This window comes from Pogona vitticeps, chromosome 4, assembly GCF_051106095.1.
Source record: "Pogona vitticeps strain Pit_001003342236 chromosome 4, PviZW2.1, whole genome shotgun sequence".
Taxonomy (NCBI): domain Eukaryota; kingdom Metazoa; phylum Chordata; class Lepidosauria; order Squamata; family Agamidae; genus Pogona; species Pogona vitticeps.
The window spans coordinates 91,072,442-91,214,820 of record NC_135786.1 but is presented as its reverse complement, the minus strand read 5'-3'; the positions used below and the strand labels follow the sequence as shown (position 1 = coordinate 91,214,820).

Here is a 142,379-nt window from a genome sequence, read left to right as displayed (position 1 = left end):
TTATTTCCATTAAAAGGAGAACAAAAAGCAGGTGTCCAGATGTTGCAGCACAACTCCCAGCAGTCCTAACTAGCATAGTCAATGGAGGGTGATAGGGTTGCAGTCAAACAATATTTTATATTACCTAATTGTGCTTTAAAAGGTTACTTTGAGTTCTTTATGCCCTGTTCTTAAGAATAATTTCTTGTACAAAATCAGCATCATTGTTTATCTATCTATAGTTGACAGTTTTATACTTTTAGAGGATAGGTTTCAGAATGCAACAATTCTTTAAGTAGCCCTGAATGTGTCGGGCTAACCCTTTATTTCACCACTGGAAGGGCTGAACATGTTTTTTCATTATCTTACTTCATTTGTCATTTTTGTTTTGCCATCATTTATTCATGCTGCTTTTATGTTTCTTTTAATGTCTAATTTCCCTTTCATAAAATTGTAGAAGCAAAAACATTCTGAAGTACTTTTATTCCCAAAGAAACTTTTTAATATTTACATCCACTGTTTTTGATACATTCTCTGATTGCTTGCTTTTCTGGTTTTGAAGTAACTGTGATACCTGCTCAAGATCAAAGGTGATAAAATACTCTATTATGGCTTTCTAGAGGTATTTAGTTTATACTGTCATATAGTGCATTCCACATAAGCTGCTTCAGTAAAATACCCTTTGAAATTAATAAGGGCATTTCAATATTCTTGATTTTTGCAAGTCTGATCTGCTAAAAATAATCGTTGAACAAATGTAGTTTCATCCTAGAACAGTATGGCACAGGTAGCTGGTTTCCAGTGGCCATGCGGACACTGCCATTAGTAACTTCTCCTATTTTTAACTGTAGTTAACTGGGTTTTGTTGATATTTATAGTTTGTTGGTTGTCTGGTAATAAACTACACTTTTATCAAAAAATATCAGTATGGTCAACAGTAAGTACTAGTAAAGAAAAATCATAGAAAAATAAAACATAGTAGGAAAATAGACTGAACAACTTAAAGTGCCCAGACAAACAAAGCATTTGACCTGGCATGGAAATTATTGCCATTTGCAGCTCCATCAAAAGGGTATTACAAAAATAAAAAAGGAGCCTTTTTCATCAGCTATCATACAATACGTAAAAAGGAACTTGAAAAGAGCATCCTTTGTGAACTAAGATACTGTATAGGCAGTGCTCTTTTAGGTATTTAGGTCTCAAACCATTTAATGCTTTAAAGTAAGGTTTTGAACCATTTAAGTTAGTAAGTGAGCACTATCTCCTTAAATTGGGCCCGAAACAAAGAGGGAATGAATGCATCTCTGTTAGGAGCTGTTTACTAATTTGGGGAAACAAACAAAGTTAAATACATGATTATTCTCCAGCTATGTGCCTGTTCTTTCAAAGGGAATGTAGTTCCATCTAAAACAGGCTGCACATCCAGTTCCCAAACATGAGAACCAACCATCCAGTGAGCCTCCATCTGGTGAGATTCAGCGTGTGCTTCCAGGCCATCATTATCATGTCCAAACCAAGAAGCTAGATTTCCAGGTTCTTCTAGATTCCTGCTCCCATGTAGATCCTATACATCAGTGGTTCCCAACCTTGGCCCCCTGGATGTTCTTGAACTAAAACTCCCAGAAGCCCTCACCACTAGCTGTGCTGGCCAGGATTTCTGGGAGTTTTACTCAAAGAACATTTGGGGACCTGTTGGGAAGCACTGCTATACATGAACAGGAACTTCTCCATGTCGAAGTTGTTTCTGCTCATGTGAAGCAACAATGTGGCTAGGCACTCCTCTCTATTTGGGTTGATGATACTGAATTAGATAGTTGTCAGTATATTTATGTACAATTTGTGTGCATCACTGAAAACTTTGGTTGTAAGTTAGCTCCCAAGATGGATAGATGGATGGATGTACAAAGAGATGTGGAGAGGTTGGGCATGCCACAGTGCAAATTGCTGGGATTAATTAATTGTTGCAGGTACTTGCTTTCTCCTGTGAGATTCTGTGATGAACTAAACTGAAGTATGGATGATCTTGCCTTCCAATACACAGGTCAATTAATATATTCAAAGTCTGTTATTTGTGGTATTTCAGCCATTCAAGTTTTGGGTGGGTGGGAATTATGTTTGATGTATTGGCTGTTTTTGTACAAATATAATGTCAACTAAGTCGAGGAGAATTTCATATTATACTGGAAATCCTATACATTACCAGGTGTCTCAGAACCCAAATTTAGCTTTCCATTAATTACTTTATTACCAAAATCCAAAACAAAATGCTGGTCAGAAGTTTGAGGTGGCTTGTGCACCCAGCTGAAGATCTCTTCAACCTCTGAAAGGAAAGTTATAGAAGGAAACATATGCAGGCTGTGTTTACATACAGACAGAGCTTCCATTATGTGCTTTGGCTGTACTGGAAGTGCTCATGTCATGATTAAAGGTAAAAGCCACCTATGTAATGTTGCTCTTCATCACTTCCCTCAACTCTCCTTTTGTTCTATATGTGCTACCAGTAGAGTGTCTCTATGTGTATTCCTTGTTCACATTTTCTGCAGAATATTGTATTGGAGGACAAATGCAATACTTTGTTCTCAGCTAGACCTAGAAATTTTAATTGAGGCATACTTTAAGAATACATAATGTTCAATTAACTTAGAGTTTTAGCAGTTAAAAATAGACATGGGCTATTCCTATTCGTCTCCCAGGGGAGACGAATACGAATATCGGTACCACAGGCCTGGCAAAACCAGACCCTCCCACCAGAACTGGCCAGTCCACTTAATGCTCACGGTGTGGTGTGCGTGGCTGGTGTCATTCCCATTGTGCCAATCATGGAAGTAGCCTGGCTAGCACTTCCCCACCTCCCTGCTCTACTGACCACTCCGACAAGGGGGCAGGATGATAAGTCTCTCCGCTCAGCTGCTGAGTGGTCAGCTGTGAATGGAGGGAAGTACCAGCTGGGCTACTTCCACAACTGACAGGATCGACACTGGCTCAGTGTACCGCACAGTGTGCAGTAAGTGGACCAGCCAGTTTTCTGGGGAGGGTCTGGTTTCGCCAGGCACATGTGGTACCAATATTCATATTCGTCTCTCCTGGGAGATGAATATGAATATCTCATGTCTAGTTAAAGTAAACAGATTGTGCTTCTGATTCCTGTCCTCTGAAGATGCCGGCCACAGAGACTGGCGAAACACTAGGAAGAAAAACCTTAAGAACATGGCCAAACAGCCCGGAAAACCCAGAACAACTATCAGATGGTGGTTTCTTCTTAATTATTATAAGCCAGTTACAATTATGATGATATAATAATAAACTATTATAATAAGCTATTGCAGGCCATGGTGATTTTTCACTTCTGCAGGCAGTGCCAAATGTAATTCCCACCCCTCCAGTCTTATCTCCTTGAGAGAGGGAACAGAGAAGCAACTAGGCATGCTGTCCCACCATGTTGTAATGGAAGCTTCCATGGCAATCCCAAGAACAGAAAAGCTGCAACAGTCAAGACCTGAGATTATTAAGGCATAACTGGTGGTTTGTAATTCTTTGTACATGTCTTGTTGGTTACATGCAACAAACATTTTTGCTACAGTTCAACAAAATACATGAAAGACAAGAATATTGTCGCAGCAGAAATTACTGCAAGGGGAGAGAACATAAATCATTGGTATCATTTATTTTTTTGAACTGAAATGTAACACCATGTGAGTGCTTTGTTTAGAAAGAAAAGGAATAGGACAACCAATTCTTAGGTGATATACTAGACTACTATAGTCATTATTCAGCAGAGGATTCTATATAATTTGCATTATAACTATATACTTTTTCTTGTAATAGAGTAGGGAAAGCAAAATTCAATATAACAGGAGTCACATTTACCATCTTCCTCGTCTGAGTCTCTGTAATAAACTGCATGCTGATACCTGCTTTTAATTTTATTTCAGCTCCCATATATGTTTCCTTGTCCGATCAGACATATTGATTTCAAGCTATAAAGTGAAGTTGACAACATCTGCACCTGGAAAGGGGGAGGGGGAATCTTTATTCTGTTCCTTGATACTAGGATTTCAAAAAGAGTGCTGTAAAAATAAATATACCTTTTTTTTCTTTCAGTGCTTAGACATGCTTCCAATAACACGTTGGAGCATACAATATCACACATCGGATAAGCTCAGTAATGTAGCAGAGCACACCGTTTTAACAACATGATGCAATTTCAGTGTTAGTATTATGCTCTGTAAAAGGTATTTGAAAAGTTAAAAATGAAGTTCTAAGTGGTCAAAAGAAAAGGAAAAGAACAAATTTGGGAGATTTTGTTCCAGATATTTATTGCTTTAAAGCAAAAGAGAGGGAACTATTCCTTCTGCTGAATATTTGTTAGCACTTTTAGGATTGGGTTAAGACATATGTACAAAGTCTGTTAGCTATTCTTATGCTGGTGTATAGTATTTTCTACCTTTGGCTGATCTGGACCTCTTTGGTGTGGACCTAACATGGGGAAACCCAAAGCTGGATCTGGTGTTGCAATGGATAAAGGGGTGGACAGTGCTGCTGCAAGAAAAATAATATCACATTTGGCTATGGTTTGCACGATAGTTTGCAATTCTAGACTAAACTACCTATGGTATTTTTACCCACTGTACGAAGGAACTGTCCATTGTTGGGTATGGATGGAAGTGGGGACCAAATGAGGTCTCTGGGCGGGAGAAGAGGAACACTTTAGCATGCTTGGGGGGGATCCCTGGGGAGCAAAAAATAAAACAAACTTAAAAACTCATGGTGTGTCCTCCCAACAAAAAGCCCACTGGGTAGCCATGGAATGCTGACTGTATCGATTTATTTATTTAACTTATATGCTGCCCACTCTACCCAAAGGTCTCTGGGTGGCTTACAGCAATTGAAATACAATAAAAATACAATAAAAAGATAAAACAATTAAAATACAGTTAAAATAGATACTCTAAAATTGCCATCAGGACTCACAGTTGATATTATTTCAATTAAAAACCTTCTGGAACGGGAAGGTTTTGGCACCAAAATGTCATCAGGAATTAGGAGTAGGAATATTAAAAATGAGTGAGGTCAATGGGTGGGGACTATTCTGCTTGACTTTTCTAATGGGTTGTTCTGTTCTGAAAGGAGGGCACAGCTGGCTTGAACTTGGGACAGAAGCACTCCATGTAAGGAGGTGAGGAGAGATGGAAATATTTTGTTAGAGGTCCCACCTGTCTGCACTAAAAGAGAATTACAGTGAGAAGGAACCATATATCCATCCAGTCCAAAAGTTCTGCTGCACTTTAGGCCCTCTTTAGTTCATTCCTAAACAACTTGTATAGATTAGGTTTTAATCAAGCATTTGGCTGCTTTGCCAACATATGAGAACCAGAGGTAGAGGTAAAGGTTCCCTTTGACAATTGTCCAGTCGTGTCCGACTCTAGGGGGGCGGTGCACATCCCCGTTTCCAAGCCTATCCATAGATAGTTTCCGTGGTCACCTGGCCAGCGCGACTAGACACGGAACACCGTAGCCTTCCCACCAAGGTGGTACCTATTTATCTACTCACATTTGTACATGCTTTTGAACTGCTAGGTTGGCAGGAGCTGGGACAAGCGACAGGAGCTGCCTCAGAGACCTGCAAATGCCAACTTCCAGCTTTTGACTTTGGTTTGCTGCAATGATACCCTCTCTAAGGAGAAGGGTGAGTTAAGGCAACCTTGCCCAAGGTAGTCCACTCCAGATGTTGTGGATTACATATCCCATCAACCATGGTTAATATGGCCAATGGTGAAGGGTCATGGGAACTGAGGTCCAGGACATAAGCTGTTTTAAAAGAAGGAAGCTAGAAGAAAGGACCTGATAAGAAAGGAACAAGGAATTGCATTTTTGAATATATGGTTGTACTTTTGTTTCATAAAGTTGATATTGGTGTTAGAAGTATCAGAGTATTATGAAAAGTCATGCACAAGTATCAGGTGACCAGATGAAACTCAAAAATCCAGGAAAACAAAACAGGAAGCAGATGAATTAAAATGCTATCTGATTATCACAAAAGAAACATGGAGCTCAACAGGAAAAAAAATGGTTGGCCACTACTGCTTCAAGGTTTCACCCAAAATCCTTTGGCCTTCCCAGAAGATAAGTAGTTAAGAGTAAAGTGCAGAGCCTAAACAGTTAAAAGTAAAATTCTAATGAGATAATTCAAGCAAGTAAGTTCCACAGCTCTCTACAGAAGATGATGAAGATCACCGTGCAGGCTGCTTTTGTGCCCTATGAGTGAATATTTTGGGTTTTTTTTTAATAATCGTAAAACATTACAACATTTATTGTTCCATTTTAAAATTATTCCCAGCAACATGCCAACATGAAACATACTTGGGAGAAAGAAGAGATGCTTTTGTTTGGGTAAATGAAATTGTGTTTCTCTTGTAACTGTGAAACTTTCTATTAAAAGATGCACATAAGTTTCAAAATACAAAAGAAGTTTGGAACCGCAAATAGATGTGATAGATTTGCTACTCCCCCACCTATTTAAAGGCAAAACCTATTTATGAGGCTTTATTAAGTGCAAATAATTCCCAGAGCTTCAGCCAAGAAGAAACAGCTGCAGAATGTGGACTCATTTGCATATAAATGACATGATTTCAGCTCAGAGAGGAATATTGAAAAATATACATTTCTACAGTGAAAGCCTGGAGAGCCACACATATTAAGGTCAGATGGTGCCGTTCCCTCCCCCCTGCTTCAGCATGTCAGTAGCAGTAACGGATCACACTTCCAAGTGTGTGCAGGTGGTGTAAATGTTATCCACTCAGAGAATGTGCACTAATTTTAAGCAGGGATGTACACATATGCTTTCAAATAATTAAATAAAAATGACCATCTGAACCATTTTTTAAAAAATGCTGTGGACAGGTGGGAGTATCCAATGGTGAAAATCTTCCTTCCCAGTTTAAGAGGCTGTAATGTTGGAGAAACATCATTATATAAGGCAAGAGTGACAAACTAGCCCCATCAATCACTACAATAAAGCTCTCTGGCTCAATATGCAAAAGACCAAATTATTTCAAGGGCCCAAGCAAAACAATGAGAACAATCTCTGTGCTTACTATGACACATTATGAATTCACACATTTGCAAATGACCAATCATTGTGCTGTGGACTGTCAAGTTTAAACAAACAAACCAAGCCCCTCGACAATATTTTCAATCCTTGAACAGGCAAAGGGACCATTAAGGTCTCAATTATAAGTCACACACAGTCCTTCATGAGAAGTTGGAATTCCTTGATTACAGATTTTTTTTCTTTGTCACAGCAGGAGCTTTCCTCACTTCAGTCTACAAAGCAGCTTGCTTTGTTTTGGGGTTGGCTGTCAGGGTCATAAGCATGTCCTTCCTTTGGCAGTCTTGATTTCTCGCATGCAAAAGACTCCTTCAATCACATTTCTTGAACCCCAAGGTGATTCTAAGTCTAACTGGCAGATGCCTTTAACAAACAGTTTGGACTAAACAACTTACGTTTGTGATGAGGACTTGGCAGAAGAATGGCAAGCAGATATGGGCTGGGGAGGACAATTCCTTGAGTGTTTGGAGCTTTTAATGGGGCCTAGATGGAGTAAGCAAACAAAACAAGGAATCTAGGGACGGACCTCCCTCCTCTCTTTCTTGACTAGGGTGGTGATAAAACACAGCTCATGCAAGATAGAGCGCTGCCTTGCCTCCCCCCTGCTCTGTTTTACTGGCAACTTGGGGGATCTTGCATATCAAAGCCTTTTGTGTTGAAAAAAAAGGCTAAGCTTAAAGGCATATTTCTAAGCAGTGTTAGTGATGGGCACAGCAAAGAATACAACGCAGGCACTCTCAGGGTCCACCTTGCCTGCTAAGCCTTGTTCTGAGAGGGAGTTATAAATACACAATGAAGTCATGGGAAAGGCAGGGGATCCTGGGGACCTGCCACACAGAGAGGTCCATGGCGGAAAGCAGATGACAAGATACTGTGTAGCGACTGTGGGCAGTGTTGTTATGTTGAGAAGTTGGGCAGCTGGTGTACGGGACTTCTGGCACTGCTTTTCTTATCAACTTGATCCACAATCTAAAGAAAAGTGTCCCAATCGGCCTGTGCTGACCTATCTCTACAAAACATGGTTATGAAACATGGTAGGCTGTTTCCATCATCGAGGCAGGGTTATGTTTTTCTTCTCACATAGGAGCCTTTCCTTGCTTTGTCTCCTTCTAGAAGCCACAATAACAACCTTGTCTTCTCCAGTGACAGTTCTGGAAATGCCCAGGGAGGCAAAATACATGTGAAAATGGGCAAGCTGATCTCAGAGACTGGTTTGAGTTGCAGGGATGAATGCTGTCGTCCTTGACAAGAAAACCCTCTAGTCCCCTAGGTTGCCCCCTTACTTTTGAGTCAGGCAAGTTTGTGCCTAACTCTCTGACCTTTATGCATTATGAAAGATCTTGGTGAAGGAAAGGAGAGAAAACTCTGCTTCTTCCTCCTTGGACACCTTGGTTATATTCTTTTTGGGGGTGAGCTTTCTGTGAATTTCCATCATCTTCAGTTAAAAAGATCAGGTAGTAGGTGATAAGAAAGCCTTAAGACCCTTGAGAGCTGCTGCCAGCCAAAGAAGGCAGTGTTGAGAGGGGTGGGAAATACACCCCATGCTAGTAGAGCTTGAAAGCACCAGCCATGGTAGGGATGGCCCAGGTGCAGGTACTTCCCACTCCAACATTTCCTACAGGAGGATGTGAATCAGCCGTTTGCATATTCAGCAGGGAGGTCTGAAGATGTGCTTCTAAGTGTTCTCAGTTGACCATGGTTCTACTGCATCCATGGTCAAGGGCTCTACCTTATCAAAACTCTGGATGATGGAAAGTATTGTAATAGTGTCTTACCAAGTGCTTATAGGGCTAGGCTTTCAGGCAATAATGTCTGAAAAAGACTGTGCTATGACCTAGTAGAAAGCAGCTGCTGAAGCTCCTTCCTGAGCAGAATGATGATTTGGACTGGGGAGAAGATTTAAGCCATCCTTCAAGGATTCTTTACAGCTCAGTGTCTCTGACTGTGAAGGAGTTCAAAGCTTACTCATTCTTTCTTTCGCTTCTTGGAAAATACTAGATTTTCATTGCAGGTTGTCCTGGCAGCTATGAAGGATGTGTCCTTATGAAGAATCCATTTTATCACCTCCTACTGGCAAAGCTGCCATCTCATTTGGTTCTGCCTTGCAAGACAATTGTCCTAATCCCAATAGAAAATGCCATGACCCTGTAGTTCTCCCCTTGAACTTTAACTGGAAGAGTGATGTTTAGGGATATCAGTGTCATGAATCTGCATGTAATGCTCCATGCATATAAACGCTTAGCACACAATAATGTTATGCAAACAAGCTACTACATAAGGCTAAGGGGCATTGCAAGTGCTCAGTTACGGACAGCTGCTCCTGCACCAAGGCGGAGATTTAGGGGTGCATAATTTCAATATATATTTTTCTTCAGCTGTGGAAAAGAGTGAGCAACCAGACTGACATTGATCAAACTTTACTGGCCTAAAATGATGTATCCTTAAGTCAAGAGTGTTGTTGAGACACAGAAGTCATATAAAGGAAAGACAAGGTACTGGGATGATGGCTGCTTCTCCTGTCTCCAGGGTACACTTGTCTCAGGCAGCACTGTCAAGAGAGGCTTGGACATATTCTCACTTCCTGGAGCAACTTTGCAGAAATACCAGCGCATGCTGGGGATGACAGTGATAAAATGGACATTGTGTCTCACAAGAAGATAAATTTGGCAGTTTAGATGGTTGAAAAACAGTTTGCGATAAGCTTGTGGTTCCATAGAAATTAATCCCAGCCCCCTATATTTTATATCAGCCAATCAGAATGTTCTTAAAAGTTCAGGCAGTTAATAATATCTCACATCTTTGTAGCTTAAGGGATACGGTTTTCAAAATTATTGTAGTGTGGGAACGATAAATTCCTGCAACGGAAAGGCTGCATGCCATATAATTTATTTTAGATTTCCATCTAGGGTACGTTATGACACTCCACATGAAAGTCAAATTGTCCATGTAAAATGCTTTCCAGGTGATAAGTTTACCCCAAGGGTTCCAGTAGAATAATAGATTCAGAGTTATATCTGACTCTCACAATCTATAAAGACTAGTTATCAGCTTTTTGAAGGATCTGATAAGCAGGAGCAAAAAAAATTCCCCCAAACATGTTGCACTTGGAGACTGACATTTTTCTCATTAATGGGAGTGATGTTGGAACCACTCACTCCTTGTGGGCTTGGCAGTAAATACTCTGCTGATATACATTTTGGGAGGCTGCAATGTGGTGTCAGTCAAGGTGCGTTCATCTAACCTTGTTTAGAGGCACTTTGAAATGTTTCTGCCATGCCCAGCAAGCTTTTAAAGCCATCCTCATTTAATGCGTTTTTGTCTGCTGGCCGAATTCCTATCATCACTATTTAACAATTAGAATTGTCAAATACTGCTTAACATATGGAGTTGGCAAAAAAGAATCACTCCCTTGCTATGCTGCCAGAGGGCAGGGAGCAATTTCTTCAGTTAGTAATGTCATATATTTTACATTGTCTTCTTAAGTGGGACTAGGAGAGAGAGAGAGAGAGAGAGAGAGAGAGAGAGAGAGAGAGATGCTGTTTAGAATAATAAAATATAAATAATTAATAAATAAATGGTAAAATAAATAAATAATAAATAATAAAATTATTTTGCTCATGTAAGTAAAACAATGTTACTGATGCTTTGTTTATGGTCCTAATCCATGGGCAATGAGTTGAATGCAGTGCTATGTTTTCGCTCTTTGTTGCTCTGAATATTTTAATTCTTTTCTATAAGTCACAATATGACCAGTTATATCCAGATGAACTAGGAGAGATAGATATCCCAGGAGAGATTATCAAGGATTAACTGGTGGAAGAAGACAGGAGGTATGTTCTCATGCTTAGACACACCAAACACATACACCCAGGTTTAACCACATTGTCCTCTTCTTTAGTGTTCTAAATCAGCAGCTGTGGGATCTACCATAGAAGACAGACGGATGGTGATCACTCAAGCACTGGTCACAGTCTAAATTCAAACACAAAACAGCTGTAGTGTTGACTGGTACTTTTTTGGAGGTGGAATGTTGCACGGGGAGGGGGATGTGCCCCAGCCAGCTCAGCAAAGGTGATGGACACAAACATTCCTAAGAGGAAAAGAGAGGGTCACTCAGTGACAGTGAAAATGTTTGCATTGTGATGACTGAGGTTCAGGCCTTCCTGGAAGAAAGCAGACTGAGGGTTTATTATATCTTAGCCCTGTGAGGTATTTCCCCCTGGATTTTGTTTTCTGCTTATTGGTGCTGTTTGGAAAACACATAATGTACATCTTGCTCTGATTTATGTCTCACAATGAATAGCAGTTTTGTCACACCACTTTAAAATCCAAGAGATGCTTGTGATGAACAGCTTGATGGGGGTCCCCTCCCTCTGTTTCCTCTCTCAGTGCATGATGTTTCAAAGTTCTGGTAGGTATGAGACCATAATCGGTAACTGCCATCTGTGCAGGGAGACATCATTTGTACTTCCAGTCTGCCCAGCTGTCTCCCTGATTCTGCTCTTGGGGCCTTGTCTTCTTTGCATCATAGTTACATCTAGTCATTTCATGCTTTATCTGAGCCCATCTCCAGCATGGGGTGGTCCTCTTATTTATTCTCCTTGGAACTAATTGTGCTGTGCCTACTGTCAAGACAACAGCTGAACTCCAGTTGTAAGTCACAATTAAAGTAGGTCTGTTGAATCAATGGAACTTATAGAGGATTGACTCGCCAATTCCCCACTGATTCAATGTGAACCTACTCTAGTTGCAACTTGTTCCTAGATTTTAATTGTATTGGGGGCGGGGGGGGGAGTGAAGACCACAACTGATCCTGAACACATAGCTTGAAACTCCAATGACAAGTGGCTTAAACTCCATGACATATTTGGTATGTATGTCTCACTGTCTAAGTTCCCTTATTCTATAATGAAAGGGGAGTTTTGGTACTATCATGAAGTATTTCAACTCCCTTCACCACCCCATTGACCAGCATCAACATAAAGGAAGTGAATGTGTCATGTGGTGTGCAACAGATGGGGTCGTGGTGGTGGGGAGGCTCTGGCAGCAATGTGTGTGGTTTTATCTGCTGAACCCCCTAACATACCTGCACAGGAAGGACAGATTTCATGCATGAATTTGTAAAGCCAAAGATGGAGGGATGGGGGAAGGGAGGGGGTAGTAAGACATGTGGAAGTGGAAGGAATAAACAGCAGTCAGAACTGGAAGAAAAAAGAAATCTGTATACAGCAGGAAGCAGTGTAATAACAACCAACATCTTTTTTCCTTTGCTGTAAAATGTTCACTGTTGGGAAATGCAGAACTGATTGCTTTGTCACATGAACTAGTAAAAACAAAGAATAGGCTGTTTTGTTTCTTCTGTTGGAGGAATTTTGCTTAATTTTTACTTAGCAACATAAAGTACAAAACCACAAATGGCTACAGTACATGAGAAACATGACGGGGAATAGCTAAAAAATCCCACCTTCCAACCAGTCCCTTTGAGCAGTGAATCTAGCCCATTGTAAATAAAATTATAAATAGCTTAAGTAGAAAAGGGAAAACAATCTTTACTTAGAGTTGATATTCAGTTACAATCAGAAGTGTGAAATGGTAAATGAGGAAGGATGGACGCTCTCCCATATGAAAGAGTTCTCCCATAGTAATCATATCATCAGGGAGGAGTTAAGAAGAGCAAAACAAACAGAAGCAAATAGATAGGAAGGGGGACTTGCCCCAAGTCCAGGAAAAAGGACTTTGCTAACTGATTAGTGGCAGAAGACAGTAACCTTAGGTTGTTTGGGGGGAAAACCTCTCTCCTCCCACTGATGCAAGCAAGACCTTTAATTTCTCCAACATCTTTGTGGTCTGTCAGCCTCTCTGTGATGTTTGCTATTGGTATGCACTTAGTTTCTGAAAGAACAGAATTTTTTAAATGTACAAACAGGAGTTTTTGTGCAACTCAGGGTGTGGTTACATTGCTCATTTGAATCAGATTCAGCTCCACAGTCTTCTAAATCCATTTAGTCATGTGGTTTTTAAATTGCTGTGCGCGTTCACTTCACTGTTTAGTACTCCACTATAAACAAATAGGTTAAAACTGCTTTGAGAAGCAAGGTTATCACAGAGAAGACTGTATGATTTCTGTTACTTAATGGAAGTACATGGTTTCATATATCGAATTTATGAAATGGAAAGGATTATTGGTTATGGGTAGAAAGATCGCTGAAGTGATGCAGCACAAAACTTAAAGGTTTGTTTTTTTAAAATTGGGCGAACGGCAGTGCCACTGCTGTCCAAAACATGTGAAAGCCCACAAAGGGATAATTTACAATCATACCACTGTTTGCATTGGCCAAAGTGATTTCAAATAGTTCTTGTGGGTTTCTCAGGCTCTTTGGCCGTGTTCTCAAGGTTGTTCTTCCTAGTGTTTCGCCAGTCTCTGTGGCCGGCATCTTCATAGTTGATATTCAGAGTTGATATTGATGATTTCAAATAAATTGAATTAACAAGTGTGTTAATATTAAAAACCTCAAAACTTGTTTTGCAGTTAAAAAGAAGTGGGCATAGTGTAGACAGGATTTTTAAAATCAATTTTAATGATGCAAAACCCAATTCAAAAATGATTATTAGTATGACCATGCCCTTCTACTGTATGTTGCTCCAATGGCAAGAACTATGACCAAAAAACCCCACCACTAGAGAGTAGTAATAGGGCCCTATTACTACTCTAGAGATGAGGGTATTCCTATATCTATAAGAATATCCCCGACACAGGTGCAGATAATGAGGAACCGGCCCCCTGGGGCCGGAACAACCACTCACCTGTCTGCTGCCCCTGCGGTCTCTGCGATCTCTTCCTGTCACTCCAGAACTTGCGATGGATTAGCCACTACTCATAGAAGGCGGGATGACAAGCCTCTCTGCCAGGTCAAAGAGTGGCTAATCCATCGCGAGCTCTGAAGTGATGGAAAAGGATCGCGGAGCCACGACAGCGACGGACAAGTGAGAGGTTGGTCTGGCCCCAGGGGGCTGGACCCTTGTTATCTGCACCTGTGGGGAGAATGTTCGTATTCATATATGAATACCCCCATCTCTACCCAACACCATTTGGTGACTCAGTCAAACAGCAAAGCCAAAATCCCTTGAGAGGGTTACCAGATGCACACAATGCGGTCTCCTCATGCTGAGATAACCAGATTGACATACAACTGTGGAATTGGCAAGAACATTTTAATCTCTGTGATTAACTGTTAGCTCTAGAGATGGAGGTTATTCATATTTGTATACAAATACAAATATTCCCACACAGCTGGATTTAACAAGGGTCTGGCCCCGGGGCCAGACTGTCCACTCATGCATCTGGCAGCAGCAGCAGCAGCCCCACTCATCTTTCCAATCTTCTTGCTCAGCTGGCCACTTAGCAGCAGTGCAGGGAGACTCATCCTCCCTCCCCCTGCCTGGAGTGGCTAGCTGAGCGGAAAGACAGCAGCGCTCCAGGAATGATCAATTGGAAGGATGAGCAGGGCCACCATCACCAGTGGATGTGTAAGTGGATGGTCCAGCCCCAGGGGCTGGACTCTCAAGTCCAGCTGTGCGGGGAATATTTGTATTTGTATATGAATACAAATACCCCCATGTCTAGTTAGCACCTAAAAAACAGCAAAATGAGTTGGCACTCAGGTCATTTGGTTAAGCAGACTTCCCCATCATGGTGAAATGGAATACTGTATATTTCTATTTAAATTACCACAATTATTTTCAGAGGGTGGGTGATACCATTATTAGGCCATTAAAATCTCACAAACAAGCAAATATTTGAGTCTTGCAGGACTGTCCATCAGGTTGGAGGTTACATGGCTGGGAGGGCGTTGAAGAAAAAGAAAAGCTCACCCCCATCATGGCCAGATGTAGCAGCCAGGTTGTTTTGTTTAAAGAAAATTCCAGAATGGAAGCTACTCTATTGTAGAGTCAGTTTGGTGTGGCAGGTTTCAGGTTTCATCCAGATAATGTCCTTCAGAACCTGAAGCTGGCCTGTTTGTGAGATTTTGATCCACATACCACCCACCCTTGTTGTCAGATTATTTTCAAGTTTATCCATCCATATAAATCAGTCCATGCAATTCTTTTTTGCAAATCCATGTCACCCTTTCGCCTAATTTCTGGTGGTGTGTTTTCTGGTGATGAGTTAGTAGCCATCCTATTGCGAAAGCAAGAAAAGTGAAACAATAGAGTCCTGTTAACACCTAGCGTTATGTCTCAATTATGAAGAATCAAAATCCTGCAAAATCTTTTGATCAACACCCCCATCTGATAAATCTCTGGTTCCAGTTATTGAGGGCTTGACCCTGCAAGGACACTGTGTTACTGTTGCAGCATCAAAAACACTTGATTAGGCAAACACACAGCTGGGGGAAATTATTTGTTGGACTAGGATTCACTAGATGGATAAACCTAGAAAGGAAAGCTATCTCCTGGGCCACTCTCTTCCTTGTTCCCTCCCGTCATCCCCATTTTTCTGGCAGCATTTGTTTTTGCTCTTCTGCTGAGGAAGGCTTAAAAAACGTATCATCACTGAATTTATTTTCCCAGTTGCTACACAAGTGGAATGAATGATGAACCTTTGCCAGGAAGGAGCATTGGTAATATTGTCTCATGTCCAGGCTAACAGCTGTAAACAGCTGTGCTTGTATACAGATTTCAACAAGAGATTTCAGAACATATTTGTTTAAACGGTTGAGGAGGAATACAAACCCCATGTTGCACTGCACACTAAGTGTTTTAATATGGTTTTCATACAGGTCTCATTTTGGATCTTTTCCCTTCCCTAATTATGCTAACAACCTCCAGCCTGAGGCATGCTGCAGAATCCTCCATCTGCTTTGGGGGGGGGGGGAATGCAAAGAAACAGTGCATTTTTTTAAGCGAGCATTTCCTCTTTTTTATCAGAGCACTTAAAGAGATATGTTCCACCTTCAGAAATAATTTCTATTCAATCTTCACTGCTTTACTGCTTTTTAAAACAACAATGAGCATAGTTTATAACATAATCCAGGATTGGGGATCCTGGGGCTGAATTTGGCCCCCACACTAGCCCTTCCCACATGATCATACCTCCATTTGGTGACTTTACAGCTTTTACATGTCCCCTTTCTCCCCTTCTAAAATTTTCTCCTTAAGCTTGATCACTGGCAATAAGAATGGTATTTCTTGGTTCCACATTTTTCCCTGTTGTCTTGGCCCACCACAGGAATACGGCCCCTTTTTATATGTACTATCTATACTGTTTAAAACTAAATAAAGTGTGTAATAATTTTAAAAAGGAACACAGCCACTGTAAACATCTCTGGATTGAATCTGGTCCTTCTCAGGCTGAAAGAGGCTTACTAACGCTCATGGATTACGAAACTGTATCCCTTTGACCAAGAAGTGAGGTGGCAGTTCAAAACACACTACACTGAACACAGTGGGATTTTTTTATGAAGAAGTATGCTTATGAAAATGCTGCAGATCTGCTTTGTTACCATTAAGGGCTATGGCTGCACATGAGCAAGAGCTAAAGGTCCAGCAGTATTAGGTGGGTTCACTAAGCATGCAATCAAATGGCAAGAAAAGTGTGCATCTGCACTGGAAAGAATTGCTTCTTTCCATCTCCCTTAAAGTGCCCTTTCCATCTGTTGTGGAATCACTTCAGCCCAGTCCTGAAAAGCAGTAGTCCTACTGGTTGTTGTAGGTTTTTTGGGCTGTTTGGCCGTGCTCTGGAGGTTTTTCTTCCTAACGTTTCACCAGTCTCCGTGGCTGGCATCTTCAGAGGACAGGAGTTAGAACTCTGTCTGTGTTCTGGTGTAGTGTGTGGGATAGTTGAGTACTTACAGCTGTGGGATCAGCTTTTTATCCTTTTTAGGAGATTGGGTGATTATGGTGATCAGGGTGTTTTTTGTTGTGGGTGTATTGTTGTGATAAGGGGGAGATGATCTGTCACTGTGATTGATGAGTGTCATTAGCTAGTCTATTGTGTGCAGTGATCACCAGTCCTTGTGGCTGGGTAGAGTTCGTTGAGCTTTTTACAGGTTGTATTCTTTCAGTGCTGGGAGCCAGGATTTGTTGAGTTTTAGACTTTCTTTTTTTGGTTGAAGCTGTGCTGATGTTTGTGGATTTCAACAGCTTCCCTGTGTAGTCTTGATTGCTGGTGTTGTCCAATACGATTTCGATACCTTTATTGGCATATGAACAGACGACAGGAAAACATAGGTACAAACAAACAATAATCAAAGGGAAAAGTAAGGTGAAAAATACTCTCAAAGCAACGGGGAATATCATAGATTATGGGTTAAAATAGAAATTTCCAATAGATATCCAGCAACGGCAGATGTAATCAAAGGACAAGAATCGCTCAGGAAAAAAACTAGGGAGTTGGGAAAAAAAGAAAGCCACGGTTCAAGACAGAGCTTTCTCAAAGAAGAATGAGCCGGGCAGTGAAATAAAATATGATCCAGGGAATCTGGTAAAGTATGACAGAAGAAACAGAGCCTATTTGCACGGGGAATCTTGGAGAAATGGCCTACATGGACCGCCGATGGGAAGATATTCAGACAAGCTAGCATGAATGCTCTTCTCTGGTCAGGATTAGTCAGTAAAGAGAAGTAGTTGGAAGGACGTCCTAGGGAAGGAGGAAGACTGAAAAAAAGGGGAGAACAGGTGGGGTTCAAATCGGCTGAAAGTGTCTCATACTCGAGCTGCCAAAGTTTGTGTTTGATCAAGGAATGGGCCTGTTGTAATCCAAGATCAAAAAGGGATTCTAGATTCAATCCTAAAGAGAGAAGTTTAGAATCGATCAGTTGGAACCATTTCGATGTGTAAGAATCACTAAGAAGATCAAAAAGGAGAGAGTTAGAGTTAGAGTGGAGATGGATGCGGAGCCAGTATTTGAAGGTGGTAACCCAGGCAAAGGTAGACGGAAGGTGGGTTCCCAATTCGAGTACCATGGTGGAGAGGCGGATCATATTGGGAACACCTAAGATCTTTCTGAAAAAAGCAGCAGCAATGGAATCAATGTCATGGTTTACGGCCTCTATCCAGATGGGCACCCCATAAAAAAGGTGGGATAGGAGCTTACACTGAAAAATATGCATGGCTGCTGGGATAAATTGGTTGCCCGAAAGATAATGAAATTTTGAAATTGCATTGAGTTGGGTAGTTGATGTGGAAATAACCAGTTTTTTATGTGGAGTCCAGTTTAGTTTGTGGTGAAAAGTGAGCCCAAGGTATTTAAATGTTGGCACTTGCTGGTAGGAGTGTGTACCGACTGACCAAAAGGACAAAGGACTAGATTTAGAAAAAACAACTATTTTTGTTTTGGAGGAATTTATACAAAGATCATTAACGGAATAGTAATCTTGAAATTTGGCTAAAAGGAGACGCAGGCCGGCTTTGGAAAGGGAGAGCAGGACTGCATCATCTGCGTAAAGGAGGACTGAAAGAGGGGCACCATTAAGAGAAGGGGAAGAGTTGGCAGCTTTAGATAAGAAAGGGGGAAGATCTGCTAAGAACAAGTTAAACAGTAAGGGGGCTAATATGCACCCTTGACGGACACCCCTGTTGACTTGAAACCTATCAGATAGAATATTGGAGTTTGGAAGACGGATCTGGCATGAGTTTGAAGAATGAAGGCGCCTAAGCAGAAAGAGTAGTCGAGGGTCAATGCCCCATTGGGATAGTTTGTCCCATAAAAGAGATCTGTTAACGGAGTCAAAGGCACCTTGAAGATCTACAAAAGCGGCGAACAGTCTAGATTTATGGTGGATGGAGTATTTTTCTGCTAGATGAGACAAAAGAAGAGCGTGATCAAGGGTGGAGGCTCCAGAGCGAAAGCCTATTTGCTCTTTCCCTGGAAGATTGATGGAAGAGGCCCAAGCAGAAAGTTTGGAAAGAAGAAGTTTTGAATAGAGTTTGCCAATATAGGATAAAAGACTGATTGGACGGTAGTTACTGGGTAGGGAGGGATCACCTTTTTTAAATATTGGGATCAGGGTGGAAATTAACCAGGAGTTGGGAAAGATACCAGAGTGGTTAACTAAAGTGAAGAGATTGGCCAGTGTTGTCCAATACATCTGTATTTTGAAATAGAATTTCATGTCCAGCTTGTTTGAGGGCATGTTCAGCTGCTGCCGATTTTTCCGGCTGTTTTAATCTGCAGTGTCTTTCATGTTCTTTGATTCTGGTGTGGATGCTGCGTTTTGTGGTCCCAAAGCCTTCAAGAATACATTTTGCTAACTTTTAATCCAATTGTATTAATATATGAATTGTATTTTATGATTATTTATATTTTATATTGTCCTATTTTATGTTGTAAGCCGCCCCGAGTAGACATGGTCTAGAGGGGCGGGGTATGTATAAATAAATAAATAAATAAATAAATAAATAAATAAATAAATAAATAAATAAATAAATAAATAAATAAATAAATATTCGTTTTTAGGATATCCTCCTTTTCTCTCCCAGCAACTGGTCTGAAACATTAAGCCCATGTTTACCTTCCAATTACCAATCATAATATGAAGCACATTAATGCAAGATATACTGTAGAGACAAGAACCATCACACATTATGAGAAACCACTGTCTTTCACTCCCTGAGGTACTTCCCTACTAAAGAATGACAAATTATCTATCTTGACCCTAAGTGACAAGGAAAGAGGCCTCTCTTGCTGTTCACAGCCGAGACAAAAGTTACAGATGAAATAGAACTTACAGCTCAGCAGACATTGGCAATGGGGCAGGAGAGATGTGAGGGAGAGCTCTCATAATTATGCTTGGGGGCTTCTTATGCATCCCCCCCAAAGAAACAAAAAGGAAAAGTAAAAGAAAAAAGGAAGTACTGATTTGTGTTTAGGATGCATCTTTTGACACACAACCACAGAGCCAAACCTAAAAATGAATTTTCTAGTTCCATTTAAATGGAAAGAAAATGTGTATTTTATTTATTTAAAAGAATTTCTGTGCCACTTGCTATTGCAAAATCACCAAGTACTTTACAGATAAAACGAGTAGCTAAAATAAAAGATAATTAAAATACTATTTTTAATTTTTTAAGAAATCAATTAAAAACAAAAACCCAGAGTGATTGCCTGTTTTAACAATTAGGGAAATAAAAAGGAACGTGCCTGGGTGAAGAGAGAGGCCTTCAGCTGGTAATGGAAACAATCAAGACAAGGTACTCAGAACCCAACTAATCTCAGTACATTCTTGCACTATACTAGGGAGACCGTGGCTGGAATACCTCTGTGCCTACTTAGTTTAGGATATCCTCTAGGCATGAGTTGTTTGGATTTTTTATTACAAATCCCTTACTTACTTCCCCATTCTGAGAGTTCTGCCTGCTAGGGGGCAAAGATGAGGTTTTGAGCTTTAAAATTTAAGACAACACATGCTATCTGATTCACATGTACTTAGCATTCATAATCAGCATTTTACACAAGTGGTCATGCCTTGTACCTGTAATTGAAATATGAGTTCTTACTATAATGATATTCTATATGCATTTTTGTATCTGTACCTTATACGCGTTTTGTATAGTCAATGCATTTTGTATCCTCATTTCATCTCAAAGTATTGAGCTGTCTCTTCCCGCTTGGCGTTTACAGAAACATTCCTACATTATCACACAGCTTTGTGAGAACCAAGGCCAACTCAGAATAACATTCACAGCGCTTCAGGCAAAAGACTGTAACATGTTTCTAAATACACAATGGTTCACTCAAATTCACAAACTTGGCAGCCACTAACCCTGGGATATAATTTGGATATTTTTCTCACATCTATCACGGCCAATAAGATGACCCAACAGGCACCCATAGGATCCAGGAGACCAATAGGAGATGCTGTGCTGTACTGTCCTTTGTGTTAGAAACTTTGCAGGCATCTAAATGTGGCTCATCTGGAGAAAAGGCCTAGCTAGGAAGGTTTGAGGCAAAGCATAACCTATCCCCTTCCTAGCCTTCTGTGCAGAAAGGAATTTGCCCCACTGCTATCCAGGAGCTTCCTTTCTGAGCAGGAAGCTGAGGCACAGATAGGCCTCAAAGCCTTCCCAACTAGGCCTTTTCTTGAGGTGAACTACATTTAGGTGTGGGACTGTAAGGTAAAACTCCAAAATGGAGAATCTTGGGATTTGTAGACCAATATCCCATGCTTAGTATTCTGTCTTCTTATGATGATTTTATCCTTGTACCAGCCTTTAACTAGACACCCCTTCAAACAGAGCATGCTGACAGATCTAATACAAGGCTAAAAAGAGCTTTATCACTTAAAAATAGCTAAAGAACTTGCAGACCCAATTTTTTGGGGTTCTTTACTGCCTTAAGAGAAAGTATTGTAAATACATGTGATGCTATTAACTTTTATTTCTCAATCAACTCATATTTCATCAAATAACCTAGAGTCTTTGTTTCTAGTTATTGAGATGGTCCTCCATACACTTTGGACTACAGTTTTGTGGTTGTTCAGTACTGACTGATGAAGCTTGGGTCCAGAACATCTCAAGATGCAAAGGTTCTCTGTCCTTCCTGTAGGTGTTTACAACAAATCAAACAATTTTTGAAAGCTATATTTGAAATAATGGTCTGCATTTCTTTCAAAAAAGAAAGATTTTTGGCTTTCCTGCCCTCAATTAAATCCCACATTGACCTTCATAGTTTCTATTGTTCTTTTCATTTCAGTAGGTTTCTTTCCTTTTTATTTCAATAGGTTTTATTTTTTAATCATTAACAAGACCTCAAAGGGCTGATAAATCTAAGCAGTGTTCCTTATTAGTAGTAGATTAGCCCCTTGGGATTTTAATATCCATAAAAACACTTAAAACCATTGAGAAGGAAGTGGAAAGTACCCCCTCCTTCCAATTCATCCAAATACTAAAATGGCATGTGAATTAGTTGGCTAGTTTTAAAAATTAAATTAAACGTTATTTTGTTGATTCTGCACATTTTCCTCCAGCAATTAGATGTTTCCTAATAAACCTTTGAGGTTCAGCTGAGGTACATTTGGATGTAACAGCCAATTGCCTGCATCAGAACAAATAAAAAATTAAGTGGCTCTTTCCCTAGGTCTTGTTGTTGTTGTTGTTGTTGTTAATGGTCTTAATAAAAACTTACTTGCTATGGTAGTTTTTTCTCTTACACCTACCCTAGAAAAAAGCACCCCCAAGCTGCAAAAAAACCTTGTAAAGTATAGAAAATACAGTGTACTCACCCAGAACAGGCAGTCTCTCTGTTTTAAAAAAAAAAGTCAAAAATCCCAAAATCAAAAATTAAAAAAGCCAAAAGAAATACAGTCCACAGAGTACAGTATCAGACAGTACCAGACAGTCTGAAGGCTATCTCTGTATCCACTCTCTAACCGCTGGGACGAGCGAGGTAGCAGACAAGCAGCCTCTTTGCTGGCCAACGGTTCACTGAAAGTTCAAATTTCGTGCTTTCCCTGCCTCCCCTGCGGTTTTTCATCTGTAAGTCGAAGCTCCAGCCGCAAGTCGAAGCAAAATTTTGCGGCCGGAGCTTTTCGTAAGTCGCAATTTTCGTAAGTAGGGACATTCGTAAGTTGAGGCACCACTGTATATGTAAGGCTACAAACCTATTCAGCAGATAATGGGACAAGTGTGCTTGTTTAAACTTTGGAGCTGTCCACGCTGGGATATAGATATGATATATGGATCAGTGATGGCACAGTTCAGACCCGGGGAGGAAAGACCTTGTTTGCAAGTGTTTCTTCTTAGACTGATTCATACTTCCCCTTGAAGTGCTTCTGTGAACCTTTCTGTACAGTAGCAGGGCATACATTTTTACATGCTCATTGTTCTCTGTTTAGCTGGGAGATAGCCTCTAGCAGCTGCAGATTCTGGAGGATGGTTTGAGAGAGAAAGTGGGGGAGAAAAAAGGAAAGGAAACAGGTATGCGTGAGAGAAAACAGAAGGGCCAAGTAAGAGTGGAGTGATGTACAAACAATTATTTTCCCTCCACAGATACTCAGGAGAAGCACTTGATTGACAGCTGATTGGGCTACAAGGGGTTCTTTGCTGTTTGGACAGGAGAAGTGTGCCAAATGGCACATTGCTCCTCCCCTTGACCTCAACAGACCCTTTGTAGCTCAATCCACCCCACACCCAAAACGGTCCATCTGGACAAGCCTTTTGTTGGATTCCATTCCTTCAACCCCTCAACATTGGCCACACAGACTAAGGCTGATGGATTTGTAGACGGATGACATCTTGAGGGACACAGTTGCCTCATGTGGTACATACACTTGGGTTGCAGCAAGAATCTTTCATGGCTGGGATGGGGGGCACCCTCACCTGAAATTTTGGGTGAGGCATTCCTCTGTCCTGGTCCATGAGCCACCCCTGTGTGGACTAAGTGCCATTAAGCTCAGTTAGCTCAGCTTCTGCACAGACATGCATATGGGTAAGTGCTTATCTGGGATTAAGTGACATTCATTTCAGCAACTGCATTGGCATGTATACGGATAAGTTCTCAACACTTCCCTGATAGTATCCCAGATTACTGACTGTTTCTTCTGATGCCAGGAATTGACATGAGCCAACTCATATTGATCCTACCACCTGTATGGTCTCACCCCTTCATCATTATAACCTCACCCTAGGATCAATTTTTGGACATGTTAAAGAAACATATCCCATTATGTCTTAGGGGTACGCCATATACACACATATTCATGTGTACATGTTTGGTTGTTTTATATCCATTTGCAGTTTCCAAGGACATGATGTATGCAGGAGACAGATGGAAAAACTTTTAAATAATGAACTCAAAGAAAAATGATTGTATCTTTCCTTTTCTTTTCCCCAATGAAGCAATAGTTTTATGCCTCTTGTAATGCAGCAGTATCAAGAACAAAGTTTGCATCCTGGTGTACATAGACGTTGGTTAGCTTGGGAAAGTAATGAGAATACTAAATGATTACTAATAACACTTAATCAAGATGCCAGTAAGCCTTTTCCATATTAATGCTCTCCTTTTGAGGATAGTCTGAGTCTCATTTTATTAAAGAAAGAGGGAAAGTAACTCAGGAGTAACTCTCTAATCTTCAGCTGGAAAATGCAATTTTGAAAACCATTATCTTAGGAATACAGTAATCAAACCAAGTGATCATAGATGTTAAGCCTGCTTTGAATATTATTTAAAATACTTTCTGGATGAAAACAAAAATTGACAGGGCCAAGTCAACATTTGCTGGGTTGCTGCTTTGTTGAAACAATTGCACATATTAACAAGAAAGGTCTATTCAAATGTGTTTTTGTGCTGGTGTGATTCTTTCTGAAACTATCAAAGACTCTAAAGTCATAATGTGGCTCATAAATATTTTCATTTTCTATTTGTTCCAACAGAGACTGTTAGGATTATACCACAATTATTATTGCTTTTATTTTAATAATCGCATTCTTCCGGGAACAAAACCATTTTTCCCAACTGTAACTTCAATCTCAGATAATGGAGGGAAAGAAAAGTGAAACAGAATTTGGACTATTTCCCTTTCTATACAATCTATTTTTTATTCAGAGCTCAAAAAAGTTTTCTTTTTTCTTTTCTTTTCTACATGCCAGCCAGATGCAGGAAAATTTAGTTCAAAAAATAACTTCCCCATCTTTATCTCCAATTTGTCCTTTGTTCATTGGTCAAAAGCAGAGTTGGAATGTCAGAACTGGGGGTAGAAAACTCCATCTGTTTCACTTTCTTCCATATTGACATTTTTGAACCTGATATTCTTTCCATTGTGAACATAAAGAAATTGTGAATTTTGGTAGATTCTTACAAAATGAACTAAACTCCAACTCTGCCATCTGTACTAGTACAATTCCATTATTCCCAGCATAGAATGAAGCATGTTTTACCTACCTACCCTATAAGTATGAAAGATTAGGAGTCTTTCTTTCTCAAAAAAGAAGGGCAATCAGGATAGGATATGTAGCCTTTTTTTTGGTGGTGGTGGGATTGTAACTCTCAGAATCCCACAGCCTGTATGGCCACTGTCATGCAACATATGGGTTTCCAGGATGTGTACACTGTGTGTCCCATCTCGAGTCCTGCCAGGAGTCTCTGGTAGCTGCCACAGGATTTAGATGTTGCTGCTGGTTCCAAGCAGCAGCTCTCCAGGATTTCAGGCAGGACTCTTCCATAGCCCTCCCTGGAGATGACAAGGGGCTGGGATCTTTTGTGTGCAAAGCACTTGCTATGTGACCAAGCTCCTCTCCCTACCTCTATAGTTGCTTGCTTCAGGTCAGGTCCTACCAATAGGCAGATTGAGGCAACTGCCTCAGGCAGCACTTTGGGGGTTTTGTGAAATAGAAGCAAATTATTAGTTATTTAGTTTGCAGCTGTTGTATTTTTACTGACACTGATGGAGAGAATTTGCCTGTGGGATTTGACACAATAATTTGACCAGACAGCAGCAGGGGAAGTTGAAAGCGAAGGAGGAGCTGTGCCTTGCCACCCCTTGGTGTGAAATCACTGCTGCCCATTGACTGTGACTTCGGTGCCACCGGAGAGTGAGTGGGGCAGGGTGTAGTGCAGGAAGCCCGGGTGAAGGCTCTGCCTATATTTGGGGTGGGAAAAAGGCATCCCCTGGCCACCTCCCAGAGGATGCACTGGCCCGGAGAGCGCCCGCTGATTTGGGCACTCGGGCTCAAAAGGGTCAAAATGGGAGGCGTGTTATACATGGGGATGTCTTATAAACGGAAAAACATGATCGTTAATTTATCTCAATGTTTAGCTGAAGGCTCTTCTGATATAACTTCTGATGTGCTGCATATGATTTTTCATGTAGGCATGAATATGCAGGGAAATATTACATCAGAATTATATGCCATCATCAATTAAGATCAACCCTGAAATCGACCCTAAGTGCTCACTGGAAGGACAGATCCTGAATCTGAGGCTCCAGTACTTTGGCCATCTCATGAGAAGAGAAAACTCCCTGGGAAAGGCCCTGATGTTGGGAAAGTGTGAAGGCAAGAGGAGAAGGGGACGACAGAGGACGAGACAGTGTCATCGAAGCTACCAACGTGAATTTGACCCAACTCCGGGAGGCAATGGAAGACAGGAGGGCCTGCTGTGCTCTGGTCCATGGGGTCACGAAGAGTCGGACACGACTTAACGACTAAACAACAACAACAATCAGTTAAGATGTAATCTCGTGGCTCCTGCTGAGTCCCATTCACAGACAGTTTTTTCCCCTGAAAAATAAAATCTAAAATTTAAAAATAAAAGCCATCAGTGAAGCTTTTTGTTGCCACTGACCCTGTACTGGTAAGATCAGCAGAACAACAAAACAACAACATTCCTATAAATATACCACTGGAGATGAACTAATATGCAGGAGCACATTATGACAGATTAGTAGCGATTCTGAGAGTCTGTAAAGCTGTCTTTTTACTTCCTGGGTTATGTTCCTAGGTTGTGGAGGGAAATGGTAGGGGATCACCGTAGTGCACAGGTAGATAACATGCCTTGTACACAAAATGTCCTGGGTTATATCCCTAGCATCTCTGTATCCAAGAATCTGGTAGCAGATGCTTGGGAAAATCTTCTGTCTTAACAGTTTATACCACTCAGAATAAGTAATATAAGGCCAAATGGACAAATAATGTGCACTGCTGTACTTTGTAGGCCCTCATCTAGATTTTCTTGCTGGTTTTTGTTTCTGTATGTAGATGTACTAAAAGTGTTTCAAAATGAACTGAAAGGCTATCATCCCAGGTAACAAAGAACCTGGTGTAAAATAATAGTGAGCTGCCATCTGCTGGTAAGAAAATGTAATGTGAACAATAAAACTGAGTTATATTTATGCCATCTGATTATATTTCAGAGGCTTGTTGTGCATTCTTGTGGTACCTGACAGAGTACACTGCACAGTGACTGTATGCAGGTATAGCTCATATAATAAAGGAAAGACTGGAGTCCACTTCTTTCCTTACTGCGATGCATCATGCTTACTCAGAGATTTATGGGAGCAAATTGTCAGACACCGAGCCAAAGCAGAAACAAACTTTTATTTTCCCTCATTTGTTTTAATTTGGGCTTTTTTTGCCAAAATCTAAGCAAATGCTGTAATGACCGATGTTGTAATGGTCTAAGCAAATGTTGCAATGACCATGTTGTAATGACTATCCCTAATCCTACGATTAGGGATAGTGAGGTAACCACCTCAGACAGCAGATCTGGACTGTAATGAAAGGACAGCAATTTTTTTGTTACCTAGTTACTACTGTATTTTTACTGCCAGAAAAGAATAGAGGTAGCTGTGAGAATTTCTGCCTCAGCTTTTCAGTTACTTTGTTTTGCAGGGAAGCAGCAAAATGCTTTGGGCCAACCAATTTGAGATGCCTTGGCCCTGCCCAAGGGTTATATACTGTAAGGATATTTGGGACAAGGAATGTTCCACCATTCCTGAAGATGCCACGTTATTTAGGGCTGATGGGGGTTTGACTCTGTCTAGGCGGCCATAGCTCCCTCCGCCCTACCCTGGTCTAGAGAGGGGAGTAGCCACAGCCAAAGTATTCAAGAGGATCTTGCCACTGCCACTGTCTAAAAGGTATCCAGTTAGTTGGAAGCTGTTGTGGGTTGTGCGTGTGTGCGTAATCTCTAATTTTTGAAACTTGCCATTGCTGGTACAGTTATCCCAGCAGCAGTGATTTTTGGAAACTAAAGTCTTTCTACTGCCCATGGCCCCAAAGGGCTGCCTCATGACGAAAGGGATTCCAAGGGAGACTCAGGATGTTTGGGGTGGGGTGGGGTGGGGGGTGGAATCAGATTCTCTTTAATTTCCTGAATTATCACTGCACTTCATGACTTCATCAGTTTTATGTGGTGTAGCTGCACAAACAGGATTTCAGACAGTGTGTAGTAAGAATGGCATGTGGGTATCAGTCCCTGTTAAGACAGAGGACGAAATAGGTGAATTGAGAAATCATAGCCTCCAACCTGAGGGGGAGAACAAAGGAGATTCTGAAGGTAACTAAAGGCTCTGCAGGGAAAATAATGTTCAGCTGAAAGAAATAGGGGCGTTCGAGCTCTGTGCTTATTCTAAAAATATATGTTTCTGGTAAAATAGTAACACTATTTTACTAGAAGAAAGTCATAGATTAAAAAGTAAATGAAGCATATCTCTTAAAGTGGAAGCACATGCAATTAATATCAGAGGGCTATTTTTAAAATAATGTTATGAAAACAATTTTATTTCATACTTATTTTAATTAAAATACATCTTATTTAACATTTTAAGCCTGAGAGATAGTAACCAGATAATGGTTTATATAGGACTGGCTGTAGAGACTTTTGTTCTTTCTTCCGGCTGAACATTATTTTTCCAATGTAAACGTGAGCTACTGCAAAGTCCATTGGTGAAAATGGCTCCATTTCCTATCTCCTTGATGTTTAAATTCATCTAACCTTCTGCTTCAGTTTTAGTACTTAGTAAGTGTTACTATTTTACTAGAAATATATATTTTTAGAATAAGCACAGAGCTCGAGCACCCCTATTTCAGAACAAGATAAGTGGCTTTCCTCTTTTAAGTGCCTCACCCCCTTTATTATTTCATTTCATTTCATTTTATTCCTTTCCATTTTATTTTATTTTCAATCCTATTGTAGCAACTTCAAAGCAGTTTCAAAGGAAAGGGGCAAGAAAAATAGGTCAGCTCTTGATTTGAAATCTGAGATGAGCATGTATTTGTAGTGTTCCCCAGGTTTGTTTCCTTAGAGCAAGGTTGGCAGGTATGAGAGGAAGTTAAAGATTTATTTTTGGTACTACTTACCAGATGTCATGCTTGCTCTTCTGAGACAGTTGCTTTCATCTTCAACAGTACCTGTTCTAGTAATGATGAAAAGGTGATTTTCATCCCATTTTAAGCAGTGTAGCACATACTGTTTGCATGCTATTAAAGGGGGGGCAGGGATGTTTGGGAGCCTGCCAGCTGAGACTTTTGGTGTTGCTTAAAATATAAACATATTTATATCTGCTTTGCTGGCTCAAGAGGAGCGGTGAAGGGATCCTATACAGTATATCCATATTGAGCATCTCGAATTGCCACAGCACTAGTCTGTTGCGATGCTAACTGTGGAAAGCATTACCATATATATGTGGTATTTATATATTTCTATTTCTGTTTCTATTTATATGATATATCATATAAATAGAAACAGAAACAGAAATATATAAATACCACATATATATGGTAATTAATGCATGTCCAGTGCATTATATATGATCTCTTGCCAACCTAGCAGTTTGAAAGCATGCAAATGCAAGTTGATAAATAGGGACCACCTCGGTGGGAAGGTAACAGCATTCCGTGTCTAAGTTGCACTGGCCACGTGACCACGGAAACTTTCTTCGGACAAACGCTGGCTCTATGGCTTGGAAACGGGGATGAGCACCGCCCCCTAGATTTGAACACAACTGGACTAAATGTCAAGGGAAACCTTTACCTTTACCTTATATATATGATACTGTAGTTCAGGTAGTGTAAACATGCATTAATATATCTACTTCTTCAAACAACCACAGAATAACACTTTTAAAACACTGTTCAGACATTAGGATTATATGAAGAAAAGACAACAGACTAAAACAGGCCATCCATTGTGATTAGAAGGGCTATCTGGGAGGCTCCTACTCTATTTGCTATTCATTTATTAGCTATTTTTAGATCCCATCTTTTCTCCAATGAGCTCAAGGCTTTCTTGTTCCTTTTATACTCACACAACAGTTATGCGAGATAGCTCAGGTTGAGTATGAAGTATCAATCCAAGGTCCCTCAATGAGCTTCATGATTCACTGGGGACTAGAATTGTGATCTCCCATGCGATCATCCAGCTTTCTAACCACTACACTACATTTGCTCTAGCAACATCGTCTAGCAGTTGGGAAGTGGATGTGGATGAAATGGCTTACATCAGTGGTGTCGAACTGCGGCCCTCCAGATGTTCTTGGCCTTCAACTCCCAGAAATCCTGACCAGCAGAGTTGGTGGTGAAGGCTTCTGGGAGTTGAAGTCCAAGAACATCTGGAGGGCCACAGATCGACACCACTGGCTTACATATAACATCTCACTGTGTACCATCCATGGTTCTGGCCTATGAGACTTTATACCTCACTTTTAGGGTTTTAAAAAAATTGTACTAAATAAGTAACAATTAGCCTCATAGGGTTGCCTGAGGTTGAGTCAGATATAAATTGTTATGTACCACTTACTCTTGTATGATGACTAGTATCTGCCCTATATGACAGAAGGGTGCTTATAGGCAGCATGAGTTTCCCTTACAGGTAGAATCTTTTGACCTTTTGCAAATGGTATCTGACCTATAGATTTAGTGCTGCTTTTGAATGGAGGGAAGGGGGAGAGGTTTAAATACTTAATTATATGAGCAAAGCAGATGAAACAGAGGTCTCCCTGTTACTAAAACAACTCTAATGGAGAAGGAGAAGCAAAAGTGAGTTGCTTTGGAGATGGCTGACACTTTCAGAAAGAACGATAATACTTCTTCATCTCCACATGTCGTCAGTATTCACAGCAACATTAACGTCTTGAGACTTTGGACAGCGTTTGGAACGATTAACAGAAAAAGACTCAAACTCCAGGCATTTGTCAAAGTGAAACTTCATAAATGACTAATATCCTAATCAAGCAGGCAGCATGTGCCAAAGAAGAATCTGAGCACTGCTCTGCCTGCTGATTGGAATTTGGCCCATGAAGGTGCTAGATGATTAATCTGTGGTGGCTTTTTTCCCCCTTGAACTATTAATGTTCTCTGTTTGGGAGCAGCGGCCCGCAGCTCATTAAAGCATAGACAATTTGAATTTAAGTGTGAAGGACAGTACGAAAATATTCTCTATGCCTGAGCCTTGGAGATTAGAAAAACAAAGTGAAGAAAGTTTGTTCTGTGATAATACTGGCCAAGGTCCCCCCCCTTTTTTTTTCTTTAAATGTCAGACTTGTCAGGAATTATTGAGATACCTATAGACAGAGGGGGATTGAATTACATAAACCTGTCAGGAACATGTGAGGATATAGTGAAGTTAGGCAACTGTTACAGAAATGAGAACTTCAGATTATATTAATGTTATCTCTGCCTTTTTGAAAGGTACAGCTAAGTGCCCGTTTAAACTGGATTTTATTCTTATTTAATTGCCATAGCTTTACCCAAAGGGCCCAAGAATTTATTCTCCAGTTGTGATATTGAGAGCTTTGTAAGAGATCCACATAAAATTCTGTCCATGTTAAGAAAACTTAGATCATGGGCTTCCTCACCCACATACCCAGACATGAGGGTACATTTTTCTTAGAGTGTTATATTTACAATATATGACCACATTGTTGCATCCCTTAGGTCCTCTTCAGCCGCTGCAGTCTCTGGGTTTCTATACACTATCAGGGACAAGCCCCTAGCGCCGCCCCCTCCATGTTGCTTTGTTCATGCAAGCAACAACAAATCCAAAGAGAAGGGTCCTGCTCACACGTAGGCTATGCATGTGAGCGAGAACCAGATTTTCCAGGGCTCTTGTTCATGTGTAGAGCCTATACACAAGCAGAACTCTTTAGACTTGTCACTGTGTGTGTAAGCAAAGTAATGACTGAAGAGATGGTGCTAGGCATGGTCCTCTAAGCATGTACATAAAGTCAGAGGCTCTAAGGCCTGAAGAGGGCTTCCACTGCATTTAGCCTGAATTACTGGGATAAGGCTATTTCTTCAAGAAGTGCTTGGAAATGTCACGTTCCTAAAGATGCTGCATGGTTGACTGGAGCTGGTTACAGGTTCTGTATAAAATGTTCTTGGCACAACAGCTGTTTTTGAGTATCAGTGATAAACTGATATGCTAAGCTCATATATGTAATTTTAAAAAAAAACCAAACCTTGGAGGACAACCGGGGGAAGAATGTGGTGGGTACTGCAACAGTCCTGAACATCATACCCCAATGATGCCTATGCTCTCCATCTTTACAAGAACAAAACAACCAATCACATGGGGAAAAGTCCATTCAAATTGTTCCGGCTTGAAAAAAAAGTAGAAACCCCCAACAGCAGAGAAGAAAAGCAACTCTGGGAGTTTAAAAAAGGATGGACTTATTTGATTCAGCCTTTGCATTATGTGACAAGGAAAAAAATATTCTGAATTGACTCTTACTGTCACCACAGCAAATCCCATGGTATCTGATCATGAAGTCACAGCCTCAGTCTCATGTTTTCTATGATGCTCTGGGATGCTTCCAGGGAAGAAAATACTTGTGTTGACCTTCGGTGTCATACAGATGGGAAGCTGTACAATCTGCAGCATTTTTAGGCCATAACTAAAATCTCATTTTGCACAGTGCATGAGCTTCTATTTGCTAATAACTGCACTTTTAATGCAACTACTCTTTTGGATATGGAAAAAAAGTCCTGTGTTTGTGTGTGTGTTGTTTTGTTTAACTTTCTTTTTCTTTTTCTTTCTTCTTTTCTCCTATATCTTTTTTTCTTATGAGTGTTGTTCAGCTGTTGTTCATGGATGTTTTATGATGTTTTTAAAAATAAAATAAAATAAACAGTCTTGATCTGTTCTCTTCCATCTGCACCAATTTTTAGCCTGAAGATCAATATTGGCAAGACAGTGGTGGTGTGCCACTCTACTCTGGGTATTTGTTATGAAGAACCAGTTCTAAAGATAGATGAATACCTCTTTACTATCTGATCACAATGATAAGTAAACATGTGGATTCTCTTCCCTTAATGGAAGATACACCTGAAGACTATTCATGCAGAAGTCCAGCAGTCATTCATCAGGTTGTTGTTTTTTTAACTGTGAAGAATTGCATGATTGTGCCTCCACAATGCTGGCCTCCACATAAATTCACTTACATTGCACATTGCTTCATGTAAGGGCTGAACAACCTGATGTTGCTCCAGAAGATTGCTGGGCAAGTGAAATCTGTCAAATGACCCTCTTTGCTGAAAGAGTAGTATTGAATTCAGTAGGACATAGTCCCAAGGAAGAATATGTTGTTGTTTAGTCATTAAGTCGTGTCTGAATCTTCGTGACCTAATGCAGAAGAATATACAGGAGTGCAATCTCAGTGCAACTAATGTTATTTGTATCAAGACTTATCTGTAAAGAGGATTCATTTTGTGATTTATTGTACTTTCTTTTTGGTTCTATTTTCTTTTTAAAAAGACCCCCAGCACTTTCCACTCCTAATCCAAATATTTCCACTCAACTGTATATCGAGGCAATATCAGTATTCATCCTCTAGGCCAGACCAATGATTTCCAACCTTGGGTAACCCAGGTGTTCTTGGACTGCAGTTCTCAGAAACACCCACCTTACTGCATTCATCTTGACCTATGTTCTCAAGACACACCTAGCAATGTGCTGGAAGAATTAAAAAAAATTCACACAATACAGTTGAACCCCAAAAATGTTAGAGGGAACACAACAAGCAAAAAAGAAGAAGAAAATAGGAGCACTGAACAAAACATGTTGGATACTCATGCAAAAAAGATAAGCTCTACTTAGAACATTGCTGATTGTTGAACAAAATGCCAAATGATCAGCAAGGAACATGGGACAAAGAGTAGGATAAATATCCATTTGGTTGTACTCTAAATCAGTGGTCCCCAACCTTTCCAACACCACGGACTGGTTGGGGAAGGCAGGGCACCCCCGGCATTTGTGTGCATGTGTGAAGGGGCAGCTGCGTGCTCACGCGCACTCGTGTGCATGCGCAAAGGAGCAGGTGGGTGCTTCCGTGGGCTCATGCACACTTGTGCACATGCATGAAGGGCGGGGGCGCTCGGTATCACTTGCGCACATGCACAAAGGGGTGGAAGAGCATGCTCGCACACATGCATGAAGGGGCTGGGGGGAGTGCATGCGGGGGGGTGGGAGCTCTGTCTCCACGGCCTGGTCCAGCCCAGACCACGGACCGGGGGTTGGGGACCCCTGCTCTAAGTAAAGATAATGAAGTAAGTGAGGAATAATGACAATACTATGTATTCGGACCATGCTTTGAACATACATATTTCAGCTTTTAGTTTTGACTTTTCACTGAAAATTCTGTCATACCTATAAAGGAAATTTCAGAGAAATATATACTTCCTTCCCAGACTGAGTAATAAAAACAGTAGTGATTATAGTACACTATCTTTATTTATTTTCCATTTTTTATTGTTGATCAGTTGCACATAAAATAACTACCTAAAGAACATGACACACTGTCTTGTCACTTGGCTTGATAAAATGACAAAGACATTCAAATAAGGCATTAGTTTATTATCCCACAGCAGTCACGGGTCATTTTGAGAAAGTCTCTGAAACAGCAGAGAAAACCTCCAATTTCAACTTTATTTTGATTTAAAATTTTCCACCCACCTAGCAAGATGAAATCCTTGAACTATTTACTTAGATGAATGGATATATTCCTTTTTGAAATAGTGGATATGCAAGATTTAGCCATTAAAGTGTTAGGGTAAAATTAAAATCCCTTCTAGTAATAACTAAAGGCAGAGAAAATCTTTCAAGAAAATTAAACACTTCATCAAAAAGAGGAAAGGGTTATTATTGAGATTATAAAGATTATATAGGAGAGTTTCCTCTGATGATAGCCATCAGCTATAAATAGAAGCCCCTTAATAATATCTATTCGGGGAATTTTTTACTTATGGAACTATTTCTTTCTAGAGCACAGATATACAATTGTATTTTCATCACACAGTCTGAAATAGCACTTTCAAACTATGTAAGAAAAATATATATGCAGGAAAATTTAGAGTATTGTATTCCAACATGAAAGAACTGTTACAGTAATTGAAGAAACACTTGGGGATGTCAAATTTCCATGGTTCAGAGAGGCCCACACTAACTACTCAGCTACACTGCCCTGATTGTCCAGTTGTGAATAAAGTCCAGGAGGTCAAAATGTGCTGATGGATGGGGAAAATCTTTCTTCTCAGTACCCCCCAAACAACTTTGTTGTTGTTGCTGTTGAGTTGTTAAGTTGTATCTGACTCTTCATGACCCCATAGACCAGAGCACGCCAGGCCCTCCTGTCTTCCACAGCCTCCCCGGGTTTAGTCAAATTCATGTTGCTAGCTTCAATGACACTGTCCATCCATCTTGTCCTCTGTTATCCCCTTCTCCTCTTGCCTTCACACTTTCCCAACATCAGGGGCTTTTCCAGGGAGTCTTGTCTTTTCATGAGATGGCCAAAGTATTGGAGACTCAGCTTCAGGATTTGTCCTTCCAGTGAGCACTCAAGGTTGATTTCCTTCGTAATGGATAAGTTTGATCTCCTTGCAGTCCAGGGGACTCTCAAGAGCCTCCTGCAGCACAACAATTCAAAAGCATCAACTCTTCGGTGCTCAGCCTTCTTTATGGTCCACCTCTCACTTCCATACATTGCTACTGGAAAAACCATAGCTTTGACTATGCGGACCTTTGTCAGCAAGATGATGTCCCTGCATTTTGAGATGCTGTCTAGGTTTGTCATCGCTTTCCTCCCAAGAAGCAGGCTTCTTTTAATTTCGTGGCTGCTGTCACCATCAGCAGTGATCATGGAGCCCCCAAAAATAAAATCTGTCACTGCCTCCATATCTTCCCCTTCTATTTGCCAGAAGGTGATGGCAAATAGAAGGGGTTACATCTCTGACTTGAATAAACTGTACTGGTGATGGATGGATTTTGAATTTTATTTTCCTTTTTGGTGCAACAATGACATGGAGGGGCACATTTCTACCTATTTATCTTCTTTGGAGGAAAGTGGAGGAACATCTGGAATGAATGAAGGTATAAACATCAATAAAAGGGGACCAAACATTGTAGTAGATATTGATGTGGCAGTTGCTACTTGCCACATTTTCAAATGAAAGAAATACTGTACAGATTCCTTAATCCACTGAGCACTTCAAACTCAAGTACAGGTACATTGGCACACACATATCATTTAAAAGTTATTTTTAAATTCATTGCTCTAGAATAAATGAACACACCTTGTATCATCTTCAACCTAGGACCATATCAATATACGGACAGCAGCTCCCATCAGCCCCAGTCATCTTGCATAATAGTCAGGGATGATTTTCAATTTATTGATGTGGCCAAAGTTTTACTAACTGCATCTTGGAATAGAGACATTATTCCTCCACCCCCTCACCCAAGTAGTCTCCAATTATGAAGATTTTAAACACAGACATTTAAAAAAATGGTTCCCTTTGATCACTTTTGTCATCTGGCAATGTTGTCTATTAGAGAGACTTTTCATACTGTCTGCAAGATCTGCAACAAAGTGACATGCGGACATTAAAATGCAGGAGCAGAGTTTGGAGATGAATCATGCTGTGCCCAGTGTATTGGAAATGAGAAAAGAGTCTGCTGATATTTTATAGTCAGGTCATCTTTGAAATTCATATGGAATCTCCAAAATCCTTTCAGCACTCTTTGCTAAGCTGATTATGGATCCCTGATGATTACTTGGGCTTCTGTTCCTACAGTGTCAAGAAGTGGAAATTCAGAAAGGAGTTTGCCATTTTCATTTTCATTAAGAAATCTTTCTTTTACTAAAGAGTTACATTTTGCTTAAATGACACAAAGTTTTATTTAAATTAAGCTAAAGTTGTGATAGGAAAATGTCCTCATGAGAAAGGATTAGCAATTGCCATCCAACTTCCATTATTATATAACTGCAGGACTTTATAAGAGGCAATGATTCACACACACAATCATATATACGTCACAAATTATGACTGCATCATTTGTGTTTTAGGTTGCAACTCTATGACCTATGAGTAAGCCTTACCAAGCTTCACATTATTTTCTTGAGTAGATATGCATAGGTTTGTATTGTTAATCAGGTTAACTTCATGCTGTTCTGTAATTTCTAGACCTCGTGTGTTATCAGCAGAATTACATTCATTGTGGCAACTTTTACATTGATAGCTAATCTTGAATATATTCACATATGGAAAGCCATGATTTTCCCTATATTTGTTAAATGCCACAGTGTGGCTGGAGGATGCATTGTGATATACCCCAAGACATCCCAGAATAAGGGTATGAGCAACTCATTTTTGATTCTGTTTTTTTTTTTTAATTTTTTTTTTTGACATTTCATTATCAGGAAACATGTCCTGGAAGACTGGAGGTGAAACATCTTCACTGGTCACATGATGATGGCCAATGTAGATGTTCTAAAGACAGAAAGCTCAGGAACATTCTACTGAAACCATGTATCTCCCAAACTCAAATATAGTTATTCCATTCTAAGATTCTAAATGACCATATTCAAATATCACTTCCAAATGAACCTGCCCATATATTATGGTCTAACAGGCAACAGATACATGTCTGATAAGGACTTGGGAGACGGCCTTTTTGGCAATACTTGAATTGTGGAACTGCCTTCCTAGTGAGGTTCAATTGGCCTTTTCCATGCATTTTTCCACCTTTTGAATACCTTTCAGTTTTGGCAGGCATTCACCTTTTCAGGCTGCTGCTAACCTTATAATATTTCAGTGCCACCCTGTATTGGCAGGCTGCTGAACATCATGGCCTCTCTCTATTCCAAGATGCAGTCAGACATTCTACGTTAGGACATCTGTACCATTTATACACTCTGTAAACTCAAATGAAGAGGACACTTCCCCTCCTGCATCACATGTTGATTTATTGAAAGATTTACTCAATTAACCACAGTTGACACTCTTTGTAATCCTTTAATCTCATCCCGTGGGCTTGTTGTTTTATGTTTTATCTTACATTTTATTTTATGAATTGAATGTTATGTATGTATTTTGATAACAATAAAAAGGAATTTAAAAAAATATATTAAGCTGGCTGGATAGCTCAGTGGTTTAGGTATCTGGCTGTGGAGCCAGAGGTTGGGACTTCAATTCCCCACTTTGCCTCTAGGAAGAATAACAAAGCCTGTGCAGCCTTGGACAAGATATAAAGTATCAGGATGTCCCCAGAAAAAACAGAATGGTAAGCCACCTTTGAGTATTTTATACAGTACTTAGAAAACCCTGAAAGTGGTCACCATAAATCAAAACTGGCTTGATGGCACTAAGTTGTTATTATTAATGTTAAGTCACTTTTGATCCTCTCCTGCAAGGCAAGTTTGGCAGGGATGGGTGAGGAGGGTTTGATTTACAACTTCAGATGAAATTTGTGAGGAAGTAGGTATATTCTAACTGGGACAGGCAATTGGATTTAGGCCATAAAGGAGAAGTGGGATAAAGAACTGATTATGTTTCCATTGTAATTTTCCAAGCTCTGGCTGACTCCAATTCATCGTTATCATCAGAAGGTCATATTTATTTTAACTTTCATTTATAATTACACTAACAGAAGAAAAATTTTTTTAAAATGGCTTCCAAACAGTGGCCTTCAGCCTTAAGACTAAAAATTACCCTCTGTATTAATCTAACTCCTTGATTAATAGACTGTTTGACAGTACAATCCCATATCTGTCTACTTACAAAAAGACACACTAGTTATGGGATTGCAGCCTAAATCAGTGAAAATTTGAGTATCTTCAGATGGACAGCTACTAGCACTAGGCATTCTTTGGGATTGGGATGTAGACTGATCTTTTCCAGTCCTCTGGCCACTGTTGAGTTTTCCAAACTTGTTGGCATATTGAATGTAGCACTTTAACAGTGTCATCTTTAAAGATTTTAAATAGTTCCATTGGAATGCCATCGCCTCAGCTGGCCTTGTTGTTAGACAAGCTTTCTAAGGCCCACTTGACTTCACTCTCCAGGATGTCTGGCTCTAGGTAAGCAACCACACTATCTGGGTTGTCTGGGATATCCAAATCTTTCTGGTATAGTTTCTCTGTATATTCTTGCCACCTCTTCTTGATGTCTTCTGCTTCTGTGGGGTCCCTACCATTTTTTCCTTTATCATGTTCATTTTAAATGTTCCTTTAATATCTCTGATTTTCCTGAACAGATCTCTGGTTTTTCCTTTTCTATTATTTTTCTCTATTGCTTTGCATTGTTCATTTAAGAAGGCCCTCTTGTCTAACCTTGCTATTCTTTGGAAGTCTGCATTAAATTTTCTGTAATTTTCCTTATCTCCCTTGCATTTTGTTTCCCTTCTCTTCACTGCTATTTGTACCCATTTACAAATGTCCAAAGATTGCACAAACAGATTACAAAATTAATAGAGTGGCAAAATTAGTGCACTTGTCATTATGCAAAAAATATAACTTGCCAGCCTCCAAAAACTCATGGGAACAACAGGTAGAGAAGGTGTCAGAAAATGAGAAAGTCAAGATCTTGTGGGATTTCCGTATCCAAATGGATAGACATTTTGAACATAACACACCAGGCATAGCATTAATAGAACAAAGACATGGTCTGGATCATTGACATTACAATTCCTGGGGATGCAAGTTGAAAATAAAGAACTGGGAAAAACAGCAAAGTACAGAAACGAAGTAATAGAAACATATCGCCTCTGGAAGAAACACACATTAGAGATGGGCATGAACCACTGCCATTGGTCCAACAGGTGTTTTGTGGTTCTGAGCCCCTCCAGCAGGCATACACTCAGAAGCAGTGCCCTTTGTTCCCTGCTGTGCCTTCTCCAGGTGCTGCCTCTGAGTAGGTGCCTGCTAGAGGAGGTGGGGCTCAGCACTGTTGAACACTTGTTAAACCAATAGACAAACCAGCACAAACTGTCAAACTGGTGGTTCATATGCATCTCCAGTCTAGACCGTATGGATCATTGAGCCCAACCCCTATCAAGGAGGCATGGTGTGGAATCAAACTCCCAGCCTCTGGTTCTGCATTTCAGTCATCATCATAATCAATGTCTTATCCATAAGGCAGATGTGGTCAACTGTGGCCCTTCAGATATTTAAGAACATAAGAGCCCTGCTGGCTCAGGGCAAGGGCCCATCTAGTCCAGCTTCCTGTATCTCACAGTGGCCCCACCAGATACCTCTGTGAGCACACAAAAAAACTAGATACCTATCTCCTGATACCCCTACCCTGCATCTGGGATTTTGAAGTACATCTCTTACATCATGGCTTGTAACCTGCCATGGACTTTCCTCCAGAGGTCTGTCTGTGGCTTCCGCCCAGGTCATGAATATTCATATACTATCTGCATAGACAAATGGGAGTACTGGAGGGCAGAATAAGGAGATATAAGAAAGTCAGCAGGAAGAGGAGGAGTTTAGATTGGGAGATTGAGAGAGTTTTGAGAGTTTGGGTGGGAGAGTGGTGCCTGAGAGTGGATACAGGAGAATTTTTGGTTAAGATTTAACAACATTGCTTGTTCTGTCAACATCTATAACAATAAACAATTTCTCTTTGGTGCTTTTAAAATATGGCCTGGACTAATAAAGGAATAATAATAACTCCAGTGAGGGAAATCTCTCAAGAATTGACCTAAATAAATTTCCCCAATATCGGAAGGGGGATTGTCCTGAATCTTTCCTGATTTCATTTGAGAGAGCCTTTTGGGACTTTGAGGTTAAAGATGATGAGATGATGAGCCCAGAAACGCCTGAAGCCACAGTGGTACAATGTTATTTAATCAAGTGCAATCCTATTTTGCTAGAGGGCTCAAGAGACCAGATTTTTATCAATGGCGTAAAATATCTTAGCCATAAAGATTCATGCTCTCAGATAATTATTTGCCATCCTGATATAATCCCTGAGGAAGACAGGATAGAACACAAGAAGGTCTCTGTTAAAGGGCTTGGTTCTGATTTGGTGGTCCTATCTACGGCCAAAATATCTGTGAACTATACAGATATAGTTGGTATGGTATATGGAAAGTAGCAGTGTCAGACCAAATCCCAGCTCTTTGTCTGATTGGTTTAGTTCTAGCCAAGCATGTGCTCTCAGGAGAGGCAAATTGAAGCCTCTGAGGGAAGTGCTGAAACTCTTGTTGAAAGACCCACTTTAGGTGAACATCCTGAAATGAGAGAGATAGATGATTTAGTGCTAATGAAAAATCCTAATAGCTCCTTCTTCATTAAGGAGCAGAAGGAAGATATTACCTTAAATGATTGCTTTGGAAAACTTAATGAGAATCCCATTCCACTGACCCCTGAACACCCAGAGGGGTATTGTATGGAAAAATATTTATTATATAGAGAGGTTTTAATTACTCCTCATGGGAGGACCCCACAAACAGCTAAATGTCCCTGTTAAATACAGAGAAAAGATAATTGAAAAGACAAAAGATTTCCTAACACCACTTCACTTTGCTGCAGGAGGCAGTAGTGTGTCTGTGGTTGAGTGTGTGGTGCTGATGTTCTTGTGGAGGATGGGGGAGGCCTTGTTCCTTTGCATAGGGCTTGTTCTTATGGACTCTGTGACGTGGCTGAACTACTTGTTGGACGTGGTGCAGTTGTCAGTGTGGCTGATTTGTGGAAGCTGCTCCATTAACAAACTTAAAGAAGGCTCATCATGGAGCTGCAAAAGCACTGAGAATCCTGCAAAACAAGCCCCTCCTTGAGAAACCAGAGTTTAATGGGAGAGAACCAGATGATGAAAATCTCAATAAATCTGAAATAAGCCAAGTGTTTGAGATTGCATTTAAAAGGATCTTGCCTGTGAATTTGGAGGTGACCCGGCAAAGTGGTCCCCCTCATATGAAGAGCTTTGCGACAAAAGTACCTGTGGGGGAGTTTATAAGTGAGGTCATAGGCAAGAGCAAAAAGTTTTCAAAGAAGAACTCAGCCATAACTGTTCTGGAGGAGTGGAAGAAACTGCCTACCCTTCCCACAGTTGAGAAACTGAAGTCACTAATCAAAAAGAAAACAGGCTTAACCCGAAAGAGGTGAGATGAGGACATCTAGTGGACATCAGAGTGGGAGGTAGCCTTCGATCGTCTGAAGAGGGTGTGGACTTCAGGGCCTGTCCTTGTTGCACTGGACTTCAACTGTGATTCATCATCTCACGGATGCGTCAAAGGTGGGATTGGGACGCTGCTGTCTGCTTGTGCTGTGCCAAGCAGATGACAGTGGAAATCTACACTCAGTGACTTTCATCAGCAAGAGACTCCTACCTGGTGAGAGACATTTGTTCACCATTGAGAGGGTATGCCTAGCTATCATATGGATGCTGCAAAAGCTGAAGCCCTATATTTGGGGAAGGAAATTCATCCTCTGCACCGACTATTTCCCTTTAGTGTGGCTATGAACTATGAAATCCAATAGCAGCAAACTTGCAAGATGGACGCTGATTCTGCAAGACTTTGACTTTGAAATCTGCAGTGTAAAAGGGACCCAGAATGTGGTTGCTGACACCTTGTCTCGAAGGCCAAATGACTAATGGGTGGATAAAAGTTTGTAATATTGTGTTAACTGTTCTGTTTGTGTAATAGTTACGGAATATGCTTAAAGTGCAGAGTTTGCTTGGATATAGGGGAACTAAGAGGTATGTATGTAGATTAGATTAGGCATGCTTCAGTCTCAAGAGACTATGGTAACGTGATCTGAATAGAGGACATGATGATTGTGATACTGATCACTCCCTGGTGTGTAGTAGAGTAAAACTGTGAAAAAAGAGATTGTATCAAACGAAAAAGGAAGGAAGACCATGTACTGACATCAGCAAGACACGCGATCAAAAAAAAGTGGAGGAATTTGCCCAAGCGCTTGAGGAAACTCTTCCAGGTGCGCCTGATGCAAATGCACCTGAATGATGGGAACATTTCAAGAACGTTGGTTATAACACCGCCCTGCCCACATTTGGCAAGAAGACCAAAAAGACAGCAGACTGGTTCAAAGCCCATTCAGAGGAGTTGATGCTAGCCATCGAGGATAAGAGTAGAACTCTAACAGCATACAAAGCCTGTCCTTGTGAGTACAACTTGCAGGCTCATAGCAAAGTCCAACAGACTGCCAGGAGATGTTCTAATGATTATTGGCTTCAGCTCCGCTCTCAGATACAGATAGCAGTGGACACAGGTGACATCAAGGGAATGTATGATGGTATCAAGCAGGCTTTAGGTCCAATACAGAAGAAATCTGCTCCTTTGAAGACTACTACAGGCGTGATCATCCAGGACCAAGCACAGGAGATGGAACACTGGGTGCAGCACTACTCTGAGCTATATTCCAGGAAGAATGGAGTAACTGAAGAGGCACTAAATAACATTGAGTGCCTGCCTGTCTTGGAAGTGTTGGGCAGCGAACCAACTTTAGCAGAAATAAAAGTGGCCTTGGATTCTCTCGCCTCCAACAACGAGGCACCTGGGAAGGATAACATCGCTGTTGAAGTGCTGAAGTGTTGTAAAGAGATCATCACCACCAAGCTGTATGAAGTCTTTTGTCTTTGCTGGAGGGAAGGTGGAGTACCACAGGACATGAAGGATGCAAACATTGTCACATTGTACAGTATAAGAACAAAGGAGACAGGGGTGACTGCAATAACTACCGTGGCATCTCTCTTCTCAGCATTGTACGGAAGCTGCTTGCCCGTGTTGTGCCAAAGAGACTCCAGGTGCTTGCAAACAGAGTCTATCCAGAATCATAGTGTGGATTTTGAGCTAATAGATCCACCACTGACATGGTATTCTCCCTCTGACAGCTGCAGGAGAAATGTAGGTAACAATAACAGTCACTCTTTGTGGCCTTCATAGCTCTCACAAGTCATGGGCCAGGGTGTGGACTCACCATCTCCACAGAATTGGAGGTTGTTCATGACTTTGTGTACCTTGGCTCAACGATCTCTGATACTCTCTCTCCCTAGATGTAGAGCTGGATAAACGCATTGACAAAGCAGCTACCATATTCTCTAGACTAACAAAGAGAGTATGGCTTAATAAGAAGTTGATGGCATATATACCAAGATCCAAGTCTGTAGAGCTTGTGTCCTGAGTACACTCCTGCACTGCAGTGAGTCCTGAACCCTTTGTGAATGGCAGGAGAGGAAGCTGAACATGTTCTATATGTGTTGTCTCTGACATATTTTTGGTATCACGTGGCAGGACAAAGTTCCAAATAGAGTAGTCCTAGAACGAGATGAAATTTTTAGCATGTATACATTACTGAAACAGCGATGTCTACATTGGCTTGGGCATGTCATGAGAATGGCTGATGGACAGATTCCAAAATACTTCCTGTATGGAGAATTAGTGCAGGGAAATCGCCCCAGAGGGAGATCACTGCTGCGATACAAGGATATCTGCAAGCGGGATCTGAAGGCCTTAGGAATGGACCTCAACAGATGGGAAACCTTGACATCTGAGCGTTCAGCCTGGAGGCAGGCGGTGCGTCATTTTGAAGAGACCCCTGTCTAGTAGGCCAAGGAAAAGAGGCAGTCCCGAAAGCAGCAAAATCAGGGAGCTGGACAGGGGACAGATTGTATTTGTCTTCAGTGTGGAAGGGATTGTCACTCTCAAATTGGCCTTCTCAGCCACACTAGACACTGTTCCAAGTCCTCCATACAGAGCACGTTACCATAGTCTGTCGAGACTGAAGGATGTCTAATCTATCTTTATTGTTGTACGAGTACAGTGGTGCCTCGCTAGACAGTTACCTCACATGACAGTTTTTTCACTAGACATTGGCTTTTTGCGATAGCTATAGCGATTCGCAAAACAGTGATTCCTATGGAGGAATTTCGCTGGACAATGTTTGGTACCTGCTTCGCAAACCGATTTTCACTAGACAATTTTGACAGCTCCCTCCACGCTTGCAAACAGGTGTTTTTGGGACCTAAGCTTCGCAAGACAGTGATTTAAACAGCTGATCGACGGTTCGCAAAGGGGCTTTCCCATGGCCGATCTTCGCTAGACAACGACGATTCTTCCCCATTGGAACACATTAAACAGTTTTCAATGCATTCCAGTGGGGAAATGCTTTTCGTAGGCCAAACAGCGATTTCAGTGGAACAGATTATCATTGTCTAGCAAAGCACCACTGTAATGTAATGTACAGTATCCTTAGCAATGTAAATAATGTAAGAGGTTGGTATTTGTATTCTCCCATAAACTTTCATTTGTTTATGAGGGCAAACCGTTAAGTTTTCCCTCCTAAAACAAACTTATTAAGGGGGCAGGAATGTGGTGTCTGCCCAGGTCATGAATATTCATATGCTATCTGAATAGACCAATGGGAGTGCGGGAGGGGCGGAGTCATGACATATAAGAGACTCAACAGGAGGAGGAGTTTAGATTGGGAGATTGAGAGTTGAGAGCATTTTGGGAGTTTGGGTGGGAGAATGATGGCTGAAGGAAAACGTTTAAGATTGAACAACGTTGCTTGTTCTATCAACATCTGTAACAATAAACAACTTCTATTTGGTTCTTTTAAAATGACATATGCCTGGACCGCGATCATTAATAATAGATAATGTTGATATAATCAAATGGTGGCAGCTGAAAGACTCGTAGCGTAAGCTCTTAGTTTGGTGAAACAAGCAGGGGCCACATGGGGATGGTGACACTGACCAATCACCTTTTAAAGGCATCTAGGCCAGATGTCACCACATTGTGGAGTTCCACAGACTAACAACATACTGGGTAAAAAAAATTCTTTTGGCTGTTTTCACTCTCCCAACACTCAATTTGAGTGGATGTCCCCTGGTTCTAGTATTGTGTGAGAGGGAAAAGAATTTCCCTCTATCTACTTTATCCATCTTCTGCATAATGATATACAGTACGTCTCAAACATGTTTCCCCTCAGGCACCTTGTCTTTAGACTAAAGAGCCCCAGGTGTTGTAGCCTTTCCTCATAACGGAGATGCCCCAGCCAAGTCACCATTTTCGTCACTCTCTTCTACACCTTTTCCGGTTCCATGATGTCTTTTTTGATGTGTGGCGACCAGAACTGTAAGCGATAGTCCAGGCGCGGCCTTATTTCTTAAAGCTTCAGCTCTCATGGTCCTTCACCAATGCTGAGGGTGGATGGCATAGTACAAGCACATCTGGAGGGTGACAGTTGCTCAACCATGGCCTAAGCACATGTAACATTCCAGTTTAAATGGGAAGCTGAGAACAGCAATCCATCTGGATTACGTAAAGAACATGGAAATATTGCCTTATTCTTTTGTATTTATGAATTCCTGGCAGTTCAGCTGGCATACAAAGTTATATCCTTACCACAACTCTTGCAGGGAATTTAGATTGCAATCTTAAGCCCATGTAAGTTCTGCCAAACTTGGTGTAAGTTTAGTTGTAGCCAGGGCCTTAGGCAGAGGAAGACAGTTGCCCCAAGCAATGGATTGATTGATTGATTGATTGTCATTGTAAGTATATACACAGTATACCCATACAATGAAATTCACAGACACCCAGATACCAGACACATGCACACACATAAAATTCCCCCCATTGGATTTGAGGTAATATGAAAAAGTAAATTATTTTTACTACCAGGAAGGGGCAGAGGAAATGTATCACCTGAGGTGCTCAAATATTTTAACTTTCCTGGGATGTTATGCACCTTGACAGGTCAGTAGGGTTGGGGGGGACTTTGTCGCTTTACCCAAGGCAGCAGAATGACTTGAGCCACCATTTTTAGGACTGCACTGTACATTGTCCAGAAAAAGCAACCAGCACAAGGCTACACAGGAAACATGAAGCAGCAAAAGCTGGAAAAAATTTTGGCCCCTGGCTAAGAGATTCTGAGACTTGTAGCCCAGTATTTTTCCAAGCTCTAAGCAGGGATTCCAATTTACATTCCTCCAACACCAAGCTAAGCTATTGATCCACACTGCCTGGGCAGGTCTGGCACATCATTCATCCGCTGAGGGGAAGACGCCGAATAAACTGAGGAGGTTTTGGAAGGAGGGGGGCAAAGGCTCGCAGGCCATCTGCTTGAACAGAAATGGAAGCTCGAATTAGGCAGCCCAGAAAGGAGGGCAAAGGCAGCCGATTAGCGAGCCAGGAGGCTCCGCACATGCGTTTTAGGTGCTGAAAAGGGCGGTGGATGTGCTTCCAGGATGTGTCCGGGTAAGTTACTGAGTCTGTGTGGGGATCCGGACGAGAGGCGGCGTAATGTCGTCATGACGCCTTACGCATTCTTTCCCCCCCTCCCGGAGTGACGCAGGCCTTGGCGAGCCCGTGAGTTTTCCGTTATGGTTGTTATGATGATTCTTTTTTAAGGGAGGGGGATGGGAGTGTGACTGTGCGGGGGGGGGGGGTGTGAGGGAGGGATCCTTCTGGAGCCGAGCGCGAGGAAGGTCGAAAAGAGGCCGTTACGGTGCGCGCGGGGAGGGGGGGGGGTGCGCGCGCGCGCAGGGGAGGAGGCAGAGCAGCGGCGGGGGAGGGGGGGTCCTTGCTCCATCCTGTCGCATCAGGGAACATGGCGGCTGCCGCTAGTGCAGCAAAAGGGGTTCCACCGAGCCGGGCCTTCTCCTCCTGGGGTGAGTAGGAAAGAAGCCGGGGCTGGCGACGAGGGGGATGGCGGCTTCGAGGCCAATCGGAGCTCGTTCGCCTCTCAGTTTGGCAACCAGGAAGGAGACGCGAGGCGGAGGGCGGACGGGGGGGGGCTCTGGGCCTCCTCTCTCTCTCCCTCTCCCTTTCCTCCTAGTCCGCTACGGGTCCGACTGGGCCGGGCACAAAGAGCGGCTGCTGCTGCGCTGAGGAGGGTTTTGTTGGGTCACATGAAACGGCGTAGCCAGTGAACGCGGAGCGGGGAGATGCCGTGGGGCCGCTGAGGAGGAACTTCGGGTGGAGGACGAAGGGGAAGCCCCTAAGGAGCTTTAGCCGCCGCGACCCCGGAAAGGCCGGGCGGGGGAATGAGGTCACCCTGGCTGGCAGCGCGTGGAGGTGGTGGGGCACTTCTGCACAAGGTGCCTTGTGAGGAAAGCACCTTCCACTCAGGGAGCCCATCTTCTCTTTCGCCTGAAGTTGGGGGGGGATTTAAAAGTTCGTACTAAAAAAAAAACCCCCAGCGTCTGGCTCTGTTGGGCATCACTTTATAGCTTTCCTTTACAAACCATTCCCCACCATGTCACCAAAACTTGAGTCCCCTCTACCCTTAGGCGTATTTAGGTTCTCTCTCTGCTGTAAACAATTTGACAATTGTGCTGCCTGGTTGTCACCTTAGGTGGGTTCTTGTAAAACCGGGAGAATGTTTAGAAAATTAGCAATTTTTAAATGGTTGAAAATGTAATGCTCATTGTGTGTGTGTGTTTTAACGGTGATTAAAGTTTCCTTTTTGGTTACTGTTGATCAGCGTGACACAGCTTCTGGGTTCTCTAATAGCTTTGCAACTTCAAAAAACATTGTAAAGAAGTTGGTTCTAGTACATGCAGAATGTGAAAATGAAACATGACATATGGTAACTAGTTAGTAAAAGTACATACGCTAGAACCATAAAATGTATTGGATTATTGTGCATAGATACATTCTTTGGCCTTTATACAGTACAGTATATACAAACTTGTTGCCCTTCTCTTACTTAATTTTTCTCTTGTAAGAACTGCAGTACATTGGTAGGCAGATGTTTACCAGACCGTTGTGATACAGTTGTTATAGGAATTCATAAGAATGTAATTAGATTTGAATGGTTGAACTGATGTTTGGCATTCCTTCCTGTATATTTCTTCTAGGTAGATGAATGATTCAAGATGTGAAAAAAAAGCAGACAGAAGAATTTTGCTGCTAGTGTAGGTAAGATTAAAGGAGGTCATATCTAATATGTTGCCTGTTCTGAAAACCTTGTGACAAAAAAGATGAAACACAATAGAGCAAATTGCTCTGTAATTTAATTTAAAAAGGCTGTTCACCAAAATGAGACAGTTTTTTTCTTATAGGGGAACAAGAATGCAAACAAATGTTCAATGTGACAATTATTATACAAGCAGAGATTATTATAGTGGCTCAATATAATTTTATACCTAAGAGATCTAATTCATGGCTAGTTCTCTTTTTTTGACTCTGTTTTGTTCAACAGTTCACAACTGTCACTCTTAAGTGTGTATATAAGCTGCAAGTTTGGAAGTAGAGAGTAAAGAAGAGCTAAGAATGTGATTTTACCACATTGCTTTTCCAATGTACTGAAGTTTCACCTCAGGAAGAAAAAGTAATGTTCATACATAGTCTTTTCTTCTCACACAAAAAAATGAGAATAGCAGTGATTTTTTCTCAAATGTTTTCTGTAAAGGGAATTAGTAACCATTGCAAAATAATTGATACCAGGCCTGGAATAGCAGATGGAGTATCAGAATAGGATTTAGGAAACCTGGGTTCAAATCCCACTTGATTAGGTTGCAAGGTCAGATGACCAGCAGTCATAAGATCAAATCCACGTGACACAGCTCCCGTTGCTTGTCCCAGTTCCTGCCAACCTAGCAGTTCGAAAGCATGCAAATGCAAGTAGATAAACAGGTACCACCATGGTGGGATGGTAACAGCATTCCGTGTCTAGTCGTGCTGGCCACGTGACCACGGAAACCTGTCTACAGACAAATGCTGGCTCTACAGCTTGAAAACGGGGATGAGCACCGCGCCCTAGAATCGGACATGACTGGACTAAATGTCAAGGGGAATCTTTACCTTTACCTAGAGCTATAAAACCATTCCTTAAATATCTTGTGTACCTTGAAAACCCTATTAGGATCACCATAAGTCAGATGCAATTTGACAGCACATGAAGACAATTGATACTGCTTTCCAAGCAATAAACAAAATTAAGGTACTATTGATTTGATCACATGCAATTTATGGAACTTTATTTTGAATAAGAGAGTATTTTCAAATTATTGACTGAACTAGATTGCATTCCTCCAACAAGTGAAAATGGAAAGTGATCATTGCATTATTATAAAATACATCTGGATTGTCCCATTGTCATTGGATGAATTAGGGTAAATGATGGGGTGGGAAGGCAGCATTGTAAGATATACAGTAAAATTTCTTTCCTCAGAAAAGTGCTTTAAGGCTTAGATCCAGTCTACCTGTGCAGGTGCTCTCTGAATACCTTGTTGTATGCACTCTCTAGCTGCTCTTTCCCTCTGTAGACTGCGAATGGATGGCTGCAAAGTGCTTTCAGGTTAAGGCTAGAAGGCACAGAAAAGGGGGAAAGTATAGCTGTGGAATGCACAGCCGTGCATCTTCCTTGACTGTCCTCCAGAGAGGGATGGGGAAGATCTGTAGCTAGACACCCAAGCATTTGTCAAGTTTTGTATTTGGAAACCTGGGAGGGGGCCAGGACAGCTGAATGTATGAACAGCTATGGTAGGATTAGTTTAAAGGCCTGTCTGATGTAGTATTATATTCCCACAGCAATCTGCCAGTGGTTTAGAAAGCCCACAAGTAATGGTTGAGTACAATGGCACCTCATCTTCTGTTTGCATTTCCTAGCATTTTACCTTTTCACTTTCTCTTCCTGTGTTGAGAACGAAGTATGATGCTGCCTTTTTCTTCTGTGCATAGATTTGCAGTTTTTAAGGCTGGAAATAGGGGTGAACTCTGGCATGAATTTCGGTAATGTGGTTGTTTTTAACACAAGGGTGTGTTCTTGAGGCAAGGACAGTTTCTCCATTGCAAGAAGAGAGAGTGCCTGCAATGCCTTCTTCCAACTCTGGGGAGCAAGTAGTTTTTAAGTCTGAAAGAGACAATGAAGGCTCAGCTGGTTGCCTGAAAGCTGCTCTCAAGGCTCTGATATGGCAGTGAGACTGATGTTATCTGTGACAAACCTGCAAAGCATCTGTGTCATTGAAGCAGATCAACTACTGATCTGAGGTGTCACTCATAGTTTTCCATTTATGTAATAAAGTTTATTGGCTCTTCCGACAGCTGGTCTTGTGCTTTCTGGAAACATTCCCTGAAGGTCAGGGATCCTCTTGAGCAGCATTCCACGATGGACCATTGCCAGAAGGGAAAATACACAATATATCCCCAAACCCAACTACAAGTTTTAGTCCTTTGTATATATTCTTTAATTTACTCATCATCTCAAAGGTTAATGTTCACATTTGTCTGTTTAAAGTTTAGTAAAAACTTGTCAGGAACATTGTCATCAATAAACTGCTTTAAACTGCTAGAGTATATAAGCAAACCAATATTCGATATTCTTAGATCAGAAAAGTGAAAGCAGCAAAACTGATCTCCATGCTTTCCATAGTTTTTCTGTGCTCTTGAATTGCTGAACTATCAGATTTCCTCTTATTTGTCCTGTAGGAGAGAGCTTTTAGTCTTTTTTTCTTCCTTCCTAGCTGCTGCTAATAAATAACAGTTGAAATTAACAGAAATATCTAAGTTGCAGTTGATTGGGTTGTAGGAGTATGAATAGCTTTTCAGTTTAGGTTCTCTTTTATGTAAATTTTTGTTCTTTAAATAGCTCTAAGCCCTGTTTAGTTGTCACCTTCTGGGTGTTTTGACTATAGTATATCAATGTTGAAACTGGTGAGATTTAAATGTGCTTGGCTTGAAAGTGAGGTCAATCTCTACTACTCTTTAAAGATACTTGTGAAGATATAAAAGCCAATATTCGGTGTCATTAAGACATTGTTGGACAACTAGAGAAGAAATTGAGTTTACTTTGAGGTATTTTTTTCCATTTTCGTGCAGATGGACAGAGAATCTGTCATTTATAGAATTTTACTTTAGTAGGTCTGCTGTAAATGCTTGGAACTAGAAATCGTAGATATTACCAAAGTCAAAGTTATGCAACACTAAATCATGGTTAATCCAAAACACAACTGAATGTTTGCAAACCCCATGGCCATGGAGACAGGGAGGCTTGTATAATTGTTCTCACTGTGCTAAACTACGGTTTATCTTCTCTGAAAATGGTTACCCCTTGGTATTTGTTTCCTGGATGAATGTCTAATCGTTTATTGTTCTGGCTTGTTTCATAGCATATGATGAAGATGGTAATCACTGAGGCAGTAGGAGAGCTGTTTCTATTTTAATAATTTGTCCCAGTTCATATTCAGATAAGCAGTGTTGCATCCATGGAAATAAATCATTTTGGGTTGTCTTTACAAGGTGTAAACTTTATTTTGGTTGTTCAGAAAAGAATAGTCTGTATGTACTTCCATGTACTTATATGGTTGGCTCTGACATCCCATATTGGGAACTACTTCATCAACATGTTTTCCGGATCAGACTGGCACATTTGTTTTCAAATCTTCTAAAATACATATCAGGCAAAGACAAAATAAAAACTAAAGAAGATGAAACATTGTGACATCTTAAAGATTAACTGCTACATTTTAATGGGAGCTTTGGTAGAGAAGTCCACTTCCTCAGACACTTTACCTCTGGCTGCTGTCTATGGAAATAGACTTGTCCACAAAAGCTCACATTAAAATATAACAGTCTTTAAGGTGCCACAACATTATTTTTATTTTGTTTTTGCTTGATATGCTAGCACAGACTAACACAGCTATCTCTTCTAAGAAAATACAGAAAATATTAGAAAATACAGGGATTAGGGATGTACCATTCAGATTTTTTGGATTATACCTCTCAGAATTCTCCAAGAATTCCCTGAGCAGAATTCTGGAAGCAGACCCACATCTTCAGATATCTGCATTACCCTTACCAGAAGCCAAGCCTAGCACTCCCAATGTTGCATTCTAAGCCTTCATATACTACTACAGTGCTTTCTATGAGGTTCTGCAAATGCTTTCTGGGCATTTTAGTTCTTTGGGATGTACCCCTCTATACACCTAAAGGGCAGCAAGACTATAATACCTAGAAGGCATTACAACAGCTAGAAAGCATTGTAACAGGAAAGAAGGCCTAGAAGAAGGCCTTATCTTTTCTCCAGATGAATAAAATGAAGGTATCTACAGGTGTGTTTTTGTGGGCTTGAACATCCACAGTACATCTGATTGTGGAATTCTGGGAGAATACTGGGATCAGAGGTCCAAAAGCAAGCAAAACATGTAGATTTCACTTTTTGCTTTGAGTATCCAGTACATTTTGTTCAGTCCTCAGTACTCCTTTGTTGTTTGTTGTTGAATTTTCTCTCACTTTTTGTTTTTGTTTTTTGCATTGCAGCATGAAGTGAAGGCCTACCTTGGGGGAATAGGCTTTGTTGTAGGTGAGGGAAATACAGGTTTGTGAACATGTAGGTCTGTGGGCTGGAACTCCCATAATTTTGTTGGGGAATTCTGGGAGTTGGAATCCATAAAATCCAAATGCCATATCTCTTAAGAGGGCTTTTTACATTTGGGGAACAGAATGAAGTATCTCACTAAAGCAATAACGTTGTTTACAGCTCTACCCAGACAATCGGGTGTCTCTTTTGCTAAAGCAGACTAATCTGATCTTGTCTACCAACTTTAGATAGCAAGAAGTACCATGTGCCTGCTATCATATGCTATACTGTATGGATGTAGTTTATGAAAAAAAGGATGATGCTGTACCTGCGCTAAGCATTTGCGGCAGGAAAATGTATCTTGCTTTGCTTGATATTAGGGACGTGGTGGCACTGCAGGCTAAACCGCAGAAGCCTGTGCTGCAGGGTCAGAAGACCAGCAGTTGTAAGATCGAATCCACGCGACGGAGTGAGCGCCCGTCGCTTGTCCCAGCTCCCGCCAACCTAGAGGTTCGAAAGCATGCAAATGCGAGTAGATAAATAGGGACCACCTCGGTGGGAAGGTAACAGCGTTCCGTGTCTAAGTCACACTGGCCACGTGACCACGGAAGATTGTCTTCGGACAAACGCTGGCTCTATGGCTTGGAAACGGGGATGAGCACCACCCCCTAGAGTTGAACACGACTGGACAAAAATTGTCAAGGGGAACCTTTACCTTTACCTTGCTTGATATTAATTCTATGGCCAATGTTTTGTATTAATGTAGAAGTCATGTGTAGCTGGGAAACATTGGGAAGATGGAAAAGGAATTTTTGAAATAAACCTTGTAGGTCTTTTTTTTGGTGCGCTCCTTCTGCCTTTAACAAGTAATGTCTAGCTTCACAGAAGTAGCAAGGACAGGGTTTGCCTTTGACTCTTTGTCAGAGTTGTAAAGAAATGGTGTTCTGAACATTCTAAGATCATTTTATATTAGACTGAAATGTTTTGCAAAATATATTTTGGTTATGTTACTGAAGTGGTAAGAATAAGCTAACAAACATCTTGTTGATAAGATTTTTTTCTTAAATCTGAGATTTAATATGAGAGAAACACCGAACATAACTTCAGAAGAGTTTTGCTTTATCAGGTCAGTGGTTGAATGCAGTGGTGTCCAATCAGATGCCTGTGAGAAAGTGACAACTAAGATGTGAGTGGACAAGCACTTTGTTGTTCATGTTCCACTGCTATTAATCTTTCTTCGATAATTAAAAATGAAAAGTATGATTTGAGAAGGTGTTAAAAGGCATGACAGTATGACATTTATCTGAATAGATATGGATGAGTTTTGTATTGTTGGACGCTCTTGTAGATATTGTAAGATTTGTCTTTCTTATCTAACATAGGTAATACTTAAGGGCCACTAGACCAATGTTAGACCTACTTAGAGCAAACTCCTAGAAATCAATGGAAATTGTTAGTTACAATTGATTTAAATTGTCTCAATTGATTCAAGTGAGTCTGTAGTTGGTAGGACTAGTGTTAGATTTAGCTCTGATTTAGATTAAATATTTGCCTGGAAAACCTAAAGTAATAAATTTGGTGTGGGTATCCAGTGTAGTGTAATGAATAGGGTGATGGACTAGGACTCAGCAGACTTGGGTTTGAATCCCTGGTCAGCCATGAAACTTCAGTGTTTGGGTGGAACTGATAAAACCTTTCCTTAAACATTTCGCTTTCCTTGAAAGTTCTGTTAGGACTGCTCTAAATTGGTTCCCACTTGATGCTACATAACAACTACAATAAATTGGATGGGGAAAAGGACCATAAATTGTTTCAAGACAGAGTAAAGAGTTGTAGAATCTGTCCATTTTGGGATTTAATGATTACAAAATGATTACATTTTAGTTTTTGGAGTTAGGCTGCAGAAAAGTGTGTTTGATTCTGTAGTCGCGAACAAAACCTGAAATATATATTTAATCTTATAAGTAACTTACAAATACTGAAGCAATTGGTTGTTGGGCAGTCAGTGATTAGAAGGCAATAAATGAGGATTTATTTGATCAGATATCATGTCTAAAGGATCTGCAAGATTATTGAGTTGCTGAAACTGCCACACATTTAGAAAGAGACTTCTCACTGGGGTAAGATGTAATGGTATCTAGTGTTCCTTGTCTTTAGGAAGTCTGAAATGAAAATATTTTGAAGCAGTGGCTTTTGAACAACCCAAGTTGGTAATTTAAGCCACAGTTAATATTTAAATATTCAGAACTAAATAAAGTAATTATTATTTTTGTATTATTTATGTATTATGTAATTATTATTGTTTACGTATTTATTATGATACATTTCATAATCATTGCTTCTTTTATTTTGCTGCCATTTCTTATTTTTCATTCCTTTTAGGTTGTGAATCTGCAGGCAATGTCTGCTTATTACTGTATGTTCTTTGTTTTGTGTTAAGGGCTTAGTTTTTTCTAAATTGCTGTATATGGATGTAATTAATTCTTTTATTATTACCACATTTTGTACCATTTAGAGCTCCCCATATATATTAAACTTAATTTGAGGAAATTTTATTTTGTATTCATTAGCAGATGGTACTGTACAGTGGTTCTGAAACTTGTAGACTCATATGTTCTTAGCCTGCAGCCCTTAGAATCTCAACAACTGACTGTGCTGGCTATGGCTTTGGAAGTTGTATTATAATAAGAGACTGACAGTTGTATGAAACTCAACTCAGCATGTTTGTGCTGTTTCAAGACACTGGAGCACTTAACATGGGTGGAAGGGAGTGAGTAATTTAACAAAATAGGGATAGTATACAGTACTGCCTTGGTTTATGAAATTAATCCATCATCTGTCATGCAGATTTCAGTTCATAAACCAAAAATTACATAAACCGAGGCGTATGTAAATCGAGGTACGCCTGCAGATTAATTGAATTTAGGATTCTTCCAAAGCTAGCATATATATGAGATAAATTAATGAGCTTAAAACTGGACAGAGAGTTGGGTGTCATGCCTTTTAAGTCATATATGAATTTATGAACAATGAAACTAAAGTGTAACATAAGAAACATAGTCTCTTGATGAGGGAGAAGAGGCAGTACAAATGCAGGAGAAGGTGATACCTTTGTTAGGTAAAAGTAAAGGTTCCCCTTGACAATTGTCCAGTTGTGTCTGACTCTAGGGGTGGTGCTCATCCCTGTTTCCAAGCCATAGAGCCAGCGTTTGTCCGTAGACAGTTTCTGTGGTCATGTGGCCAGCACGACTAGACATGGAACGTGTTACCTTCCCACTGTGGTGGTACCTATTTATCTATTCGCATTTACATGCTTTCGAACTGCTAGGTTGGCAGGAGCTGGGACAAGTGACAGGAGCTCAGTCTGTCATGTGGCTTCAAACTGCTGGTCTTTAGACCTTGCAGTCCAGAGACCTGCAGCACCACCATGTCCCTTTGATACTTTTGTTAGTCCACTAAAAAATCAAGCAATCAGTATAAGGTTTTTTTTTATTAAAATCCACTTCTTGAGTCTTGTACCATTATCCTGTGAACAGTGCAAAATTATAAATGAGTGTCCCAGAAATTTGTAGCAGAAGTGGGTCAGGTACGCTTCTTAAAGTGAGGTCAACTGCCTTTTGGGGATTTTATTTAATGCTTCATCCATGGTAATGTGTTGTTGGGATTTTCCACCCCACTACTGAGACAGGACAGACAGTGAATCTGTATACAGTGGTGCCTTGCTTAATGGGCGCCCTGTTTAACAACGAAATCGCATAGTGATGAAGATTTTGCGATCGCAAAAGCGATTGCATTGCGATGTTTTAAATGGGCAAAAATCGCTTTGCGATGATCGGTACCCTGTTTCGCTTACCGATCATCGCAAAGCGATTATTTTTAACAGCTGATCGGCGGTTCCAAAATGGCCACCAGGTAAAAAAATAGCCACCTGCTGTTTTTTGGGACGGATTCCTCGCTTACTGGGCAGCGAAAATGGCCGCCTTATGGAGGATTTTCATTTAAAGGTGAGTCTGAAGCCCATAGGAACACATTGAAGGGGTTTCAATGCATTCCTAGGGGCTTTTTTTAATCGCATAGCGACGAAATCGCTTTGCAGCGATTTTTGCTGCACCGATTATCGTCACTATGTGAGGCACCACAGTATTTCTACCCCTCCACATTCTCTGTTTTTGAAATTCAAGTTTTAGTTCAGTTGGGAGATGGGGAAAAGGTCACATAGAAACATAGCAATTTCCATCAGAAAGCTGGGCTAAAGTTTGGTTTAGTCACCAAGTAGAGAAGCCAATTAAAGCCAAATTAATAATGTTGCCTGGTGAGTGCTTGGCAGATGTTATTCTCAGTTTGCACTCCAGCTTTGTTGATGTTAAGAGTCCCATGCAGTCTGCTTGGTGGTGCTGGTGGCAGACCCAAAGAAAACACTCAAAATAATACAGATAGTGGGGGGTGACTAGAAATGTGACTGGAAACTCTGGACCTCTTCATATATCCATGAGATTTTGATTGAACTGAATATACTAGAGAAGAAGTCTCATTAAAGATTGACAGTGCTATTTACATCTCATTTGAAGGTGTCTAGAGAACCAGGAAGATGTGGAATTAGAAGAAATGTACTTTGAGGTGTCCAGTTGAAACACATTAAATTTTTATTGTACTGTATGTGTTTGTTGTGGGGGTTATTATAGCCTGCACTAATATTTGTTGATCTGTAGGATACATGAATCGTTATCTTCTTGTTTCTCAACTGTCTAGGAAGAAAAAAAATTAGTTTAATTTTAGACTCATTATGCTATTCTGCAATAGTATGTAGTTCAAGTGCTAATTGAAATTTCATTAGACCACATTTTTCTTCAGCATAGGTTATAGAAAAATGAAAAATAGCATAGCTTAATCATTGCCACCTTCAGGTCTAAAGAGAGAGTGCAATAAGAAATGCGGAATTATCAGTGTCTGATACAAAAAGAAAATGGCTACTACAAATGAATGGTGGTACTGTACAGTGTTACTGCTTGCTGTACTATTTTACATGCTTCTTTTCCATTTTTATGCTTGCTTTTTAAAATACTAAATTATTTTGAAATATCTTAGACATTTTATTATACAATGGAATAAAATGTCTGGGATCCTTCTATTCTAAAAGAATTTCTGATGGTAAAAAACCCCACTCTGCTTGAAATACTGTACAATATACCACTAATATACATGAAACAGAAGGAATTAAGCTCAGCTCTGAAAGAGGCTGGATATCTGTGTTTCATTCTTTATTTCAAAATAATAACAAGTACATTTTCTAAACACACTAGGAACACTGAAATATTAATGACACTATGTTAAGGTATTTGTAATGTACTTCTATGTTTAAAAATGGGGCTGGTAAAAGGGGATGTTATCATATTGTGCACCTTGAAATAGTCTTTTCTCTAGTTGCCAATGGTCCAAGGTACTTTTTTTTTGCTTTTTGATGGTTACTTCTTCCATTTGTTAGCCTACGTATCAAATTCTGTTGGATTTGTATGATGTTCTCCTTTTGTAACCCAAGGTGATATCTTTTAAAAATATATTTACTCGATTTATTCAAACCATTCATGTAACCCTTTTTAATCTCATTACCTTCTTCAGACACTACTATATTTTATGACATCTTTCAAATATAAATAAGATAAATAAAGTTTTATGAAAATAATTGGATTATCACCTAAAAGTCATTTGCAAACCAAGTGTTATTCAGGCAAAATAAGAAGGTTCATTCTGTGATTTTTCTTTATCATGAGTAACAGCCAACTTTGATCATAAGACTACCATTAGTGAGGCTCTGGGATTTTTATATATCTTGCCTTTTTGCTCTTTTGAATTTTTCTTTGATCTGAGAACTTGTTTATAGTGGCTGGACTGTTGCCTAGCTCAGTGGTCTCCAACCTTGGGCCTCCAGATGTTCTTGGACTACAACTCCCAGAAGCCTTCACCACCACCTCTGCTGGCCAGGATTTCTGGGAGTTGAACATCTGGAGGCCCAAGGTTGGGATCACGGGCCTAGCTTATAAATTACACTAGAGGAGGTCCATTGAATCAGTGGAAACTTGGTGAGCCATGTCCTCAATAAGTTCCATTGACATAGTAAGTACTGGGGAGGATTTTTTTAACATACGGTATTTTTTCTGCGACCTATGTTTGAGTTTATGGGTGGGTTTGAACATGTTTATGAATAATCTGGTGAGAAAGGCCAGATTACTCATAAACATGTTTCAATTTATTTATGGGTTCAAATGTAGGCTGCAGAGAAAATGTGAAATGTCATAAAAATCTTGCTTCTAAGTAGGTTCATTTGAATCAGTGCAGCTTATGGAAGAGTTGTCTCATTGACTCCCACTGATTCAGTGGCCTGTTCTACTATGACATACTATGCTAAGTGACAGTTGTTTTTTCCTGTACCTGCAAACAGCTGTTCATGTTCACCTCCCATTTCTTTATTAAGCAACATTAATGTAGTACTTGTTGCTTATCTACCTGCTGCTTTTTGCATATTTGAAGCTCTGTTCAGTTTAAAATTGGAGGGATGTATTTTCTTAAGAGGAAGAGTGATGAGGACAAACAGGGAGTATGCATTCAAACTATATAGGGTAGAGGATATATGGAGAGAGGGCAGCTATGGAATAATGTGAAAGGTGGAGCAACAAGGTATTGGTTGCCCCTAAGTCAGATAGCCTGGATAGTCTTGATGTAAGCCCCCCCCCCCCCCGGGTTGAAAATGTTGTCACTTATGCCAGGTCAATTAATGAGAACACAGCAGACATGATATACTGCCACTCTGCTGTATAACATTCTGCCTTTATGAGCTAACCAAGCTGGTCTCTGAGATGGTGCTCAGGGACTTTGTCTATTCTGAGGCAGCCTTGTTAGGAGTGGTTTAGGGCTTCATGTCCTCCATAACAACCATGGATCTGTACCAAGTGATATCTGATCCCACTGATGCTGCAAAACACCCTGGGGTTCTTTTATTGTACTGGATGGGATACTGGCAGTCTAGGTGTAGAGGAACTCTAACTCTGTCGATATGGATATGTGGTGGAATTTAGACTCACTGCACGGAGTGGTGTAGATATGGAGGTTTAACTGCAGTGATCTACCACTGGAGGCGTATAGTTCTTTTGACTGGTTTCTTTACACTTTTTGGAGAATGTCCTTTGACCTAAGGAGCTGGAGATAGTTAAATGGGTTGGAGACTAGAGAGAAAATGGGAGAAATGTGGAGCAAATCAAACATTACTGAGAAGGTTTTAGAGCATGTGGTGGCTTTGCAGCTCCAACAGTTTTTGGATGAGGCTGATTCTCTAGTTCTCATTCAGTCTGGTTTCAGGTCTGGATATGTGATAGAGACAACTTTGGTCATTTTGGTGGACAGTCTGTACTGGAAACTGGACAGGGAAGTGTGTTCTTGATGGTTCTGGTGGCCCTTTCAGCAGCTTTTGATATTGTCAGCCATGGTATTGTACTAAGTTCCTTGGAATGGGACTTAGAGGCCCTGTCTTTCAGTGTTTCTGGTCTTTTCAGGAGGGTTGAGCTTAGTGGGCACGACACCCCTGTTGCAGGGCTATTTGTGCGATAAGGAGTGTGTGTCAGAGGGTGGCAACGGATCAAGAACGCTTCAGGCAGAGTGACCGTTAAGAGGAGAAACGTGTGAAAAGACTTTGCTGCGTTATGGGACAGTTTACCTGGGAATTTGACTTTTAATGATCCCGTTGAAGTTGTGGTTAAAAAAAGTTCTAGTTACGTTAATAAAGAATTGTTTAATGAAACTCCTCTCCTGTACAAACTGAAGAACTGTCAAAAGATATCAACGAACCCCTATACATCCTGTTTGATGTCTTTGCCATTGGCCTGTTGCATCTCTCAGGGCTGTCTTCTGTTGTATCTAACATATACATGAAAATACAGAGATAGGTTATTTGGAGTTTGTTGGCAATTTGCCACCAGTATGCAGATAACATCCAAACCTTTTTCTCCTTTCCATACACTTCTAGGGATGTTGTTTTGATTATAAACCAATGTCTGATCTCACTAATATACTGGATGAGAGCAAACAAACTGAAACTCCTGGTCACGTGAAAGGCAGATCAGGGAATAAGGATTCAACCTTTTCCTGAAAACTCTAGTTCACAGCTTGAATGTCCTTGGATTCATCCTGAACCTGAATGCTCAGTATTAGCAGCATCTAATGTTCATTTATTCATGGCATTCCAGTTGAACTATTTAAAATCTTAAAATATGATGCTCTTAAGGTGCTACATTCAATATGCCTGCAAGTTTGGAAAACTCAACAGTGTCCAGAGGACTAGAAAAGATCAGTCTACATCCCAATTCTAAAGAAGGGGAGTGCCAAAGAATGCTCCAACTACCGTACAATTGCACTCATTTCACACGCTAGCAAGATTATGCTCAAAATCCTACAAGGTAGGCTTCAGCAGTATGTGGACTGAGAACTCCCAGAAGTACAAGATTTCGAAGGGGCAGAGGAACTAGAGACCAAATTGCTAACATGCGCTGGATTATGGAGAAACCCAGAGAGTTCCAGAAAAACATCTACTTCTGCTTCATTGACTATGCAAAAACCTTTGACTGTGTGGACTACAGCAAACTATGGCAAGTCCTTAAAGAAATGGGAGTGCCTGCCCATTTTATCTATCTTCTGAAAAACCTATTTGTGGGGCAGGAAGCAACAGTTAGAACTGGATATGGAACAACTGATTGGTTCAAAATTGGGAAAGGAGTACAACAAGGCTGTATATTGTTCCCCCGGCTTATTTAAGTTATATGCAGAATACATCATGCAAAAGGCTGGACTGGAGGAATCCCAGGCCGGAATTAAGATTGCCGGAAGAACTATCAACAACCTCCAATATGCAGATGATACCACTCTGATGGCAGAAAGTGAGGAGGAATTAAGAAACCTTGTAATGAGGAGGAAAGAGGAGAGTGCAAAAAACGTTCTGAAGCTCAACATTAAAAAAACTAAGATCATGGCCACTGGTCCCATCACCTTCTGGCAAATAGAAGGAAAAGATATGGAGGCAGTGACAGATTTTTCTTTCTTGGCCTGATGATCACTGCAAATGGTGACAGCAGCCACAAAGTTAAAAGACCCCTACTTCTTGGGAGGAAAGCGATGAAAAACCTCGGCAGCATCTTAAAAAGCAGAGACTTCACCTTGCCAACAAAAGTCCGCATAGTCAAAGCTATGGTTTTTCCTGTAGTGATATATGGAAGTGAGAGCTGGACCATAAAGAAAGCTAACCACTGAAGAATTGATGCTTTTGAATTGTGGTGTTGGAGGAGGCTCTTGAGAGTCCCCTGGACTGCAAGGACAACAGACCTATCCATTCTAAAGGAAATCAACCCTGAGTGCTCACTGGAAGGACAGATCCTGAAGCTAATGCTCCAATACTTTGGCCATCTCATGAGAAGAGAAGGCTCCCTGGAAAAGACGCTGATGTTAGGAAAGTGTGAAGGCAAGAGGAGAAGGGGACGAAAGAGGACAAGATGGATGGACAATGTCATTGAAGCAACCAACATGAATTTGACCCAACTCCGGGAGGCAGTGGAAGACAGGAGGGCCTGGCGTGCTCTGGTCCATGGGGTCACAAAGAGTCGGGTACGACTAAATAACTAAACAACAACAACATCAGTGTTCATTTGCACAGTCAAAACTAGTGTGCAGCAGTGCTTGTTCCTTGATATGTCAACTCCTCCATAATTTTTTTTATTTCAAATGAATGTACTCTAGTTGCAACTAACTTCCAAAATAACTGCAACTATAGTAGGCCCATTTGAATCAATGGAAGTTACAGAGCAGTTGACTCACCAAATTCCCACTGGTTCAGTGGGCCCTCTGTGGTATGAGTCGATTATGCTAAGCAACATGATTTCAGCCAGTGACGTAGGTCCTTGCTGTATCTCCTCATACAAGCCTTCATGGGTTTTAAACTCTTTGGAGGAAGCCTCTCTTGTGGTCCCATTGTCTCACAGGGTACTTGGTGCAAACATGGGGAAAGACCTTTTTGGTGGCTGTTTTCAGCCTATGGAACTCTCTTTCATAGGAAAGTAGGCTGGATCCCTCCCTGCTGTCTTTCTGGCAACCAGCAAATACTTTTTAAAGGCAGACTTTTAATAAGTTAAATTGTTGCTGAGGAAGGGGTTTGAATGGGAGAGTTGTTCATCTTTTAAATGTGATTTTCAATTGTTTTAAACTGATTTTACCTAGTATTTTGTAACACTAAATATTGCAATTTATTGTAATTTTTAATTGTTTCAATACTTGTGTTTTAAAATCCATTATAAGCTCCCTTGGGAGAATGGTGTGATATAACTAAATATGGGTTCTGTGCTGATTTAAGCTGATTTTCAGAAAATGCAATAGTGTCTATGCCTGAATTGTTCAGAATGTTCTGTTATGGATTGTTTTCAGTAATAGCCAAAATAAAACAATATTCCTCTAATGGGTATGGTAACGGTCCTAGACTGATGACATTGAATATTCTTTCTTCATTTACAGTCATAACATTAGTCTCTTACTGCAAAAGTTCTGTACTAAGCAGGATTGTTTGCTGATTCAACCCTAACACACATCAGACAAAATCTTGTTTGTGTGGTTACTTTGGCGTAACCTAGATCCAGGTGCTGGAAATAATAAATTTAAACAAATGGAAATTTCCTATCCCCCACCCATCCTCCTTCTTAGGGATCTCTTTTGTCAGTGGGGAGCCAAAGAAGAGCCCTAAGGAGCCTCACAACTTGAAAGGGGGAAGTAGGAAACATTTGATTTGTTTAAACTGATCATTTCCAGCTCCTGGTACCATTATGTGCTCACACAACTGTGTGAATAAGATTCTGCTCATTGATATTTTGGATTTTTGGTGTATGTTTCATTGTGGAGTCATTCACTATGTTTTGTTCCTGCATAATGTGACAGTGACAAGAATCCTTTTATGGTAATGGATTTTAGTTTCAGATAACAAAAACGACAGTTTGAAAGAAGTTTGTATGCCCCTTAGTAGAGCACAAAACAAAGGGAATTTTCATTTTAAAACCAAGTGAGCAAGACTGTGTAAGCCAAAATGACTTCGTGGTGCTAAACAAATAGGTATAAAAATGAAAAAAACATACAGGGTGGTTTGTGCTGCTACTAATAAGTAGATTGGTGATTATCTCCTTATTTCGGTTCTGAAACAAGAGTAATATAATGTTTCAGATAACTTTATAGAAGTTTTCTAATTATTGCAGGTTTGTCTTGACATTGGCTCCAAATTTGCAGCTTCAAATCAGGGAGAGAGAGCAAATGTGGGTAAGTAGTAAAAAACCTGTAGATTTGTATCTGATTTGGAATAGTAAACAATTATTCACAATGAAATAGAGCAAACAGTACTAATGAATCTCTTCCCTTGTGAATACCTAAAAGAAGAACCTCTTGCCATACCATCCTACTTGTATCTGAAGATCTTCTGCAGAGGGCCTTTTCCAGATGCCTCTCTTAACAGAAATTTGTTGAACTGTTAAAACAAAGGTTATGTACTCTTTTTGCAGTGTTATGCAGCTTCAGAATACTTTCATTGTAACCATGTTTAGTCTTCCTGCTGCAAGGGTTAATTTATTTGTGCCCTTGCATTTTAATCTGTAATTTCCTAAAATGTGTTGTTTTCAACTGCTATTCTATTGTTAATGTTGTTTTTGTAACTTTGCATAACCTGATATCGTCAATAATCTCTCATAATCCTTTATACATTGGTCATACTCTCTGGTACTGATGAGATTTGTGGCCGAAAACACCTGGAGATTGGTGAAGACTGTATTGTCATATCGTGGTTAAATGATTGATTATATTCTACTCTGCATTATACGCAACTATGAAATCACAGGTTGATGGAAAGCAGTATATAGATGCTATCAAAAACAGATGTTCCACAATAAATGTACTGGCTTCTATTTTTAATAAATAACCCATAATGGAGAAAATGATTTGTAGAACTGAATAATCAGTATGCATAGTTTTGTTAAACTGAATGCTTTTGCTTATATTCCATATAAAGAAAAAAAGATACAGAATGTAACTCAATTCACTTTTAGTTGTCTGCATAGGTTTTCATTTCTTCAACTGCAACTTTATACATTGGTGCCTCACTTAGCAATTGCCTCGTTTAATGATGTATTCGCTTAGCGATGAGGTTTTAGGAGCGATCTTGTGCTCCGTTTAGCAATGTTTCCAATGCGGAATTTCGCATAGCGATGTTCGGGACCATGCCTCGCATAGCGATGATAGTTTGGGTCCCCGTTTCGCTTAGCGATGTCTGTTTTCGCTATTTTAAAAGTGTCTTAAAATGTTCCAAAACTTTAAAATGCTTGGAATCGTTAGTACACCCTGTAAAACCTTCGTTTAATGCGTTCCTATGGGGCCCCAAACTCACTGTTCAGCGAAGTTCCTCCATAGCGCCGCCATTTTCGCGCCCTCGGTAAGCGAGGGTAGGGTGCGAAAATGGTTGCGGCGGCCATTTTGGGTGTCCGGGGGCCAATTTGGAACCACCAATCAGCTGTTTAAAAAAGCATCGCAATACGATGTTTTGCCATTGAAGATAGATTAGATAGATTAGAAATTAAAGATGACGGGACGGAATGAAAAACTGTGGTGGTAGGTCACTCAGATTGATATGGCTATGCAAGGTAAGGGTTGAGGCCAAGATGAAAACAAAGTTAAGAGTGCATGAGCAAGAAGTAGATTCTGTGGAACCTAGTTTATTACATAGCCATTCACAGCATCAGTGACATGTAAGAGTAGAAGGAGATGACACACATGAGAGAGAGAGAGAGAGAGAGAAGGAAGGTACTATTTATTTATTTTATTTTATATCCCGCCTATCTGGTCTTGCGACCACTCTTGCGACCAATTTGATCAAATACCATTTTTAAAGCTAAGTGAAGAATTAAGAGTTTTCACCTGGTACCTAAATGCTTCCAAAGCATGAGTGTAAGACATGAGAAGCACATTATCTGTGTGTGATATAATCCCCCCCCTCATTTTTCTGTATGGCGGGTCTTCTTGTTACTTTCTTTGCAGATAGTGTGATTTAGGTATATTTCAGAGTACAAGATGCGATTGAGCGGATGTATTGGAAAACATAGGAATTTACATAGTTTATTGCCAAGCGTGAGAATTGTTCAAACCATAAGGATCTGCCTGCTCAATCACATCTTGTCCAGTACCCCATTTCCAAGGGTAGCCAGTCAGTATCTTGTTTATATGTTTAAAAAAGTCCTATGCTGCGTTTCCAAAGTTCAGAGGTAATGGTGAAGATAAATGCATAAACAAAATGGCAAAGAGTTATGATAAAAAATAGCTTGGAAGTTGTTAAATAAAAAAATTCATTTTTAAACTAAGAAGGGTTTGTAGCGAGAACTCATCAAGAGGCTGACTCACATTGATATCTTTGGGAATCCTGCAAGCAGTCTATGAAGGCAATAGGTCAAAGCTGGCAAGCAACAGTGTTACTTGTAATGTTACTTGAATTACATTATTTTTGGGGGGATAATAAAGGATCAGTGTCATTATTCTTGAAAATAATGTGGTGACTTGTAGTGTCATTAAGTTTTTGATATTACAAGTTGTATTTGCTTGTAATATCATTGCTTAAGTGAATTTCCCAAATTAATTGTATGGTATGTGAGATCATTGTCAGTGTCATGTTCTCCTGGCTATTCATGATAAGGAACAAGAGGAGACTCAAGCCTAATCTGGTTACGATAATAATAGGGTACTCATCATTGAGGTGGTGGAGGCATGCTGGCAATAGACCAGCCAATAACAACTGCAATAACAATAATAGCTCTGCTTGTCTTCTATCATCTAGATTAGCATCTCTTCATCTGTTCCAAAGTCTTTTAGCAGTTTCTCCAACCATAGCAGTCCTCTGCATACTTTTGCTACAGCAGTTCACTCTGACTATGTGGAAGATAGAGCTACAGCATTTTGTTTATGTCTAGCCCATGAAATAGGTTCATCCCCATGTATAAATAGGTGGACATTGTCTATGCTATCCACTGCCCAGTCTGGATCTGTGTGCCCTACAAGCTTTAGGTTTATCTTGGCTGGTAGTCTTAGCTTATAATCCATAAAGGTAAAGGTAAAGGTTCCCCTTGACATTTAATCCAGTTGTGTCCTACTCTAGGGCACGGTGCTCATTTCCGTTTCCAAGCTGTAGAGCCATCGTTTTGTCTGTAGACAGTTTCTGTGGTCATGTGGCCAGCGCGACTAGACACAGGACGTCATTACCTTCCCACAATGGTGGTACCTATTTATCTACTTGCATTTGCATGCTTTCAAACTGCTAGGTTGGCAGAAGCTGGGACAAGCAACGGGAGCTCACTCCGTCACGTGGATTCGATTTTACGACTGCTTGTCTTCTGACCTTATAGCACAGAGGCTTCTGCGGTTTAACCCACAGCGCCACCACGTCTCTGATTTACAATCCATAGTTCCCTTCAAATATCTAGCTACTCTTTTGACAGCTATCGAATCACCTTGTTTTGGTTAACTAATGTTTCTGCTCAGTATTCCCACAGCAATACCTATGTTTTCCTATAGCTTTTCTGTACTTGCTGTTGTTTAACAGAGGTTCACTTTCCTCTCTGCCTTTCAGAAAGTCTGTTGGCATGGGTGTTGCAACGGTATGGGTATCTCGGAGATCTAGTGTCTCCACAAGTTCAATAAACTTTTGTTTTTGCTTCACCAAATATAAGCTTTCTACCTCCCTTTAATTTGTATGCCCAAATAGTCGGTTGCATCCCCTTACTCTTTTTTTTCCATTTATTTGTTAAATGGCATACAATCAAGAATATTAAAAGTGTATATTGGCAAGGTAAGGATACAAGAAAAAATATAAATTAGTTTGAAGATGGTATTTAATACTGGTGAAACTGAATTGTATGGATAACATTCTAATTTATGTCGGAGATGTGGTCAGGGTGTAAGCACTTGTTTTCGTATGTATGTAGTGGGAATATGAGAATATATTGACATTTTGAAGGGTGTTTTTTAAAGAAATAAATGCTGAAGTAAAATGTAGAGCTATGCCCTAGAATAGTGTTTTTATCACTGTTTGACAGGGAACAGTGGGGCTCAATAGAAAAAGAATTACTTGCAAATTTATTAACAGTAGCAAGGCTAATGATAGCAAAGAACTGGAAAGTAAAACATGATTTTCAGTTAAATGATTGATATAAAGAAGAATGGAATATTGCTATTAATTATAAGGTAACTTGTGATACTGTAGTAAAAGAGATTGATAAATAACAGCATTTTCATTAATATTTGGGGAGTTTTTGTTGATTATTATTAATAAAAGAGTTGTGTACCTTTGTGAGATTTAGTGCGTTTTTGGAAGGGGAATGGGGCTTTGTGGGAGTGTGTGGAAGAAAAAATGATTCAATGTATCTCATGCTCCTAATGGAGGGATGCATTGCTTTTGTAAATGCATTGTTTGCATTGTTTGTTTTTGTGTCTAATTTGTTTTTAATCGGTTTGTGTTGATTTTTTTGTTTCATATTTATTTTTTCTGTAATTTAAATAAATTTTTGAAAGAAGATGGTGTATAATATCTTTGTACTCCTGTTCGCTTTGATTAGTTACAGTTAGATAATCAACATAGGAAAGAATAAAAGTTAAATGTCCATTTCTGCTTCTGGTATACAAGTACAGATATGGATCACCTTGCTTGAAATCTTGTTGCAGTAGCATCTTCAGTTGTTCATTCCAGGCCTTGGCAGCTTGCTGCAGTCCATACAGGCCTTTCTTTAGTTTGGATACAAAATCAGGATGTTTCTCGTTTATGAAGTCCATGTACAGCTAGCTCCTTTGCAATTTTTACATGTAAAAATGCAGTCTTGACATCTAGGTGTTTGACTTGCATCTTTCTGTAGACTGCCACACTCAGGACCATTCTTACAGTGCTCTGCTTGACAAGAGAGCAAAGATTTCATCAAAATCTTCTCCATATTTCTGCAGGAAACATTTTGCAAGCAGTCTTACCTTGTAGCTTTCCACTTCTCCTTCTGCACCCTGTTTCACTTTGAAGACCCATTTGCACTTAGTGGCTTTATTGCCTGGTGCTGGTATGGTCAGGGTCTATGTCTAATTTTTGAGTAGTGCTTAAATTTTTTTCTTTCTCTTTTTTTGCAGCTTCTCCATCTGGCACCTTCAGCTGCTTGCATCTGTTCAATTTTTCCCCAGGTCACTGAATCAATCAGTGACAACCTTGCAGGGTACATCAGGCGAAGAGGTGATACACCTTTTTTGGGTCACCATGAGCATCTGATGGCAGGCTTTGGAGTATCTGGTGGCATCAGTGCCTCCTCCAGTCCAGCAGCTTCAGCATCTCCATCGCTGTCCCCTTCTCTTGGTGTATTGCTCTCATCTTGTGTGTCATCATCTTCCTGTTTTTCATTTGATTCAGTTTGTAAAGACATTGGCACTGTTGTACCCAGTAGAGGTGCAGCATTTGTTCTTGCTCTTCAGAGGTATCTAACAGTCCCTCTTTTGTCAGCTTTCTTTTGTTCATCAAAATGAACCACATGTCTTAAGTTGACTTTACCTGTTTTAAGTTCATTCCTTCATAGATTTTGCTGCTGGGGCAAAGCCAAGCAAAACAGTCTGTTCTGTTCTAGAGTCCAGTTTGTGTTTTTTCTGTTTCAGTATGTAGGCATATGTCAGGCTTCCAAAGACTAATGCAGTTGATCCCAACCTTGGGTCCCCAGGTATTCTTGGAATAAACTCCTCAAAGCCTTCACTACTAGCATGACTGGGTTCGTTAGAAGTCGAGCAGTTCCTCCTTTTTAGCGGGAAATAAGCACTGAACCTCTTTTGAAAGATCAAGAGGTTTATTTGCTTTAACACTTGGTGATTCCACAACAACATCTATAGGATCGAAACAACTAATATCAGGTAATTGTCCATAATGTGATGATGAAAATCCTGACTGTAAATTAAGAAAGTTTATTGACGGGCTGGTCCAAACCACTCCTGGTCCGTAGGCTTCCTCAATGGTGCACTCCGCACCGTGCATATTGTGCCGCAACAAGGATGTCTGGCCCAGTCTTCCTCTTGCAGGGGTTGATTGGGTGATAGAAGGTTGGATCCGGTCTGATTATCTTCCCCCAATGACCTTGTCCTCGGGAAAAGACCACAACTGCCCCTTCTTGCATCTCAGTTACCAATCTTTTCTCCTTCTTTAACTCCGGGTCTGGCAATAATCCTCCCACCTTTAAGTTAGGAAAGTCCTCCAATAACCCGTGCGTTTTCCTGTATCTGAGCTCATCGTCTTTAGTTTCTCTCTCCCTTTCCTCCTCCCTCATTGTCTCCTTTCTCGGTATACTGAAAACTCTCCTCCCCTTTTGATCTTTTATATTCCCACACTGGCAGAATTAACTCCTCCTCCTTTTTCCCTTTTCCTTCCTCTACCAAACAGATTTCGACCTTTTCCTCTTTCCCCTTTGATTTCTTTCCTTCTCTTTCTTCCACCATCAATTCTTCCCTTTCTATTACTTCTCTCCCTCTTATACAGTGGTGCCTCGCTTAACGATGTTAATTGGTTCCAAAAAAAAACATCGCTATGGGAAAACATCGCTAAGCGAAACACCATTTCCCATAGGAATGCATTGAAAACCGGATAATGCATTCCAATGGGAACGGATTACCGTCCTTAAGCGAAAATCGCCATAGGAAACATCGCTAAGCGAAACGCGGTTCCCCCATTGGAATGCATTGAAGCCTATTCAATGCATTTCAATGGTTTTGACAGGTCCATTTTCACTATTTTTGAAGTGTCTTAAAATGTTCAGAAACTGTTTTAAATGCTTGGAATCGTTAGTGCACCTTGTAAAACCTTTGCAGAATTAATTTGGCTTTGTTCTGACTCTTCGTTAATTTTTGGTGAATTTCCCCCCCATTGGAATGCATTGAATAGGTTTGACAGCTGTAGGTTCAATGCATTCCAATGGGGGGAAAATTCACCAAAAATTAATGAAGAGTCAGAACAAAGCCAAATTAAGTTTGCAAAGGTTTTACAAGGTGCACTAACGATTCCAAGCATTTAAAACAGTTTTTGAACATTTTAAGACACTTTTAAAATAGCGAAAACGGACATCGTTAAGCGAAACGGGGGACCCAAAATGCAATCGCTATGCGAAGCATGGTCCCAAAATCGTCCATAGAGAACATTGTTAAACGATGCGGAAAATTCCTCAAAAAAACCCATCACTAAGCGAATACATCGTTAAACGAGGCAATCGCTAAGTGAGACACCACTGTATCTCCCTCTCTCTGATGTCTCTACTCGAGAGGACGGCTTACTCTGTTCTTTCTCTATTTTTTTTATCTCTCCTTCACAACTAGCTGTGCTGGCCAGGATTTCTGAGAATTGTAGTCCAAGAATACTTGGAGACCCAGGATTAGGAACCAATGTTCTACTATTTTCTTCACTTGACACTCTGCCGTGCTATAGTTCAAATGACCTTTTTGTGTTACCTTCAGTTGGTAATCTGTTCTGGAGATTGCATCACCCCAGAATTTGCTGAGTAGCTTTGCATCTGCAAGCATGCATCTTATCTGCTACAAAAGGGATCTCTAAAAGAGATTTCTTTTAGCTATTTCCTTCTGTTTATGAGTGTGTGGAACAGTTCTCCTGTGCAAAATGCCTTGTTCCTCCAGGAAAAGTTTTGTGTGATGTGAAAGGTACTCGCTTGTATTTTCCATCTAAAATGCCTTCCATTTTCTCTCACATATTTCTTGATATTCTCATGTGTCTCACTCTTCTCCTTAAATAGGTAGGTGTTACATTACCTCAAAATGTCATCCACAGATATTAAGACATATATGTTGTGTTCTAGAGATGGCACATAAGTGATCTACACAGGTGACTGTATATTATGTCCAGCATCTTGGTGCCTTTTCTCTTGGTGCCATTCCATAGTAGGAATGACAGGCTAACACTCTTTTCTGTGATACAGTTTACACACCTGGCTGTGCTATTTGCATCACGTAATTTTTCTCTTGATTCCTGTATCAGGATTCTGGTTTTGTAGCTCAAGAATTACTTTCAAATCTCTGTGTGCAAAGCAGTGGTGCCAGAGCTCCAGGTTTGTGTCATCCTCCTGGGCTTGAGATGTGTTACCTTGGTGTCCTGAAATACTCGGTTGGTAGACACCATTAGATTTACAAGTTTGAAAATACAGTGGAGCCTCGCAAGACAGGCGCTCCATTTAACGATGATTCCGCATTACGAGGTTTTTGCGATCGCAAAAGCGATCGCAAAACAACGTTTTCAATGGGGGAATTTCGCTGCGCGATGATTGGTTCCCTGTTTCGTGAACCAATTTTCGCTTCCTGATGATCAAAACAGTTGATCGTCGGGTTTTCAAAATAGCCGCCGGGTGCTCAAAATGGCTCCCCCGCTGTGTTTAGGAGCCATTTTTCACTGCACAGGCACCCGAAAATGGCCGCCCCTATGGAGGGTCTTTGCTGGACGGTGAGTTCTTAGCCGATTGGAACGCATTAACCAGGTTTTAATGTGTTTCAATGGCTTTTTTATTTTCGCTTTATGACATTTTCACTCTACAGCGATTTCACTGGAACAAATTAACGTCGTAATGCGAGGCACCACTGTACAATTCATTATTTTTCTATACTATGCATTCTCCATTTTCAGTGTGAACAGCAAAACCATTTAAGATTGAGACACTTAATATGTTGCATTGCAAATCAGGAACATCAGAGTGTTAGGACAGATTTCATTGGATAGTTTGCATGTTAAAGCTCCAGTTCCAATTCCTTTTATATTCATGTAGTCACCATTGGCTATTAGAATATTTCCACAGCATTCCCATTTAGGATGAGAAAGAATTCTTTTGTGTGTGTGCAATGACTGGTACATCCTGAATCAATTGTACAGTCATCTGATTTTCACTCAGAACTATAAGAAATGATATTATAAGGATTATTTAAGGATTTATAAGGAATGTTTAAAACTCTTGCTGGCCTTCTCTTCTGTCTTTCTCATAGAACCATGCTTCTTGTGACCTTTTGTCCCAGAACTGGTTTTATTAGCTTTGGCTGAGAAATTTCTGGGAGTTCGACTTTCTTTGGCTAGATGTCCCCTCTCATCACAGTTCCAGCAGCTACATGATTGGCTTCTGGGTGTGACCTTTCTTTTGTCCTTCCTGTTCACCAGGTAATTCGGGCCATTCTGTTTTGGACTGTTTCAGGAGAGTTCCTTTAATCTGTGCATCCATCCCTGAAGCATTTGAAGGCTTCTTGCAAGCCTTTCCCCTCCTCATCCTTCAGGCCGCTTCCCCCAGTATGTTTGGATGTACAGTGGTGCCTCACAAGACAGATGCCTCTCAGGACAAAAAACTCGCAAGACGAATGGTTTTGGCACTGGGGGGGGTTGATGACTCGCAAGACAAATGTTCCTATGGCGGTGCCTCGCTAGAAGAATGTTTTCCGTTTTTTGTTCCTGCCTCATGTTTGCTGATTTTTAAATGTTTTTCTATGATGTTTAAAAACTTAAAGTTTTTGATTGAATTTTTAAAAATCACCTGCACAATATGTATGGCTTTAAAGAGCACTTAATAAACCCTTTGTAAACCAAATTTGACTGTGTTCTGACTTTTTTTGCCCATAGGAACACATTAATTAAATTTCAATGCATTCCTATGGGAAAACGCATTTCGCAAGATAACATTAACCCAATGGTTCTTAACCTTTGTTACTCAGGTGTTTTTGAACTGCAACTCCCAGAAACCTCAGCCAGCAGAGCTGATGGTGAAGGCTTCGGGGAGTTGCAGTGGAAAAACATCTGAGTAACAAAGGTTAAGAACCAGTGCATTAACCGCGGAACGAATTAAATTTGTCTTGTGAGACGTCACTGTATGTACTTCATTTTATTTTTAAAATTTATTTTATTTATACCCCGTCTTTCTCCTTTAAAGGACCCAGTGCATCTTACAACAATTAAAAGTATCCAAAGCATCTCCCAGTATCCAAAGAGGAACTAAAATATAGGCATGGTTTTGCCCATTAACACCTTGGTGCCATCTGGGCATGAACCTCTGTTTGACTACTGCAGTTACCACTTGTGTGTAGGCATCCTTCAGTCTTGAGAGACTATAGTAACGTGCTCTGAATAGAGGTCTTGGAACAACGTCTAATGTGGCTGAGAAGGCCAATTTGAGACTGACAATCCCTTTCACACTGAAGACAAATACAATCTGTCCCCTGTCCAGCTCCCTGATTTTGCTGGTTTCGGAACTGCCTCTTTGCTTTGGCCTGCTGGACAAGTGCCTCTTCAAATTGGGAGAGGCCATGGTGCTCTTGAAAGTCCCGTGGAATGCAAGGAGAACAAACCTATCCATTTTGAAGGAAATCAACCCTTAGTACTCACTGGAAGGACAGATTCTGAGGCTGAGGCTCCAATACTTTGGCCATCTCATGAGAAGAGAAGACTCCCTGGAAAAGACCCTGATGTTGGGAAAGTGTGAAGGCAAGAGGAGAAGGGGACGACAGAGGCCGAGATGGTTGGACAGTGTCATCAAAGCTACCAACATGAATTTGACCCAACTCCGGGAGGCAGTGGAAGATGGGAGGGCCTGGCGTGCTCTCGTCCATGGGGTCACGAAGAGTTGGACATGACTAAACGACTAAACAACAACATGCTGCACTGCCTGCCTCCAAGCTGAGTGCTGCAATGTCAAGGTTTGCCATCTGTTGAGGTCCATTCCTAAGGCCTGCAGTTCCTGCTTGCAGATATCCTTGTATTGCAGCTGTGGTCTCCCTCCGGGGTACTTTCCCTGCACTAATTCTCCATATGGGAGATCTTTTGGAATCCGACCATCAGCCATTCTCACGACATGCCCAAGTCAACGTAGACGTCGCTGTTTTAGTAATGTATAAGTGCTAAAAATTCCAGCTCATTCTAGGACTATATTTTGAATTTTGTCCTTCCAGGCGATATCAAAAATGCATCAGAGACAACATATATCTGTTCAGCTTCCTCTCCTGCCATGCACGAAGGGTCCAAGACTCTCTGCAGTACAGGAGTGTACTCAGGACACAGGCTCTATAGACCTGGATCTTGGTATATGCCATCAGCTTCTTATTAAGCCATACTCTCTTTGTCAGTCTAGAGAACATGGTAACTACTTTGCCGATGCATTTGTCCAGCTCGACATCTACACGAAGTCATGAACAACCTCCAGTTCTTGTGTAGAGATGGTAATAGAGGCAGGTGAGTCCACGCCCTGGCCCATGACTTGTGTTTTCTTCAAATTGATTGTTAATCCAAAATCTTGTCAGGCCTTGCTAAAACAATTCATAAGTTCTTGGAGCTCTTCAGCAGAATGGGCAACAACAGCTACATCTTTGGCAAAGAGGAAGTCCTGCATGCATTTCAGCTGGACTTTGGTCTTCACTCTCAATCTAGAGGGATTAAAGAGCTTTCTATCTGATCTAGTCTGGAGACAGACACCTTCTGTTGCAGTTCCAAAAGTGTGCTTCAGCATGACAGCAAAAAAGATCCCAAACAGGGTTGACACAAGGACACAGCCCTGTTTCACTCCACTTCGGATGTCAAAGAGATCTGATGTTGAGCTATCAAAAACTACAGTGCTCTTCATTTCCTCATGAAAGGAGCTGATGATGTTAAGGAGTCGAGGTGGACATCCAATCATGGGAAGTACTTTTAAAAAGCTGTCCTTGCTAACCAAATCAAAGGCCTTTGTAAGATCTATGAAAGCCACAAAGAGTGACTATTGTTGTTTCTTACAGTTCTCCTGCAACTGTCTGAGGGGAAATACCATGTCTGTGGTGGATATATTAGCTCACAATCCACACTGTGATTCTGGATAGACTCTGCCTGAAAACACCTGGAGTCTCTTCAGCACAACACGGGCAATCAGCGTCCCTACAATGCTGAGAAGAGAGATACCACTATAGTCATTGCAGTTGCCCGTCTCCTTTGTTCTTATACAGTGTGACAATGTTTGCATCCTTCATGTCCTGTGGTACTCCACCTTCCCTCCAGCAAAGACAAAAATTTCATACAGCTCAGTGGTGATGATCTCTTTACAGCACTTCAGCACTTCATCAGGGGTGTTATCCTTCCCAGGTGTCTTGCCGGAAACGAGAGAATCCAAGGCCACTTTTATTTCTGCTAAAGTTGGTTTGCTGTCCAACTCTTCTAAGACAGGCAGGCACTTGATGTTATTTAATGCCTCTTCGGTTACTACATTCTCCCTGGAATATAGCTCAGAGTAGTGCTGCACCCAGTGTTCCATCTCCTGTGCTTGGTCCTGGATGATCACGCCTGTAGTAGTCTTCAGAGGAGCAGATTTCTTCTGTATTGGACCTAAAGCCTGCTTGATACCATCATACATTCCCTTGATGTTACCTGTGTCCGCTGCTATCTGTATCTGAGAGCGGAGCTGAAGCCAATAATTGTTAGAACATCTCCTGGCAGCCTGTTGAACTTGGTCAGTAGCAACTCGAAGAGCCTGCAAGTTGTATTTACTAGGACAGGTTTTGTATGCTACTAGAGCTCTCCTCTTATCCTTGATGGCTGGCATCAACTCCTCTGAATGGGCTTCAAACCAGTCTGCAGTCTTTTTGGTCTTCTTGCCAAACGTGGACAAGGTGGTGTTATAAACAGTGTTCTTGAAATGTTCCCATCATTCAGTTACCACCAGTACTTTTGATTAAACAGCCATGCTGTTCTCTTCCCAAGACATAGCAGAAGGAAGCTTGCTTTCAGAAACCTTCAACGCTTTTGCACCACTAGTGTATCTCTCTCCTATGACTATACTATGCTTGGAGCATTAACACTGACAAGCTACTTCCATAACTCTACTAATTGTTTTGTGTTTAAATCTTCATGTTTTACAGTCTTGTAAGCTGGCTTGTATGCCTTCTCTAAAATGGGTTAAAATTTGCATTCATGAACATTTTTGTTAATATTGTAATAGATTCCAGTGAATTAGTGGCCCAATTTAGAGGTAGGCAGTATTTTGGAACCTTAATTTTAAATATTTTTCATTCATTAGTGCTACTCACTTATATGGTAAGTCTTTTCTCGAATTTTATCTACTTATTTTAACTATTGGATGTTGTCTTAATATTTTTATTAACCAAGGGTCTTTTAAGTGAACTCCTAAATATAGTGTGTTTAGTGCAATGGGGGATGTGCTGTCTTGTGGCTGACTGGTGACATTTGATTTACTGTATTATATATTCATGTTTGATAATTATACATACAGTATTGAGATTTTACATTCAGTGAACTCCACCTTGTGGGGTTGTTTTAATTGGCTTCTCAGATGGCTACCACTTGGTGGCAGTACCTTGCTTCAAGATAAAGTGCTTTAAATATTAATAATCTTAATTGTAGAAACAGCAATGATTTGCACTGGGAGAATTACACATAGATTAAAGCAAAACCACAGTATTTATTAGCTGCACAATTATGTGAATTGAATATTCACTTATTACCTTTGCCTAAACACTATCCTGGAGACACATACACACATATAAGGTCTACCAGTGGTATTTAATTGGAGCTGGTAGCTTGTCTGCTGTGGTGCTCCACATGGTTTCTGAATGAGTTGATCCATTGTACTTCCATTCTCTGCATGAACCTAACATGGCAGTAGACTGCTTTCTGTTTCCAGAGGACTTTTTATTAATATATGAACAGTAGAGGAGTGAGTGCCCAGCTCTTATCTTATTTTGGCTAGCTAGTAGACAACAGGGGCAGGACTCAGCATGCTATTTCCTGTTGCAGCACATTTCTCTGCATTGAGATTACTGTTTGAACATCTGTGAGAAAGCAAGAGCTTTTTCTGTTACCAGAATACTTAAATTCCACTCATTCCTTTTCTCTCTGAAATTTAAAAGTTGCGAAGAGACTAGTCTGGAGTTTCTGATTTTGATCAGCAGTGCCAATTTTTAAAAAAGATAATTCATTTTGGTTATGGCAGTGATAGGTGACTTCTTTTAAACGAGATGGGAAAAAAAAGGCATACTAAAAGTGACTTCTTAGAAACTTTTGCTAATTTCTGGGGTAAAATCTAGGTGTTGGAAACATAGGCTATCTTACAGATTTGGTAGCACCACTTTATTGACCACAGTGTATTGATACCTAACTATTTCAAGATATGGAGAACAAATACAGTGGTGCCTTGCTAGACGATGATAATCCGTTCCACTGAAATCGCTGTTTAGCGAAATCATTGTCTAGCAAAAAGCATTTCCCCATTGGAATGTATTGAAACCTGTTTAATGTATTCCAATGGGGAAGAATCATTGTTGTCTAGCGAAGATCGCCCATAGGAAAGCTGCTTTGTGAACTGCCGATCAGCTGTTTAAATAGCTGTCTTGCGAAGCTTAGGTCCCGAAAACACCCGTTTTGCGAGCACGGAGGGAGCTGTCAAAATCGTTGTCTAGCAAAAATTGATTTGCGAAGCAGGGACCAAACATTGTCCAGTGGAATTCTCCCATAGGAATCACTGTTTTGCGAATCGCTATAGCAATAACAAAAAGTCAATGTCTAGCGAGGCACCACTGTACTTTCAGTTTTTTAACAGTCCTGTGTGGTTCTTCTTGTCTGCAAGGAATTTAATACACATACATAATGCTGAAATGACATCAGAGTAGATACCTGGCAAACATTTCCAAGGACAGAGTTCCACAGCCATGTTGTTATCCCAACAAGGGCTATCTCTCTTGTGGCCACACACCACAGCTCCTTCAAGCTGGGACTTATGAGATTGACCTTTAATAAAGATTTCAGAGTCCAGAGAAAGGCTTGAAGTTTACTTTAGTAAAAAAATATATCCAGAATGAAAACTACCCACAGTTCAGTTTAAAATCTTTTAACAAATGAACATTGATAGTGTTGTGTTGTGCTTCTTGAAGTCCCAATAAATATGTCTTTTACAGTTTGGGCAGAATGTAAACTCTTAACCATTCTAAATACTTTCTAGAAAAATTTCCTATCACTAATAGCTGGTGTCTTCAACTAGAATAAGAAGGGATGCATGGTATTGTCCTTATGATAGATGTCACCATGATTGTACCATTGCTGCATCAACCTTTGCATTGAAAAAACATAAAAGTATATGAGTTTATCTTTTTATGAAAAACCACAGGCAATTGAATTCTGTGTCAATTGGTTGAAACTGTAATTACATACAGAGAAACTGGAACCATATTGTGTATCTTGGTGTAATTTTATGTTATGATGGCTATTTCGTGACATTTGTACATTATTACATATGCTTGATAAAAAGCAATGATAAAGTTTGTGTGTGTTTTATATTGGGCAAAACCAAAAGAAAAATCAAAAATAAAGAAGAGAAAAATGCTGTGGCACCTTAAGGACTAACTGTTACATTTCAGTGTGAGATTTTGTGCACAAGTGCTTCTTCTTTGTGGCCTCTATGAATCCACACAAATGGATTTATTCTGCAGTTGCGCTGGACTCCTCGGAATTTTCTAGAGCTTAAAATAAGTAAACATTAATAGTATGTTGACTCCTATTACACATGCTCCGCGCACCCATATACCTCTGTTCCATTTTACCACTGCTGCAATCAGAACTTCTCGTTATAGAGCTGTCTTGTTTTGTCTAATTCTGGTTTTGATTCTGGTCTGGTTCACTGATTATTCCCCTATCTGTAATGATTTTGATCTCAGACTTCTTACGGACTACGATTTTTGGTTTTTGGACTTTATTTGTATCTTGTCTCCTGGCTTTTTGATCTCAGACTGTTTACCGCTTCCCACCTTTGAATTATGGAGTGGCTCTATTGATCGTGCTTACTTGGTTTTGACTTTGGACTGTCTTCAACTTCTCTCTAATCACCAGAGTGATTGTGATTGCTTTTATTATCTATTTATTTATTTATTTAACTTATGTGCCACCCACTCTACCTAAAGGTCTCTGGGTGGCTTACAACAATTAAAATTCAATTAAAATACAATAAAAGATAAAATGATTAAAATACAATTAAAATAGATACTCTAAAAATTGCCATCAGGACCCACAGTTGATGTTATTTCAATTAAAAGCCTTCTGGAACAGGAAGGTTTTGACCTGGCGCCGAAATGTCATCAACGTCGGCGCCAGACGAATCTCAGTCGGGAGGGCATTTCATAGTCTGGGGGCAGCTGCCGAAAAGGCCCTTTGTCTACAAGCCCTCCCTCTTACCTTCTTGAGGGATGGCTCTTTCAAAAGGGCCCCCTGGCTAGATCTTAACTGCCGGGTAGGCTCATATGGAAGGAGGCGGTCCTTCAGGTATACGGTCATTGATCTACGCTTTGGACGTAGACAATTCTTTTCATCTCCATGAGTCACCTTTCCCCTTATTCCTACCCTTCCTGGGTATTGGATTAGTTTATGGCCTCCTCAGACCCATTTAAGCAGTGTATTTCGTGTGCCAGTAAAATCCCATTCACCGACGGCCATGACCGCTGACTATTCTGCCTAGGGGAGGAACATCAAATTCAAACCTGCACAGAGTGTAAGCTCACCAGGCTGGTGTTGAAATCTTGTTTACAAAGACTTAGATTGTTCTTGTGGAACAGGTCTCTTTCACTTTCTAAGTCTACTTACTGCCATGGAGTCAACCCTGGCTCAGCCATCTGCCCCTTGTCCTGTGCCTCCAGTATCATCCTTACTGGTCACAGTATCGTCAAGATCCTCTGACAAGTCGGTTAAGAAGTCTTCGGATACCAATAAAATCCTTGACTTCGACTTCAGTACCTAAACCACCATCTGTGGAGGGTCAAAAGAAAAAGAAAACCTCAACCAAACAGAAAAAGGATAAACAGGATAAGCATTCATCAAAGGCTGATCAACCCTGACAGATTCCTCCTGTCTCAGCCTCGCTACCGTCGCCTATTTTAGAAGAGTCTTCTCAAGACCTGCCTGATATAGAATCTCTTTTGGAGGGTGTTGGTTCCCTTCCACCTCCGAGGGCTCAGGTTTCAGTATCCATACCGAGCCACTCTCCGAGCCCAAGCCACATAGAGGCTGATGTCCTTTACAGCCAGGATTCCTCCCATTCCAGCCCTGTATCTACTGGGCGGGCAACGGTTATAAGACCATTCGGAGACGTCCCTACTCCAGTCTCCTCCAAGGAAAAGAAAGTTTAAATGCAAACACATTTCTCCAGCCCGACACTATCCTTCACATTGGGAAGTGGTTGTTCTACCCCGAGCTTCTCGACATCGGGCCCAATCAGAATATGACGACCCTATTTATGTGGAAGTGGAGCGTAGGAGCAATAGTTGTCGATACCGAGACAATGATTTTGATGTCGATCCCTACTATGAGATCAAGGGTTATGATAAATACAGAAGAATCAGATATGTGTATGCTTCTTCTCCTTCTCCTTCCCTATCTCCACTTAGACATTGACATAGAATGTCTTATGAGGTCGACCCCCCAATATCGAAAACCACCAAACACCATGTTTCACGTTGAGAGGCCCCTCGACAGGTAGTGCCTGCTTCAAAGAAGGTTCATACCACTTCCACAGCCACATTGCCTGCCACTCAACATCAAACAGTAACACCACCTGTACAGCAAGTTTCTAAACAATCTATGGTGACTCAGATACCGAGAAGGCGTCATGCACCACCTTCGCCCTCTCCTTCCCTTCAAGGGGATTCCTCTGTATCTTCTGCTTTAGATCAAGAACAAGAAATGCTTTTGGAGGTTTCAGAAGGATCTCCTTCCAATCTACCCAAGAAGCTCATATTAAAATATAGCAGTTAGTCGTCAAGGTGCCATGGCGTTTTTTGTCTTATGTATTTTCTATTTTTGCCTGATATGCTAGCACAGAATAACACAGCTACCTCTTCTAAAACAGCCTTTATATTGCTCAATGACAAACTAAGTTATGTGTGTTCCAGCTATCGCAGGGGTAGGCAACCTAGTACTTTCCAATTTCACACTTTGATAAGTTGCAGCTAGAATGGTGGGAGTTGCGGCCCAAAATATCCAGCATTGTCATATATCAGCTCCACAAAGTAGAACTTCAGTGTTCTCTAAAATACATCTGTGTCTTTGTGGAAGCAGTTCACACATTGATCTGAGACTCATTAAGTGGCAAGTTACTAGTTGTGTGTAAATGTCTGAATCAGCACTGTTTATGCAGTAGATCGGAAAAAGCTCTCCATATTGATTTGCATGTTATTGTAGTTTTAGGATTTAAATTATTGTGAATCAGACATTAAACACTGCACCAAAGCTTCTGTTAAACTCTGTTTTTATTTAATAAGATCATATTATTTACAAAGTTGAAAGCTTATTTCTCCTCCACTTTTAACATAGAGTGTACAGAAGATGCATAGAGCATGTAGTTCTTCCTCCTTTTGATCTTATCAGTTTCTGAAACTGAAGCTGCTGCTTCTGTTCTAGTTATTTTTTTAAATTAAAATGGAGGCTAGAACAACAGCGCTGGGTATGATCTTAAATTATTGAAATTTATACTAAACACAGCTCTCAGCAATAGAAAGTGAAACAAAAATTGAGTATGTAATAAGCAAAAACTTGTTAGCAGCTTTAATGAGTGTTGAATCGCAGCTAGAGGAAACTGCTGGTTATTTCCCACTAAGAAGATATTCACTTAGAAGAGAGCCACGCAATAAAGGTGCATATTAAGTATTTTCTTAATTCAGAGAACAATTTTTCTATTTTTTTAACATTTTGCTACTCTAAATGGAAAAGTATTGTGATAATTTAACTTGCTGCATGCTTACCTTTTGCCAAGAGATTGATTTTGTTGAATATTTGTAACATTGTTAAGAATCAATCTTTTTGTAGTTAAACTTTCAGTTTTGGTTGGATTTAGGTGCTTGTACTTACAGTTAAAATTGCTTAATTGTTTCTTGCTCAGTCTAACAGCATCAAATGTTTACTAAATCTAGCAATTCTATATGTCTAATCTCAGCTTCAAAGGAGTACTTTTTGTAAACTGTAAGGGGGGAACTTAATATGGTAAATGCTGAGTGGATTCCTAAGTGAACCATATATTTTCCATGCCAAAGTACTTCTGAAAATGAATACTACTTCTATGTTAAAAATGTTTCTTGCATATTAATAACCAATTAATTGGAACTCTCTCCTCCTTATGTTAATTATTCTCTGTACCTACGAATTCTAGTTTTCAGTAGGAAACTGACATATTTCCAGAATAATTTAAACCATGTTAATTTAACATTTATATGAAGTATACAGTATTACTACATAGAGGTGGATCCAAATCACTGTTGGGTTTGTGCTTTTGTAAAGGAGAATAGAAAATATACTAATTTTGCCTTTAACAGGAAAACCTGATGCCTAATGTAGCCTAACCCAATACAATCTATGTAAAGCTTCCTCCATTCCTTTTTAAACTGATTACACCCTACAGATTAGGATTTTCTGTTTTGCCTTGAGTTGTGAACGTAATTTGTTCCAGGGTGATGGTTGTAACTCAAGTTGGTTGTAACTCATAGCACAATTTTCCATAGGGAATACAGTGGTGCCTCGTTTAGTGACGTTAATCCGTGCAGGAAAAAACGTCACTAAACGATTTACTCGCTAAGTGATTTTTAAAAAGCCCATAGGAGCACATTAAAACGCGTTTAATGCATTCCTATGGGCTAAAAACTTACCTGTAAGTGAAAATCCTCCATAGCGGTGGCCATTTTGGGTGCCTCTAAAGCGAGGCAAAACAGCGGTCACCATTTTGTTTTTCCGGAGGCCATTTTGTAACCGCCGATCAGCTGTTAAAAATGGGTGCTTTGCCATGATCGCATCCCCGCGATCATCGCAAAGCGATTTTCACCTATAGGGGCCATCGCTAAGTGATCGCTCTGGTGATGGCAAAAAGTCCATCGCTAAGCAATTTCGCAGTAAAACGGAGTGATCGCTAAGCATGATTAATCCATTCCAGGCATTTTTTGGTTGTATTTCAAGGCGTTGGTTGTATCTCAAAGCATTAGTTCCCATAGGAACTAATGCAAAAGTGGTTAATCCGTCCACTAAGGTTAAAAAAAGGGCAGGAAAGGAGGGAGGGAGGGAACAATGGGGAAAGAGGAAAGAAAAAGGTCATCACAGGGGTACACAGACCTCTGAGACAAAGTGTGGCATTCACCCTTATTATGTTAAATAGTCATGCATTATTCATGTTGAATGCTAATGTAGTTGAGAGGTAGAGCCGAGAGAGAGGTAAAAAAGGCGGAGCCTGAGAGTGAACAGTCAGTCAGAGTGTGGAGAGAGTGAGAGGAGAGATAGAGAGATATTTGGGAGATCTGAGATTTGATTGGTCAGAAGAGTGAATAACTGTAAGATCAAATAGAAGATTGTTATTGATAAACCTGAAGAAGGTACGTATGAATTATTACCAAAATATCTGTAATCAATAAACCAGTTTTATTTAAAATACAGTGATGAATGGACCTTCATCTTTCTTTAGAAAAGTATGTTGATTTAGTGATCAACTGGTGGCAGCGTGTGAAGAGGAGTTTGGTTTGCTTTCAAGTGCTCAGTGGTTGGAGGATAACCAGAGGTAACTAGGGGCTAACGCTACACAAAGGTTTGTGCTTTTAGGCACAAAAAGAGAGAGGAGAGAGAGAGAAGATAATTGGGGGGGGGAGTTTGGACAAAACACATTTTAAAACAAAAGAGAGATCACTTAGCTTTTGGTGTCTTCTCGGTGACATCTCTGTAGGTATAGTAGAGGTGACTTCTGGTTGGAGGACAGGCAGGTGGGTGGTGAGATGGTCATCATTGGGAGGTAGAGCTCCCCTCCTTTGGGTCATCTTCTCCACGGCTTTGCTTTCGCTGTCTCTTGGCTACAGGCTCCATTCTGGTGAAAACTCTGTCCAATTTTGTCTGTTTCATCCTGTGCTGCAAAACCTTTCTGACACGGCTGACCACGTTGTTGTTCATCAGGTCCAAAACTCTGCCTGTCACAGTCCTGTTTGGGTGGTGCCTCTCAAAGAAGTCTTGGCACTCGTTGCATTTCTTGCAGATGGATCTTATCTCCTCACTGCTAAACTGTGCTCCCTCTTCCTCAGTGGAAAGCTCTTCCACAAGAGCCTTCTGCTGCTCAGTTTGCAGGTCTGCAAGTTCTTCTGTGATCAACTCCTCTTCATGGTCTTCAACCATCTCCTCTACGTCCTCCTCATTGACATCCAGACCCCTGCCTTCACCCATGGAGATGATGTCCCTCACCACCTGTGCATCAGTCACCTCAATGCCATTGAATTTTGCCTCCCCCCTTTTTTTTTTTGCAATTTTGAAAATGTAATATCTCAGAAACGGGAGGACCAAAAAATCTGAATTTTTTAAAAAAAACATCTTGTGGTAAGGTACAAATGTACCAAACATGAACCAAATCCATGGCATCAAGGTTCCATGCATTGGTTGATTTGACATGGAATGACTCATATCTCTATTTTACTTTTACTTTTCTGTTTTACGCATTGTAACCCACCCAAAGTAGTGCTGTGATACTACTGGGAGCGGGATACAAATTGAATAAATAAATAAATAAATAATAAATATATTAAAAGGGAAGGTTGGCTGCAACCAGGTTGGCTGGAAGTACTAAAAATACAGCTTGGCTATGGAGATGGCCAAATATCTTGGAAAGAAAGCTGTGATAAACACAGTTTGGAGGTAATTGTCACATCTGAATGGGAAAGGGTCTATTCAGAGTTGAAAGGAACATCGGCAGATGTGACAAGGTCCGTCTTAAGCCGGGGGGGGGGTTGGGTGGTAAAGGCGGGAAAAAGACACGGAGGAGAGTCCTTTTCTTCCGAAGTAACAACTTTATTTGAATGTACACTTAACTCTACAGGATCAAATGGATCCTTCAACACTTCATCAGATAACAAGGTATATCTTTTCGCTTTTACAACAGCTGGGTTCGATTCTTCCCTTACCAGGGGGCTGGGCCGAACCGTTCGCGATCCGTTAACGGTCTTAGTGGGGCACTCCGCACGGCACATATGGTCCCACAACAGGGATGGCAGGCCCAATCCCCCTCGGGAGGCTTCTGTTGGAACTCGGGGCTCAGGCGGATAACTCTCCTGTCCCCACCAGGGTAGCTCACCGGGAAAACTGAGACCCTCCATTCCAAGGGCTCATATGCCCGACCGCGTCCGCTGGGTAGAGAAGACTCTGGCAAAAGTCCTCCTTTATGTTAGGGAAGCCTTGGGCCAAGTCCGCTTGGCTCCTCACGTCCGTTAACCAATCGGTCTGCACCCCCCTATTGGTGCATCTGCCCAGCTCACCTTCCCCCAACCAACTGAATTCCCGCGCGTTTGATCCTTCCCCTTTCACCTCCTCCCACATGATCAAGTCCAGTTCGGCTCCTCCCTCATCAACCAGACACACTTCCGTTGGTCTCCTTTGTAATTCTTCCTCGCGTTCTATCTCCACTAAAATCCCTTCTGCACAACCACTCTCTTCCTTCGGGTCTTTCTCTTCTGAGGACTGCACACTCTGACCTACACCTTCATAGCAGATTAAGGGTGAGATCAGAGGGAGCCATGCTGGACCTCAGGTCTGCAGGAATTTACAGCCCTGAGCATCAGAAACAGCTTTGAGATTCTAAGGTAGAAAAGGGTATAGGAATTAGGCTAGAGCACTGGTTCTTAACCTTGGGTTACTCAGGAGTTTTGGACTGCAACTCCCAGAAGCCTTCACCACCAGCTGTCCTGACTGGGGTTTCTGGGAGTTGCAGTTCAAAAGCATCCGAGTAACAAAGGTTAAGAACCACTGGGCTAGAGGAGAGAGTTAGCAGTGGATAAGTGAGTCGAGTAAAGAGGAATTTAAAATAGAACATAGAGAGTTGAGATAGAGAAAGTAGCTGTCTTGGGAACAGCCAGGAAACCAGTGCAGGAGAAGAGGAAAGGAGAAACTTAGCATCATCACAGATTAGTCTTTATTATTTGCTTGTGTATATTTTCTTTGCCAGTGTTCAAAAGCTTGTTCTAGTTTTCTAATTGTTTCATAACTTTGCAAGATTTTTTATTTTTTGGTTTTCAACCAAGCTTAATTCCGTAATTTGCTTTTTATTCTTTTGTATTCTTATTCATTAATATTTTAAAATACCTTTGGCCCTTTTAGAAGAACTCAGATTCCAAATCTGATGTCTGCCCATTCATCCATGATTACCGTATCGTTTCTGAGAGCATGTTGAGAGGATTCACATTGTGCACATTGACTTCAAGGGGGATGGTGGCAGCTAGGAGAGCGTTTAAATACAACAACCATTCTTTGGAGTCTAATGGAGTAAATCCTAGACTCTGGTAACATCTTGAGAATTTTTCCCACCTCAAAGGTAGCCCCTGAGGGTTCCACTGGAAAGGGCTCAGAGAGTGGTCCCATCACACTCTTCCTTCTCTTCTTTTGTAAGATGATGATGTTGATTAAACATCCTATGAATGTCTTTCAACTTTTGGCAACAATAAAGGTATTGTGTTATGACTTTGTTTTTGAATTTTCTTATTATAGATCAGAATGTCTGTCTGCAATTTTAGTCTTTCATATGTGATTTATACTGTTTGGAAGTAAAAGCAGACCTCCAGGATTTAAAACATTTAATTCACTGACAACTCTATGTTTGCTTAATTAAAATTATGTGTTAGCTCTTTTGTATGGAAATTGATTTCAGGTGAAAGGGCATAATTCTATTCATTTCTTTCCCAGTATAAGAAGGTGCTTCTTTTTAATGCTAAATGATGATTTAATGTTAACAGAATAAGTTTCAGTGCTCCTTGGACATCATGTTCATCTGTCCTCTGGCATCTCCATGAAGGGGCTGGAATTTTCTTCTTCCATTTAAGATTAACGGAAGCTTGGAATTACTTCTGAACCAGTTGAAATAAGCCAGCTTCTTAAAGTTTGACTTGATCTTGGCTTGTTTTAGCTAACATAGTTAGGATTAACTGCAGTTCCTCTGCATTCAAGTGTCATGACAAGTTGAAATTCATCAAAAATTTAAATGAAAAATTTCCAGATTTCTTGCACCTGTTGTGTTGGAGGTGGTGAAAATGTATGCTCTCCACTAGTTTTCTTATGGTTTAGGGTTATGCCTAAATGAGGGTATTGTTTTAATGTCATAGTGTTCTTGTGTCATTATTGTTGAATGCTTTCTGTAGTCCTTAGGGATTTCTTATTAATTGTGAAGGCAGTACATATTCTTCCACACCTCCTAACAAATAATCTGTAATTCATAACTCTGGATTTCTTCAATTTGCTGCAGTCTGTAAGATTGTGTTCGCCGCTATGTAGCTTCATTGTTTCCCTAGTGGCTCAGGGTTCTTTTGTAATATTAGCATGATTATGAGTCAATATGTATAAAGCCAAGCAGAGCGTCACAATGATGAGGAATTGTGACATTGCATGGTGTCCCCAAATCTCCCATGCTTTGCTACTTTATGTTTGCTTTTTTAAAAATAAGACCTCCTCCCTCTTTTAACCAGCTTCAGTTTGTTTAGTGTTTTAGGTTGCTGCTGAAGCTGGAAAAAAACTGGTTTGAATGAATTTTTTGTGTGTCTTTTATGTATCAGACCCCAACCTGGTTTATGGTCCTCAGATTGCCATGCATAGTCATTTCTGTTTAAGTGATTTGCTGGCGATATGTAACAACAGGGTAAATATTCTTATGGAGTTGTACAGTTCAACCCCTAGCTCTCTGCTTTATATTCATAATGTTGAAGTTGATATTTCTTTGGCTGTACATGGTTCCACCTACAATTGGCTACTTTGTTGTCAATATCTCAGAAACGGGTGGACCAAAAAATCTGCCTGAGCATGCACCAGCTACCACTGCTATAATCTTTTCTTTAAAGCTATTGAAATACTGTAAATAGATGGGATCAGATATACCGTTCCTCACAAAGAATATGCAATTTACTGATGACATACCTGTTTTACTACTCCCCCTGCCATGGGAGAAGAGTGAACCTAAATCTTGGTCAGTTTGTTTGTTTGGGAATATTTCTGTGTTGTGCAGAAAAACCATTATGTGTATTCTTTTGCCAGTGCATTCACAAGCATTTGCAGCACAGTGCTTGAAGCTATTTTCTTTTCTCCTCATGGTTCTTTAGTTCCAGCCCATAGTGTTTCTAATTGAATTTGACAAACCTTTAACTGTAACTGTGCTAGTAGGCACTAGCATTACATTTAATTTGGTTATGTGGTTAAATGAGCTAGCATTTGAATGAGAACACTTATAATTTGTATCTCCATACTACTTAGAAAAGGTTGCCATCATGAAATAGGTACTCATTGAATATTAACCTACTTGTAATAAATACAATTAATAATGTACATAAAAGAGAAAAAAATTAAGTGCATTTTGTTTGGAGAATTCTTAATGAACAGAAAATGGGCAGCACAGATATGACAGGAAGGTTGAATCTAATCTGAATTACAGAATGACCTGGGAAGTTTGCTTAGAGGGGATTACAGAATAATTATGTTAATATGCAATTATCACCTCATTTCTTCTGCAGTAACCTCAAGATGTAGTGTAGTAAGGGTGTTATAGCACTTGCTGATAGTTTGCAAAAATACTGATGTTTGAAATTTCCGAGACAATAAGACTAGCCTGAGGCATTTAAGTGATGATCTGTCATCTTGAAGACAGATCTGACCTTTGTGCTTCATTTCTTAAAGCTTACATTATAGAGCTACAGGCAGCTATAGCTGCAGAACTCATTAAGATTTTTCTAGTAAATGAAATCTTTTTGTCAAGAAAAAGTGCTAAGAAATAAGTTTTTAGTTTGGAAAGAAAAGAGAAATGACAGTGATGATCAGTTCAAAGACTGATCATCACTGTCACAGAATAGTCTTCTACTTGACAAAATCTTCAGGAATTTAGATTGCAATCCTGTTTGGGGGAGGAAACCCACTGAAAACAATGGGTATTGAGTACACATGAATAGATTACATTATGTATTATTTATTTACAGTGGTGCCCCGCATAGCGACGATAATCCGTGCAGCCAAAATAGTTGCTATATGGATTCGTCACTATGTGAAATAAAAAAGCCCATAGGAATGCATTAAAACCCGTTTAATGTATTCCTATGGGCAAAAAACTCACCTTAATGCAAAAATTCTCCATACGGCCGCCATTTTCGCTGCCCGGTAAATGAGGAATGGGCGCGAAAACACAGCGGGCGGCCATTTTTTTTACCCGGTGGCCATTTTGGAACCGCTGATCAGCTGTTGGGAAAACATTGTTATGCAAAAATCGGTAAGTGAAACAGTTTACCGATCATCGCAAAGCGATATTTTCCCATTAGAAACATCGTTATGCGATCGCAAAAATGATTGCAAAAAATCCATCGCTATACGGATTCGTCGTTAAACGAGGCGCCCGTTAAGCGAGGCAACACTGTATTTATTTTTGTACTGCTTTCTACTAAAAAGGAAGCCAGGTGAACTTACAAATGATTTAAAAACACAACCAAAATAACAGTAAATCCATAAAAGAAGCTATGGACATTTTTTTGCAAGATGAGAACAGATCCATCCTAGTGATAGGACCTTCTGTAGGTCAGTAATTCATATGGTCACCATAAGTCCTAAGCAACGTGATGACACATGACAACAAAGATATAGGTAAATTGTAGCAGTTTGAGACTTATTTTTACTGCTAGCACACTTTAATATAGCATAACTCTAGTGTTAGAGTTACTATTAAATTTGTGCTCTCTTAAGTTCTAAAAGAAAAGGGACGTGGTGGTGCTGCGGGTTAAACCGCAGAAGCATCTGTGCTGCAAGGTCAGAAGACCTGCAGTCATAAGATCGAATCCACATGACAGAGTGAGCGCCCATTGCTTGTCCCAGCATCTGCCAACCTAGCAGTTTGAAAGCATGTAAATGCAAGTGGATAAATAGGTACCACATGGGTGGGAAGGTAACAGCGCTCCATGTCTAGTCGCACTGGCCATGTGACCACGGAAACTGTCTACGGACAAAATGCTGGCTCTACCGCTTGGAAACGGGGATGAGCACTGCGCCCTAGAATCGGACACAACTGGACTAAATGTCAAGGGGAACCTTTACTTTTACCAATTTCTAAAAGACAAAATATACTCCTTTATGTGAGCCTTAAATTATAATAGTAAAAGGCAGTTATTTTCATAAATTAAAGACTCCTTTCTGTCCCATAGCCACCAACAGCTTCCCTGCAATGAAAAGTGTCCCATGAGAGCTTTGGGACTTTTGGGAGGGGCATCACACAAGTTTACAGCGAAACCTCGACTTACAAACAGCCCTACTTGCGAACGTTTTGACTTACAAACCGCTCCGATAGAAAAATATTGCTTCAGCTTGTGCATAGAGCTTCTACATAAGAACAGAAACAGGCAGGGAAAAAAGGCGGGCAGTTCAACTTTCTAACTACAGTGGTGCCTCGCATTATGACAATTCGTTCCAGCGAAATCGCTGTAGAACGAAAATATCGTAATGCAAAAATTAAAAGCCAATTAAAATGCATTGAAACCCTTTCAGTGCATTCCAGTGGGCTGGAAACTCACTGTCCAGCAAAGATCCTCCATAGGGCGGCCAGTTTGGGTGCCTGTGCAGCGAGGAATCCGTCCCAGAAAACAGCGGGAGCCATTTTATTTACCCGTCGGCTATTTTAAAACTGCCGATCAGCTGTAGGAAAACCGTTGTTTTGCAAAAAATCGGTTCCCAAAGCATGGAACCGATCATTGCAAAGCGAAAAACCCCTATTCAGACCATCATTTTGTGATCGCAATTGCGGTCGCAAAAAGATTGTCGTAATGCGGTTTTGTCGTAATGTGGGGCAATCGTAAAGCGAGGCACCACTGTATAGGTGGCACGGAGGCTGCTGCTTTGTGCTGTAGCTCTTTTGGCCATTATAGGGTGTGTCGCAGTTGAGAGAGCTCCTGCTTTCCTAGTGAGCCTGTGTGTTTGTCTACAGGTAGGTAAGCTGCTGTTTTCTCCTTTTAAAAATCTTCTGGGTGGATTTTGGCTAGGGCGGATATGTTTCTGTGTTGTTTTGTTGGTTTCTTCTTTTTTTCCTTAATGCCTCAGCAAGGAAGATCAGTTTACTGTTTGTTGTTGGAAGTTTCCCCCCTTCTTAAAGCCTCAGCAAGGGAGGTGTTTTACTGTTTGTTGTTGGAGGTTTCCCCCCCTTCTTAAAGCCTCAGTGCCTTCCGTTTCTTCAGCTGGAACGGATTAATTGGTTTTCAATGCATTCCTATGGGGAATGGTGCCTCAGCCTACGAACATTTCGACCTACAAACGCCCTTCCGGAACAGATTAAGTTCGTAGGTTGAGGTTTGACTGTATTTCCAAAAAATTGGTGTGGCTGCTGGCTAGTGACAGCAGCAGCCTTAAGTAATATATCTATTTCAGCCAATAGATGTTTATGATTATAGAACAGTGTTATACTGTATACCATAGTCAAATACATAACAAACTGGAAACAAATCTGTTGCGAAGCCATCACTACTTTTACAGGCAGATGCCCTGTAAAACACACTCTGTGATGAAATCTACCATTTTGATAAATATAAGGTTATTAAATATGGAGACTATGGTTATAATTTGGTCTGTATGTACTGTTGGAGTTGGAGGTAATACCATGAATGTGTCTTACCCTAGAAACGAGTGATGCGAATATATTTTTGCATCTAATGAAAAATAAGCTCTATTATTATTAGTTTATCTTAGCAACTAACTAGTTTTCTTTTGATTGCTGATTCTTTGCCTACAAGTACAGTAGTACCTTTAAATTAAAAATCTGCGTTACTGCATCAGAATGTAATTCAGAGTAGCATGGACAAAAATCTGATACTGCATAGTTATCTATAGATATTGTATAGTTATTACTTTCAATAATAATAATGCATTAAAAATTATTTAGAGAAGCAACACAGCTTGTTACCTTTATGCAAACCTGTAGAAGTGTTATTTGAAGGCATTCTGAAAATGATAATTGCAATCTCTAAGCAAATATGATATTCTTAGTTTACAACCCTGCTGTTCAGGGGGTACCAACAAAGTTGCTTTAAATGGGAAGCGTCTGTTCTTTCTCTGAACCCTTAACACCAGAACAGATGGGTGGAACATGGAACATGAAAGGTTTTACCTCAGAGGTGGCAACAGTGAAGCCACTCATTAACACTGAATTTACCACTTCGTTAGCAACATTGCTTCCTGTTGAGAAAAGCTAATATAGATTCTCAGATTGACTGAGCATACATTTGTATACTTCTGGGTGTAATAAGCCAGAGAAAATATAAATTTTTGAACTGCATAAACATTTCATAAGATCTGAAAATTTCATTGCTTAAGTTTTCAAAGGTAGTGTGTGAGATATCTTGGGCCTTGATTCTTTCACTGTTGGTTTGACATACCTTTTTATTAGATCTGTCATACCCATTTTTAAGCCTCTGTGTGTGTGGTGGTCTAGCTCCTACTGAGTGATGCATTATCACCATTTTAGGGTGATACCTTTGAACTGGATTTATTGGAAGTCTTTTTATTTCTTGCTAAAACTATTAACACAAAAGTAAATTAATACTAGAAGCAGAAATAATAAAAAATAGGTACCTTTGTCTAATTGATTTGCATCTTGAAATGTTACAGTTCTCATTTCAGTATTATAGGAATATGGATTAATTAGTTTAGGTAGGCACCAAGCATTATTCCGACTTCCTTGTTACTCATGAAAAATGGTTGACTTTGCCATCTATGAATATGTTGTCCGTTGTTTGACTTAGAACCTTATACCTTGGTAGCATTTAAACAAAGCATATTCTTGTAAAGTTTCAGGATAGTTTTAGTCAGCAAATTGGCTTGGACCAAGACATTTTATCAAGTAGATTGCTTATATTTAACACTGCAGATGGGGACTTTGTACTCATAGACAAACATGAACCCTGCCAGCGTAGGTGGCCAGCTTGATTACCTCCTGTCCCCAGAACCCGCCAGTCCACTTACTACATGGTGTGCGTGGCTGGCATAACTGTTGGCATGCCAATCACGGCAGTAACCCAGCTTCTGCAGCAGCCCCATCTCCCTGTTTGCCTGGCCACTCCGTGACTGAGCAGGGAGACTCGTCCTCCTATCCCCTTACTGGAGTGGCCGGGAGTGCAGGGAGATGGGGTGCAGCAGCCAGGCTACTGCTATCATTGGCGCACGGACAGCTGTGCACTATGCTGTAAGTGGACTGGCAGGTTCTGGAGGTGGGAGGTATTTGGGCCAGCCACCTGTACCAGCAGGCTTCATATTCTTCTACAAATATGAAGCCCCTGTGACGTTTACCAAGGGCTCACGCTATGTCTTCCCACCAGCAGATAACAATTGGGGCATTCCCCCTTTTCCTCACTGCCACCAGAGGATTTCCTTTATCCACAATATATATAGACTTTATTCAGACACTTGTCAGGTTGCTGCCAACAGAGCTGATTTATTGAAAGGTATTAACTTTAATTATAATCACAGATGTTATTTATTCAATGCATACAATCTAATCATTCAAAATCATGTATCTTGCCACATTCACCACCTGCTCTTTCTATCTTGACCAGCTTATCTCTATAATTATTTCTTCTATATCTCTCCTCTCACTATTTCTCTCTGCTTCTTTCTCTCTTTTTCTCTGCTGTTTCTGCTGACTCCACCCCTCCATTCCTCTCATAGGCTCATGCAAATGAGAACCAGACTGTGAGTGACAGGAGTGATGTGGGGCAACTTCTAATGTTCAACTTTATACCCTTCAGTTACATGCATTGGAAGCTTTTTATCTAAAAAAAGACCCTAAAAATTAAGGTGCAGACTATTGTTATAATTGTACACAAATGTCTAATCCTTAGAAGAAAAGAGCCACTTTACGCAGGGCTGGTCCTTCCGTGAAGCAGAATGAAGCATCCTGGAGCAAAAGTGAAACAGTATTTTTCCAGATGGCAGCAGTGGGGAGTGGGGGACATGCAGGCGTTGGTGTCTGAAGGGTGAAAGACATGTCAGGCTTGTATTTAACAAGTCACCAGCTAGCTATATAATAGTGTCAGTCTTGTAGTTAGCAAGTCACCTAGTAGCTGTGGGCAGCAAGAATTCCATGGAGATAACTGTAGATGGATTGTAGAGGAACAAATTATTTTATCCAGCTGCCAGCTGATTTTGGTTTCTGTGCTAACTGCAAAAGCAGGGAGATTCAACTTCCACAGTGGATATAGAAATACAGTGGACTGGTGGAAAGTTAAGGGATCAACCATCTGTCCTTCACCATTTTGCTTAGTGGCCTGCATTTCCTTGTTGAGCAAAAAGAAACCTGGGCATAAAGAGATTGTTAACCTCTTAGTAGCAATCTAAGTAGACTGGTTAAAAGAAACTATGTACAGTACTGTAGTTAACTTTCTTGACCTTTCTTGCAAGTTTGCTATGGTAAGATGGTGATGTCAGCTCTTCTTGAGTCCTGTAGCAGACTTAAAAACATTGTGGGCTGATAATGACTTAGACAGCGTCAAAAACCTGTGTAAACACAATGATATATTTTTTTAAAAACTTTGATCAAAATTCTAGAGACCCTATGCCTTATCACAAGGATGTGGTGTATAATATGTCAGAATGAAAAATAATTCACCTTGTGGCATGAGGGGTCTGCTGCTGCTTAAGAAACACAGTGCCATTATCCTTTTGTCTATATTTAATAGATAATGTGTATCCTGACCATGGCATTCTAAGTTCTGTTGTTTAGCTTGATCCCATCTGTTGTGTGTGTTTTGTGACCATGGATGACAATGCATCTATCACAGAGCATCTTCTTGCTGCTCATAGTTCTCTGTAAAATGTGTATGCTGCAATACTATATGGTGTGAAATTCTTTTTGCATAATTTATTCTGTGTAAGGCTGATGATATCAGTATCAGCATTTTTTTTTTTTTGCAAATTAAATGTTTCCAACCACGTTCCCAAGGCTCTTGTGCAATCCCTTGCATTGTGGGACTTGCAAGACAGCAAGAGGAAATCTTTAATTGTCTAAAGTGGCTGCCAGTAAAGACATTGTATTGGAGGTGATTTTTTGGTAATTATTTTCCTTTGTATCCCACTCCTCTCATGGATTCCTGGTGATGAAACAGATTATATAGGAGCTTTGTGAGTGAAGCAAAAAAGTTTGATTTCCAAAAAATAGCATCTGCTATTTTTATTTTATTTTTATTTTATGTCTTACATGGCATAAGTTAATGCACCAGGATGTCAGCCATAATATAATGTTCTTAGACTTTTTCCTGCTATTTATTTGGACCAAGTAATTACAAGTGATTTTGTTTTTAGAAAGTTTTCCTGTGTGCACGAGCAGTAAATTAAGGTTGTTTATGCCATGGCACTTACATCTATAACATAAAGTGACACAAGTTAACAATCTAAAATCTGTCTGTGATGAAATAGGATTAATTTGATCATATTTCCCAAATTCATTTCTGTGGAAAAGCTTGTGACATTCTATGTAGTTTCTTTCTCTCTCCTGCCCCCTAAAATACTGACTTTGTGTCTCTGCTCATGCAGCTTCAACATTCAAATCAAGTTGTCAGTTGGGCTATGCATTGATGACATTTGGTACTGAGAATGTACTATCTAGCACAGTGGTCCCCAGCCTTGGACCTCCAGATGTTCTTGGACTATACCTCCCAGCATCCTTCACCACTACCTCTGCTGACCAGGATTTCTGGGAGTTGGTCCAAGAACATCTGGAGGCCCAAGGTTGGGGACCTCTGATCTAGCAGACTGTATATGTATATGCATATAAAACAGGATTAATTAAATCATAAAAATAGTTCTTCATGGTGTGTGTGCATATTTAAAACTTGACACAGAAGTATGTTTTTTATCAAGCTAAAGATAATCAAATCTGATTGATTGAAATCTTACTTCCTTTGTTAGCTTAAAATACTGTATAAGTATGTTGTAATGTAGCCTTCTCCTGTCACCTGGTAAGCTTGTAAAAATCATGCCTTTTAAATTTATCAGAAGCAACAGTCATGATTCAGAATTAATTCTGAAATTTCACATTTCCCCTAAAATCAGTTTTCTTCATCAAGAGTATGCTTGTTGTATATGTCAATACTCTTATAGAGTATGAAAATGACATGAAAATGATTTTTGTTTGGTTGAAGTTTATGTTTAAACTGTTTAATATTAATATGAAAATTAGCTTTCTCAACAATAAGATAAAAATTCTAATAGAAATTTCTTTTTTTCTTTTTAGCATAATTGTACTTAATGGACAGAGCAGATCAGCAGTATGGATGGGACAGAGGTCAATACTGAGATTATTGGTGCTAAAGGACTTCTAGATGACAAGAACATCTCCGAAAAGAAAAGTGGCATTCCCAAATCACAAGAGAGTGAGACGTCATTTCAGAAAAATACATTAAATCTTCCTGAAAAGCTATCAAGGGACAATTCTGAAAAAGCCTTAAGTGGAGGCCAGACGTCTATATTTATACACACTGGTGCTCCTACTGTTTCTAGTGAAAACTTTCTTCAGCCTACTTTTGTTAATGGACCAGTTTCACACTCCACTTTAATTAAGCCTTCCATTATGAAAAAAGGCGGCATTTCATTAACCACTGCACAGACTGTAGGCCATCAAACAGAATCTTCCTCATCTGCGTCTGTGGTACATGATCTTCAGCTTCCCACACAGACTTCATCCCCAAATCCAAGTGAACACCAGGTTTTGTTTTTGTTACCTGAAGCAGCACATGCTAATAACCTGACACATTCCATGAAAAATCTACCTCCCTCCGCCTCAGTTGCTTGCGATATGCAGCCGTCTATAGGAAAAAGCATAAAACCAGATAGCACTTTAGTAACCCAAGTAGATATATGTGAGGATAGCAAAAGTTCAGTAGAGAAAGATGATGATAATAAATCATTAACAGGCATCTCCTCAGGTACAGGTGACATCAGAACAGAAAATGATGCAAACTGGGATCCCCAAAAAGAGTTCATAGACTTTCTCATGACAAATGAAGAAACTGTAGAGAAGTCACCAGTTCAACCTAAAGTTGGTGTACAGAAAAGGAGAAAAAGAAAGATGGATGTTAGCAAAATAACTCGTTATACTGAGGACTGTTTTAATGAGTCAGATTATATTCCTGACAACTCAGAATCACTAGATGTTGAGTTCTTGGAGCAGACTGAGAATTTACAAGTAATAGAATCACAGAAATATTCATTAGCAAGGGTGAAGCCTGAATCAACAGATGAGGAATTGGAAGTTGTGGATGCCATCCAACAGTTGATTTACAATCCAAGTAATAAATGTGTGGGTGATGCTTCTCCTGTTCACACTAGCACTTTTCTTTCTAATACTCTATTAAACAAATGTGAACAAGATGATTTAGAGTCGCCATCTAATTTCAGTACTGATGAGCCATCATTTTATCCCTGTACAAAGTGCAATGTGAATTTTAGGGAAAAGAAGCACCTGCACAGGCACATGATGTATCACTTGGATGGCAATAGTCACTTTCGTCATTTAAATGTTCCGAGGCCTTATGCATGTAGGGAATGTGGCCGGACCTTTCGAGATCGCAATTCTCTTCTTAAACATATGATAATTCATCAGGAGAGACGACAGAAACTGATGGAGGAAATTCGTGAATTGAAAGAACTTCAGGATGAGGGTAGGAGTGCACGGTTACAGTGTCCACAATGCGTATTTGGTACCAATTGTCCCAAAACCTTTGTTCAGCATGCTAAAACTCATGAAAAAGATAAAAGGTACTATTGCTGTGAAGAATGTAACTTTATGGCAGTGACAGAGAGTGAACTTGAATGCCATCGAGGAATTGCTCATGGGGCAGTGGTGAAATGTTCCATGATCACTACAGATTTATCCCAGAGAAAAACACAGAAAAAAGCATTAGTGAAAGATTCCTATATGGAATCATCAAAACGGTCAGCTGACTATATGTGCAAACTGTGTCCATTTACTACATCAGCTAGAAGTATTTTGAAAAAACACATGGAATACTTGCATCCAGCAGCATGTATAGATCCTTTTGGTAGCCGTTTTAGGCTAGAAAAAAGAAAAAGTCATGGTATGGAAGAACCTTTAGATTTTGGTAGCAGGACTAAACATTTGATCAAACAGGCATCTGCCTTCCCAAAGACCTCTGTTTTAAAGCAAGATATAAAACGACCATTTGGCTCTGCATTCCAGTCAAGTAACTTTGCAAAACTTCACAAGAGACCCCCAAGGATACAGAAGGCTCGGAAAAGCGTTGCACAGTCAGCTGTAAGTGTGTATGATCAAACCTCTACAGACAAGCCTATTTTGAATAGAAATAGCACTGGTGAAAAATCTAAGTTTTTGCATCATACGGGAAAGCAAAAGGCTAGAGTCAGACCTAGCAGTAATTATTTATATAGATACAAACTTGAAAACCATAGGATTAAGAAATATAGCAGCCCTTATTCTTTACATGTAAAAAAGGAAGCTGCAAGATCTATTAGGTCCTTACCTTTATTTTCTTCAAGTAATACTCATAATAGATTTATTATGGATTCTCTTAGCTATAATGCAAAAAGACCAAGCGTCTATAAAGATAAGTATGTAACTGTAAAAAGATTGGTTAAAAGACCAAAAAGGGAAGGCTCTGTAACAGGAGATGATTTGGACAATTATCCAGACTTTCTACATAAAATGACTGTTATTGTTTTGCAGAAACTTGCTGGGAAAAAAGACAGCTATGAAACGGAGGATGAAAGTTCATGGGATAATGTTGAACTGTGTGATTACACTACACGGTCTATGGAGGATGGCTCTTACAGTGATATTAATCAGGACCATGTAAACCTGTTCCCTTTATTTAAAGGTAAAATGGAAGAAGACATTGGTGGTAAATCCTCTTTTAGATATGAGCAAAATGATGGATTTTATTTTGAATATTATGAAGATGGTGAAGGTAGCAATTACCTGCATGATTTTCAAGATCCTCATAATTTAGAAAATTTAGGCACAACATTGCCAAAGCATAACTCAGTTTTCCATTGGACTGACTTATCTCTTGAGAAAAAAAACTGTCCATATTGTCCAGCAACATTCGAAACTGGTGTTGGATTATCTAATCATGTCCGTGGGCATCTTCACAGAGCTGGATTAAGCTATGAGGCCCGCCATGTTGTCTCACCTGAACAGATAGCGACAAGTGACAAAATGCAGCATTTCAAAAGAACTGTGACAGGAACCCCAGTTAAACGAGTTAGAAAAGGTAAGATTTTTCTTTAATATGCTATGGAAGGTGAAGGGGATATAGAATAATATGAGTGTAAAGCAGGCTTTAGTACACCCTGCCTCCAATAACAGATTTGACTTGTGCTTTTGGTTGGAAGAATGTATATCTTTTAAGTAAGCTAAGTCCCTAATGTCTTGCAAATTGATCAGTCAATCATTTTTCTTTGCAGCTATTGAGAAATCTGAAAGTACTTCAGAACACACTTGCCAGCTCTGTGGAGGTTGGTTTGACACTAAAATTGGATTATCTAATCATGTGAGAGGACACCTAAAAAGGCTTGGTAAAACCAAATGGGATGCACATAAATCTCCAATCTGTGTTCTTAATGAGATGATGCAAAATGAAGAAAAATATGAAAAAATCCTGAAGGCATTGAACAGTCGACGTGTTATTCCCAGACCATTTGTTGCTCAGAAACTTTCATCAAATGATGACTTTTTATCTCATAATGTTATACCTCTTGAAACATACCGCAATGGCCTAAAGACTGAAGATATATCTGTATCTGCATCAGAGGAAGAAGGGCTGAGTTTCCTCAATGAATGTGATGAAGCAAAATCAGTAGTACATGATGAAAAAAGAAATCAGTCACTTACACTGATAGAACTTCTGAAAAATAAAAGGGTTGGAGAAGAAAGAAATCCTGATAGCTCTCCACAAAAGATACATAATCAAACTGCAAGAAAGAGGTTTGTCCAAAAATGTGTTCTTCCATTAGATGAAGACAGTCCTCTGATGTATCAACCACAAAAAATGGACTTGACTATGCAGTCAGGTAAGTGATGTGTTTATAGCGGGGTCTGTTTCATTATGGTGTCAGTAGCTGAGAAATGTTGCAACATACATAAATATTTAAAATATTCTAAAAATTTATCCAAGCTCAAGATTTTTCTTTGTAAGGTTCTAGCCAGAGATATAATAAGGAAATTTGTCTTTCATATGAAAGATGCCAATTCTGTACATTCAAATTGATTTCTGACTAGAAAGTAACTTTTTCTTTGTAGTGCTTGAGGATATATGTGACATCTACTTAACAAAACAGGGTAACACTCAAATAACTTACAGATTTTAGAGAACCCCCTGATTTTTCTATAGATAAGACTTTTTAAAAAAAGATTAGAATAAGTATATAAATATTTGCCTAAAATATTCCATCATTGATTTACTGAATGGTGTGTGATCTAATCTTATAGCTTACATCTTTTGTAACAAAATAACTGGCAGCGAGAACCCTTTTGTCATCACAAAATACAGAACATTTCTATTAATAGAGATTTTATTAAGAAATGTGCAAACAATTTTACATTAGACTATTTTCTGCAGAATAATTTTAAAACACTCCTCTTAAACACACCTGTAGCCATGGTAATCATGGATCAGATGAATTTAGCAGGAAGACTTCTGCACAAATCCTGTTGCAGCTTCATCTCTCTCTCTCTCTCTCTCTCTCTCCTTTCAGTAAATTTTTTATGTGACATAGTCCACTGAAAGTGTGTGATTCTATGATTTTTCTGGTTCTTTCAGTATGGCAGTGAGATAAAGCAGTTGAGCTGACAACTCAAGTCTTGTGTATTTGGGAGTGTTACATTATCAACAAATTGAAATGATGGATATATTGCTTTGTTGTACTGGTATAGACTGGAGATGAGATATTGAATATTTATATAGTTTAAAGGTGTTTCGCTATAAAAAATTTCCCTGGTTTTATAAATGTTGTTTTTAAAGCAGGGAAACATTCAAATTTTTGCTTCCTTGTCTGCAGTCTGATTTCTGTGGCACCCATTGTAGTGCAGGACCCAGTGGTGTTCCAGTTTTTACTTTTCTTTGGTTAAATACCTTGAAATTCTTTCTTAGGTGATTGTGAAGCACTGAATAGATCAGCTAACACACTGTTTATAAAACTATGTATGGCATGTTACAGCGGCTGAAATGCAGTATTAAACTGCAACTAGAATAGGTCAATTGAATCATTGTGGATTTGGTAAATCAGCACCTATGTAAGCTTAATTGATTTAGTGGGCCTATTCTAGTTGTGACTTGCTACTGGATTTCAGCCAATATTTTGTTTGGTGCCTTCAGGATAGGAGATTGCCATTATAGAGTTGGATCCTTGGATAAGTTTTACATGATCTTAAAAGAGGTTGTTAAATTTGCTCAATATTTTGTTGCATTGCTTTAGGACTGCTTAATGTTAGGTAGTATATCGTCTAGATTTCACTTAAAAATAAGATATCGCTTGGCATAATATTCCGAATTACAACTAAAGCCCTTAATGATTAAGTGATTAGTATAAGATTTGACAGTTAACTCACATTGCCATTTCAGTTATTAACAGTACTTAAGCTTGACTCCAAGCTACATTGTATTCTTTTAAACATATATAAAACACAATGTTACCTTTAGTCTTTTGTTATTTTAGTACTGTTTATATTGAAAAATAAGGTGCTGGCTACGATTTTCGATTAAAAGACCTCCTCATCCACTAGTACTCCCCCATCCTTTCCAGTATAGTGTAGGAAACATGAAGAAATTACTGACTTTCTTGTCCAAGACTTAATCTAAGTAATATGAGGGAAAATTTATATATGAAAGTAAAGTTGAGAAGAAGCCATTTGTAGTGGTTTCTTTGTCTGATGTAGTTTGGTGTTGTTTCACTGTGTGTTCTTTTCTGTGATAATGAAGATGTTTGTTGATCATTTATTTAGCACAAAGACGTTAGCAAAAACTACAGATCATTAACTTTCATTATTGATTGCGCGTTCAGAGTAATGAAGATCAAATGCACTAAATAAAATGTTTTGTCTAACAGCTGTGCAGTGGGTGTGTTTTGCCACCTTTTTCTTCCAATCTTCATCTGTAACTTAATTTAGTATTGAGCCTTTTACAGTCTTGTGGGTAAAACACTTTAATTACCACTTCGTCAACTTTCTAATTCTGTTTATTGGGAACATTGCAAGCTTTGAAACTTTTTAATAGAACTGTGCTATTCGAATCGCAGAATTGTATTTTCAGGATAGGAAATAATCTGTGTAATGTGAAGATCATCAAGAAAGTGATAATAGGTGTTAAATTCAGAGAAGCTTAGGGATTCAAATCACACCTTCCACTTTTCTTACCGAAAGCCTGTTTTGTGCTAAATGCCATATATGAAAGTAATAGCCATGAGCTTGGATCCTTCAAATCTATGAAACAGTTGCTCCAATGAGATGAATATACTTAGAACAACTTTAAATACAGCATTTTTCAAAACACTTTTGAGAGTTTCACTTTTGAAGAGAGAACTGGATTATAGTTTTCTTTTGAATGATAGGTATGCCTGTGAAGCTTAGAACGTGTGTGCATTGCAATACGGCGTTTACAAGTGCTGTTAGCCTGTCCAACCACTTACGCGCTTATGCACGAAAGAAGAGTGCTGGACTTTTGACTGGGACAGGTATGTTACAGATGTAAAATCAAGTCTGTCTGTATACGTTTTTTCATCAGACTTGACAAATTCATATTCTAATTTAGTTGATATTTAAAATCCTCTGAAACAGAAGTTGAATTTGAGAAACAGAACTTTAGCAACGTATAATCTTTTGTTGCTATTGTCCATTTTTTCATGCCTGGTTTTTATTTTCATTCATTTATTTTTGATCCAGCATTATTTTCATGTTTGTAAACATTTCAGAGCTGAGTGCTCTTTGTTTTCTGCCTAAATGCAAAAGGAGCTGCTTTTTAAGGAGATAGTTTTGCCAGCTTTATCAATTATTTACTTTTTCCCCTAAAGGGAAAATGCCCTATTGCTTATTAACATGTATTTCTTAGGCAAATTAAAATTAAAATAGATTAAAACACAGGCACATTTTATCAAGTATAAAGACATTAAATTTGATCAAAATTGTATTATTTTCTCCCATATTTATTGGCAGTTACTTTTTCAAATGAAGTTCTGTAAAATTAAGTAGATAATAGTTCCAAAGGGCAAGTACAGTTTATGTGTCCTTTTGGTATTTTATAAAATCACTTGGATTTTGATTGTACTAGGATCCTGTGTGAAATTTGGCTGTCCAATTGCAGTAGTCTGTTTTAGGAAAAGAAGTGGAATACTCAACAGTTTACAGGGTGGGATGTAGAGGTTATCTGCTAGTTAAGCCTGCAGCATTCTTCCTGTATTGTAAAGTCTAAGACTGTCCAAAAGGCTATTAAGTCTGTTCAGTGGAGCTAAACTGACTGCTTAACTGTTAGTGTGCTGTTTATATGGATATAGAAACCACAGTTACTAAACCATGTCATATACTGTACATCATTAGTAATTGACCTCTGTCATAGTTTGACGATAGCTTCAGATTTTTAAAGAAAACCAAGTGATGTTGTTATCCTGTCTTCCAGCTTTAAATCTAGTTAGGACCTGGGTAAACATTATCTCATGGTCTGGTGCTAAACCCATAAGGTAAAGGTAGACAATCTGGTGCTGTGAAGATGCTTGTGGTTAGAATTCCTATTATCTCTTACAATTTGCCGTGCTGACAGGGGCTAATGGGAGTTGTTGCCAATAACATCTGGTTGTCCTTACTTCATGGTTTTTGCAGGAGTTCTAAATTAGCTTATGAAAAACTATAAATGAACAAAACACATAATAAATGGCTACTTTGACCTGCAAATTCCAAAAGGCTCCTAGTATTAGATTTGCATTTTGTCTCAAATGAAAAATGATTCACATTCAATAATGTTTGGAAAACATTTAACTTATTGCTTATTTTTCATGGGTTTTGCTATTTCTGTAATCTGCCTTCTGGTGACATCGAAGCATAGGATATTAAAGCATAAATAAATTTATTTCAGCTCATTGTAGGTCAGAGGAGGGGAATCTGTGGGCCTTCAGATGTACTTCAGCAATAGGACCTCAGTTTCCCCGCTCTTCTTATAGGCTGTCTGGAAGCTTAAGAGACCACAAAAGATTTAAATACTCTTAAAAAAAAGATTCAACATGTAATAAATTATTTTCCTTCCTAACCCTGGTTGGAACATTAATAAATACATGGGCTCCACAGTTGTATCTTTTTCAGCACGAGCAGTGTAAGTGAACAGTGTGATCATTTTTTTAATGCAAGTGGAAAACAGGTACTTGTACTGTGAGATTATTTTGTAAGTCATTTCAGAATTTTTTTCTCAGTTTCCTTAGAAAGGCAGTACCGCTTAACAAATTCTGTTAGAATTCTGTTACAAGTCCATTTAAGAAAAATTACATATTAACAAAAATTCTATAATGATAAAATGTTCATACCACTGTGTTTATAAGTCATTCTGCTTATTTTTAAATCTTTGTCTTCATTTTGGTTTTCTTTTTAAATACCTTGCATTCTACTACATTTTGTTTCTTAACATATTTTTGAAGAAAATGTCATGGCCATAAATTCCTTTGGGTATTTTATCAGCTTTTGCCCTCGTTACATGATTGTATGCATAACTGACCTTTATTTTTATATGTGACAATTGCTATTGGACCTTTAGTGTTTTGCATTGGATTAGAAGAAAAACGATCAACTATCAAACTCAGTCAGTGAAGCTGAAAAGAATGGTTTCCGAGGGCTGTGTAAGCTTCTGGGTGGGACATTGGCATTTTTTCACTACTTTGCCTTTGTTTATTCAGTGGCTTGTTTAATGAATTATGTGCACTGTTGGTCGCTTCAGACCAATAATCAGATGTAGTTGCTACAGTTAGAAGTTTATAGTGTTTTAGGGCAGTGATTGTCCATTTCAGCGTGGCATAGTCTTCTTAGCCAACTGCTTAGGGATTGGAGTGAATGGAACTTAATGTGACCTGTTGATTTGATGCACTTCTACCTTATTTTGTGTGCCAGTTCCTACTTCTGATCAAATTTGGAACATCTTAGTGACAAGTAAATACCCTCAGCCTTTCAATAATCATTGTTTGCATATTCCATAAACTTGATGGTGGATAAAATCTATTTGAAAAAAAAATGCAAACAATTTTTCAGCTCTAGTAAGTGTCAGTTTTCATTAATTGCTTTTTATGAACTTAGTTTGAATAAGTACATGAAATATAAATACAAACTTCTGACCCTCTTAAGAATTTGAAAAAGCCGGATTATCTGTTGGATGAGAGCTCTGAAGTACATTCAGTTCTGAAATTATTGACATTAATGGTTCCAGCTACCGAGGATAGAGAATCACTGTCTTAAATCTTCAGTACATAGACATTTGAGACACCTTAAGTGGCAGATTTGGAATGCAAAGGCATGTAAGACAGCTCAGGTGACAGATTTAGGGTGCTATTAAAGGGCACTAGTGGGTTTGGGCACCATAGGAGAATGAATTTGCATTTTTCCCTCTCTAGTGCAAAAAATTTTGCTCTGTCTCCAGTTCTGACTTTGTCTGGGAGTCAATATTCATCACAGATAATAACTTTGGTTGTCTTTTTAACCTTTTGTTTCTCTTTATCCACTTCAGGGAGAGCTGAATAGATCTGTGATGTAGTTGCTGCTTGTTATATTGCATCATAGTGTGTTGATTATTGGCTTTTTATTCTCCTTAACATTTTCATTGCAGTTTTAATAGGAATAATGCATTACACAAGCATTTGAAGGAAGTTCTATATGTTGATTCTCAGAGTGATTCTTTTTCAAGATGTTAGAACTTAGAATTTAAAGTGTTAAGTATGGGTTTTTTGTTACCATACCTTAATTTCCAGGTACTTTATATGTGTAAGGAGTCAATACCTCTCCCCAGCATCTGGAGGTAGTCATATAATGCAACAAGGAGCCTAATTAATATTTGCACAATGAAGCAGTACATAGTCTGTGCAACTATAGTCTGTGCAATTATTTAATTCCATGTTGTGAAGCTGTATTTATAGATGAAAAACATATGCATATTATGCACTTTCTGTTTAGAATTGCATTTTGTGAAAATTTGTACCAAATCACACAAATGATATTCTTCACTATCTGTTTTGGTCTGTTGTAAACATCTTTCAAATTTTATTACTGAAACCTGTTTTCTTAATCCAGTTTTAGAGAAGGCATCTCACTGCATGGTAGCTTTCTGGCATACTGTCATCAGCCTGACATACTTTGAAATAGCAAAGCTTATATTTCATTTAAAGTTTTTATTTCCTGAGATTTTCCTTTCCTTCTTGACACACATTGGTGTACTTCTTGAAATCTCTTTTCTCACATTCTGCCTTTCACGTTGCACCTTCAAGCACCAGAGAGACTTGTTTCTTTCATTTGTCTTTACTTCACTGGTTGTACTCTTTCTGTGTTGATATAATTAACAATTAAGAACAGATGGCAGCCATAAAACAATATTTTCAGTAGTACGATAAATATTTCTATAGCTTTATTGCATTTAGACTATATTTGTCTTACACGTCTTTCAGATTAGTTTGGCAAAATGTAAGGAAGTACATTTAAAGTAAGGGATATATATGTATTCTTCACCTGTAATTTATTCTATATCTTATAGGATGCTGATGATAAATGTTTTGTACAGTATTTGCATCATAGCAATGAAAGATTTTTTGGTAGGAGTTTAGAGAAGACAATGAGCTTAGTTTTTGGTGTAGGCACATTTTTTAAAGCCATGGACTAGATGAGTGTGTGAATTTGCTTTGTCCAAACCACTGCAGTTACATTTTATTTGTCTGTGTAATCACAGTTTATCTCGATCCTACTCAGGCTCAGCTCCACTGTTCACCAGTGGAGCAACCTGTAGGGTAGCTGGAGTTGCCCACAGCTCTAATGCAGTGTCATCTGTTATTTGTTTTTGATAGAGTTCTTTGTTTGAGTGCCAGGCAGCTCATACTTCTCTATATAAAGGCAAAGTATGTACAAATGAATAAGGAATTGGTTATGTTCACCTCAAGATAATCTTTTATCATGACCCAGATCATATACTTAATCTTTAGGAAGCAATCTGTATAAAAGAGGATAGTATGGTTTTAGCACAAAATGCACCCAGAGGCACTTTTTCAGCTGTGTGTTGTATCACCCATTTACCTATGGTGCTGAATCTGTGCCACTTACAGAATGCTCGTGCTGAAAATCTGTGGTACTCTTACTTCAGAAAGAAAACTTAAAAAGTGTTTCTTCTCCCATTCCAGAGTACAGTATGTCCCTTGAACATTAACTACTCCTAGCAAAGCCTGCTTCGAAAGCTGCTGCTTGTCTCACAGTCACACCTTCTGTTGGTTTCTCCTTCCAGTCATATTTCAGTCTTTTTAAAGACATTTATGTATTTTGTTGTCTTTGTTGTTCTCGTTGTCATAATGATGTCATTTTCTATAGTGTATTGTTTTACTATTTTTTAAATTATTTTATGTTTTGTAAATTTAAATCTGCCCTCAAGTTGTATACCTTAGAGGCATTACTATGAATGCTGCCTCACTGCAGCAAATTGGCTGAAATAAGCTTTTACATAGCTATGCTATGGGGATTTTTCAAAATACAGGGTTTTTTAAAATCCCCCCCCCCCAATGGAATCCCTTTCCTCATGGGGAAGCTTTTGGAGCTGTGGGATCGCAGGGAGGAGGAATCTAATTTCCAAAAATTGCCACTGCTGATAGAGTGGCCCTGGCAGCAGCAATATCTGGAAATTAAAGACTTCCCCCATGACTCCCAACAGATTTCCAATGAGGAAAGGGATTCTGTGGGAGCCTCAGGACCTTTGTTTTTGTTTTTAAATTTCTGAAAAGTCTCCACAGCTGAAGATGTAATCAGCCTTCTGCAATGTAGCTGCATGAATGAAATTTCATCCTTTGATTATTAAAGGTGAAAATTAAAACATCAAACTTCTGTTTCAAAACACATTTTTGCTGCATCACCATGACATATCTTTGAATCCAAAGTGTATTGATTAGACAGAAATCCTGCCTAGTCAAAGTGGAAGTCAGAAGGGATCATAGAAGGTAATAATCTCCTATGATCCCTTCTGACTTCCACCTGTACTATGCATACATAGTCTTTTGTCATCTTTGCCTTTTTTCAGTTGTCAGTATAATGTAAAGTATGATATATGTGGGGCAAAAGCGTGTCTTTTATTCTGTGGAAGAGTATAAATTTAATACTTTTGAAGACATTTATAAATAAATTTTACAAGATTAGTCACTCTCTTTGCTTGAAAGAAAGGTACATCTGTTTTGCCATTATTGGAACTTGTGACCAATATTCTTCAGTTTTGCAAATAGTAATTTGATTTGAAATACATAGCTAGATCCTGACTTTCTGCCAAACAGAATAGTGGTGTAAAATGAAAATAAAATACATGATAATTTTTTTTCAAATAAGCATGTGACCCAAAAAAGAGTGTCAGGCAACCTTTTTTCAATATCATAACATTCATATTTTTAAAAACAAAATTGAGGTGGGGTAGGTGGACAAAATTATATCATAGAGGACACAAGGGGATGTTTTGAGCAAAAAAAAAGTGTGGTTGCTATTGGGTCTCATTTGGGCTACGTCTTCTAAGCTGTTTAGGGCTTTAAAAATGAAAATGAACACATTAAATCAGGCTCGGAAAACAGCGGACAGCCAATGGAGGTCTTTTCTGTATTTGGAGCTATATGATTCCAATACTGTACACCAGCTAACCACTTTAGCTGATGCATTTTGAACCACCTTCAGCTCCTGGACACTCTCTAAGTGTAAACCCACATGAAGTGCATCGCAGTAACCAGGATGTATTTGGTGTTTTTCTCCTTGTGCTTGAAGAATGACCTGTTGTAGTTAACTAGTGGTTGCTGTCTGTCCTCCAACTTGTAGTTAACAGAAGAGAGATCTTCAGTTTTATATAAGTAAGATTTCATTATACATATGAAACTGATATTTATAGAACTATACATCTGAAGATATAGAAGTGGATTTTCATCTGAGAAACAAGAAAAGTATCTTGTCTTCGGATTTTTTCCTTCTTTAATTTTGCTATTGTATAGTGCTATAGATGGACATCTTGTTCAGGTAGTATTGTTCCTTGGCATGAGACAGTAAATGGTAATCTTGATATTCTAATTTCGGGTCTGGATAGAGTCTGGTAATATCTTTGTCATCTAAACTGCCCAAGTAGAGTTGTGGCATAGTACTCATCACTGGGGAAAAATTGTCTTGAATGCTGTCCTAATCATAACTGGTTGAGAAGTCTAGACACAGTAGTGTCATAGTGAAGGAATGGTTTGTGGTATGGTGGGGCCACCCTACTCCCCCAACTCTTCAGCCATGGGCTTTCTGTGTTGCAGTGCTGCTTGTACTAAGGAAGTATGTAATGGAGAGTGAAAGGTTAAGTGTAATTTGTACTTCCTTGAGCCGACTGGAGTGGTCGAAATGACTAGATAGGCGGGGTATAAATAAATAAATAAATAAATAAATAAATAAATAAATAAATAAATAAATAAATAAATAAATAAATGAATAAATAAATAAATAAATAAATAAATAAATAAATAAATAAATAAATAAATAAAAGACAGTGCAGGTTCCTGCCTTTTAAAAACCACTGTCTTGAGTTGTATCCAAAGTTACAATAAGCTCTCTAAAGTGTAATAAGGGTGTGTGGGGTTTTTTTGCCTTCTGTACTCCCTAAAACAATTGTTCAGAGAAAACTATATATGGCAGTTTGAGGAAGATATTAGAGGGAAATAGAGGAGTATTTTTGGGTGAATATGACAAAAAGGCCCCCACTAATTTCGTGCAATAAAATTCTAAATTTTCCTTGTATAAATTGGAACAGAGGTGTCTTTAAAAATAGAGACTCAATTTGTCCATCTTGTACAATGACAGTATGTACTGTTTTATAAACATGTTCAGTTACTTTTTATAAATATTAATACAATTTCTGTAATATCTCTATATTTGCCTTTAGTTCCTTCACTAGAAAAAAAGGCAGCATAAAAATGTAGTAAACCAAATCAATTCAAATATTCTTGTCTGTATTCTGTAGAGCTGGGCTTTGAAAAGAATTGTAAGATCACTGTTGTGATGGAGATAAAGCAGCCAAGTATCTGCAGTTGACGGCTTTTAGCTAATACAATAAACTTGAAGTATCTGCAGTTTGCTGTGCATCAGGTATTAGTTTGCTTAGCACATTGACCAATTGCTTTTGAGTTTATAAAGTCATTTGTTCAGGTCTGTACTTGACCATCAACCAGATTGTAAGTGATCAACAGATGTAGAATATAAACTTTATGGAATCATTTGGAATGGTTTGTATGCTTTGGCACCTGATCTTTTGCCTCTAGGAGAGCATTTTACACGAGCATTCCAAAAGTATTTCAGCTTTTAGTATTGTGTGCAAGAAGAGCTAACATTATAGGTGATATAATATGAAATCCCTAGAGTATTCGTCCCTGGTAGAAGTCAAATCCTTTTGTGAGAATTGGGAAGAGGGGTAAAAATACTGTTTTAAAACTAGGGCTATCTTGGAAAATCTTTTTTAAAAAACCAAGAATTTCCTCTATTCTCTGTTGTATTATCCAGATAGAAGTCATCCCAAATGCCTCTAGGATTCATAGATACAGGATCTTAGAAACTGTGCTTGTGTCCAAGCCGGTCCTTCAGGTAGCGACCAGAAAATACTGTTTGCTTGGATGATATGGTGTTCTTTGATACCAGTACAGTTCATATTGTTTCATTCTTAAGAGAGAATTTGCTTGGAAATGCTTGGTGTTTTGTGTGAACACAGCTAAATACATTCCTGCTTTTTTGCTTCTCATCTTACCATCTAGAAATGATAAGAGACACTTAACTATTGTCCTATCAGGTAATTTTAAAAGACAGTATGGAAATGGTACTATCATTAAAGTCTTCAAAGGTTATCTTGACTTACTAGCTTCCACCATATATTTTTCAGCTGGAGACAGATCCTATGTAAACTTTAGATCTTGGTAGCAATCAGTTAGAAATGACAAGCTTTTCTGTTTGTATCTTCTTTATATTGTTAAGGCACTGGAAGAAGAATCAGGTTATTTTGTGCTAAGAGTGTTTTACTTCATGTAGTTCTTGATGCTTTCCTTCTCTGTAAGGGATTTATAGAGATTTATGTAGAAATTAATAATTAGATTCCTTGCTTTATTTTCATTTCTTTCATACTGCTAATGCCCTGTATGTGTATGTAAGAACAAGAAGGGGGGAGAGTTGGAGGGGATGGGATAAAAAGAAGACATTCTAAAATATCCTTCATTCAGTGTTTTATGTTTTAAATACATTAGGAGCTAAATAGTATATTTTGGCCAAAGTAGAGTCTTGTTCTTGAGTTTTCTTTTTGTTTTTATATCTGAAAAGAGTCTCCTCTTACTTGATACTAAATGAAATTAAACCACCAGTTGGTAGACATCAGGAATGATTATTTATATATTGTTCCATAGATATTCAGCAGAGGCTGTAGATGCTGGTACTATTCAGCCTCTTACAAGAACATAACAGATATGTAGAAATGTATCGTGAAACTCCTTTAGCATGCAGAACAGAAAACATTTCAAAGCCATATATATATAAATTCTAGGTGTGAAGTCCATCAAAATATACTTTACATTCAGTCACAGATCCTGTTGAATTACTGATGCATGATGAAAGCAAATGTTAGTGGTCTTTCAGTTCAGTAAAAGGAATCTGTTTTGATACAGTTCACAAGCAAAGCATGATGCTTGTTCAGTTGATGTGGTAATAAGGATAAATAGTATCGATACATGACTATGATCATCTCTTCCCCCCCCCCGTATAAATATATAAAAAAAAGTCAAGCATGCAAGAATATTTGTGCATGATGCTGATGCACACACTTTAGCCTTACAAAGAACTAAAACTTATGTATGTTCAGCTTTTGTAATGTGCAGGGACAAATGATCTTCATCTGTTTCGAAGGTATCAATAATGCTCAATGTATACATATATGTAAACTGTTTTTCTCTTCATAGCCATAGATTGTAAACAAAAAAAATCAAGATCAAGATCTGGGAGCAAGAAAAAAATGCTGCCATTACCTCATGGTGCTGATGAAGTTTACATACTCCGATGCAGGTATTTATGGGATTGTAGTGGGTAAAGTGAAGTAGCTGTAGTCCATTGGTGTCATATTTATTTGAATAGTTAAATATCTATGTGTGTTGCTTGAAACAAATAATAATGTTAATCAGAATCATGCATGACTTTTTGGGTTGAGTAGGAGGTTCTCTCTCCTGCTTGGTTCATGAGTCAGAATGGTTCTGTTCTCCCATTATTCATTCATTCAACTCACCTAGACTAATAATTAGGAAACACCTGCAGAGCTGAGCTTTCAGTAGGACTGAGATAATAAGTTACTGTTGAACGCCAGGTCTGTGTCCAATAAGGCCCAGGTGATTTACGATCTTATCCTGGAGGAGGATGCAGACCTGGCATGCGCAACCGAAATGTGGATAGGCGGAGAGGTGGGTCCCCCCTTGGCACTCGTCTGTCCACCCGGTTATGCTGTCCAGCACCAGGGTAGACTGGAGGGCGGGGGGGGAGTAGCCATTATATTTAAAAAAACAGCTTAGAGGTTACTAGGCGCTCCTCGGTGGTAAAGCCGGGTCTAGAGGCTCTCCACATGTCGATTGGGGCCAGGGATGGTATTGGGATCTTGCTGGGTTACCGCACTCCCCGCGACCCAGCCATTTCCCTACCGGAGCTGGTGGCCTTTGTCTCCGTGGCACTGTTGAGATCCCCGAAGCTGTTGGTTTTGGGTGATTTCAACGTGCACGCGGGGGCAGAGACTTCCGGGCCAGCTCTTGAGTTCCTGGAAACCATGGCTTCCTTGTACATGTCCCAACAAGTCAGCAGCCCCACCCACATGGGAGGTCACACGCTTGACCTGTTTTTTTCCACCAGTTGGAGTGAGTGTGGTCCGATGGTGACTGACCTCGAGTCAGTCCCCTTGTCATGGTTGGATTACCACCTAATAAAATGCACCCTCATAATGGCCCTCCCCCCTCGCAGGGACCTATTTCTACGATCCGCCCTCGAAGGCTACTGGATCCTGTTGGACTCCAGGATGTCATGAGAGGTGTTACGGCTGACCTGGCTGGCACTCCTGTCAAGGTTCTGGTTGATGGCTGGTACACTGCTGCCACCAGGGCTGTAGACACAATCGCGGCTAAACGCCCTGGTTTAACCAGGACCTACGCCCTGGTTTAACCAGGACCTACGAGTGATGAAGCAGATTAGGAGAAGTCTAGAGCGCAAGTGAAGAAAGAACCTGACGGATTATAACTGGAGAGCTGTTAGGGTCGTGACTCACCTTACCTGGCTAAAGTAAAGGCTGCTGCTCGTACATACTTCGCTAACCGGATAAGCGAAGCATCCAGCCAGCAGGTAGAGTTATTCCCTATAGTGTGCGACCTATCCGGAATTGATCTGAGTAATGGTCCTCCACCTAGTTTTTCGCCGGACCAATTTGCAGCATTTTTAAAATCTAAAGTGGAGGCCATCCGCCGGGAGCTCTCTCCTTTTTTGAATGCAGTGAGTGGAGCAGAGATGTCTAGCGCACCGCCTTGTCCGGTGATCCTCGATCACTTTCAGCCTGTGACACCGGATACTGTGGACAAGGTGCTTGATAGCTGCCATGCCACCACCTCCTCCCTTGACCCTTGCCCGTCCTGGCTGATCAAAGCAGCCAGGCCGATAACAACTGAATGGGCCACAGCAATAATTAATGGATCTTTTCTGGAGGGCAGGGTTCCTCCTGCCCTCAAGGAGACACTCATTAGGCCCATAAGAAAGAAACCTAATTTGGCGGCGGACGAAATTGGCAATTACAGGCCCGTCGCCAGTGTTTCTTTCATTAGCAAAGTGGTGGAGAGGGTGGTGGCTGACCAGCTTCAGGCTTTTCTGGATGAAACAGATGCCCTGGATCTGTTTCAGTCAGGCTTCAGGCCGTGCCATGGTACAGAAACGGCATTGGTCGCCCTGCATGATGACCTGTTGAGGGACGCTGACGGGTAAAATATCTCTGTTGGGCCTCCTCGACATCTCGGCAGCCTTCGATACCATCTACCACGGTATCCTCCCAGGTAGGCTCTCCAAGTTGGGAATTGGTGGCCTGGCGCTCGCCTGGCTCTGTTCCTTCTTGGGGTACTGTCCCCAGAGAGTACAGCTTGGGGAGAGTGTCTCGGCCCCGTGGAGTCTCGACTGTGGGGCTCCACAAGGGTCGATTATTTCCCCAATGCTGTTTAATATCTATATGAGGCCGCTGGGTGGGGTCATCAGGGGGTGTGGGGCATCGTATCATCAGTACGCTGATGACACCCAGCTCTACATCTCCTTTCCACCTACTGCAGGAGATGCCGTCCTGTCCCTTCAGCGTTGCCTGGGGGGCTATACTGCAATGGATGCAGGAAAATGAACTGAGGCTGAACCCGGACAAGACGGAGATTCTGAGGGTGGGTGACCCCACTGTCGGTGGCTCAGGTGACTCTCTCTCATTTGGGGGGGGTCACCCTTGCCGCAAAGAGTGGGGTCCACAGCCTGGGGATCCATCTAGACCCAACGCTCACCATGGAAACTCAGGTGGCATGAGTGGTCTGTTCCGCCTTTTTTCATCTCTGGCGGATAGCCCGGCTGCGACGCTATCTCGATATGGGGGCGCTGACTACCTTGGTTCATGCGCTCGTAATCTCCAGATTAGACCACTGCAATGCACTCTATGTGGGGCTACCTTTGAGGCTGACGCGGAAACTCCAAGTGGTGCAGAATGCGGTGGCCAGACTCCTTATTGGAGCGAGAAAATTCCATCATATTTCTCCTATTCTGGCCGCACAGCACTGGCTGCCCATTCGTTTCCATGCTGACTTCAAAGTTCTGATGCTTATGTACAAAGCCCTAAACGGTTTAGGTCCTCGATATTTGGCGGAATGCCTACTCCCATCAAGTTTTACCCATGTCACTCATGCGAGTCAGGAGGTGAGGCTGAGGAGCCTGACACTGAGGGAGGCCCGGAAGGAAAAAACAAGAAATCGGGCCTTCTCGGTGGTGGCTCCTCGCCTCTGGAACAACCTACCTCCGGAGATTCGTGCAGCCCCCTCGCTGGGTATCTTTAAAAATCAACTAAAAACGTGGATGTTTCAGCAGGCCTTCCCTCCAGTTAACTCCTGATGTTTTTTCCTTTCCTCTCTTTTCCTATTGTTCACCTTCCATCTTGTTGAATTTGTTTACTATGTAATAATCCTTTTTATATTTATCTGTGGATTTTATGTTGTAAGCCGCCTAAAGTGGTCATAAATTGACCAGATAGGTGGGATATAAATAAAATAAATAAATAAAAACAAATAAGAAGATGCCACAGCTTGGAAATGGTTTGACATTTATCCAAAAATTTTCATTGTTGATGGAAAGGAAGAGTAGTAAGGTTTCCTGTGTCCAAGGATATTAGAATTGTTTGAGAAAAGGTGTTGCTGGAAATATGCTATATAAAGACGGAAGGAAATCTTACTAGCAATAAGGCAAGCATTTCCATAGCTCTTTTGTGAACTCGCTATATATAATGCAGTTATTTAATGATGGTAATGTGCCTTGTTTGGGTAATTTTAAAAACTGTACAGGTTTTGTGGTCTGGTATTTCGAGGACCGCTGTCTGTTCAAGAAGATTGGATAAAGCACCTGCAACGCCACATTGTCAACGCAAATCTTCCTCGGACTGGAGCTGGCATGGTGGAAGTAACTTCACTGCTTAAAAAACCTGCCTCAATTACTGAAACTTCCTTTTCTTTCCTGATGGCTGAAGCAGCATCATAGAACATGGAAACCCTTCACATTGCATTGGATGTACATTTGAAATACTTTTGTTAGTTTTCTTAAAAGTTAAAATAAATTATCTGTTTATAAAATCTGCAACCAGAAAATGAGAAAAAGAATAACAATTAACATTCAGACAACCAAGTACTTAAAACAGTTACCGTAAGTAGTCTTTATATTTTATATAGGGTGGAAGATGTGTTTTTAAAGTTTACTATGGCTTTTTTTGTCAATTACTGTGTTCACTATTGATAAAAGCCCATCAAACTTAAGCAGCCGTTTTTAAATAGTTGCACATGGGTACTTAAGGTTTTATGATATGAAAACATTCTTTACAGTGTTACCAGAATCAATGCTCTGTTTATTACACAAAAATCCTTGCTTAGTAAAATATTATATTTTGTTTGTATGTATGTAGTGTTTTGTACAATACCAAGAAATGCTAATGCAATTTACTCAATTTAGGGCATTAAATATCATGTACTTCATAGTTCAAGAGACTGTTCCATTCAAATAGGGCAATTAGTACTATCTAGCTGTGTAAGTGTTTTTTAATGACACAAGACTCTTTTGTACTAAAAGTGGAGGGAAAATTGTTAAACAGATTTCTAAAAACTATGTATATAGTACTGGAAACTGTTTGTGGTAATGAAATATTCTTTACTTCACTTGCATTTTGTCACTGACAATAAAATGGTGCATTCATGCTACCTCCAGCTTTGTCAGCAGTAATGGTATCACTATCTACCCTTTCATCTGTTGCATTACACACTCACATTTTTAATTGTAAAAACCCCTCTGTCTTTTTATGCTTTGCTTAGAAGTATGAGTTGCTTACAAGTCATTTTGCCTCCTCTTTTATTTAATACTGTAGAAATGTGCTAAGAAGTGTTGCTCACTACATGACTTAACCTAGATTTATCATTTTACAATTTCTAAATACCACAACACCATTGGACACAAATAGAAAAGTTTCTACATATGAAGAGAATGTTTACAATTTAAATTTTAGAACTTGTTTTGGATGTAATTATATGTATGAAAACTGTAACACTATGCTCATGCTAAGGACCTATTTACAGAATTATTGAAATAAATGTGCTGTGGGGATGGAAAATAATGGTGCAGGTGTCTTGATCACAATAAATATTGGCTGTTGACAAAATGAAATGTCACTTTTCAAAAAATAAGCAAATTCCTTTTTGAAAACTGGTTTGTAATGCAAGTAATGTTTCATTTTATTCTTGTAGGGTGAATTAATAATGTAGTTAAGCCAAGGAAATGCATTGATATTGTTTTGCGTGTAAATAAAGTTATAAAAGCTGTTGAGATGTGAGGAGTATTTTGGTGGAGAATATACATACCTCACAGCCAGTGAAATTGCTTTCCTCATGGTATATCTCCTTACCAAGAATATATCTCTCTAAATAAAATGGTTAAAAGAAAACATTGCAATGTCTGCAATCTGAAGTACTTTATTTTGTATTTTGTGAACAAAACAAAATTCACTTACCTATGTTGACTTTTAAATGATATGAAGGAATCTCCAGCAAAATGTCGTTCATGTAGTTTGTTCCATTGAACTCAATATGGTCACTCATAAGTATGGTTGAATTTGGATCCAATCCAATATATTTTTTAAAATGGTAATAGTTTTTAAATTGGGGCAATAATGTATGCATTACTACCTTATAAATTTGTGTAGTTGAAGTTACTGTATGAGTGAGTCCTTTGAATGTGACCCATGGCAGGACAGTGGGGAGGATAAACATTAGGGTTTATATATGTAAAATTTTAATTTTTATTTAGTTGCCTCAAGTCTAGCAAACTGGAACCTTTTCTGCAACTCTGGATTTTTATAGGGAAGGAAATGGCTTTCTTTACAGAAGGTAAGGCTTCATCAAATCTTTATATCATTTTGTTTTTATTGTAGGAATTTGAGAAATAAATTTAGCATAAGTTTAAATTACAGTTTTGTTATATATATTGTTATTACAGCGTAGTCCTGTATCTTGCATACTAGGCAGTGAAACTGACCCTTCTACCTAGGCCTTCATGATCTGAGCAACACCTATTTTTCAGCCTGTTTCCTTGTATCTTACTTCCTCTCTGCCTCAGATGTCTGCATGACACATAAAAGGTTATATTTTCAAGTTAGGTGAGAGAAATGCCCAACTGTGAAAAGAATTTTAAAACTTTGTAGTGAAATCCTATTATATATATATTGTGCACACTTACACACATGGGCAATGCAAAAAAAAAGCAGGTTGGCATGTCAACAAATTCCTTGCAATTCTTTAAGTGGTTAGATTTTGACAATTGTATCTTACTGGCCAAAGGAGCATGGATAGCATATGCAGCGTAGTCCCATTATAGCCTTGTGACAATTTCTGGAAGGTTAGGCTGAGAGAATGACAGCAACCTCATAACTGTGCAGTAGCTTGATTTCCTAGCTTCTCAGACCAACACTCTGTATCACATTGGCTCTTATATTCTAGTTAGCTAGAATAGCATGCCGCTATTCTGAGCATAGTATGTACATAACCATAAAACCTACTGTACATGAAGCATGGTCGATAAACTGTGGCTTGGCATCCATAATGTTCACAATATATTTAATACAATCCGTATTCCAACTAGCCTTGTTTGACTGAATGATGGGATACTCTTAAGTACTGAAGAGGCCTACTAATTGATACCCCAATGTGAAATCTGAAGACTCAGAATACACCTTTATATTTGAAGGAGATAGGGAGCTCTTTAATTTTAAAGCAGTTGTACTTAATGTATTAAGGCTTATGGAAACCTTAGCTTACTTGGTAGTTGAAATATGATTGAAAACATATCTGCTGAGACAATTATGTTTTCAGGTGTTGAATTACTGAATTTTATAGAAAACATGGATTAAAAATATTTTTAATTGATTGTTGAGGATGTAAAAATATATATTCAGTCATTGTTCTTTATTCTCAGATCTTTGATTTGGAATTTTATAGGAGTTCATAGAAAAGTAAATGCATCTCAGTTGTGTGGAATAATGCTTCTAAATCTTAAATTCTGTTTAGGTAACATATGAATTAATAAATTCTTAATCCTGAGTTCGTGCTGTTCATTTGTGTTAAATGTGCTGTTTCACCAGACAAGCTTTGATTACATTATCTCATGCCTACATGTAGTAGGTGTAGTGGTATGCAGAATCTTTTCTCGTGCTATTGCAGCCTTGATCAACGGATAAGCTGCAACTAACATGCGTGTATAAAAGTGGCTGTAATCATAAGTGCCAATATATGATTACAGCCACTGCCTTTCTGTTTTAATTGAAAGACACAACAGGTAACTTGGCAAAGTAAAAAAAAAGAAATAGTTAAAATCTTTACTACATTCACATTATTAAAATTTAGTCATGATTTTTTATTCAGAATTCTTAATTGTTCCATAATAAATTACAAACTTTCAATCTACTTCTTACTCACAAATGGGAATTTTTGTATTCACATATTAAAACATAAAATTGAGTGTTCATTTTCAGTAATAGGTTCTATTTCCACAATTTTTTGGACAGACTCCTGTACAGAAAGAAGATTATATTTCAGAAAACACTTGTAGCTGAACTTAAATATTTATAGCCATGAAGATAGTTCTCAAAAGTGGCCCTGTCAATAATACGTGAAAATATATGTGGGCTCACGTATATTTTCAGAAGATTGTCATTGAAAAAGCCCTTTCTGTCATTAGTCTCTAAAACAAGTATGCACAAGGAATAATTTTCTTTGGAAGCTATTGAACCATTTGGTGCACACCGCAATAAAGCAAAGTACTACACCTTTGGTGCTATGTTACTTTGCAAATGAATATGCCAATCCGTATTGATAAAATCAGTTACCCAGCAAGATGTTGTTAAGTTGTGTCTGACTCTTCATGACCCCTTGGACCAGAGCACGCCAGGCCCTCCTGTCTTCCACTGCCTCTCGGAGTTTGGTCCAATTCATGTTGGTTGCTTCGCAGACACTGTCCAGCCATCTCATCCCCTGTTATCCCTTTCTCCTCTTGCCTTCACACTTTCCCAACATCAAGGTCTTTTCCAGGGAGTCCTCTCTTCTCATGAGATGGCCAAAGTACTGGAGCCTCAGCTTCAGGATCTGTCCTTCCAGGGAGCACTCAGGGTTGATTTCCTTTAGAATTGATAGGTTTGTTCTCCTTGCAGTCCAGCACCACAATTCAAAGGCATCGATTCTTTGGCGGTCAGCTTTCTTTATGGTCCAGCTCTCACTTCCATACATCACAACAGGAAAAACCATAGCTTTGACTATTCGGACTTTTGTTGGCAATGTGATGTCTCTGCTTTTTAAGATGGTGTCAAGGTTTGTCATTGCTTTCCTCCCAAGAAGAAGGCGTCGTTTAATTTCGTGGCTGCTATCACCATCTGCAGTGATCATGGAGCCCAAGAAGGTAAAATCTGTCACTGCCTCCATATCTTCCCCTTCTATTTGCCGGGAGGTGATGGGACCAGTAGCCATGATCTTAGTTTTTTTGATGTTGAGCTTCAGACCATTTTTTGCACTCTCCTCTTTCACCCTCATTACAAGGTTCTTTAATTCCTCCTCACTTTCTGCCATCAGAGTGGTATCATCTGCATATCAGAGGTGGTTGATATTTCTTCCGGCAGTCTTGATTCCATCTTGGGATTCCTCCAGTCTTGCCTTTCGCATGATGTATCCTGCATATAAGTTAAATAAGCAGGGAGACAGTACACAGTCTTGCTCCTTACCCAATTTTGAATCAATCAGGTTTTCCATATCCAGTTCTAACTGTTGCTTCCTGTCCCACATACAGATTTCTCAGGAGGTAGATAAGGTGGTCAGGCACTCCCATTTCTTTAAGGACTTGCTATAGTTTGCTGTGGTCCACACAGTCAAAGGCTTTTGCGTAGTGAATGAAGTAGAAGTAGATGTTTTTCTGGAACTCTCTGACTTTCTCCATAATCCAGCACATGTCAATAATTTGGTCTCTAGTTCCTCTGAGGGATGTGGTGGCACTGCGGGCTAAACCACAGAAGCCTTTGTGTGCTGCAGGGTCAGAAGACCAGCAGTTGTAAAATCGAATCCACGCGACTGAGTGAGCTCCCGTCGCTTTGTCCCAGCTCCTCGCTAACCTAGCAATTTGAAAGCATGTAAATGCGAGTAGATAAATAGGTACCATCTTGTTGGGAAGGTAAACAGCGTTCCAAATCTAAGTCGCGCTGGCCACGTGACAACGGAAACTGTCTTTGGACAAACGCTGGCTCTACGGCTTGGAAACGGGGATGAGCACCGCCCCCTAGAGTCGAACACGACTGACTAAAATGTCAAGGGGAACCTTTACCTTTACCTCATCTGCCCCTTCGAAATTCAGCTTGTACTTCTGAGAGTTCTCGGTCCACCTTGTAGGATTTTGAGTATAACCTTGCTAGCGTGTGAAATGAGTGCAATTGCACGGTAGTTGGAGCATTCTTTGGAGCTGCCCTTCTTTGGGATTGGGATGTAGACTTATTTTTTTCCAGTTCTCTGTCCACTGCTGAGTGTAGCACCTTAACAGCGTCATATTTAAGATTTAAATAGTTCAACTGGAATGCCATCACCTCCACTGACCTTGTTGTTAGCCATTCTTTCTAAGGCCCATTTGACTTCGCTCTCCAGAATGTCTGGCTCCAGGTCAGCAACCACAGTATCTGGGTTGTCTGGGACATCCAGATCTTTCTGGTATAATTCCTCTGTGTATTCTTGCCACCTCTTCTTGATGTCTTCTGCTTCTGTAAGGTCCGTACCATTTTTGTTCTTTATCATGTCCATCTTTGCATAAAATGTTCCTTTGATATTTCCAATTTTCTTGAACAGATCTCTGGTTTTTCCCTTTCTATTATTTTCCTCTATATCTTTGCACTGTTCATTTAGGAAAACCCTCTTGTCTCTCCTTGCTATTCTTTGGAAGCATTCAATTTTCTGTAACTTTCCCTATCTCCCTTGCATTTTGTTACCCTTCTCTTCTCTGCTATTTGTAAGGCCTTGTTGGACAGCCACTTTGCTTTCTTGGATTTCCTTAGTACTCTGTCCACCAAATCTAGTTCCTTAAATCTGTTCTTCACTTCCACTGTGTATTCGTAAGGGATTTGGTTTAGATGATACCTGACTAACCCAGTGGTTTTGACTAAGCTCCTGGAGGCAGTGGAAAACAGGAAGGCCTGGCGTGCTCTGATCCATGGAGTCACAAAGAGTCAGACACCACTTAATGACTAAACAACCACAACAAACCAGTTTGTTTCTGGGAAAGAACCCTACTTTCTTCAGTTTAAGCTTGAATTTTGCTATAAGAAGCTGATGATCAGAGCCACAATCAGCTCCAAGTCTTGTTTTTGCTGACTGTATAGAGCTTCTCCATCTTTGGCTGCAGAAAACATAATCAATCTGATTTTGGTATTTCCCATCTGGTGATGTCCATGTGTAGAGTCGCCTCTTGTGTTGTTCCTTTTATCTTTTGACTCCCTACTTTAGCATTCCAATCCCCTAGAATGAGAAGAACATTTTTCTTTGGTGTCAGTTCTATACAGTGTTGTAAGTCTTCATAGAATCGGTCAATTTCAGCCTCTTCAGCATCTGTGGTTGGTGCATAAGCATGGATTACTGTGATATTGAAAGGTCTGCCTTGGATTCGTATTGAAATCATTCTATCGTTTTTGTTTATTCTTACCATCTCCTGATTGACCACATCCAGTTTACAAAAGTTCATAGATCTTACGTTCCAGGTTCCTATGCAGTATTTTTCTTTGCAGCATCGGACTTTCCTTTTACTTTCACGCATGTCCACAGCTGAGCATCCTTTCTGCTTTGGCGCAACCACTTCATTAGCTCTGGAGCTACTTGTGCTTGTCCTCCACTCTTCCTCAGTAGCATGTTGGACGCCTTCCGACTTGAGGGGCTCATCTTCCAGCGTCATATATTTTAGCCTTTTGTTTCTGTCCATGGAGTTTTCTTGCCAAAGATTCTGGAGGGGCTTGCCAGTTCCTGCTTCAGGTCGATTGCATTTAGTTAGAACTCTCCACTATGACTTGTCCGTCTTGGGTGTCCCTGCACGGCATAGCCCATAGCTTCTCTGAATTACTCAAGCCCCTTCAGAACGACAAAGCGGCAATCTGTGAAGGGGTACCTAGCAAGTACTGAAACCAGTAACACATGGAGAGGGATAGCAGCTAGTAGCAAAAGACTCAAAGCATATTTCAGATCGTTTAAGTTTCTGTGTGATTACATTCACACCAGAGTTGGAAAGGCTTATTTCTACAGGCTATAATTCAGGTGGTTCTTGAAATCTTTGCATTTGTTTACTGTAATAGTATAAAATGTGGATATTTTATTACTGTTGACAAACATGCTATTTGATGAAATAATATTTCAATAAAAATATTATGTAAGTAACACTGAATAGATACAAAGACAGCCCTTATAGACAGTGCTTTAGAAACTTACTGTTCCATAACCATGAAACCTTGTTCATATTATAAGCAGCTTTGGAGTGTGGTAAGGCAAGAGTCCAGAAAACAGGTGCCCAAATGCAACACTGTTAGTATACACACATGGTGTTCTCTTTTTCCTTTAAACAAGAAAATACTTCTCCGCCCTCAGGGAACAGGTTTTGAGAACATGTTGATGGATGCAAGGGGAAGAGGATCCCACCCCATTGCATTGGGAGAAGCAGTTCCGTCTGTAATTATGGATCTTACCTACAAACTTCCTTGGAACCCAGAACTGCAACGCAAAATATACAGCATGCAGTGGGTGAAATCCTGTTGCATAGATTCATGTGCACAATAAACATGTCATCATCAGTGGTGAATCACTGCTGATTAAAGCATTATAGGTTAAAAACTAACAATTTTTTAAAAAAAAACTTAAAAAATTAAAAAGAAAAAAAATGTGGCACCTTAAAGACTGTTATATTTTAATGTGAGCTTTCATGGTCACATTCACTTCCTCAGACATAATAAGAGAGATATAATATATCAAATATGTATACATGGCATCAAAATTGCTGATCAAAGGCAATTTCTGGTGCATGTGGCTCGTGCACAATGTAACAAAGTTACATGCACCCCCCTATCCCCAAAGGAAGCCTGTAATCATTGGCATTTTGCTACTGATAATGATGTCATCACTGTTGTGCATGCAGAACAGCACAACAGGATTTCATTTATTGGACATGTTAGACCTATGTCTGTATCACTTTAGATACACTTTGGAAAACCAACAATTATTCATCCCTCTCCATATGGAAGCTTCAAGCCATACCAGGCCCACTCATGTTGAATGGCATGATTTCTTGCCTAATGTCAAAAGTGCTGAAGAAATGTGGGATTTTAAAAATTGGTGAACTTTTGAGAAAGCATTTTATGTTGACCTTTTTTGTTCTGGAATCTTGTGGATGAGATTATTCTTCAGATATTTATGGTAGTTGATTGCTGTTAGTATTGTCATTGCATTTTTAAACTAGGTACAAACATGAATCATGAATGTCTGCGATATGCAACAAAATGCAACTTGTTAATGCATGAAATCTGTGCAGTGGCAGCAATAAATGCCACAGTCCCGATTCTTTCTGCTCATTTTGACTGTTTGAAAAAGGAATGATTGACAAAACAGAGTGTGAGTTAACAAGATTAAACTATATTTTGCCTGCATAAGAAGCTGCATGTCAACGAAGTGTAGTGTAAATACTCACTAGAAATGCCTTTCATCTCTCTTGTTCTATGGAAAAGCCAATTATATCCTGTAAAGTAATAGCAGATCTTCTTTCTTAGATGTAGAAACTGAGGGAACACCACTCAAAATTTAGTAAGAAGCCAAATAAGCATCAGAAAATGAACTACAGTGTGCAAATTGTTGCTACTTTTATTTGTTGCTGTTCATTGCTCTTAACTGAATACAGTTTGTATTTTTTTTTTTTATTGTCCTCAGATTTGATTTATTTGAAGGCTACTGGAAAATGCTGGCTACGTTAGCAGTGACAAAGCTACAATTGTAACAGTAGCTCTATAACAGTGATGGCAAATCTAAGACATTCGTGCCACAGCTGGCATGCAGAGACCTCTCCCTGGACATGCGAGCGGAGCACTACGCCCCCATCCATTCCCTGCAGCCAAATCTCAAACTGCAAAATTGTAAGCCACCTATCCCTGCTACCTTCCTTGGTTGTGGCACTTGTAAATCAGTTCTTTTAGAGTTTGGAGATAAGGCTGCCTTATTGTTTACTGCTGTAGAACAGCCCAGGGCAGTCAATCCGGCTTGTGATTCCCTGCCCCGTGGGGGCGTGACTGCAAGCAGGAGGGAAAGCTCCAATTAAGATGGGAAGGAAGGTGCGAGAGAGGGACGGGTGGGTTCATCAGCTTGTTTAAATGTAATGGGAGGAAACAGGGACATGATCCAAATGATTTCTGAAAATTGAGAGAGGAAGGGAGGTTGTGTGTTTGAGAAACTGACTCATAAAACCATGAAAAAGGAACCTTCCAAAGTGTTTGTGTGTGAGAGAGAGAGAGAAAGAGAGACTTGACTCATAAAACCAGAATTAAAGAGGCATCAAAAGCTAATTATAATTGGTGGATTGCATTGCATTCAAGAGTACCCAATAAAGGATTTTGGTAAGATTGTATTATGATTTTTTTTTCTGACCAGCCTTACAAATTGCTTTCTGTTTGACAGACTGGGAGGTGGAAGCAATTTTAAGGCATTTTCCACACAGTTCTATTTTTAATCCAAAATATGGCTCTGTAATGTCTTTTTCTGGTAAGTAGGGAAATTAACAAAAGAAGCCTAAACTTGTTTGTCTTAAAACAGCCTTTGATGAAAAGATTTTTCTGTCCTCTGCACCATTTGAAATATTTAAATATCTAATATTTTATTATGTGATTATTTAATTGTCCTTTTATTTCATGATGCCTTATATGTTGAATTTATTTTATACTTGTAATTATGTTTTTCCTTGGATTGTATTGTGAACCAGTGAAAATAGCCTGGCTGGATGGGTAGCATAAGAAAGAAAGAAAGAAAGAAAGAAAGAAAGAAAGAAAGAAAGAAAGATTTAACTTGGCAGCAATAGGTCAAGATTTGAAAAATTATAGTACTGTACTATAGAAATATATCAGAAATACCATATTTTTCCGTGTATGAGACTTTTTTACTTAAATAATTGGACCAAAAATTGAAGGTCTTTTTATACAGGGCAGTCAGCTGCTTTTCTTGCCTTTTGGAAGGCTACAGAGAAAAGCAGCCGTGAAAGGGCAGCACACTCTCACCCCTTTGATTCTGAAGCAGCCATGAAAGGGCGTCAGGATCAAAAGGGTGTGAGCGTGCTGCCCTTTCATGGCTGCATTACCCATTTCCTAAGCTCCATAGGGCATAGAAAATGGGGAAGGCAGCCGGGAAACAGCAGGAGGATCAAAGGGGAGCGCGTGCGCTGCCCTTTCATGGCTGCATTGCCCATTTCCTAAGCTTCATAGGGCTTAGAAAGCGGGAAAGGCAGCCGGGAAAGGGTGGGAGGATCAAAGGGGCGCATGCGCGCTGCCCTTTCATGGCTGCATTACCCATTTCCTAAGCTCCGCAGGACTTAGAAAGCAGGAAAGGCAGCCGGAAAAGGGTGCAAGGATCAAAGGGGGTGTGCACGCTGCCCTCAGATTTTCTAATTTGGGTGTTAGAAAAGGGGGGGTCATCTTATACTGTGGGTTGTCTTGTAAATGGAAAAATACGGTATATCATTAGAGTTTCATGATACGTCATGGGATGGAGCTCTGCAGTCCTGTGATGTAACACTTCTAAAATGATTGCTATCCATGTTTATACAAGCGTAAGTCCCTTGTAATCAATGGTGCTTATTCCCAGGATATTCATAGGAAGTCAGGCTTGATAAATGATTATTCGTTAATCTTTCTGGATTTTTAAAGGATGCAGTAACAGTATGAGTACTTAATCTATTCATTGGTTAAGTATAACATTCAGAAAGCCTCCACCTATCTTTAATTGAATTCAGTTATGCCATTTATCAGGTTCCTTAGGTGATCTTTGTTAAGATACTGGTTAGATCCCGATCATCTGAGGCTTCAGCAAAGTCCCCAGACTCTGTTTTTAATTCCCAGGGTCTCCAAACTGGGAACATTGAGAAACGCTGCCATGATAGATTTGACCAGTCACGGGATACTCTGCAAAACAAACTGGTGAAGTGAAAACAAATGCAGCTTTTCTAAGAAAAGCATACAACAAAGATGGGGGTTGAGCTTTAAAAACATTACTCTTCAGGAAGGCTTTTTCAGTCCAATCCTGTCTGAGCACCTCCCATCTGGTCCTCTTTATTGTGAAAATTTGTTGGTGCCATTGGCTTTTATGGTTCTGATTTGTCATTGCTGTTTCTGTTACATTTTAGTGTCCATAGTTTGTTTGTCCTGGTTTGTAATTGTCTGTAAGCCGCCCAGAATAGTGCCTTGGGACTAATGGGCTGGTATATAAATTAAATATAAATAAATATAAATAAAACCATGAAAAAAGGAACCTTCCAAAGTTCATCTCCACTGCATTTAGCTCTGCAGTTTTTGCCGAGAACAGCAAGTACAGTATTTCAAAATTCTGTTTAGACTCTTAATTGAACTGGGCAGAACTGGAATATTTAAGAGAGTCTCACTAGCAACAAACACCTAGTAAAAGACAACCAACACACCTGGGACTAGATTTCTGAAGTGTGTAGCAATCACGTTTCTCTGTTTCTTATCCCCAAAGCAGGCAAAAGTATCATAGTTTATTCCCCAAATCTGAATCCCAGTCTCTCTGCCCCGGTCCTTCTTTGACTGCAAGACCAAACAAAAGGTCTTACAAACAAAGGATTGTGGCTTTCTTTATTGAGTTAATCCATCTCATGTGCAGTCTTCCCCTTTTCCTAATGCATTACACTTTTTCCTGCATTGTTGCCTTTTCCAGTGAGCTTGTCTTCTCATGATGCCACTGTAGTACAATACCTTTTGCTTGGTTATTTTAGCTTCTAGTGAGAGTCCACACTTAATTTTCTTTACTTATCTTTCTGACAAGTCATGATATCTGTAAATCTCTTTTCCAACACTACATTTCAAATAAGTGAAATGTGTGTATACACTTTATGTAATGTATAAAATGTAGGTATACACTTTAAAAATTTGCACTCCTATATATAGCTGCTTTTCTGAGGGTAGCTTACTTTGGAGGAAACAAGTTCAGGATTTCAATATACTTAATAAGCTTTATAAATAGGGTATATTTAATTCAGTGTAGCATTTTGCACTTGACTTTTTTCTAAAAGAGCTCCCAGTTGGAGGAATCAATAAAGAACCAGACAGACAAAATGTGTAAATAACCTGAGGTTTTTTTAAAAAACTAAAACCTCACTATTCAGGTTTAATTGCAGTGTTGGCACTTTGAAATAAATAATTTGGTTTTGTGTATTCGCGAAGGCTTTCACGGCTGGAATCTAATGGTTGTTGTGGGTTTTTTGGGTTCTTTGGCCGTGTTCTGAAGGTTGTTCTTCCTGGCGAAATGTCAGGAAGAACAGGCTTCAGAACACGGCCAAAGAGCCCGAAAAACCCACAACAATTTGGTTTTGTGTTGCTGTTTGGGCACTTGGGCTCAAAAAGGTTCACCATCACTGCTCTATAATATTGAATGGTGAGGTTTTCTTGCTGTCTGTCTGGATTACTTTTGTGTAAGGTGAGCAAAGTTGGCTGGTATTACGGAGAAAGAATAAAGACAATGTAAGCCAGTGGTTCCCAACCTTGGGTCTCCAGGTATTCTTGGACTACATTCTCAGAAATCTTGGCTATCACAGCTAGTGGTGAAGGCTTTGGGGAATTTATCTGGACACCCATGGTTGGGAACCACCGATATAAGCGTTTGAGCATTGATCTACATTAACCTGGAGAAATATTACACTAGAGCATTTCTGGAAACATGCAATTGGTAATGTTCTTTGATTAACTCAAGATGCACCTTTTCACACAAGGAAAACAATTTTGGTATAAACATGCAAAAGGTAAAAAGCAAGGAATTCTGGTTAATAATGAATAATAGATTTCACAAAACATTTCATACAGAATTAAAAGGTAATTCTATTTTTCATAGGAACATGTCAACTACCAGCACTAGAAACCAAATTAAACAGCCTGCAGCCTAATATAGGTGTCTTTTTAAAAAATACAGAGCAATTAGCAAATGATTTAATGAGGAATGTGAAAAACTGTAGGCTTTTCATTTTCCTCTCAGCCAACTCCTGATCTTCCCTCTTTTTCCTCTCTCCTAGTGTCTGTTCCATCTCGTCCAAAGTTTCTCCCCTTATTTAAAATTGTTTTAATTATTTTGTATTACGCTTGTTGTAAGCTGCCTAGAGTGGTCTTAAGTTACTAGATAGGCGGGATATTAAATAAATAAATAAATAAATAAATAAATAAATAAATAAATAAATAAATAAATAAATAAATAAATAAATAAATAAATAATTTGCTTAAGGTACTATTCTGTGGGATAGACTATGGATGGTATGATGTCAAGCTTAGTGTAGTCTCAGTAGCTAGTCAAATAAAATGGATGTTACACCCTCCAAAACACAACTTGGCCAAAAGGGGTAAGAATGTATTAGTGTCTAGATTTTCCCTGAATTAGTTACTTTACATGTGCTATATAATAAAATGTCCGAAGTTTCAGGTGTATCTAGAGGTCATTTAGAAAATCCTAACTTTTTAAAAGGCAAAAAGGTCATAAACGGGTTTTCCTCACATTAGTTTTGAGTTTTGAAGCGTTATGATTTTGTTGTTCAAATGCTTTCCTTTCATTATTCCAGTATTAGGATGGGGAATGCATAGCTTTTCACATGTTTTGGGCTAAAACTGTTACAGTCCTTTGCCAATGACAGGCTGGAGAACCTGGAAATTAAATTCCAGCAAAAAACCTAAAAGGCCAAAAGTTCCCTATGCCTGCACTACAATGTGTCCCTGAAAAGGAGTAACAGTTGTCCATGAGAACTCTCACTGAATAAAGAGTGAAAAAGGAGTACATCAGTATCACTAGAGAACCAGTATGTTGAAGTGTTGGGCTGGAATTTGAAGATCCAGGTTCATGTGTGTAGTGAACTAGGAAGGTCACTGTTTTACCTTGAGGCTATATTTTCGGGAATAAATCTATTTATTTTATGGAGAAAGACCATAGCTAAATAGAGCACACACTGTCTATACAAGATGGCATCAGTTTGATACTCAGCATCTTCATGTGGGTCTGGAAGAAGCCTATTTGAAATTCTGAAGTGCTATTGTCAACATAAACACAACACCAAGCATCATATTCAGTACTTGAGTGAGAAGGACCAAAAGCTTAAACTCAGTATAAAATTGTTCCCTTTCTTCGTTATTTTGAAATTGACTATAAGTTCGTAATCACATTAAGTAGGGTTAAATAAATTAGATCTATTTTGATATAAACTGCTAATCGGCCAAATCAACCAACAGATTATAGGTTACAAAAAAAGTTGGATGTGACATGGCAGGGTTGGATTGCAGAAATCCAAATAGCTTCCTTAGCCAAGTTAACTATTTCATCGTATTTACCTACTATTTTTAGTATTGATCTTGAAATCTCTTGTATCATATGGGCAGAAGTTATTATAAGAGTTTATAAATAAAGCCAAATGAACCGGAGTGTCTAAAGGAGTAAATTATAAACATGACAAAGAAGGAGGTTTAAAGAACTGTTATTCAGACTTCATTTGAGGCAGTTGGTTAGAATATTCAGCAGTGATCAATTAACATACTGTATGTGGCTGCCAGTGGAGACAAGTTTGATCTGGAAAATATTTTTTGAAAGGTCCTTCATTCTTCTTCGAGGCCTCTGTGAATGCACACAAATGGGTTAAGACTGCACCTGTGCAGGACTCCTTGGAATATTCTAGAGCTTAAAATGGAATTAATAGTACATTTCCCTGTGGTGAGCATGCTCCGCCTGCCCGTAATACCTCAGTTCCTTTTTGCCGCCGCTGCGATTGGACTTCTTCGTACCTACAGCTGTTTTTTCTCCCCGTTACCTGGTATTGATTCTGGTCTGGCTTATTACTGTCTGTATCTCTGGAAAATTTTGGTCTTGGACTGGCTGCGGTTTACGATTATTGGATTCTGGTTGGTACATTGTTTACCTCGGCTTTTGACTTTCAGACTCATCTGTTCTCATTTTTGGATTACGGACTTGATTGTGATTATTCGGATTATGATTTTCAGCTTGGATATTGGACAGTTGTTAACGTTTTCCCATAAGTCTTCCTTCTTTTTCCCCTTTCCTCCTCTCCTTTGAGAAATTCCTCCGGTTCCAGCTTCACTTCCATCACCCATACTTGAGGAATCGTCTCGAGATCTGCAAGATCCGGACTCGCTCTCCGAAGGGATTGGTTCCGTACCACCTCCACAGGCTGAGGCTTTGGTTTCAATACTGAGCCAGTCTCAGAGCCAAGGCCATTTTGAGGCTGATGTCATCTCCAACCCGGCCTCGGCCCATTTGAGCCCTATGTCTATCAGGCGGGCAACAGTAATTTGTCTATCAAATTCGGAGGTGTCGCCACAACAATCTCCTCCACGGAAACAAACAACCAAACGTCGGCACATTTCTCCAGCCCGACAGTACCCTTAACATTGGGAAGTTGTGGTTCTTCCTCGTCCCTCCCGGCATCAATTTTTTTCAGAGTACGAGGAGCTTTTATATGTGGAGGTTGATCAAAGGGGTGATCGACATTGATACCATGATGATGACTTCAACATCAATCCCTATTATGAGACTGGAGAGTATGTGAGGCTCAAAAGAGTGCGGTACATCTATGCCTCTTCTTCCTCCCCATCGCCGCCTCCACCTCGACGTCGGCATCAAGCTTGTTATCAGCTTGAACCTCTGTCATCAAAGCCAGCTATTAAGCATCACTCCTCACATCAGCAAGTAGTTCACACATCAAAGAGATCTCATGCTCCTTCGATACCATCCTCCTCTGTCAACAGGGCACTTCGCATGCTCAATCTGCTCATCAGGCAGCACCTTCACAGATCCATCATCCACCTAAGGTGGGCGTTTCGGCATCGTCCCTTCGAGCCCCAGCCCAAGTATCGAGAGGTCACAGTTTTTCACCTTCTCCCTCTTTCTATTGTGAGGGGTTCTTCTGTATCGTCAGTTTCAGAGCATGACTTACCTTCAGAGGCATCCCCATCAAACTTAACTACTCCAGATGTGGCTGACCTCCATCCTCCTTCTCTACCTCAGGATTTTGCCTCGTATTCTCCGATGATTCCACACATGGCTAAATCTCTTGAGCTGGACATAGAACAACCACCTCCTCCCAAACAAGATCTCATCTTCGACAACATTAATCAAGATAAATCCCCCTCATTAAGTTTGGCGTTCATTCCAGCAATGCTGGATCTCATAAAGGAATCATGGAATCAACCGTCTATGTCCCTTCAGATTCCTAGACGTGTGGGAAACCACTACAGAATGCATGGAAATGACACTGCTTTCCTCACCAAGCATCCTGTACCTAATTCCATAATTGTTCAATCCAACTAGTCTCAGGCTGGGAACCGGTCAAAAGTCATACCTACTAACAGGGAAGGATGGAAAGTGGACATTCTGGGCAGTAGGCTTTATTCTCTGGCCTCATTTGTCATGAAGGGTGTCAAATTATCAGGCTGCTAAACCAATTAATCCGTTCCAGCTGAAGAACAAAAATCACCAAAAAAAAAACAAAACAGTAAGCCCGGTCGGAAGGCGCTCCGTTGCTGAGGTTTAAGAAGAAAAAACCTCTAGAAACAAACCTAAAGCCACCTCCCTTGCCAAGGTTTAAGAAAAAAAAACTCTAGAAACAAACCTAAAGCCACCTCCCTTGCCAAGGTTTAAGAAAAAAACCCTCTAGAAACAAATACTTAAACCTCCGTTGCTGAGGTTTAAGAAGAAGAAAAACCCCTCCAAAAACAAATAGCAAAGCCACCAACAACACAGCACAGAAACATACCCGCCCCAGCCAAAACCCACCCAGAACAATTTTTAAAAGGAGAAAACAGCAGCTGACCTCCCTGCAGACACACACACACACACACATGCTCACTCCGAGGCAGGAGGCTCTCCCAAGCTGCCACCGACAACAACACACTCTCTAACTGCTGGAAGTGAAAGAGCTACAGTACAAAGCAGCCTCATCACCACCTACAGTTAGAAACCTGAATTGCCCACCTTTTTCCCTGCCTTTTTTCTGTTCATAAGTAGAAGCTCTGTTCGCAAGTCGAAGCAAAATGTTGCAACCGGAGCTGTTTGTAAGTCAAAATGTTTGTAACACCAGAACCTCAGATCTTTAAAATATGAACAATTCTCTGTACACAAAACCAACTTACTCTTCCAACTTATCATTATCTACCACATCACAAAACACTTTGTGCTACAAAGAAAACCAGTATAACATTAATCAGACTGTAGCTTCCACCCCACCTCCCAGGTTGTTGCACAATTGTGCTGAGTTGGTCTGGGTACAATAGGAGCTGGTTGCCATGGCTTCAGTAGTTGTATCAGAGGGTGGCAAAGCAAGGGTGTTTTACTAGTTTTCTTTGTAGCATGTATGTTTTCGGTCAAAGTGCTTTGTGATGTTGTGGTAGATAATAATAAGCTGGAAGAGTAGGTTGGTTTTGTGTATAAACAGTTTTTCATATTTTAAAGATCTGATGTTCTGGTGTATATAATGTATAAGATAATATGTTTGTTTCCTGATTATCCTGGAATGTAATTCTGGAAAGTGCTTGATCTCTTTACCTTTGAGAAGGAAAAGGATCTGTTGTCTTTATGACACCAAGGAGAAATCGCAACGCCAATTCAATATATATATTTTTGCATTAGGCATGTGTGAATATTTATTTATTTATTTGACATGGTTTCTATGCAATTATTTGCCATCCAAATCAGGACTGGGCTGCCCTGAACTGATCTGGAGGTGGCCTAAACTGACTTTCTTAAAGTATGTGAAGCTATTTGTATGTTTCAGGTTTGAGGGGAAAGGAAAAAAAAAACCAAACCTCCCCAACCTTGAAAATGTGGGAATGGGACATGGCCTTTGATGGTGATGATGATTCTTAGCAGCATCATTAATTTTGGAAATGTGGTGGCCATACAGTTAGTAGTCAGAACTCCTATCAGCTAGCTAGCTTCTTTCCTTCCTACCTCACTCCACCCCACCCCATATTCTGGGAAAATATATTTGGGAGATAAAGTAGATGTCCCTTTAGTGTCCCCAGCTAGTAGCATGGCTTGCCCAAGGATGCCCACTCACTGCCTTGCCCAAATCAGAGAGTTGCATGTTTGTCACCCAAAACATATACTGGCATCCACATCAAGAAAAAAGTGGTCCTGCAAGTAAAGGCCAGTAAGAGGTATTATAAAGAAAAGAGAAAACAGCTATGTAAGGGGCAATGGCTAATCCATAACTCTGACACATGCACACACACCCAAAAATCCATTCAAGAAAGTTACCCAATTCACATTCACACAAAGAGTCAATCCTAAGTGTAACGAAGACTCAGTGTAGCAGCCTAAAAGAAAAAGCAAGGAAATTCTAGAACACAGCAAGTCTAATCAGCAATCTACCACCCTCCCCTCCCCTCGCTCATGCCTATTACTGAACTCCTACTTTTAGGACCCAAGAGTGCTGGAAGGAACCACATTTTCAATGCCTGAGTGCAAAACAGCTGCTCAGTCAAATGGATGGGGAGTAAATAGAGTTTGGTGAGGTTGGTCTGAGTCCTCCCCAGGGCTCAGGGATTGGAGTTTCCTGGAGAGTTTTGCATTTCATTGGAGCTTTAAGCTGCCAGTTTCCTTCTTTGCCATTTCCTTCTTTTGCTTTAGCAAGTGATTCTGAGTATTTTTGTTCAAATCTGAATGCTTTTAACTCCTCAGACACCAAAACAGAGATGTGTCGGGGCACCCTAATTGACCCAAATGCAACTGAAGACTTCTAGAACCACCCTGTAACTGCTCCACTCATGACAAATATTTATGCTGCACCCTGTTTAGATTTTTTTTTCTTGAAGCTGCAGCACATAACCACTATAAAATCAACTGGCTGATTTTCCAATTTCTAACATTTAAATAATTAATTTTGAAACCTTGTGTTCTAAAGTTCTAATCCATCCAAGCTACACAGAAATTCAGTTGGGGGCAGACAACGTTGGATGACGCGGAATCCAATGAATAGAATCCTTTCGGAGATTAAAGTGATGTGTGATTCCATCTACAACCCCAAGTACTCCTTTCTCTGAGTTGTGGGACACTTCTAAATGGGGCTGGGGGTGGCATTCGGCTCTGCAGAGGACAGCTGAAATTAGAGGAAATTGCTGCCTTACTTCATTTCTCAAACTAGATCCTGGTTCCTTCAATGAATGGAAAGTACAGTATCCTTCCATTTGTGCATGGTCAGCTCTGGATGCCATGTTAGCCTGACTCAGCATGTTGACAAAGCAAAAAAGAAGAAAAAGACAAAATATTGTGGCACAGTAAGACATTTGTTTCAGTGTGAGCCTTTGTGGATCAAAATCCACAAAATGTGCCTGGAGAAGGAGATTTTGATGCACAAAAGCTCATACTGAAACATACGTAGTAGGTTTTCAAGTAACACAATATCTGGTATTTTTTTTACTTTCCCACCCCCTCATTTTGCCAACACGTAGGATGTGCAGAGGTCTCAAGCCAGGACATGGTCCAAGGCATTTTGCTCTCTCAGAATAACAACGAGATGGCAGACCCCACCACATTTCTCATACAAAAAATGATAAAACCATGTTAAATACTGGCAACAAAGTACTATCCTCTACCATGCTTGAGGACAGCAGGACAGTTTACAGAGTGAAGACAAAGTATGTGGCATACCCAGCTTTGTCCTCCAAGAGGAGAATGGCTGGGAGGTTGAGAAAACCATCAGAGGAATGCTCCCATTCTTCGCAACTGCTGCCTGAGACAGTTGTGCAATGGTAAGGCTAACCCTCAGAAGAGGTAGGGCACCATGCCATCCTAGATGGGTTGCTGACATAGTCTTACACTCTTAAGTGCACCGACACAAGACATAAAGAGGAGTTTCAGAAACTAGAATATTCATTATGGATTAGAAGGCCTGTCAAAAGTTTGTATCTACCATCTGTTATTCATCTAAGCATATCTCTAAGAGGAACAGAATTGTACAAAGAAAGGTTTCAAGATGTGAGGTGTTCAGGTGGCATATAGCAATGTGTGCTCTGTATGAGGGCTGACAATATCAATGAAGTGATGAAAAAAGGTCAACATGGATTAACTTACAGTGAAATAATCATGGAAGGCCTGCCTTTTGGAGGGCAATGAGCACAGTCATTCCTGGCTTTTGTGTTTTACATAGAAACTTTGACTTTGTAGTGAAGCTGCTTGAAAAAAATAAAAGCACAGTTCCCTTAAAAATGAAAGCATTGACTCCTTCAGTCACAAACTGCTGGATAGCTCGGTGGTTTAGGTATCTGGCTGTGGAGCCATAAATTGGGAGTTCAATTCCCCACTGTATCCCCTTAACGGGCTGGATTCAATGATCCATAGTGTCCCCTCCAAGCTCTGCAGTTCTAAGATGATGCTGATTGTTACATTACCCATTAAATTGCCTTGTGCACTGAGATCATCATCTAAGGAGCTCCACCATTAAGAACAAAGACGTCTGGGAAAAAGTTCTTCTTAGTGGTGGTGCCTGTTGATGCCATTAACCCTCTCTCTTTCTCCTTCCCCTCCCCTTCCCTCACTTGCCAATTTATTCCATGCTAGGTGGGAACATGTTCTAGTTCTTCTTCACTTTTAATTGCTAAATTATTGTTGCCAATGTTTATCTGCTGTCTTACTCTTTTTAAAGTTTCTAGTACAGTAGTTTAGGATACTTGAGTTTGCTTTGTAGGCTTCAAAGTGACACATCCTCCCAACAAACGATTGTGTGTTCCTTTTATTTCACATTGCCTGTTCATGATGAGTGGAGCACAGAAAAAGCTTATCCATAATGGGTACGATTTTCCTGCAGAAGAGTTGTGGGGGATTTCTGCTTATTTCAGAAAAACAGATACACAGAGACACACACAAACACACGTGTGTTTTCTAGTCTGCATGTCAATTTCTGTGGGATTATTTATGCAAATAAATATACTGTTTTAGATTCTCAGCCTCTTCTGGATGCCAGTTGTCAACAGTACTAAGGCTGAACTTGAATCTTCATCCTCACCCTCACCCCAGCCCATTCAAAATGCTCCAAGACTAGTGCAAGCAGTGTAAAGATAGTATTATACAATTTGCTGCCACATGGTGAAATATTGTTAAAATTTGATCCCTTTTTTCCTAATCTGCAAAGAAAGTATAAGAAAAGAATGACAGTAAATCAGCAAGAAAAAAAGCTGTGAAGATGATGTTTAGTGATTTTAAAGAAAAGTTTAGAGATACCATAAATCTTTATCAGCAGGCTTTTGTATCTGGGATATATGCTACCACTTTGAGATGCTTCTATATAATGTATACTTACACTAGAGATGGAAAACATGTGACTCCACGGACCATACGTGATTCTTGGGCTCCTTCTTTTGTTACCATTCCACTTCTGAAGTGCTGCCACTGCTGCAACCCATACTGCTAAAATTTTGGTAGTCTCAATGATCACCATAACTTATTTGATGAAGAAATGGGGGTTCAAATTCGCGTTCAGTCATGGAAACTCAGTGGAGGTGGCACTGGTAAAATGACTCCTCAGATATTTTGCATGTCTTGGAAACTCTATCACAGTTGGAATAAATTAGATGTGATGCACATGACAAGCATAGCAATGGGTAAAATATCAAGGAAACCATAACAGTTATTCTTCAGGAATTTGGAAGACATAGTCTACTCAACATACACATTGTGAAGTAATGAATGGAATAAGCCATTGAAATTACCGGAAAAGAACCTGGTAAGGTGCCAGAAAGGTCCTCCATTGCCCCCCTTTTTTGTGGGCTAGAAAGTGGCTGTTCTCCTTCCTCTCTAGAAGCCATGGGGGAGAAAGGAGGAACCTCAGCCATATAAATAGATTGGATCTGTGCAGCTGGAAGGGAACATGTCTGCTCACATGTGTTGAACTTTGTCTCCCAGAAACTCTAGGATTATGGAAGCTATAGACAAACGTCTGGAACACCAGAGCTTTTCTACTCTTGCTACAGAGATAAGAGGGAAAAGAGATAAGGACAGAAGTAAGCAGAAACTTTCTATCCAACAATATAGCTGGGTTAGGCTCATATTGTCAAATTTCTTTATGTATAACATTTTAACATCCTAAACAAACAGATTTTGACTTTCAGGTTTCAGACTGATGATTAAATCCTGCATACATATAATCACAATAGTTTTTGACAGTGATTATTAATGCAATCAAAGGCAAAAAAAGTTATTTCATCACAAAACACTTGAAGAGCAAACATCTGAAACTTAGAAAATCCATAAATGCATCATCTTTTATAGGCATGAAGTATTTATTAGCCAGATGAACATCTCCGAAACTAATGATGTCTTGATTACTTGATTATCAGAAGCATTCCAAAAGAATAAAGAAGAATAAGACCAATCTGGTAAATGGCTGGACCGCTTTGAAACTTGAGTTTATTTTTATTTGAAGAATTTTTGTATATCTTGCAATCTCTGCTGGTTTACCATATCAAAAACAGATACAATAAAGATCCAGAAAACAGAAATGTTGTACCTGCAGCATTGAATAGAGTCCCATGGGACATGACTGCAGATGCAAAAGCTAATCTGAAACCACACAAGCTTGAAGATTAAAGCACAATGTGTATAGGATCTAAAATGTCATTTCTTTTTTAACAGGGTCCTGCAGGCCTGGAGAGACTGGCTTCCCATATGTCTTCGATTTCAGTTCCCCAAAGCACTGGCCAGCATAGCCAACATTAGAGACTAGGGACATTAGTGTGCAAAACATATGGAGGGCCAAAGATCTACAATGACTGACCTCTTATTTTAAGAGGGCTCAGTAGAAGGCCATTGGTTCTATTTCACAAAAGCTTCACACAACCTGTATCATTGGGCTTCAACTTCTGTGGTATCAAATGTTCCAGTTTCAGCTAATCAATTTAATAGAAATAAAATTAATTCCCGTATCTAATCAGTAAGAAATGCACGAGCTTGATGATCTTGACTTTTGTGTTCACTCTGATGAGTAATCATGCTTCTACTTGCCAAGGTAACATGAAAAATGTCTGTATGACGGTTGCCCCATGTCACTCCTGTCACTCACAGTCTGGTTCTCATTTGCATGAGCCTATGGGAGGAGTGGAGGGGCGGAGTCAGCAGAGACAAAGGGTTCTTCAGCGTGGTCTCTGAATCACACATTTGGGTTAAATCAGCGCCTGTGCTGGAACTTCGGAACCTTCTAGAGCTTTTCTGAAAAAGATACAAAGTTTAGGTTGCTCCTAGCACTCATGCTCCATTCCCTCCCCACCTCCAGTTCCTTTTTTTTTTCTGCCATTGTGCTAGGAACATTTTCGAACAGAGCTCTCTTTTGATCAATTTGTCTTGATTTTGGACTGTATTTTTTACTATACTTGCTTCTGTTGCCCCTTAATCTTGGACTGCTTCGACTATTCTTTTGCCTGACAGACTTTGGCTCTTGTTTGACCGTTTCCCCCCCCCCCATGTTTTGTGGATTGCCTGATTGCTAGGCTGATTGGCTCAGCAGGAAGCACCATTATCACCTCAGCAGGAGGCTCAATTATCCACTTATCTCCTGATTACCGTGAGAACTCAGGCTCCTATAGCCTTCTGTGTACCGTTTTATGTCCCCGTCAGGCCCTTTGAGTAAATGTAAGGCGTGCTCCAGGAAGATACCTTTTTATGATAAGCATAGTCTTTGTTTATTTTGCCTGGGGGATGCGCACAATAGATCTGCTTGCCGCCATTGTAAAGAATTTACTAAGGCTGCTTTGAAAGCGTGCCAGCAGAGACTTAAGCTCTATCTTTGGGAAAAGACTCTGTTTGCAACCCATCCCTCAGAGATGGAGAGTTTCTCCATTCCTTCAGGGACCCATGGTTCGGAGACAACTGTGTCTCTCCCCTCTACATCTACTTCCAAGTCATCTAAGCCTTCTAAGAAAGCCACCTCAGGTCCCTCCAAGAAGGCTCCTTCTACATCTAAGGTGCCTGTTCCCAAGGACGTTGCAAAGGCTAAAAAACAGGCGTGACAGTCTAAGAAGTCCAAGGCAAAAGAGATCACCTCTCTTCCACCTGTTACACCCTCACTGCCTTGGCCAATTTTGGAGGATTCGTCAAGGGACCAGGAATCCCTATCTGAAGCAGCTCCATCTTTGCCACTTTCCCAGCAACCTGAGGCATCGCTTGAGCTTGGGCATTCACCCAGTCCGGATAAAGTTGAGGAGCCCTCATTCTGCCCATCTTGGCCCTGCATCTGCCGGCCAGGCGACTGAGACTCCACATTCCCCCTCTTGCTCCCCGAGGAAAGATCTTCCTTCTCGCAAAAAGGGGTCGAAAAGGCGGCATTCTTCCTCCGATCGACGTCGTGATTCTGACATGGAGACTTCCCAACGTCGGAAGAGACACAGGCATGAATGATCTGGATGCAGTCATTCAGGACGAAGAAGGACAAAACATCGACATCGACATTATGATACCGATTCGATGTCATCCTCTTCCTCTTCTAGTTACCGCAGGCACAGAAGGAGGCGCTATTCTCCTTCTTCGACCTCTAGTTCTTCACCTTCTCCACGTCGACGTCGACAGGCTCATAATACTCTCCCTTCTATGGATATGAAGGCTTCTAAAAAGACTTCTTCTACCTCGACGTTGAGGGCTAAAAGTACCCAACAGAATGCTCAGTTATCCTTAGCTGAGACTGCTGTGCATAGAGTTCCATCTGAGGAAGATGACCAGCTTTGTGAGGTGTCTTCCAATCAAGATGAAGAGGTTTTCTCTCCTTTGCAAGCCCAGTCACCAGTGGAGATGGACTCCTTCGAGTCAGATACAGGGAATCCCCATCCATCCTCTCCCTCAGAGGATTTCTCCTCTTATTCACAGATGGCGACCAGAATGGCTAATGTTTTGAAAATGCAAACAC

The 142,379-nt window shown here is 39.9% G+C and overlaps 1 protein-coding gene across 19 annotated transcripts; it reads left to right on the top strand.

Moving 5' to 3' along the window:
* The first annotated feature begins 46,797 nt into the window (after positions 1-46,797).
* Positions 46,798-118,629, top strand: ZNF644 (zinc finger protein 644). 19 transcript variants are annotated; one of them, XM_078391750.1, is made up of 9 exons: positions 47,006-47,132; positions 48,626-48,686; positions 64,338-64,398; positions 97,404-99,443; positions 99,873-100,419; positions 100,613-101,218; positions 103,754-103,876; positions 113,351-113,453; positions 116,990-118,629. In XM_078391750.1, exons 4-9 carry the CDS (start codon positions 97,440-97,442, stop codon positions 117,180-117,182), a joined length of 3,576 nt encoding a protein of 1,191 aa, XP_078247876.1. In that variant the 5' UTR covers positions 47,006-47,132; positions 48,626-48,686; positions 64,338-64,398; positions 97,404-97,439; the 3' UTR covers positions 117,183-118,629. The 19 variants fall into 19 exon arrangements, with proteins under 19 accessions (XP_072854024.2, XP_072854021.2, XP_078247878.1 ...); XM_078391748.1 differs by adding an exon at positions 54,194-54,253 and having other exon boundaries at positions 47,020-47,132; positions 97,404-100,419; XM_020794556.3 differs by lacking the exon at positions 47,006-47,132 and adding an exon at positions 47,294-47,434.
* The last annotated feature ends 23,750 nt before the right edge of the window (positions 118,630-142,379 follow it).

Excerpts from the sequence above, each read along its gene's own strand:
- ZNF644 (XM_072997923.2), top strand. The coding sequence starts at position 97,440 with ATGGATGGGACAGAGGTCAATACTGAGATTATTGGTGCTAAAGGACTT. Across the intron at positions 103,877-113,350 it reads TGGACTTTTGACTGGGACAG|CCATAGATTGTAAACAAAAA; the intron begins GTATGTTACAGA and ends TTCTCTTCATAG. Across the intron at positions 113,454-116,989 it reads GTTTACATACTCCGATGCAG|GTTTTGTGGTCTGGTATTTC; the intron begins GTATTTATGGGA and ends AAAACTGTACAG.